The 144,179-nt window shown below is 37.2% G+C and overlaps 1 long non-coding RNA gene across 2 annotated transcripts; it reads right to left on the reverse strand.

Moving 5' to 3' along the window:
• Positions 1 to 39,547: 39,547 nt before the first annotated feature.
• LOC125148145 (uncharacterized) lies at positions 39,548 to 85,126 on the reverse strand. 2 transcript variants are annotated; one of them, XR_007145435.1, is made up of 4 exons: positions 85,048 to 85,126; positions 69,081 to 69,228; positions 49,044 to 49,169; positions 39,548 to 39,916 (listed from the first exon to the last, which is right to left on the reverse strand). It is a non-coding gene; the product is annotated as an uncharacterized LOC125148145 (long non-coding RNA). The 2 variants fall into 2 exon arrangements; XR_007145436.1 differs by lacking the exons at positions 49,044 to 49,169; positions 69,081 to 69,228; positions 85,048 to 85,126 and adding exons at positions 40,598 to 40,706; positions 40,804 to 40,956.
• Between the last annotated feature and the right edge of the window lie 59,053 nt (positions 85,127 to 144,179).

The raw sequence follows: 144,179 nt of genomic DNA on the forward strand, positions 1-144,179 counted from the left end.
CACTTTGACAGGCATTACAGATGATATCACAGTGAATGACACACACAAACACTTCTCTTGAGAAGCCTGGAGGGAAGAACACAGATGCAACTAACAATGGAGAAAACATGGGAGCTACAGGAAAGGTTCAAAACAACGCGTGGGACTTGTGGCTGCCGCTAACTGTTTTAGTTGTAAGAAGCTTAGGACTCAACACCCAAGAACCATATTACAGGTAAGCCTCATGAAAAAAGTAGCTGTGAAACCCCAGGAACGGAAGTGGAGAGGTGGGAAGCAGCACTGAGAGAGGCTGGAGAGGAAGGGAAGGCTGCCTACACAGTGTTGCACGCTGTGCTCAGCATTGTCTGTGTCGTGCTTCAAATCATAAAATGTTTCACTTGTGGAGATGGTGAATGTGATAGGAATTAGCTCATTCTGGCCTAGATTTAAGGGCACTGGTATGCTCTTCTTTCTCCTAGTCATTCAGGGGACTGACTCCAAATGGCAACAGAAGGCAACGGCATGGCATAACATCTTTTCATTTATTGTTCAGCAAGTCCATGCAGCTCATACCAAACTCAGGACAAAATGGCAGTCAAGAGAATCATGTAGAACTAATGTTTCAACAGTCAGCATTTATATGTTATGTGCTTGAGACACCCAGAAGGGAAAAGATAAACCCTACTATTAAAAGTGATTGCCCAGGGGCGTCTGGGGGCTCAGTCAGTTAAGCATTTGACTTCGGCTCAGGTCATGATCTCTCAGTTTGTGAGTTCGAGCCCCTTGTCGGGCTCTGTGCTGACAGCTCAGAGCCTGGAAACTGCTTCGGATTCTGTGTCTCCCTCTCTCTCTGTCCCTCCCCTGCTCATGCTCTCTCTCTCTCTCTCTCTTTCTCTGTCAAAAATAAATAAACATTAAAAAAATTTTTTTAAGTTAAGCATGGGTAGCCTGGGTGGCTCAGTCGGTTGGGTGTCCGACTTCGGCTCAGGTCACGATCTCACAGTTCGTAGGTTAAAGCCCCACGTCGGGCTCTGTGCTGACAGCTTAGAGCCTGGAGCCTGCTTTGGATTTTGTGTCTCCCTCTCTCTCTGCCCCACCCCTGCCCTCCCCCTCAAAAATAAATACACATTGAAGAAAGTGACTGCCCTTATTACCAGTTGATATGATCACCTGGTAGTAATCTGAAAGCCAATTTTTAATAACCAAGTCTGACATTCAGCAACGTTAGTTATTACACCTGTTACTTCTCTTTCTCATTTACTCTCTCTAATAAAAATGCTCCTTATTCATATTCCAATCTCACGTATTCTATTGATACCCTAACTTCTATTCCATTGACTCAACCTAAAAGATTAGGTTAAATTGGTTACTTATTTGTATAAAGGACAAACTTCCCTATAACCTTCTTCCTGTTTCCTTTTCTAAGGCTTGAGTCATCTCAGTCTTGACATATATTTATGCCTATTAGCTACATTTCCTTGAAGAGACCATTCATTACCCTTCTTGAGTAAAGAGTGAAATTTAGGTTTCCCTTCAAATGTCAGGAATCTAGGATTCCACCTGGATCAGTGACTTTGAAATGATTCTAAATACGTAAACTGCAATTTATTGCCACTGTAAAAAATATAATCTGACAAAAGGGGCATGAAGTTGCTTGTCACAAAATGCAATGAAATACATCTCTCTGCCCATGCATCAATTCAGCAGACTCCTATCGAATCTTCCTAACCTACTGTCTTGGAACACAAAGGTGAACAGCAATTATAGCTGATCCACTTTACACATTGCCCATGACTTATGCAGTATCATATTCACGAGGTTACTGCACTATACAGAATGTATCAGCAAACATACTTTCTTAGGAACTTACTAATTAGCCACATAGGGGACAATGAGTTTACCACTGGTTTGTTGCTTCCAACTACAAAAGCAATCTATGAAGGTGAAGAGTCAGTGTGGCCTCTGGCAGTTAGGGGAGGATTGGCAGAGAAATTGGGACTGTGTAGGAGACATGAAAGATGATTAGTAACTAGACAAATTATGGTAAAGAGAGATGCCCTTCCACCGTTGAGAAATAACTTCCCTTCCTGTGATGCTCAGGCTGTTTTCTGGTCCTGTGTATCTTCAGCTTCGTTATGACTGGTTACGCAGAGCAGGACTAGTTTAATGGCAACACTTCTGGTTTTAAGACCCTTGCCTGTGGCAACATTGATGCATTATTCACTTGGTCATCTACTTCTAACAGTAAGGTGAACAAAAGGTAGAGAACTTAAAAGAAATCCTTTCCTCTAAAGGGTGTCCTCTGGTGTGATCCACTTATCATTTTTATGTGAAGTGAGGGGATGCTCCTTGAAGGCAGGGACCAGTTTTGTTTGTTTGTTTTTGCTCCATTCTTTTTTTCTTGTTTATAGTATACACTTAGTTTATAGTAGGCATTCAATAAATATTGAAGATACTGGGTGGAGGAAGAGGGTCGAGATTATAGTTCCCCATTGCCTCTTAGGGGTTGATTCTATGTAGGTCTAATGCAGGTGAAAAGAAATGAGGAAACGAGGAACCTGCCAAAACTGATTTTGTTGCTTAACATAAGGACATAGTTCTAAGAAAGTATTTTGTTTCCTAAAATCACAGAATGTCAGAAACCTTGCTGTTTAAAAACCCTATGAATAAGAATGGAACCATTTTGCATAGAGGATCTGAATCACTTTGAGACAACCTGAATTGCTAACCCACACATTCAGAACTACAGATAAGGAGTTTTTAAATAAAACACTCTAAATTATCTTACTTTTGTAGTTTCCAAGGAAACAGAACCTTGAGTCCAATTTGCCATCCAGCCAGGATGTAAGCCTCTTTACATCAAGCTCTTACTTTGCTTTGAGCCAGTCAAAACTTTATTTCACCTAAATTTTACCTAAACTCTACCCTCCCCCTGAATCCTACAATAACCTTGCGTCTTCCTTTGTTTGATGAGAGCCATTGCACAGCTGCTTTGAAGTGCCTCCCATGTTGCAGCAAGAAAATGAATCTGTCTCCATTAAGCTATAAATTTGGTCCTACGGTCTTTATCAGACTGGTTTTATCTAACCATGATTTTTAAGGATAAAGGCGACTATTTTTTTCTATCTGGTCAATATCTGTTTCAAAGATTATTGATCTAATTATTAGTCTTGTAATATAATAGTTTTTAATGTTTATTTATTTATTTTGAGAAACACAGAGACAATGCGAGTGGTGGAGGGGCAGAGAGAGGGAGAGAGAGAGAGAGAGAGAGAGAGAGAGAGAGAGAGAGAATCCCAAGCAGGCTTCTCACTGTCAGTGCAGAGACTGATGCTGGGCTGAAAATCACAAACTGTGAGATCATGACCTGAGCTGAAGGCAAGAGTTGGACACTTAACCAGCTGAGCCACCCAGGCATCCCTAATCTAATTATTAGTCCTTGCTCTATAATCTTTGTTTCAAATAATCTTTGATTCAAAAATAAACATGCTGCCTCTAATGGAAGAAGTTATTTCATGTAAATGAGAGGAACTTGTGGTAGATTGCTCATTACATAGGCAGGTACATGAGGGTAGTATCTTGGTCAATCCAATGCTTAGGGATGTGAAGAAATTAGAAAATTTCCCACTGCTACAAGGCAAAGATTTTGTTTCTTTTGTTCACTGGTGTATCCCAAGCACGTAACAATGTCTGGCATGAATTCTGTTCTCAATGTATATTTATTGAATAGTACATGCACTCACACAGATACACATACTCACACACAAATGTTTGCTGCAAAGGGCTGGAGAGAATAAAGGAAAACACGCAATCTCATCTTGAAGAAACAAATGGAGGCAATTGTTTGTGTCACCTTCTTTGTTCTTACCTTTTGTAACCTGGTACAGGAGGCTTCACCCCAGTCACACTGTCCTCATTTATTTATTATGCCTGTTGGATTATAATGCCCTCTAATTCCTCTTAGCTACTTACAAGGTGAAATCAAAGTTTCATGTCTATCAAAAGAACTGTATGTTCAGACCAATCCACTTTTTGTGTTCATATCTTGCCATCCCTCATTAGAACAAGACAGTGTTTCACTTTTTAATTCCAACTGATGACAACCATTGTTCCCAGATATTCACGCACTTCCCTGACTCTTACCTTCCCTCCGTGCTGATGACTAGTTTTGGCGGGTGGACTGTGAACAGTGTGACATGTCACCTCCAGGTTAAGGAAATTAGAAGCTGCTTTGACTCCTCCTCTCCTCCCCTAAATGATGAGCTTGGTGTCTACATCCTCTAAATGGCATAACTCCAAGACAGGTAAGGGATGCTTACCTACACGACGATTTACATAAGGGACACAAATGACGAAGCTTTACTGTGCTAATACATTGGAATTTTTTTGTGTGTTATGGCAGTGAGCGTTATTTACTCTGCATGATACAATATTTATATTCAAGCTATTTCTCTAATCCAGTGCCCACATTTCTGCATTTCTATCAGGGGCTTTATTCCTCAAGTTCCAGAAGTAGCTCTGCCAATTTTGAGAAGCCTGCAGTCACCAGGAATACTGATCTGTTTGTCCTCTGAAGAGACCCTGCACAGTTAGTCTGCAGCACTGATTTAGAATCAACTGGTAATGGACCAGGGAAGCTGGCCTGGATTAATGTCTCTTTCGGTAGATACCTGTAGTTTGTCCCCAGCTGCATTGTGCGTCCGGCATCCTCTACTGTACTGTGATCCCCAAAGGCCCAGAACAAATGCTCGTAAGTTTTTCCTAGTGAATAACTCCATGATAGATTTTTATCTTCTGAACATTTTAACAATGAATTTTTTATTGGAAATGTCCAACATGTTGAGGCATGTACTTATTTTTCGCAGATAATTTTTGAAGAAAATTTGCTCCTTTCTAAAACCATTTTTATTCCAATTTGAGTAAGCTTAAAATTGATGCAAGGAATTATGCTAACTGGTTACAAATGGCATTAGTCATTGCTTCCCTGAAATGGTGATTTAAATGATAATCTAGTGGTTGTCACCAGGGAAAACTGCATATCTTCAGTGGAATGTGAAATATCTTCTCATGAATGGATGGAGATTCCAACAGGCATTGAAGCCTCCTGTTCACCACTTTGTGTCTGTCTCTACCCTGTCTGTCCAAGTTCACCCCTACTCATTTCTGCTTCAGATGATATTCTGTAAATATTCTCCATGCCTGGTCCAGGACATTGTAGAGGACGAGATTGTCTAGTCCTAGCGTGAGCTGGCCTTCTAAACCACAAGGGGTGTTATAACAGCAGATGAATAGTGTGAAAATTACTAACATTAAATGGGTTCTGTGCTCTAGATTCCAATGCTGAGATACGGAGCCCCCTTGAACAGGTGTCTGTTTAATGTTTAATGAAGCCAGGCTGGTTTGCCATCAGCCTCACCTGGCTCTTTTATGCTCCTTGAGCTGATATGTTTGTTGTTGTTGTTGTTGTTGTCGTTCTGAATAGATCAGAAGCTTCATAATTGACTCACCAGGAAGCCTCCTCAGAAACAACAAGTTAAAAAGGAATAGGGGTCCCCCTTCCAGAAATTTGGCCCACTCCTTATGGAAAGCACCAAAGATGAGGACATGTCTTACCCCCACCCATTATACCCATCATGTCTTATCGTTACCCTAAAATGAGACAGACATAATATTGATGCCATTCTGTGTTGGCACCTTCAAGGTCAATGCATTGGTAGCTGACCAATAATGAGCTTCTCCCTCAGTACTTCTGAAAACATAAATCTTTTTTTCAAATTGAATTGTGAAGACTAAGTTAACTGGAGGTTTATTTAATTTTATACTCTTATTCTGAAAAGTCAGGTGTAAGTCAAACTTTATCTGAAATGCCTTAGGGAAGCTGGCTGTGTAAAGAGACCCTAGGTTAATGCTTTTTTAGTTTGGATAATCACCATTGCATCTATTGGGAATTTTATAAATTGGCTTCTGAAAGCAAGGACTGCCTGCAGGGAGCTACCAAGAGTTCCATGACAATTGCATTTCTTTGTGTAGCTCTTCTGATATTCATGGGCTGACGTAAAATGTACACCCTTCTCTCCTCATATTTCCCCAATTTTTTAACAACATCACCAGTTATTATTATTATTTTATCACAAAATTTGCCAGAGTGTTTTGATAATGAGATTCACCATTAAGAGAAATTCTGCCCTTGTGAAATTAATTATAAAACACTTTTCACCGTAAGGTTACATTTTGCTCATGGACCTGGATGCCACTCTTGCTGTGGGACTCTAAGTTATTGCTATTTAAATAATTTTGCATTAAGAAGGAAATAGAGTAAATAGGGGATTGTTTTTAAAATGTGGTTGTTATTAACTTCATATTGTGTCTAAGGTTGTATTTGTGTATTAAATTTGACATTAACTTCAGCTTGTACAGAGCTATTCCAGGGAGCCTTGTCATTTCAGGGGGGATATGTATTCTGAATGTTGTGTTGTCCCATTTTAATGGATTAGTAAAGTAGCCATAACCGATCCCTAACCTGAGCATAGGAGAGGCCAGGAAAACAATGTATTCATCAGAACAGTGCCTGATTCACAGTTAACTCTTATTAATCAATATGTGCAGATTGGAAGGACAAACGAACTTGTCTGAGAGTAACATCCATCAAAAGACAAAACCACATCTGGTTGTAGGTCTCTCTGGCTTATGCACCTATTCCACCACATTCATGTTCTGTAAGCTCAAATCTCATGAGCTAAGAATTGTACATTATATAGTTTTTAGAGGCTTAATGAAAATTTTATTTTCTTCGTGGCTATTTGACCAAATTAAGTGACAGTTGACAATGATATAAAAAAAAAGGCTATATTGTACAGTGTCTGATCATGAAAGAAAGCTATGAATTCTGCTACGGACTCAAGCCTGTTTTAAACAAATCAAAAGGAAAGAGCTTCTATATAAGCAAAAGTAGAAGCAAAGATTCATTCATTTTAGGTTTCAAATAATACTGGAAAAGGAAGTACAGCTTGAATAAAAGTGATAAATAGGAGGAATTAGGACATTGTGTATTCTTGCTATTTTAAGGAGGCATTTAAAAAGAGATTCTGTTATTATCTGATTGGATTCAGATGAAATCAACAGCAGCTTATCTAACATACCCAGAAAGTCCAAGTAGTGAAAATACTTCACTTTGAGAAAGACCCATTGAGCAAAGAATATCTTTAAATTCAGGAAATTCCAAATAAGAACTTTAGCAAACCAGCTGGCCCATAAAGTTGCTCAGCACAGAGATGTTATTTAGCAAGCAATTTGTAATTGCCAGCTATTCTTTCTATAAAGGAGAGAAATGGTAAAGAGATGGTACTTCTTGATTTTCTTGTTAGCTTCTGTAGAACTTTCTTTCCAATGAATGAGTCCTGGTCTATAATTGTCTTATGACACTTAGAGCCCTTCATTCTGCCTTGTTCAACTGTATTAGCTATTGTCTTGTCTTCCCCTAGTAGACCGTGAACTAATCTGATGGAGAAATAGGACTTCTTTTTCTTCTCTCCACAGAACCTAACATGGTGCCTTGCACATGATATTTAGGGCAGGGAAAAGAAGGAAGGGAAGGATGTAGAAAGCAAGGAAGAAATGATATTTTCAAGTAGTGGCTTAAATGTATTGAGTTTTTGACATATCCCAAGTTCTTCACAACCACTGTGTAATTTAATTCTACCAATAATTGTGTGATGTAATGGGCATTATTAGCCCTATTTTGTGAGTGAGAAAGTTGAGGCTTGAAGACCATAAATGATTTGCTAAAGATCTCACAGTCGATAAATTGCAGCTTTTCAGTCCATGAGTCCATGTTTCACGCAATATTCAATGTTGCCTGTAAGGAAAGCATTTCTTCCATGTCCATTTGTTAAACAAGGACTCCTTCCTGACAATTTGATAGAATATTTATTAGCAATTAGTGTTGAGAACATTATTTCCCTTTCCATACAAAACTGTAGATTTAAACACTATGAAAGTAATCAGGACAAGTACCATGAAAAATTGGTCCTACAAAAGAAATAAAGGGGGAAAATAGAGGGCAATGCAAGGCTTTGCTTGCTGTCAGGGGGGAATCAACAGGAGCAAAGCCTTTGGGGCTCCCAAACCACTCCACATGGATAGGATCGAACTCGGGAGCCAGTCTGAGCTGGGTGGTGCCCACCTCAGGGCTTCCAGGTGGGTCTGAGAAGCCAGGGTGGAACTCTGACCAACACCATAAACTAAAGTCTCCCAAACAGAGTTCACCTCAGAATGACCCACAGCTAAGTCTAAGCTGTTACAGGAAACAAGTGCAAGAGCTGTTAAATTAACATTGTCCCCCCAAGAGTGCCACTGAGCCAAGAAAGGAAGGAAAGGTGAGGAAGCAAGGAAGGTGGAGAGAATATTGGGAGGGAAGTAATATTGGAAAAAATAAGAATCAGGGAAACAAGCATGAGGGGAGGGATCTGTTTTGGACCTGGTAGATAGTTAGGAATACAAGAAGTTATTGAAATTGCTATTTACGCTATTTGCATGTGGGCATGAAAAGTCTCAGGTAGCAGTGCAGTTACAGGGTACAAGGGACACATTGCCTTCAAGAAAGTCACTTCCGTTGAGTTCTGTGGCATTTCTCTCTGGGATGGAAGATGACTTCCATATAAACACAAGTCAAAGAGTGACAGAAAACCTTCCATCTTATCTGGGCTGGGGCTCTGGTCATGGAGAAAGGTTAACAAATTCATTACCTTTAACCAATGAAAAGGTTTGAACCAGGTTGTTGGCCTCTTGATGGCTTAACGTGAGTGTCGTTTTGTTAAGTCTCTGGTTGAGAAGCAGAACAATGTCAGTTCATTACCAGAACATGAAAATTCCCATTTCACATTGTCTCCTGTCATAGATGATTCATTGTTTTAATTTTCATTACAACATTTAAGATATTAAGAAATGCTCTTCAGGAAGACCCATGTGGGGTTTTGTTCATACTCTGCATAACCTCATTATAACGTGGGGAAATTTACTTTGTCGGGGGGATAAACAAAGCTGGCACTTTTTGGTTAGACAGTCATTTCAAGTGTCCTCATGGTCCTCTTTAGCCCACACACAATACCTTCCACACACCCACTGTTAGATGATTGGTGTTGCTTAAACTCTCCCCTCTATTAGAAATAATTCTGACTAGAAATGAGGCAGATTCAGGCTGGGAATGAAAGGTATATATGGAGATATATTTTTTTTTTCTTACATTTGATTCCCTTAATAAAACACATAAAATACACAGTTATTTATTTGGTCCTATGATGATTGCTGAAATAAAATCTCAATGAATTCCTAATTGAAGGAGAGAAAAAAAAATAAAAACGAAAAGAAGCCATAGGAAGTGAAAAAGAAAAGAGCAGATAAAGAAAATGTCGATGGAAAGGCAGTCTTCCATTGAGAAGTAGACACAATGGACGTTGAGGAGAGCTCCCGTTAGCAGGATATGCCCCTACACTTGATCTGGAGGATGATGAAGGGGAGATAGGAGGCTGACTGCACTGCCATCTGACAAACTGATTGCATTTACACAGTTTATGCACGTTTTGGCACACGGTAGACACCAGGGGTGAATGCAAAAACATACATTGTTAAACCTGAAATGCTGTGAGGTCATATTCTCCTATAAAACAAACAGAAAAGTTGGCAAGAGTTTCAGACAGATGCACACACTGAATGAGAAATAAAGTGCAATGTGATACTTAAAAAATCATGAGTAGGGTCAGGAGCATGAAGAGTGACGGAAACTGTAAGGATAAAAGAAATTGCATTATGATGTGACAGCTGTGGGCAGGCTTCCCTGCTGTTGGCCTGGAGGTGGAATTGAGTGAGTGAGGTGGAGGTGAAGGAGAGGCTGCCGGTAATGGAGAGAGCAGTTATCGTTGGCTCTTTAACACTTGTTCCCTAAGGCCAAAGAAGTTATGTTCAAAGCCATATATTTTTAAAACTAATCACATTTGACTTTAAAACATTCTAAAAATCTTTTTAATATGTGCTTTAGAAAATAAAGTTCAAATCAAATATACACCATTGACCTGTGAAGTTCTCATGTCATCTTTCCTCATGATGGTAAGAACTTAAGCATAATTTTTGGGTAGAAAGACTGCGAGCACTTATGACTTATTTTAAGAGTAGTTAAGAGGGATTCTGAATTTTTTTAAAGCAAATATTTTCCAATGGATTTTGAAAACAAAAGGACAAATTTCAGAAAAAAGCTACTGCCACACAACCTTACTACATGATATTTTATGTTTTACTACTTGCATTTAAAAGCAATCTAATTTTGAGGAAAATTCCATGCTAATTTACAATTGAATTAAGTTTTTATTTAAATAGAAATAAAAGAAATCATATATTAAATTCAGGGAGAGACTTATTATTATAAAATTACACTTTGTACTTTATTTGATTCAGGATTGGGATTTGAATTGTCAAGAAATTTTTAAAAAATGAGACTACATTTGCAAACAAGGTTACATTTTGCAAACAAGCAAAAAGGACATACTGCTGGTCACAGGCAGAGAGGATGAGCTGGTGACAGGGCCAGGGGAGTGATTGTGTGCAGCAGGCTGGACATCCGGACCTCAGGATCCTCACTCCACCATCTGCTGGGCAAGTCCCCTGGTCTCTCTGTGCCTTCTTAGCTTTTCATCTGTAAAACAGAGACAATAGTGCCTAGTTCATACAGTGGTTATGAGGATTGAATTAAATGTAGGGTTCATGTGGGGGAATGCTTGATACACAATATGTCTTAAATAAGCACTGGTCACTATCAGTGCCACTCCCATGCTGGGTAGGGACTGGGAAGTTGGAGAACAGAGTGGTGAAGTAGTGACAGCAAACATTAATTACACATCAGCTGTAGGACAGGTCACTGAGAGGTGAAGTTCACCAGCAAATGTAAACCCTGGTTCATCACACACACACACACACACACACACACACACACACACAGTTTTTCTATAAAGACACAAAGGGAAAAATTAAAAGATGTATTAATAAAAAATTTTTTTAAATCATTTTGGAAAGATTATAAAATTATTTTCCAAATAGAGAACAATTTGGACACAAGTTAAAGGCTTCTAACAGAGAACAAAATTGTGTTTTCATAAATGTAAATATTGGTGAACTTTTATTTCTCTATAGATTTTGACACAATCTCTACTTTTGGGCATCAGGTTTTTTCCAGTGATTTTAGTTTTCATTATTTATTCCATAAAAAGGATGCTTCCCAGAAAGTTATGCTTAGGCCCATCTTGCCATATAATGAACATTTTTTCTCTTCCTTTGTAAAAAAAATGGACACAAATTTTTATTACAAATTTATGAAGTAAGTGGAACAAAGTGGAGGGAAGCAGAAAGAAAGACAAAGGATGAAAGAGATAGAGTGGAATGGAAGAAATGATTGAATGTGCACATTACACAATAGAAATGGTCTCCTCAACGTCTAAAGAGATTTCAAGTGAATCCAGAATAGCAAGCTAAAAATAGCTTTGAAAGTTAACTGGCCACTGGGTAAAATAAATACTTTGGATATCAATTAAAGCAGCAACAGAATGAATTATGTGTAAACCAAGTGAAATTTGTCTTGAATGAAAGGCTCTGAAGGTAATTAAAATGCAATTAAAGCCTGCTGTTTGAACAGGAGTAGTGGCCTTTATTATTTCTGAAAAGTTAGAAGGGAGTATAAATAAACAGCTTGATTTGAGATTTAATTTCAATTTTAGCATGATCTTTGTTAGAGTCCTGTCTGAGATAGCATCCCATGAAGGGAGGGCACAGCACTGAATGATCAGAACAGGGGGACTAGGAAACCAGTATACTGATATTTGGAAAGGGAAGCAGGGGTGGAGTTAATATGAAAAATTAAGAGGTTGGGGGAAGCTGCTGTCCAAGTACTACTACAATTGACCTCTAATCAATGGGGGGTTAGGGGCACCAACCCCCTGCAGTGGAAAATTCATGCATAATTTTCATTCCCTGAAGCTTACCTACTAATGGCCTACTGTGGTATATATATATATATGTACACACACACACACACATATATATATATATATATATATATATATATATACAGTGGTATACTGTATGCTTACAATAAAGTAAATGAGAGAAAAGAAAATGTTATTGAGAAAATCATAAGGAAGAGAAAATGCAATTTACAGGATGGTGCAGTATTTATAGAAAAAATCTGCATATAAGTGAATCTGCACAGTTCAAACACATGTTGTTCAAGAGTCAACTGTCTTAACTAAAGTAGGCAAATCATGTTTCTTACTATGTCTTGACGTTTGCTTTTTTCCTCATAGGTTTAGCCACGCCCATACTTTACAGCTAATTTAATAGCTAGGGAGAGGAAAATTGTTACCAGATTCCTAGAAACAGCCTTTTTGGATTTAGAGGATCCTTAGTTCCAAATCCAATTACAGGAAGTGTATCATCTGCTTTAAGAAAGACATTGAGAAAGAAAAGCATATGTGAAAAGGCAGGGCTGTTATGTTCCCGAGACGCCCACTCACCAATATTCTTAAGGGCACTGCCAAGGTGGAAAGGCTGAAGACAGGTGAGCTGAAGTTAAGTGGATATTAAAGTTGTAAAACTCGAAGCCATAGCCCTCCACCTGGATCAATAAAATAGTTGATGTACAGTGTTGAAATGGTTATGGGTTTCCAAAAAACCTTGCTTCAAATTTCAACCTTGAGGTTTAGGACAATTTTGGAGTGAAAAACATGTTTGAGTTTGTGATATTTCACTTGTTTTTCACATGCATCTACCTGGTAAAAAGACCTGAGCACTCTCTCTTAAAAAGAACAGAAGATAATTCCATTTTTTCTACTGCTTTTTTTTTCTTAGTATAATTCTTTGTCTCCTAAAGTCTGATTTATCTGATTAACATTCAGTCTGATCCAATTTCTTTCAAAGACCTAACTTTATCTTCCCAAGTCTCCAATATGGACAGTAGGCAGTCTTTATACAATGAGTGCACAAGGCTTTGTTCTTTCGTAGTATCTTACCTATAAGTCTTTAAAGAGAACCATGTTCCATTCCTTCTGGGCTACAATTCTAAGCAATTTAATATTTTCTATGTGTTTGTCAGTACAAATAACAGTGTCTCCATATTGCTGGTTTTAAAATGCATGTGCATAGTCATGAGGAATAATGGCCTTGAGATTGCTAAAGATTTGCTTCTTAAAAAACAAATTTATTATGCATCTTGTTCATTTCATCTTGGAAGAAATGGATAAGATAATTCTAAGAGAAAAGATAGTGTAAACATTACTGGATGTGAGTGGGTGGGAGGATAATATGTAGTAGATCAAATAGAATAAACCCAAGGAGAACCCACAGTGAGAGCTCTATATTGAGGCATTTGGGGTGGTTTTGCATAGCACATCTGTATATGTAAGGTCTGAGGGGAGAAACTAATGATGGAGGTGGTTATAAATCAATTAGGTAATGAGAAATAACTAAGTTGAAAATTCTGTCCTACAGTTGGCATATCCAAAGTCAAATGATGTGTGATCCTTGAGCTCAAGAGGTTTACTACCTAATGGATATTCAGATGCTTTAAACACAGACACACAAGATGTAAGAAGTGCTGTGCATTGAGGGAGGACACAGTTCTAAGGTATGTTTACAGGTAGCTCATCCACTGTGTATACGACAGTCTTCACAGAGAAAGTATAGTTTTGGATGAATATTGAAGAGTGGACAGCAGTTTATCATGCAGAGGAAAATGAGGGGCATTCTTAATGGGACATAGGAAAACCAGAAGGCATTCAAAAATTAGTATCTGGTATGATGGAGGAGGAGTTGCAGCAAAAGGATTAAAGCTGGAAGGGTTGGACACCCACATAGGGCTGGGAGTAGTGCCTGCTCCCACCCATGGGTGCAGATCCCTCAAACTTCATAGGGTATTGATGTGAGTGCACAGAAGGGGCTTGTGCAGGAGAGGGGAATAATTATCCTGGACTGGTCAGTGCTCTGGTTGCAATGAAGAACCTTAGAAACAAAATCCAAGAGATCAAACCAATTCTAATAACTTAACTGTTTCACAGAACAAAGATCACGAATATTTATGTTATCAGACAGAGGGCCAATTCTGAACTCAGGTTGGACTGCTCACCACTTAAAAAGCAATATTTGAGAGACAAGTGATGGTGGGCAAGGAAATTTTGCTTTATTCAGGAAGCCAGCAACCTGGGAAGAAGGTAGACTAACGTCCCAAAGACCATCTTCCTGTCCAGATGAAGCAAAGGGGTTTGTTTATTATTTTTTAAAATATAATTTACTGTCAAATTGGCTAGCATACAGTGTGTACAGTGTGCTCTTGGTTTTGGAGGTATATTCCTGTGGTTCATCGCTTACATACAATACCCAGTGCTCATCCCAACAAGTGCCCTACTCAATGCCCATCACCCATTTTCCCCTCTCCCCCACCTCCCCCACCAACCCTCAGTTTTTTCTCTGTATTTAAGAGTCTCTTGTGGTTTTCCTCCCTCCTTTCTATTTGTAACTATTTCCCCCTTTCCTTCCCCCCATGGTCTTCAGGGAAGGATTGGGATATGGGGGGGGGGGCAGGTGCCCAGGATGCTACTCATATGCTGATGTAACTCTGAACAGATTTTCTGGCATCCATGACAGTTTTTTTTTCAATGTGGTCAGAATTATCTTCTGGGTCCTTCACTCCTCAAGGCAGTGGTCTGAAAATCTCAAGGAAATTAGGTTATTTCTTCTATCAAGGGACTTAGGTCAGCAACCAAGGAGTGCATGGACTTGAAGCAAGGTAACCCTCAGACAAGTTGGTTTGCTGATACATTGATAGGAATATAAAAATATCCAGTGTCCAATAACATAAAATTCAGAATGTCTGGCATCCCACCAAAAATAACCCTGCATGCAAAGAAGCAAGAAATTACTGCCCTTATGAGGAGATAAACTGATAAAGTTAAGCCAGGCTGACAAAGATTTTAGAATTAGTAGGCATTAAAAGTTATTGTAACTGTAATCCATACTTCCAAAAGTTAAATTGAGATATGGAATATATTAAAGTTTAAAATTTTAAAAATTTAAATTTTTAAAAATAAAAAATTGAACTTACAGAGACAGAAATACAATGTCTGAGATGAAAGATCCACTGGATGATAGGATTAACAACAGATTAGATTTTGCAGAAGAAAGTATTAGTGAACTTGAAGGTTTAGTCATAGAAATGATCCCAAATGAAACAAAAAGAGCAGGGGATGTATTTGCTTTATAAGGTGACTTCAATAAGTTACCAAAAGCTCACTTCTATTGCCCTTGATAAAGTCTCTGTGTTGATCTAAACAAACATTTTTTTTTTTAAATAGGCTTTATACGCAACATGGGAGTTGAACTCACGACCCTGGAATCAAGAGCTGCATGTTGACTGATAGCCAGGCAACCCATCCAAAAGTTCACTTCTAGAGGTCAGAGGTCAAAAATCAGTTTCACTGAGCCAAAATCAAGGTGTTGCTGTGCTATACTCTCCTTGGAGGATTTAGAGGGGGGAATCCCATTCCTCAGCTTTTCCAGCTTCTACAGCTGTGTCCCTTGTGCCCTTCAGTGGGTGGCCCCGTCCTCACTCTTCACGACCAGCAGCAGGGCATCTTGCTTCAGTGGCTGTGGTGCATTCTTCTTTGTTAAATCTACCTCCTCTTCTTTCTTGGGAAGACACTTGTGATTGCATTTAGGATTCACCCAGATGACTCAGGATGACCTCCCCCACCCCATTTCAAGTTCCTTGAATTAATCCTGCAAAATCTCTGTTGCCATATAAGGTGATATTCACAGGTCCAAATATTAGGGCCTGGATGTCTTTGGGGGCTGTCATTCAGCCCTCAGCTCACCACAAAGAATTTTAAGGTATGGCCAGGGAATATAATTGTGAGACAGCATCAGAGATACAGTACACTTGTATTTAGAGTTCGTGAAAGAGAATAGTGTGGAAGAAAAACTGTTAAAAAAATAATAAGCAATTTTTCCCAAATAAGAAGCAATTGATTTCCAAATAAACTCATAAATTTAAGAAATTTAGTGACCCCAAAGTGAAAGAAACATGAACAAAGCTATGCTAAAGCACATCTTAGTCAAACAGTCCAAAACAGAGAAAAATTTTTATTATTTTTATTTTTTAAGTTTATTTATTTTGAGAGAGAGAGACAGAGAGAGAGAGCTCATAGGAGGGGCAGAGAGACAGGGAGAGAGAGAAAATTCCAAGCAGATTCCACCTGTCAGCTTAGAGCCTGATGCAGGGCTCAAACTCATGAAGTGTGAGATCATGACCTGAGCTGAAATCAAGCATTGGATGCTTAACTGACTGAGCCAACCAGCCACCCCAAGAAAGGTATTTTAAAAATGTATATTAAGAAGACATTACATCAGAAAAACAAATATCAGGATGACAGCAAACATCTTGGTACAAACAATATAAGTGAGAAAATAGTAATGTGATATTTTTAAAGTATTGAAAGTGTGTGTGTGTGTGTGTGTGTGTGTGTGTGTGTGTGTATGTATGTATATATATATATACATATATATATATACATATATATATATATGTATATATATAGAGCCTACAATTCTGTATCCAGTAAAACATTCTCTTTTTTTAAATATGAAATTTATTGTCAAATTTGTTTCCATACAACACCCAGTGCTCATCCCAACAGGTGTCCTCCTCATTGCCCATCACCCACTTTCCCCTCCCTCCCATCCACCCATCAACCTTCAGTTTATTCTCCGTTTTTAAGAGTCTCTTATGGTTTGGCTCCCTGCCTCTCTACATTTTTTTTCCTTCCCCTCCCCCATGGTCTTGTGTTAAGTTTCTCAGGATCCACATGAGTGAAAACATATGGTATCTGTCTTTCTCTCTATGACTTGTCTCTAAAGAAGACATCCGGATGGCCAACAGGCACATGAAAAGATGCTCAACGTCACTCCTCATCAGGGAAATACAAATCAAAACCACACTGAGATATCACCTCACGCCAGTCAAAGTGGCTAAAATGAACAAATCAGGAGACTATAGATGCTGGAGAGGATGTGGAGAAACGGGAACCCTCTTGCACTGTTGGTGGGAATGCAAACTGGGGCAGCCACTCTGGAAAACAGTGTGGAGTTTCCTCAAAAAATTAAAAATAGGCCTACCCTATGACCCAGCAGTAGCACTGCTAGGAATTTACCCAAGGGATACAGGAGTACTGATGCATAGGGGCACTTGTACCCCAATGTTTATAGCAACACTCTCAACAATAGCCAAATTATGGAAAGAGCCTAAGTGTCCATCAACTTATGAGTGGATAAAGAAATTGTGGTTTATATACACAATGGAGTACTACTTGGAAATGAGAAAGAATGAAATATGGCCTTTTGTAGCAATGTGGATGGAACTGGAGAGTGTGATGCTAAGTGAAATAAGTCATACAGAAAAAGTTCTTTAAACAATGAAAGTACAGGGCACCTGGGGGGCTCATTCTGTTGAGCGTCCAACTCTTGATTTTGGCTCAGATCATGATCTCATAGTTTGTGAGATTGAGTCCCACATTGGGCTCTGTGCTAACAGTATGGAGCCCGCTTGGGATTCTCTCTCTCCCCCTCTCTCTGCCCCTCCTCTGCTTGCATGTTTGCGCGTTCTCATTTTCAAAATAAATAAACTTAAAAAAAGAAAAATAAAAAATGAAAGTACAATCAACTTTTTCTGAAACATACAGAAACAAAAAAGATTCACTACCAACATACCTATGCAATAGGAAATCTATTAGAGTGAAGAAAAAATTATAATGGAAATGTGGATGTACACAAAGGGAGAAAGAGCAATGGAAATGAGAGCTACATGTATAAATGTATCAGATATTTTCTTCTTTTAAAAACTTCTTCAGAGAACAGACTGCTTAAATAAAAATGATGGTGTTGTGATATGGGATTTATAACGCATGTTAAAGTAAGATGTGTTAGGGACATTGGAGGTATGTCCCTGAAAGGTTATGTGTTGCACATGAAGGGGCATAACACCACTTGTAGGCTGACCCTGATGTACACTGTAAACCCCAAAGCAACAATTAAATTAAGAAAGAAAAGAACTGAACCTAACTGACATACAAAGGAGAAAAACTATAGTAACAATATTATCCGATTAATCCAACAGAAGGCAGGAAAAGAAGAAAAAGGGAACAAAGATTAGAAGGAACAGTGAGAAACAGATAACAAGGTGATAAATTTGAATACTGAATATAGTAATATCAATAATTACAGTGAGTGATATGATCTCTATATGCCAATTACAAAATAGGTTGTTAGAGTTGATAAAAAGTAAGATACAACTTCACGCTGCTTGTAGTAAACATACATCAAATATATAGATGCAAATAGACTAAAACTAAAAGGACAGAATACTGTGCTGATACTCATCAATATAAGTTGCAGTGCTATCTTTATATCAAATTAGATTTCAAAGAAAATACTTTTATCAGAGTTAACAAAATCATTTCATAATGAGAAAAAGTCCAGTTCATCAAGAAGATATAATATTCCTAAGTGTTTATGCATCTAATAATAGAGCTTCAGAATACATGAAACAAAAAATAGGTAAAACTGCAAGGAGACATAGACAAATTCACAATCATTCACAATCAGTTGAAGATTGCAATACCATTATTTCAGTAACTAATAGGTCGACAAGACAGAAAATCAGTAAGAATATAGTGGATAGAAAATCAGCAAGAATATAACAACATGATCAATTAAGTTAAAGATGTAACAATACCATCAACCAAGTTGACCAAATTGACTTTTATAGAATATGCCACCCAATAACAGAATACAATTTAAAAAAAATTTAAATGGACTTTTCCAAAGTTGATCATATTCTGGGTTATAAAACAAATTTCAGTGGAGTTAAAAGGATTAAAATCATGCAGGCGTATTCTCTCACACCAGTGGAATTAAATTAGAAATCATTAACAGAAAGATATCTGGGCAAACTCCAAATATTTGAAACTAAATTACACAATTGTAGATAACACTTGGGACAAAGAAGAAATCAAAAGTAAATTAGAAAGTATTTCAAACTGAATGAGAATGAAAACTCAGTATATAAAAATTTGTAAGATACTACTAAAGCTATACTTAGGGAAAATTTATGGAAACAAATATCTGTAATAAAAGAAAAGAGTCAAGTTAGTTAACTCATTTTCCACATTAAGAACCTAGAAAAGAGAACAATTAAGCTCAAAATTAGTTGAAGAAAGGAAATAATAAAGATGGGAATGCAAATCAAGGAAATCTGAAAGCGTAAACACAATAGAGAAAATGCATAAACCATCAGCTGGTTCTTTGAGAAGACCAATTGAAAAATCTCTAACCTGACTGATCCTGAAAAAAAGAATACACAAACTATCCATTTCAGGATGAGAGAGGTGATACCACTAGAGATCCTGTCGAAATGAAAAGGATTTTAAGGGAATACTATGGATAACTTTATGTCAATAAATTTAACAGCTTAGAAAAAAGGAACAAATTCCTTGTGTGATGCAAAATGAGCTCTTACAGAAACAGATAACCTGGATTGCTCTCCATCTATGAAAGAAATTAAATTGTAGCTTTTTTAAAAAAAAATTAACTTTATTCATTTTTTAGAGAAAGAAAAAGAGAGAACAGCAGAGGAGAGGCAGAGAGAGAGGGAGACAGAGAATCTGAAGCAGGCTCCACATTGACAGCATAGAGCCTGATGCAGGGTTTGAACTCATGAACCATGAGGTCGTTACCTGAGCCAAAGTGGTATGCTTAACCCATCGACCCATCCAGGCATCCCTAAAATTATAGCAGACTCAGAGCATGAGCAGGGGAGGGGCAGAGAGAGAGGGACACACAGAATCCGAAGCAGGCTCCAGGCTCTGAGCTGTCAGTACAGAGCCCGACGCAGGGCTCAAACTCACAGACGGCGAGATCATGACCAGAGCCGAAGGTGGATGCTCAACCGACTGAGCCACCCAGGCGCCCCCAAAACAATTTCAGCCAAAATCCCATTTTTCATAGCCAAATAATGGCAAGAGTCCAAATGTCCATTGGCCGATGAATGGATGGAGCTAGAGTGTATTATGCTAAGTGAAGTAAGTCAGTCAGAAAAAGTCAAATACCATATGATTTCACTCATACATGGAATTTAAGAAACAAAACAGATGAACATAGTGGGACAAAGAAAGAGGGAGAGGCAAATCATAAAGCAGACTTTAAAAACAATGTTTAGTTACTTTTGAGAGAGAGAACATGAGCCCAGGGGACAGGTAAATAGAGAGGGGGACAGAGGATCCCAAGGAGGCTCTGTGCTGACAGTAGTGAGCCTGATGCGGGGCTCAAAGTCATAAACTGTGAGAACATGACATGAGCTGACGTGGATGCTTGACCAACTGAGCCACCCAGGCATCCCAAGATGACTCTTAACTATAGAGAGTAAACTGGGGGTTACTGGAGGAGAGGTGGGTGGGGGGTGGGGGAAATAGGTGATGGGGATTAAGGAGGACACTTGTAACGAGCACCAGGTGATGTACTGAAGTGTTGAACCACTGAATTCTACTCCTGACACTATTGCATTGTTTGAAAACTAACTGGAATTTAAATAAAAACTTGTGGGACGCCTGGGTGGCTCAGTCGTTCAGTGTCCAACACTTGACTTCAGCTCAGGTCATGATCTCACAGTTCATGAGATTCTCTCTCTCCCTCTCTGCTCCTTCCCATTCTCTCTCCCTCCCTGTCTCTCCCTCATAACAAATAAACATCCAAAAAAATAAATAAAAGCTTGAAGGAAAAAAATCCCATTGTTAGGTACTAGGAAACGCAAATTAAAAATATGGATTGTACCAAACGCCATCCAGGATGTGAAGCAGCTGGAACCCCCTTGCACTCTGGACAGTGCACTCAGTGAAACAGTGTCATCACTTGGAAAACTGGCAGTTTCGTAAAAAGTTGAATGCATCCTTACCATATAATCCATCCGTTCCACTCCTGAGAGCTTGTGCTTAAAGACGTGTATGTAATGTTATAACTGCTTTGTTGTTAATAGTCAAAACCAAAACAACCCAAATGTCCAGCAAGGGGTGAGTGGATGGCTGAACTGTGGTATAGCATAGTATCAAACCCTATTCAGCAGTAAACACAAGGGAGCTTCTGCTACATGCTCCAACACGGAAGGGTCTCAAAACATTTGCGTGAAGTGAGAGAAGGCAATATGTTTTAGAAAGCGTGTAGTGTATGGTTACCTTTTTGTAAACTTCTGGGATATGCAAACTAATATTTAGGGACTGACAGCAGACCAGTGGCTGCTTGGGGATAATGAGGACAAGCAGGGGTGGGTGGAGACTTACTAGGAGCAAGAGGAAATTTGCAGTGGTAATGGATGTTTAATATGTTGGTTGTGGTCATGGTTTCATGGTGTTTGCACATGTTGAAGCTCATCACATTGTATACACTAAAGTGTAATTAATTGTATGTGAATTATTTAAATCAACACAACTATTTTATTAATAAAATAATCTTCGGGGGTGGAAAGTAATTATGCTTAAAAATCTGAAGTAAGCCATTGCCTTCTACATGCCATTCTTGCACAAGGGGCCATGCTAATCTCTGAATCGATACAATTTTTAGTATATGTACAGCCGACGTGAGCACAAGCCGTTGCTTTTTAAAGACATTACAATATGTCTGTTTGTAAACCTTCCTATAATTATAGATGCATAAAAAATGAAAAAGCTATTCTATTCAGGGCCTGAATTTCTGCTAATACTGCATTGGAGGTACAAATACAGTATTTAATAATGAAGTAAAGTAGAGGTGAAAACAGAGGTTGGGGATGCAAAGCATGCTAATTCAAAATATAGTTTTGACATTTAGTTGAGATAAATATCCTTCCTTCTGCATCTGTACCGAATTGAAAATTGACGAGGACATTGGTGAGGACACCCAAAGACATTTATGGCAGTTGAAATCTAAAAGTAAAGAGGCAAAGTATCAGTGATTTATGAACATAGTCTGTTTCAGTAAAAGGAAAGTGAATTTTAAAAATCTCAAGCATATACCTTGGTAAATAATTTCTAAGTATAAAATTGACTCCATGAGCTAAAAATTGGCCAAAAAGAAGCATAAAACTCATATTTAGGAAAAGCTATAAGGACAATCAGTCCCTTTGTTGTAAGTAAAACTTTATTCCTTTTCATGCATTCACTTTTATTTGACTTGATGTGTTTTGAAAAATCCTTCTAAATGGATTTTCATCCAATGTCATTTCAATCACTTCCTTCAAGAATCTGTTTCTTTTTTTCAACGTTTATTTATTTTTGGGACAGAGAGAGACAGAGCATGAACGGGGGAGGGGCAGAGAGAGAGGGAGACACAGAATCGGAAACAGGCTCCAAGCTCTGAGCCATCAGCCCAGAGCCTGACGCGGGGCTCGAACTCACGGAGTGCGAGATCGTGACCTGGCTGAAGTCGGACGCTTAACCGACTGCGCCACCCAGGCGCCCCAAGAATCTGTTTCTTAAATTTACAGTTTTTGATGTCAATAGAATCACGATTTTAAATTTGGTTCTTAATTTTATATACTCAACCATACCTCATCCACTGACGAGATTTTAAAAATATTTTTTAATGTTTATTTATTTTTGAGAGATGGAGCGAGCAGGGAAGGGGCAGAGAGAGAGGGAGAGAGAGAATCCCAGGCAGGCTCTGCCCTATCAGCCTGACACACAGAGCCCCACACGGGGCTCAAACTCACAAACTGTGAGATCCTGACTTGAGCCAAGATCAAGAGTCGGATGCTTCACCAACTGAGCCCCCAGATGACCCTTATCCACTGATGCTTTTAGACATGCTTTGGCATTTACACTTTTCTGATGTCATCTACTCAGTGGAACCACATTGTCTATGCTCCCCAAAGCATGAACTTCTCCCTGTGGCTACCTTCCTTTGGGCTATTTCTCTGTTAACGCACAGCCTAACCTATGTGGGGTGTGTGTGTGTGTGTGTGTGTGTGCACGCGTGCGTGTGAGTGTGTTTTCTCTCCCTCTCTCATGGTGAAATTAAATGTGGTAAATGTCAAACACTATGTTGATTTCTTGTTGGTAGCTTAATAAAAATATTTAGTAGGGAAAGATAAGAAGAATAATAAAAATGATCTTGATTCCTCTGCCAGTCAGTATTTGCAGCTTACTTTTTACCACTAATGGGCTGCATTTTGAATGATCTTCATTTTTAGTGACTCTCCATGTTACCCTTGAGAAACAAACCATCACCATTTCTTCATATTAATCAACAGGTCTTCTGTCTTCTAAGACTTTCTGCAATGCATATAGAGACCAAGATCGCATTCGAAGCAAGTTGTATTTGCTTCCTAAGTGACAAGATAACTACTCCGTGGTGCTTCTGCTGTGTGTTAACAACAGATCTGGGTGGTAGCTTAGGGGCAAGGATGAGGAAGGACATGGCAACCAACAGGTGGTCAGTAAAATATGTATTTATTCATTAGTCTCCCACAAAATGTCAGCCAATACGCATCTGAAATGAAGTCAAATATTACTCAAGAGTGTGGTGTCATCATAATGGAGTGAGGGCTAGACCAGTAGGTCTTTTCTGAAGTGATCTTTGTGCAGTGTTCCCAGGAGCTGGAGGCAGACCCAGGAGCACAGGGCCAGGGACAGTTGAAAGCTGTCTGGGAGACCCCGCTTCAGGCTCACAGTCTACACTGGGACATGAAACAAGCTTGAGTTTCAGTATAATTAAGCTTGACTTTCTCAGTACATTGTGTTAGATAAAACTATGTCTTATGTCACTGTTCTTTTCCTCATGTTACAGAAGTAGATTCTGAGTGAAAGTGCTTTCAATCTAACCATGTGACCAACAGCCAATGAGCTAAACTAAATTTACTCCTAAGTTGTGACCAATGAGGAGGCTGTAGAGACCACGAATATGTGTTACATAAATGAACTGACTTGCCAGACTAGCTCATGAACTAGTCTAGGTGGAAAAATTTCTTCCATCTGACTCACTGGCATGGTCCATAAGAAAGTACTAAGGTTTTTCATAAATTGTGCTCTAATATGTTTTGAAGGGATTCCACCATACCTCATTAGTTTATTTGGATGTTCTGAACATTTCTCGGGAGGGAAGTGGTTTCTGTTTCAACCAAAGTCAAGAAATTGCTACAACAATACACTTAATCATGGTTTTAAAATCTATTGTTACTTAGTGTAACAAGCTCTTCCAGTCTGGAAGAGCTGTGGTCACTTCTAAATGAACAAAGGGCATTTGACATTTTTATCAGTTATTTCAGACATCACTAAAGGATTGACTCGATCTCTGTGACTTTGGGTCTACTTTGTCATCTGCTCTTACTTCTGTGCTATTCTGACCCAGTAAACCACAGCGGTTGCAGCTTTGCATCCTCTGCGAGGTTGGGCCGGTGAGAGCTCAGTGTTCTCATCTCTGAGACCAGATGAGAATGTGAGTTCACAGGGTAGTCAGGAAGGATAACAATGGGGAAATGTGTGTAAAGCACTGCACTTATCTTCTCATCTCTTAACTTGGATGCTGATTTGCCAAATATGATTTCTTGGATAGCTCTTCCTTAAACTTTCGACTGACCTGTATCTGTGTATTTGTGGTTCTTTGGCACTGGCTTCATTGACTTCCATACAGCCATTCTATAAACAAGGTAAAACCTACAATGTTTGGGTAACGTTTGGAATAGAAAATTTTCTACTTGTCCCGTTAGTTTTCCTAGGATTAATTTAGTCATTAAAGGATAATTTACTTTGAGTGGCATATTCCAGAGTCTTCTGGATAAAGGGCTAGAACTCGAGAACAGGGCTTTTTTTTTTTTTGCTCCACATGTATTCCAACTAATGAAGTGGTGGAGAGATCAGTGCCTTGTCACTATGTAACATCAAGGACTAATGCTAGTGAATGATCCTTCCAATGCTCAGGATTCAAATACACATGAGTACTTTTTTTTTTTTTTCCTGAGAGATATCTCTGGCTTACCTGACTTGGTTAGTTTTATAGGCTTCATGGTTTGTTATCATTAGTCCTTCCTTTTCCTTTCCTATATCAATATCCAACATAACGTCAACAAAATTTAGATGCAAACTATTTGTGCACTCATGAGATAATGTGTTGATCAATTGAAAGGGAGGGATATTAGTATCTGCATTTGGTACCAATGTACATATTAAGAGTTTGTGGAATTATATTTCAGATTGCTATCTAGTATATTTAAGAGTAAACTGTATGTGAGGCAATGATTCTTTTGAAACAAGAAAGTAAGGATTATTTGGTTATCTCATTGCTGACAGAAGATTTGCCTGATAGCCCATCATACTGTACAGTAACACAATCTGATGATTCAAAATGAGCATTTGAACCTTTTAACATTCCCTCAAATGAGTATATATATATATATATACACACACACACATACATACGTATATATATATATATATACGTATGTGTGTATATATATATATATATGTTTGTATATATATATATATTTTTTTTTCATTTGAGGGAATGTTAAAAGGTTCAAATGCTCATATACACACACACACACACACATATATATACACACACACACACACATACATACGTATATATATATATGTATGTGTGTGTATATATATATGTATGTTTGTATATATATATATTTTTTTTCATTTGAGGGAATGTTAAAAGGTTCAAATGCTCATATATATATATATATATATACACACACACACACACATATATATATACACATATATATGTGTATACACACACACACACACACACACACACACACATATATATGATAGATTAGAGAAACTGAAAGTGAGTGTCTCTGTTCAACATGATCTTGGTAGCTGTCTCATTCCCGGCTTACAGAAGGACATCTCTTAGCTGGGTTAATAACTACACGTCTCACTCATGTGCCAGTCATTCTCACAGAAGCCTGTGCACTTGTCACCCCTTCTTACCAATATGTACCTTCCTACATCACCTTCCTCACTGGGGAAACAGATTGTCTTGGAAGAAACTAGGTGATCAAGCTTAAAAAGAAAGTAAACAAAATACAAATTCTAGTTCAGGATTAAGTAACTTAATTAATGATAGACACAATAGGCATTTGTTAAATACACTGAATAACATAAAAGTGACATTAATATTTTCATATTTTTTCAGAATCAAATTAACCCCTTTGTATTACTAGATATTTCAGGGATAAAGCTTAGGTGTAAATAATGCCCTGCAAGTCCCTGAAGCTTAGGAGCACTGGTGAAAAAAGGAAAGGTCTTTCTTTCCCATAATGATAAAAATATAATGAAACATATAATACTTATATACCACCTTCTATATGCTAAGAATTTTTCTTAAGCGTTACTTTATGTAAGAACCTTGTGAGGAAGGTAGGATCATCTCTAAAGTACAGATGAGAAACTGAAGCACAAAGAAATTGAGAAACTCATACAGATGATAAGTGGAAGAACTTCTCCAAAGTTTGTATCTTAATATTAACATTTATTCCAAATAAAATTATTTGCAGTATATGTGGGAGTATCCTTTATGAAATTAATATATATATTTTCTTTTATTCATTCAAGAAATACTAAACATTCACCATGTACCAGAAATTGTGTAAAGTCTTGAAGCTGCAATGCTAAACAAGATAGATATAGTTTGTGTGTTCACATAGTTCATAATGTAGTTGAAGAAATTTAAAATTTGAGCCCCTCCTTAGATATACACCACCTCCAGATATGGTCACTGATGATCATTAATGGCGATTTTTAGGGACCAGTGTTGAAGGGCATCTCTTTTCTCCCTACCCAATCTCACTTTCTCCTCAAGACTTTGACCTAATATTTAGACTATTCCAATATTTCTTCCTTTGCATTTACTTATTGTAAATTTCAGTTATCTGATACCTCCTTGTATCATGTCAACATTGTCTAATGTTGTTATCTGAAAGCTTTATGCGTAAAGCTGTAGCTTTGTTGGAGGTAAGGATGATATTTTATGGTTCTTCACTGTTCTCTCTCCACGTATCAGAATAAATACTAGAAATTTAATTAGGTTGTGGTGATGGTGACATCTCAAGTTAGTGACGCAGTGCCTTCTCTATTTTGGACTGAAGTGAATTAAGTTATAATTATTTTTGCAATGGGAATCTTCTTAATGTGATTTTTGCAACAGTATCAATGAAAGAAAAATCTAGTTAACAAAGTTTAATTTATTATTATGATCATCACCCAACATGTATTAATATGCCTTTTTTTGAGAGATAAAGAGAGAGCATGAGCAGGGGAGGGACTGAGGGAGAGAGAATCCTTAATAGGCTACACACCCAGCACAGAGACCAACATGGGGCTCGATCCTACAACCCTGGGTCATGACCTGAGCAGAAATCGAGTCAGACGTTCAAATGACTGACCCACCCAGGCACCCCAACATGCTTTTTAAGAAAAGCAAATATACAGATTTAAAGCCACGGTTCTCATATTAATTAAATTGTGGAGATACTTTCTAGTATAATTTGGCTATTAGGATTTAGGGTATAAATTAAGCATTTGCATTCCAATAAGGCCACAAATGTCCTTTCTTGTACACAAAGGGACAGATAAGACAATAAAGTAAGACACAAGAAAATCCTTGCAATGAAACATGTACTTGAGAAACTAAAAATGTGCGTGTCATGAAAGGCACTATGATGTTGAAGGTTCCAACTAAGTACCTTCTGCCCAATTGGTCCACCTGTTATTTTGCATCTTTTAAAAGTAATTGGTGATATATATTCTATTTATTTTTATGCTGGATTATGTGACCAGAAGGCAGACGAGCTGGGAGACTTGGTCATCATGTCCGTGATTGCTTGGATCTTGAACTCCATCTCCATGCTGCCCCACCTTGTTCAATTTACTGCTGAGGGACCGACCAACTGTGAGTATCTGGTTTGACTGCAGACCTGCTCAATGCCTTGGGAGCGGACCCCATGCCAGTCTTAATAAAAAGCACACTGCTTCTGGGGCTCATGTTAGAGTAGCCATAAATTGACAAAAGGAACCTTGTGCTGCAAACAGACCATATATATTCTATATCTGAATAGATTCACATGTGAATCTATTCAGATACCTAATATTGAGGCATTACTCACTGACACCCTAATTCATAATTGAGGCCCTTCATAAAGAAGTTTCACCCACTGATGAATAGTGTGGAGAAAAGAGTGAGAGACACACAAAAAGGATCCACAACTTTTTACAATAAGAAACATCCATGTTAGACTAGAACAAAAACATATTTTACAACTCATATTTTGAGCTTTTATCAAAAGCTCATTTTATGTTATTTATAGTTTATTGTATGTATTTGTACTTAAGTCAACCTTTGCTCTTAATCCCTAGCACCTGTTTCCCCCATTCTCTCACCCACCTCCCCTCTGGTGACCACCAGTTTGTTCTCTGTATTTAAGAGTCTGTTTTTCTGTCTCCTTTTCTTTGTTTGTCCATTTGTTTTGTTTCTTAAATTCCACATAGCAGTAAAATTATGTGGCATTTGTTTTTCTCTGACAGACTTATTTCACTTAGCATTCACTTAACATTATACCCTCTAGAGCCTAGATCCATCCATATTGTTGCAGTTGGCAATATTTTATTCTTTTTTATGGCTATACACACACACACACACACACAATAAGATATATATGTATACACACACACACACGGCACAGTCAGGTTTTCTTTTTTTAGTATTTAAAATTTTTTTTTACATTTATGTATTTTTCATAGAGACAGAGCACAAGTGGGGAAGGGGCAGAGAGAGAAGGACACACAAAATCCAAAGCAGGCTCTAGGCTCTGAGCTGTCAGCACAGAGCCCATCACAGGGCTTCAACTCACAAACTGTGAGATCATGACCTGAGCCAAAGTTGGACTGACTGAGCCACAAAGGTGCCCCCTTTTTAAGTATTTTTTATATTTTCAGTTTGTTCATTTATTTTGAGAAAGAGAGAGAGAGAGAGAGAGAGAGAGAGAGAGAGAGAATGGGCAGGGGAGGGGCAGAGAGAGAGGGAGAGAGAGAATCCCAAGCAGGCTCCACACTGTCAGCACAGAGCCCAACACTGGGCTCTAACTCATGAACCCAGAGATCATGACCTGAGCTGAAACCAAGAGTTGGATGCTTAACTGACTGAGCCATCCAGGCCTCCTGGTTTCAGGTTTTCTTTCTTTCTTTATTTTTTTGTATATGTATGTTTGTGTTTTGTTATCTTCTATATCTATCGGCATTATATGGCTACAAGTGACTGAAAACATAAAATATCCAGGGCTAAACAATACAGAAATGCCTTTCAGTTTTACATATATAAAATGTTATAGTAAGAAATTTCATATTGGTGCAAAGAATGCATAATCATTAGGTATCCTCTTCTATGCTGAAAGTCACACATGATTTTTCTGCTCACCTTTTTTGGCCAGCCCTTAGGCACATTTGCTCACCTAGCTGTAAAGAACAGCCATATAACCCTACCTAATGGGGGGTGGAAGGGATATGTTTTGTTGTTGTTGTTGTTTGTTTGTTTGTTTGAGTGGCCCAATGCTAGGCTACAATATGTTTTTGTGTTTGCTTTTTGTTTTTGGGTATTTTTCTACACAAAGAGGGAGAACGGATATTTGGAGATAAATCAGTCTCTGACACATAAAGTTTGGCACTCTGGACTTTCCCAGTGACATGTGGGCCTCACTCATTATTCATGTGAAATCCCATAACATACAGTAGTCAAAGAAGAAAGAAAAGCCAGATAGAGAACTATTACTTTAAGAAAGCTTAGCCCTACTTTGCTTTGCTAGCTGTATACTTCTATGGCTGATGAAAGAAAAAAAAAATCAATGGAAATGTTAAGGTTTCTGTGTATTAGTCTTGTGTTGTTGAACTTCATATAGTTGTAATATAAGGTACTCCTATAAAAAAATTAAATAACCATTCTGTCCACACATTAAAAAAGCCCGGGGGTGCCTGGGTGGCTCAGTTAGTTAAGTGTCCAACTTCGGCTCAGGTCATGATCTCGCAGTTTGTGAGTTTGAGCCCCGCATGTGGCTTTGTGCTGACAACTCAAAGCCTAGAACTTGCTTTAGATTCTCTCTGTCTGTTCTTCTCCCACTTGAACTCTGTCTGTCTCTCTCTCTCTCTCTCTCTCTCTCTCTCTCTCTCTGTGTCAAAAGTAAACATTAAAAAAAAAATTTTTTAAATCCTGTATCAAGTGCTTGAGTGATAAACTTGAAAATTAAGCTAAAATTTGATTTTGGAAAAGAAACATGCAACCTCAAAATTTTAGGGAAAAAGTAGTTCTCTTTTTAAAGTAAGTTACACAGAAGACAATTTGTGGCACATGCATGTAAAATTGTCTACCCTACTGGACCTCCTTTAACACTGACATCCATTTTGCCAAGAAAAAGGTCCTAATGAGGTAGAGAATAATTAATCACAAATTACATTAATATGAACTAAATGTCCATACTTTCTAAAAAATTAACTGAGGAAGTGAGGAAAATATTAATGTAATATATAATGCAAATGTGACTTCCTGTCTTTGGAAATTTAAGACATTATAGTCTGTTACAAAAGGGAAATGGGTGATGGGATTTTAAAAGCTAGAGAATAAATCGACAGCCTTGTAATTTTCTGAGGGTACTAGTCAAGCAGCAGCAATTATTTTAAAAGATTATTGTGACACGTGTGGAGTCTGGGGGTACTTAGGATTTAACTGTCTGTCAATAGACAGCCCATCTGTCACATGTGAAGATGCTCTCTCCATCCAGCCTCAGCAGTGGTAATGTCTGCATTACCCAGCCCTTCTGGGCTTCCCAGCCCCACAATGGCACACAAACTGAGGGGCATTCAGGGGTTAGCCACAGGTGTCAACACCCCTTGAGAGATGAAGAGAGGGTCTCCCAAATCTTGAGCGCCTGGATGGGGCTCAGTCGGTTAAGCATCTGACTCTTGATTTCAGCTTGGGTCATGATCTCATGGTTCATGAGATTGAGCCCCGAGTTGGGTTCTGCGCTCACAGGTCTGAGCCTGCTTGGGATTCTCTCTCTGCCCCTCTTTCACTTGTGGTCTCCCCCAAACCCATTCTCTTTCTCAAAATAAATAAATAAACTTTTTTTTTTTTTTTAAAGAGAGGATCTCAAAACCTTATCTGTGAAAACACATTTTCTCAAGGCTGGACAACTTTTAGGTGGATTAGTCAACTGCCCAGAAACTGTAAAAACTCTTATTTTACAGATTTAGAAAAAAATGAAAGTGAGGATCATAGTTCTAGTGGTCTGAGGATACCACAAATCAAGGCATCACAGCAATACAGTATTTCCATACTTGAAGTCATAGCCTAAATTTCACTTTCAATTTCCCCCATGTGCTAGGTATGATAAATGCAATAATATTGAAAACCACAAATGCTTATTCTCCTTTTCAGATGGGAAATTAGGATCCAGTGATTTTCCAAACTGGGAAATTAGAAAATTCTGCTTTGAATCCAGATCTGTCTGACATATAGACTCATATAAATTTTTTAAATTAAAGATTTTAGATTAGAGGACACATTTGAAGACTCCTTAACAGTGAAAATATTTAGGGGCACCTGGGTGGCTCAGTTGGTTAAACGTCCAACTTTGGTTCAGGTCATGATCTCATGGCTAGTGAGTTTGAGCCCTGCATCAGGCTCTGTGCTGACAGCTCAGAGCCTAGAGCCTGCTTCGGTTTCTGTCTGTCTGTCTGTCTGTCTGTCTCTCTCTCTGCTCCTCCCCTGCTTGTGCTCTCTTTCTCTCTCTCAAAAATAAATAAACATTAAAAAAATTAAAAAAAAAACAGTGAAAAGATTTAGACCTGGGAACATGACTTAGGTCTCAATAACGACAAGATACCTTCTGAAGAGATGAAATTTTATCTCATTATATTTTCCCTAATTGATTTATTTCCTGTTATATTTTATCCTCAAGAAACTAGCTCATGGTCTTATTGTTTCATAGGCTGGATCATTATCCAAGTACACATGGTTTTCTTGAAGCTAAATCCATGTGGTCTATTTATATCTTAGTGAAGAGTAGAGATTCTGTATTGTGGGGGAATTTCTGAGCCCCTGGATCACAATAAATAAAAGACTACAAACTACTCTGGGATGATCCATTCAGGATCAACAAAGACATTAGCTTCTTGCACCTGAATGTAGTCATCAACCCCAGTCTTGGTTGTTACTCTTAAAAAAGACACATGGTATTTCCCTGGGACTGGGCTTCCAGACCATTTGGGGGGCTTTTAAAGTTATGAATGATACTCCTATCATAGATGAAAAAGCTGGAAGCAATCAGATTTGTATCCAAATGTAGCAGATAAAGAACTTGAGATTATAGAAGTCTATTAACTCTGCTTGGTCACCATATTTCATGCCAGGATCATAAGGGCTTCTGAATGATTCAGGTTTTGCTTCTCTGTTGGAAGAGTTTCGTGGCTTCTGCCCTGTGATGACTTTGTAACTTGAAACGAAGTAAGGTCTAAGACTTGTAGAGATGAATAAAAAATTAGCATGCTCTTAAACTCTTGGTACTTCTGAGTGCCTGGTGATGGACTCACACTTAATGATGTAGGAAAAAGCTATTCTATTTATTTTACGAATCTCCGGTATTGCCTGTGTGCAAGGGGTAGTATGGTGGGGTGGAAAAAGTATAGCATCCAGACTATGCTGATCCTGATTGGAGCCCTGGCTGTGGAATTTGGAGGCCATATGGTCTTAGGGCAGTCATGTGAGCATTCCAAGACAATTTTCTAAATCACAAATTTCCCACAATAATAACAAATACATGCATAGGGCTGTTGTGAGGGTCTAAGGAAAAATCACAAGAGGCTGCTTTATAAATTGAAAGGAATTGTTTAAAGGTGAGCCATCTCAGCACTGGGTGGCTCGGTTGGTTAAGTACTTGACTCTTGGTTTCAGGTCAGGTCATGATCTCACAATTTGTTAGTCCAAGCCTGGCATCGGGCTCTGTGCTGACAGTGCAGAGCCTGCTTGGGATTCTGTCTTTCTGCCCCCCCCCCCCGCCCCCCGCTCTCTCTCTCTTTGTCTCTCTCTCTCCGTCTTCTCTCTCAAAATAAATAAACTGAAAATAAAATTAAAAAGTAAAATAAAGGCTAGCTGTCTCAAAGCCTTTTTCTAAAAGGGAGTAACAGTATAAATCCAAAAAGAAAATATATTAGTGTCTGTAATTAGTAACCTTTCTTTTTCTTTTTTTTTTTTTTGTTGTTTTTTTGTTTTTTGTTTTTTACAAATGATACTGGTAAAATCAAGGTTAACTAAGGGGAAATCTTGTGACAGTTTGCAGTACTAAGTGACATAGAAGGTAACTGTGTTGTGTACAGATTGAGGAAAGTCTACAAATATTAATTTTTGTTTATTCTCAGCATATTTAACAATAATGAAAGTTTATAGAAATAAAAAATTCCATACATATAAATCCTCCTTCACAACTGTAAGAAGAAATTCTTGTATACTTCTTGAGGCAGTCTTGTGGGTTAATATGATGGAGTAAAAAATAATGTGATTTTGCTATCCTATAGTTAAAATTTTATTTTTGTCTATTTAGCACTATAACACACACGAACTGATGGATTTATTGTCAGAAGGTTTGGTGTGTGTGACTGGTATTTTCTGACAAAATATGGGATACACAACATACATGTTTTCTTCAGAGGATGCTGGAACAGTAGAGGCACGCAGGGCTGCTGAGAGGGGGAGGCACGCTTTGTTCCTGGCAGCTGAAATTGTTGTCTATCCAAAAGACAATGTTTCCTTCCCACTGGGAAAGAATATCCTACATATTATGGTGTCAAAATGAGGATTCTAAGAAATCTGTGTTGAAGTTCCAGAAGTTGCTATCATTGTCAAGTCCTGAAAGCTACATGCTTTTCTACTACAAAGGTCAAACTGAAGCTAATATCCAAATTCCTCAGAAAAATAGAAATGTTTATTAACAAAGAAACGTCCAGACTTGACATTTAAGAAATTTCAATGGATGAAATATGAGATGGGTCTTTGCAGTAACCCTCCTTACTTCTTATTTCTGCAACATACTCCTTTCCTCTAAAATAACGATTCCCGAGGTCTGTCATGGGCAATGATGTCACTGAGGCAGGAGTGCTGATCTGCAAAGGCTGCTGTGTGAACAAGCTCCAAGCTCAGGAGCACAGGGATGAACTGGTCTCTGTGTAGTACAGTAACAAATGTGACACATAACATCAGTTTTGTTATGAAGCAGAAAATTACATAAGCCTGTCTTAATTATTAAAATGACAAATGATTACAATTCTGTTGGAAATATTTTAATGTTGCTAATGAAATTTAAAATATTTACAAATTATTACAATGTATTTCTTGGACAATACTCAGCAGTCAAGCCAGTTAGTAGTAATACCAACAGCTGACTCATGTTGAACTCAAACTATATGCCAAACTCGGTCCTGAGTGCTTTATTGGCTTAATCTATAATTGTCATATAAAATATGTTAAGGTTTGCAGCGCATGGTTGGCTCAGTCAAGTAGGTGTCTGAGTCTTGATTTCGGCCCAGGTCGTGATCTCATTGTCCATGAGTTCAAGCCCCACATTGGGCTTTACGCTGACAGCTCAGAGCCTGGAGCATGCTTCAGATTCTCTCTCTCTCTCTCTCTCTCTCTCTCTCTCTGTCTCTGTCTCTCTCTCTCTCTCTCTGCCACATCCCTGCTCTCTCTTTCTCTGTCTCTCTCCCTCCCTCTCTCTCTTTCAAAACAAATAAAAACTTTAAAATAAAGATATGCTGAGGCTTTGAGAGTGTAGGTCATTTGCTTATGATTATTAATTCAGTAAGTATTGTTCTGGGACTCATAATGATCAAATTCCCAAAGCCACATTCTTGATGATTACACTGCATTTCCACCTTCCCACTGCTCACTTTCTGTTTGGGTTTCATAAGCAACGTGGTGTGTAGACAAATATAAAGAAAGCACTGAAGATATAGTCACAAATACTGGGTACTATTTGTAAATGTGAACAGGATCAGAAGCATTTTATGTAGGAATAAGGCTATTTAAATAATGTTTCAAAGCTATCCTGCGGTTTTTTTCTTCCTTGATTTTCCCCCAAACCAGTGTGGTCAAAAGAAGGCTAAGTTGGCAAACAGAGTATACAATTTAGTTGTTCAATTAGAAGCTGCTTATGCAGCAAGGGCGTTAAGCACGTGCAAAGCATCTTGACAACCCCTGGGAAGGATCAGGGAGTTGTCAAGGCTTACTCCCTGGTAATTTCCTTCCCACAGTGGCCACACCTGAAACCAAAGCTGGGCAATGCTTTTGGCTTAGGCCATTGCACTGTCTCCCACCCAGTTCCCCTGTTAGATTTGCACACGCTTTTCTTCCATTAGGAAAATTCATTCCCTGTGGCTCCCATTCACCCTTACCCTGAACACCAGTGAAGGTTCTGTCCAAGCCCCATACTTCCTTACCAACTCAGACTAGTGCTTTTTCTGTCTCAGTTCTTATTAATGAAGAACGTGCCATCTTGCCTCTAATTGACATTCTTGTATTGTTTTTACTTCTTAAAAAGAGAAAAAACATCCTGCAAGCTCAGGGACAAAGTCAAGGTCATTGTCTTCATCCTGTATCTTGGAACAGACTTTATACACTCCCAGACATACTATATGGTAAAATGAAGACTTGTTAATTGGTGCATTTTTACCAATTGTGCTCATTCATCTGTTTATTTTAAAAATATACTCCAATATAGCTTCTCCACTCTCCACCCCCATGTGACATAGGTGTTAACCCCCCCTGTGACCTCTCAAGATCTAATTTAACCCAAAGATTGCAGTAGCATGAAAAGCTGAGGTATTTTGTATTAAGAAATGTCTTTTAAATGGATACAGTGTGAACCTTATATTCTTTCCTATTTTCTCTCGCTAAATGTGCCATTAGTATATACTTGTGCATTGGGATGACCCCTGTTCCTTGCATTTTTACTACACAAACAGTTCATAATATTTTGTTTATAAATTGCCATTCCCCAGGAAAAAGTGGTGCATTTTAAGTGAAGAGCTGTTAGAGATCGTCTTCTTGAGGAAAATTATTTCCCCCTTTTCAAGTAGGAAATGTAAAAAGTCTTATTTTATCATAATTCTCCACATTCCATCTACGTTAAACATTTGCATTTTTCTTGTCTCAACGTATACAAGGACTGTGACTTTTCGAGACACTCAGATCTGCTTAGCTGAAAAGTCTTGTTACTCATGACTCAATACTCATGAAGAAATAAATAGCACTCAGATTTGTATTGTGGTTGACAGAGCAGCTCCATTTTCGTTTCCTGGACATCCTTTTGGAAAACCCGTTTCTTTCACTTACTGTAAACCTCTTATGAGTCCTGTACTATCATAGGATCTGGGCTGCAACGATTCGCATTCAGAGGGTCCCTGACCCTCAGGACCTACATTTTAGGGGGACATATAGACAATTAATGACAATGATAAAAATATAATAAATCCCTGCACTTTCTATGGCACAATTCTGAAATAAAAACTCCTGAAAACCTAAACTTTTGTCATAACTCCTCTGGAGTCTCCTGACCTGAATTAACAAAATACTGTGTATAATCTTTGTTCATCACAGAGTCAGTATTCATATCTTAATTTACAGAAATATCAATGGGCTTGATCTGGGGTCACTGTCCCAGGTCCTGTGGGGAGCAGAATGGAAGTAGAATATATATACACTGTATTGCTTTTCTAAACCTACAAAACATCTGAATTCTCAGAGATATTTGGCTGTGGGTTTCAGGTAAGTGACTGCCCTGTATAATGTGGGTGGTGATAAATCATGAATGAAATTAAGGAGGGAAAGTGATAGGAAAGGCTTTCCTTTCTTGAATTTTAGTCCATTGGCTCATTGTTGCATTACAGCTCTCTGGTGTCTTTAAAATATGATTTATTTTTGTTCTGTGTTTGTTCTGCAGGGAAACTTTGGCCCTACTGCACCTGCTGCCTCTTACCCCAAAGCAGAGTCCTGATACATGCGTCTTTTGAACTACAGATGCAGAAAAGTTAAATATCCTCAAATCTAACCACTGGGCTCTGGCAACCATCTCTACTTGCATAGATCTGTCTGTTTTAGAACCTATACCCAGGAGGGTCTTGGCTCCTGAGACTATTGACTTCATCTCTCCCATTAGCATCTGGCATTACCACGTCACTCTCATGAGGAAAGACAGGGATGGCAGGATGTACCTAATTTCTTTCTGACGCCTGTGGTATTATTTCTGTTAGCTTCTCAGCAGGAGTCAGATGAGTTGTGGCAGGTCTTCTGGGCAATATGGCTATAGCTGTTTTCTTCTCTCTACTCGTGACTGAATAATGTCACGTTGCATATTTTTATTTTATCATTTTACATTTGTTAAGTATTTTTCTTAAGTTTCTTCTGAAGATGGTTTTATTGTAAAATTCTCTTGTACACATTTGAGTTGAAATATATGTGGAGTATCAGCTAGTTGACCTTGATAATTTAAACTCCTTGAGTTTTTTTAAAAAATCATCTTTAATTGAGAATGATTAAATAAACTTGCCTATCAATATCACTTCATTGTTGCTGCTGTTATCCTAATTTTTTAATGATTTCTACTTACAAGATTGTTTTGAATATCAAATGTACTGACGGATATAAAAATTATATGCATATACAGCACTAATTTCTGTTCAATGTTATTTATGGTTCCTGTGACTAGAATAAATAGGTGACATCTATAAATATCCCAAAAGAGAATTAAACCAAGAGATAATGACTACAGAATAAAAATATCCATTTATCAATTTTAGGAAAGAATGGCTTATAATAGAATACATGTGAAATATATGAAGCTTAAAAATTGGAAAAATGTCAGATTTGATGTTAGGAAATGAAGGTTATGAGATCAGAAAACATCAAATTAGCATGACATAAGATACAAAAAAATGAACAAAATTTTTAGGATTTTGCACATGCTTGTACTTCTGCTTTGGTGACAAAAGGAACTTAATTGTAGCATGTAATCAGAGGACACAGAAAGGTTTTTTTCGCTCTTACCTGGTGCAATCAGCTTAATAACAAAGCTTTGAAATGGCATATATCAAAGCATTTATATTTTTTAAAAAAAAACCAATTTAAAGTAGTGTCTGGAATAAAGTATCTGTTATGATTTATTTATAGTTGAAATTTGCATTTTTGCAAATCGTATTTGTTATTTCAGACAAAATAAACTTAAACGTCAGATTTACTCTAGATTGCTTTTCTACTTAGTTTTAAAGTATACATTAGACAGGTTGGTAATAAAATATTCAAAAGTGGTTTTAACTACTTGTTTTCAGTTGTGATAATAACAAAGTGTCCTTTTCTTTGCCTCTAGCAAGTCCAGAAGCAAAAATCATTTTTAACACCCAGATGGCATATTTTTAACATTCACTGAAAGCAGGAATAATAAGCTGGCATGCCGTGTTGCCTACCTGTCAAGCCTTCATGAGTATGTTCACAGTTCACATGAAGCTGTGTCTATTTTGAAATGATAATTGCATTGTAGTAATACAAATACAGCTTTTAGAGTGACAGTGAGGCAGTCTGATGTAGAAGAAGGAAGTCTGAAGTGGAAAACAGGACACTGAGTTCTGGGTCTAACCCTGCCACTAACTCTGGGAGGAAGTTTGTGCGAATCTCCTAACCTTACCAGACTTTTGCTTCTTAGTTTTTTTTAATGTTTATTTACTTACTCGGAGGTGGGGGAGGGGGGTGGGCAGAGGAAGAGGGAGACACAGAATCCAAAGCAGGCGCCAGGCTCTGAGCTGTCAGCACAGAGCCCGACGCAGGGCTTGAACTCACAAACAGTGAGATCATGACTGAGCTGAAATCAAAAGTTGGATGTTTAACCCACTGAGCCACACGTGTGCCCCAATTTTTGCTTCCCTATTGGCTAAATTAAAAGTTTGGAGTAGACAACTTTTAAGATTTCTGCTAGTCCAAAAATGTTTTAATTTTATAAACCATGTACCCTGTTGTGCAAAAGAAGTATTTGTTTTTCTGTCAAATTTTATAAAGTGCCTCTTCTGCCTGGTATCAGACAATGGGATTTTGGTGCATGTGCACTAGATTTTGTTTAGTGACATTTAAATCCAGTTAGTGATTGTCCCTTCTTTCTCATTCATTGTATCTGGGTGGTGTCAGGTGGGGTCACTTGACCTCATGTGTCTTCCTGTGCTAGCACCTGCCCACATGGACACTCTCTGATCGGGTCCTTGCTATGCACGGTCTATCTAGGTCACTCTCCCTATGGTCCCTCTTGTTATGGTCCAAGATACTTTCAGATCTTCTCCCTCTCTCTTTCTCTTTCTCCCTCCCTCTCTTTCTTTCTCAGCTAACTGTTATGGCTTTCTTGGAGGCATGAAAAAATACCAGCTGCTGTCTTGGGAAGACAAATGGAAACATGTATATGCTACTTGGGCCAGTCTTAGCGTACACATACCTCATAGCATGTCATATGAAGAGCCCAATATAGCTCCTGAACCTGGTTTGGGAAGTGGGGTAAGGTCCTCCCCACTCTCAGATCCTCGAACCTCTCAGGGGGCATCCTGTGCCCCTGACCGGGACTCTCTGAGCATGATGGCAGGATAGGTCATTATCCAATTTCAGTAGACATTTGTTTTCTCCAGCAGACAAGTATATTATTATTTTCATCAATCAAGTAAGATGTATTTCCCACTGTTGGGATGTATCGGATGATAGATCAAACCACAGCTGGTTCTGTTCCTGAAAAGCATCATAATCCTCCTTCCTTCAGAATTAAAAACAAGAGAAGAGAATAGACCAGTTATTATTAAAGATAAACTACAAAATTCATATTTGTATCACAATTTGAACAGTTGCAAAATCCTGTGCTTCAGACAAATATCCTGAAATATTTGTGCCTACCCATTTTTTCTTCTTTGTCCCTTTCCAAATGAGTAATAAATGCATTCTCTTTACCTATGGGGATCAAATTTAGTTTAATTTCCCATTACATCTTATATTTTGGCTATTTTGAACAGTTCAGTTTTGCTCAGTTATGATTGTTTTGCAGCAATATAGAACATCTCTGAAGCTTTCCATTCAAATGAGGAGAAAATCATCCAAGTGATTATTGTCTTTGACATAATCTTGGGAAATGTTGAGTATACGTGTCTTTCTATGTATCCTGAAAGATGATGAAGATGAAGACGAAGATCTAAGCCTGAATTTACACATCAGGAGTTGGTAATGGCTCCATTATGCTGTACTCTGTTTTCTTCAGTGGTATTCTATTTGAATCTTTTTATTATTTGATAAAAACTTTAAAAAGCAGACTTCTTGAAACTAGAATTGGAGTAGCGAAAAGAGACAAGCTGCATCACAGTAAAGCAAATGGTAGAGATCTGAAGTAATTCATTGGTTCATTTTTTCTGTGGAAAGGGAACTCTTTTTATTTTTGGCAGATTACCTAATGGCTGAATATGCAGACTGTGTGTTTGAAATCCCAGTGAGTCGTCAAAAAATTCATCACAAGATGCTGGGTGAAGAAATGCCTGATCAGTGTACAGTGCCTCTGTCTTAAAAGGAAAGAAGAGAAAAAACTGCTCATGTGGAGGGAATATAGAAGTTACTTGATCTGAGAGCAAAAGCTCCCATCTGTTTACTGATACCCACCTCCCATGGACTTCAATCAGCTTCATCTTCTCAGCAGGAAGAACTTGTTGCAGGATAGAAATTTGAACTTCACTAATAGTATTAAAGGGGATCAAGGCTTTCATAATGAGTTTAATACCTCAGATGCAGAAACAGTTACTGGACACTGCAGAGTCTTAAATGATTCTCTTGGGAGGGTTGATGGGGGGTGGGAGGGAGGAGAGGGTGGGTGATGGGTATTGAGGAGGGCACCTTTTGGGATGAGCACTGGGTGTTGTATGGAAACCAATTTGTCAATAAATTTCAGAAAAAAAAAATGTTCTCACCACAAAAAATAAAAAAAAAAATAAAAAATAAAAAAAAATAAATGATTCTCTTGGCCTGGTGAATTTTATCTTTCCTACAGGTGGAAAGTTTTAAAGTGTATATATTTATGTAGATGTGTAGTTGCTGGAACTAGAAAGTAAATAGGTGACCATCACAATGTTACATAAGTGGTTTCACTCATGGGTTGAAGAATTGGGGTATTTGGATCCCCAAATAAGGAACTTGAATTATAGTGGATTTGATTATGAGAATAGGAACATTCTTCCCATAGCATCCTTGCTTCTTTTCCTCTCTTCTCTACCCCTTCTAATTTCTTAAAATATAATGAATAATAATTACAACTTTTGAGTGTTTTCTATGCGTCATGTAATGAGCCGTTTACTTACACACGCATTTTCTCATTATTTCTTACCATAATCACTTGACATAAGAAATTCAAAGCCAAAAGGTTACGCTGCTTTTCCAGGTCACACCTGGATGAGACGCAGGAAATTAAATTCAGGTGAAATTGATGACTCAGTTGAATGATACCACCCAATCCCTCCTTCCTACTCTATGTAGAGCAGTTTAAAACCAATTTCTTTGCCTGGTTCTCAGGTGTACTTTAAGGGGCTGCATCAGCACTGAAAGCTACATCTCGGGGCCGATCCTGCTGCAAGAACAGTAAGTGCCAGGAGAGCCCCAGCCTGGCCCAGCCACAGGCAGAAGGAAGAGAGCGTGGTCTCCACCAGCCCTTCACCCTCAATGCAGTCGGTCTCCAAACCTCTGCCCCCCCCAGCGCCCAGCGGCTCTCCGCCCTGCCCCTGGCTCGCCACCCCGCCCCACCCTGTGGTTCCTGCCCCGCCCCCGGCCGTCCGCCCCGCCCCGCCCCGCCCCGCGGTTCTCTGCCCCGCCCCACGGTTTCCGCCCCGCCCCCGGATCTCCGCCCCGCCCCCGGATCTCCGCCCCGCGCTCTCTATCTGAGGACCTTCCTTCCGCGTGAGGAGACTTAATCAGTCACCACAGCCGCCAGCCGGGCTCACAGGCCGCACCCGAGCTGCAGACTGGAGGAGGAGACTACAGCCCACAGGTGGCGGCCCCGGGCCTCCCCTCAGGCCGCCGCGTGCTGACGCCAGAAGATTGGCGACCACCAGTTCTCCTCAGAAGCCTCAGGGCGTCAGAACTCAGCCATGAGCTGTGTGGACCGGGCCCGGTGCCCCTTGTGTCCGTGTGGACGGCACGCCGCCTATCCCTACAGTGACGGGACACAGTCCGGACAACACGTCCCCGTCCCCACGACGACGGGACACTCCCCGGAGGCGCCTCAGCCCAGACATCCTCATTGTCCGTGTGGACGACACGTTCCGGTCCGCATGATGATGGGACACGGCCCGGATACTCCTCAGTTCGGACATTCTCAGTGTCCGTGTGGACGACACGTCCCATCCCCACAGTGACGGGACACACACAGCCCGGACAACCTCTGTGCCCTTGTGGACGACACGTCCCTGTCCCCATGGTGACGGGACACGGCCCGGACAACCTCTGTGTCCGTGTGGACGACACATCCCATCCCCACAATGACGGAACACGGCCCAGAGGCACCACAGCTCGGACGTTCTCAGTGTCCATGTGGACGACACGTCCCCGTCCCCACGGTGATGGGACACGGCCCGGACAACCTCTGTGTCCTTGTGGACGGCACGTCCCCGTCCCCACAATGACGGAACACGGCCCGGAGGCACCGCAGCTCGGACGTTCTCAGTGTCCATGTGGACGACACGTCCCCGTTCCCACGGTGATGGGACACGGCCCGGACAACCTCTGTGTCCTTGTGGACGGCACGTCCCCGTCCCCACAATGACGGAACACGGCCCGGAGGCACTTCAGCTTGGACGTTCTCAGTGTCCGTGTGGACGACACGTCCCCGTCCCCACAGTGACGGGACACAGCCCGGACAACCTCTGTGTCCTTGTGGACGGCACGTCCCTGTCCCCACAATGACGGAACACGGCCCGGAGGCACCGCAGCTCGGACGTTCTCAGTGTCCATGTGGACGACACGTCCCATCCCCACAGTGACGGGACACACACAGCCCGGACAACCTCTGTGTCCTTGTGGACGGCACGTCCCCGTCCCCACAATGACGGAACACGGCCCGGAGGCACCGCAGCTTGGACGTTCTCAGTGTCCATGTGGAGGACACGTCCCTGTCCCCATGGTGATGGTACACGGCCCGGACAACCTCTGTGTCCATGTGGACGACACATCCCATCCCCACAGTGACGGGACACACACAGCCTGGACAACCTCTGTGTCCTTGTGGACGACACGTCCCTGTCCCCATGGTGACGGGACACGGCCTGGACAACCTCTGTGTCCCTGTGGACGACAGGTCCCCGTCCCCACGGTGACGGGACACGGCCCGGAGGCACCTCAGCTCGGACATTCTCAGTGTCCGTGGGGACACGTCCTGTCCCCACGGCCCAGACAGCCGCAGCGTCCCCGCGGAGGACCCTCAGCGTCCAGGACCAGGCTCGGCTCGTGCAGCCCTCACCGCTGGAAGAAAGGGTAAGAATACACCACACTTGGCCACAACACGTGTCCACTGCTTTTTGGCAACATTTACTGGTCTGTGTACACACTGGGCAAAAGCTACTTTTGACGTGTAGACGAGGAGTTGGAAAATCACGGGTTTTGCGCAGAAGTGTCCTCTGGAGAGGACTTGTGTGTGTGGCATTGCTGCACCATGTCCTGCAGCGGCCCTGCTGGTGACGCAGGGCCGTGTGGTGTCCGCGGGTCAGAGGAGACGGGGCACGGGGCCCCGAGGGGGAGGCTTGCCCAGGCTGTACTGGTCACACTGAGGAGACGCGTGCCTCTTATTCCTGTCACCCTGCGTGTGCACTCTGTCCCCACCCTCCGCGTTCACTCGGCAACGTTAGGTACCTTTGGGAAGTGTCCTGTCCCTCTAGATAAAGTGCCCTGTGTGCCTCAAGCAGAGGTTGTAAGCAACACATCGCTCGGATACCCTGTTATTAACATTCCTACGAATGCTGCCTTGCGGAGATGCAAAGGCTCCACCGGCTGTTCCTGCAGTTGTGTCGGTCACTGTCCCAGGAGGGAGACGACGGGGATGCCACCCAGGGTGTGCAGAGGCAGTATCCATCGTGGGCCCCTCTGCTCGGCACTTTTCATTGTGCACATAGTGTGTGGAATGGACACGGGGGTCCTCCTCTTACAGCTAGTCTTCTTACATGTTAGTAGGTTACCAGACAACAGAACGGTTAGTAAACGTGCGTTTTGTAAATTTTGCGTTAAAATTTATAAGGCGGTGATCTTCCGAAAATGACTGGTGGAAGGGAAATGGTTAAACTTATGTCTTAACAAAATCAGTCCTTGAGACCTGTGGATTCTGTTGTCGTTTCTCCTGGTTTGTTAAAGAAACATGGGCTCTGGAATTAAACTGCTTGGTTAGAGTCTGCGGTCAAAAACTTGCTTAAAGTTCTCCACGTCTCCCGTTTTCCCATCCATAAGATAACACAGCAATGTCATTGCTTCAGTGAGTTGTTCTGAGATTAAAGCAGATGATAAATAGGATGACTTGGAAGGGCCACTCAGTGGCTCGTAGTCACCTCTTCTAGTTGTGTGTGGCCAGGGGTTAGCATGCTTATAGGAGAGCAGGAGAAATTAGGTCGGAAACACCGGCAGAACCGGGGTTGAGAAGAGCCTCCTTACCCGGTGAAGAAGATCAAATTCTCTATGTAAAGGAGCCATTTAAAGATCTGCTTAGGATGAATGTTTGGTAAATCTTGTGGCAGATCTTTACCAACAGAAACCAGAAGGCCAGCATGTGGTACTAAATGCCACAGTAGGAAACGGAAGTGGTAGGGTGGCATGAATCTGAAGAGACGTGACTCGTGATAGACACACTGAATTATTCGACTTGTGTTGAGGAAGCGAGAGAGATCCAGGAGGAATTCCATTTCTCGTGTTTAGATGACTCAGCAGATATAAGCGGTAAGACAGTGAAGACAAAATAAGAAGTCTTTTAGTGCATAGATTACAGCTAACATAAACTTGGAATATGTTAAATATATGATACCTAAGAAACTTTCAGGTAGACATAGACACTAACCTGGAACTTGGAAGTTTGGGCTGAAGTTATTGATTACAATTCACGAGAAAAAATCACGATGGTTAAAGAATGAATGATTCCACCAAACTAATAAGAAAAAAATACAGGTCCAGGGTGGAATTTCCAGAAACAATATTTAAGAGGTGAGGCTAGGAAGATATTCAAGAATAATCTGAGCCATCGGATAATCAGAAGAGAATGGGGTTGAGAGGAAGTCAAAGAATGAGCAAATTTTTAAAAAAAGGAGTGAATACCCAACAGTGTGAAATTCTGCAGAAAGGAAGTAAGGTAATAACTGAAAATACCAACTGGGTTAGGTAGGGAAGATGTCCCTCATCTCGGCAAGTGTGGGACGAGTAGAGAGAAATGGACAGAAAGCACATGGCAGCTTAGGGGGGAACAAAAGGGGAAGAATTGCAAATATGAATGTAGACCAGTGTCTTTCTTAAAGTTTAACAAATGGCAGGGACAGAGGAGCCATTAGCTAGAAGAGATCTCGCAACTGAGGGAAGTGGTTTATTTTGTTTCTTCTAGCTTTTAAGATGAGGAAAACATGTTTTTAGGTGAAAGAAGGGACACTCTGGGGAATATGAATTTACAGAAGAAGGGGCTTGTTTTATCATGTCTCTAACACTTAGAGACCCGTTTTCGTTTCGCCCAGTCATATACTCATTTCCCTCATCTAAATATTTCTCCTTTTTCCTTAACCCTTTATTGTGTCCTATCTCTTCCTCCTCCTGCATTTATGCTTACTCTGGCACTTATATTCTGTACCCGTCTGCTGACAGGCCCATGTACTTTTCCTATTCCCTCCTCTGCTATCTTAGGGATTTTGCAAGATTACTGTGCCTATTTTGATGGGAGTCTGTTGGCTGAGGTCACATCCTTGATAAGAATGATTGATTGGTAGTTGTGGAAAATACTGGTATTTTACTCAGTTAACATTTGTATAGTTTATCAGGTATAGTCAGTATTTGAATTCAACCCTGTGACCTAAGGGGAAACCCAGGTCCAACATACAAAGAGTAAGAGTAGATATGTTTTCAGAGTATTTTGATACTATTTAAAGAATAATTTTTAGGAGAAAAGACACAAGTTCATTTTCTATCTCGGTTGGTCAGAGAAGGACCAAACCTTCGCTGATGATCTGAAACAGAAACCTCAAGGTGTGAAATTATGTAACAACCTAATGTTTCCTATGTAACTGTCTTTACAATTTCAGGTTGTGTTTTTGGGAGGAATGTGACCATCTCCCAGCTATGAAACACTTAAATCAGGCGAGATTGAAAATCTCTAAGTAGAAGTCAGTTTTATGAGTGCCTCAGAAAGTGATCAGAAAATAATGTTTTTTTTTTAACACGCTCTTGTCTCTGAGATTGCTGGATGTAGATGGAATTCAAATAGTGCTTTTTCCTCTCTGGGCCAGTGCCCCACATTGAGTACGTTAAGCACCTTTCACTGGTCCGCAGCAATAAAGCACATTTTCTTAGTGTCAGAACAGACAACCCATAACCATCAGAGCCACCGGCGTTGGGTGATTACATACTGTCTTTAAGAAAATGTGATGCTAAGATGCAATTCAATTTCAGGAATAGGATGTGTCTCCTGGCAGCAGGCTCACATTATTAGACTATCGTGGTGGGACATTGTGCATTAGCTGCAGGGGCATGACTGTAATACAAGCAAATAGAAAGCATATCTCTGACCAAAAAAAAGGTTCTTGAAAAATTGTATCTCAAATATGTTTACTTTTAGTGTTCTGGAAGATGACAAAAGATCTCAAATTTATAGCCCTGAGAGATGGTAAAACCAAGTGTAGACCACATGCTTTGGATTCACATATACCTAGTTTAAAATGTTGACTTTGGGTCCTAATTGCCATGTGACCCAGGGCACATTACCCATTCCTCCTATGCTGTTGTTTCCTTACCAACAAGTAAGAATATAGTACCTACCTCATAGGGCTGTGCTGAGGATTATTATCTAATATGCATTAAGCTGCTATTACTATTTCTGGCTGTTATATTTCCTGTCATTTAGGAAATAAGGGTAGGGGACAAGGAGGTGTGGTTGGGTCAGAAAGCAGAAGATTCAACCCAAATGAAATACTAAAGAAGATGGCAAGCCATATACAAACCAAACAGATCTTTTTTTTTTTTTTTTGATTACTTATTGCCTCTATTTTTTAGCCTAATTCTATATGAAAATTCACATGTGCTAATACCATTATTTTGGCATTCTGATATTATAAGGTTTATTTGTTTTTGGTTGGGCTAAAGAAACCCTGGCTTTTACCTGTCTAGGAAGTATTATCATATCTTCATTCTTTGGACTGAATACCAAAAAGGTGTATTTGTCCTAGGAGTAGGAGGATTATGTCCATCCTCCCCAAACCAGATGCTGGAACCAGTCGAATTAAGCCCTTCTAGCACCAGGATTTTACACTAGAGTTTTGATTGGTCTTAGAAGTTAATTGCTTATTTCAGTAACTGCATATGGACAGTAACCTTCAAAGTGCCAAAAATGAATGGATGAATAAAGCATAAGAATTCTCTGTGGAGAAGCCCTGGTGTGTGCTTGGGGCAACAGAGGGCCTCTGGTTAGTGAGATCAGTAGTTGCAGTAGGCATGTAGTCCACATGACTGGATAATCTGAAGGTGAAGGAACTAAGTTGTACAGTTGGCCGGGAGGGTTTCTGCCTCCCAATGGAGGGGCTTCCAGCTGAGTCTGTTTGAACTGGAAGGACCTTGTCCCAAGAACTGAGCCAGTTGTGCGATTCATGCACTAGGAAAGCTATGTGGGCAGTGGATATTACATTAATATTCTAGTCAACTCAGTTTTCCTACAGCAAGGAAAGGTTGTGTGTGTTCCCCAAGGTACAGAGGCAAATGCCCTATTTTCACCTTGTTTCTCCCTCCCTTCTCCACCCAGGGTGAAATGAGAGGCTCTGCTTTTGACACCAGGAGTAGTATATAAATGCATCCTGGGTAAAAATCCCTATGACCTTGTCTTCACTTTGGCTTCTGATATATTCCTGTAATGTTGTTGATAGCATAGTGATAACCTCAAAATCCTTAACTTCCCCAGCCCCAAACCTTGAAACTTCAAATATAAATATATTTGCCTAAATTCAGTGCACCAAAATCAAGTTTATCATTTGGATAATGACCTATTAGAGAAGTTAGCATGTTTCTTTAAACATTTATAAAATTTAGAGTAATTCATATTGATTTTTGAAACTTTTTAAGATCTCTGTACAGTTTGGTTACCTGGCTTTCATTTTATTTTGCTAAGAGCTTTTTAAGGTTTACTGCATTTCTTTCTCTACCATACCCCCACATCCAACTTGTTAAGAGCTGGGGCTGAGTAAGGGGGATTCTTTACTTGGGGAAGGTATCAAAAGGAATGTTCCAGAGATTGGGCATTTAGTACATATTGGGTGAATTGACTTTTGACAAATTAGCTGTCAGTAAACTGGCTTTCTTTCTGCAACTTCAGGAACTAAATCTAAAAGGTTGCCTACTGCTTTTCATAGGTGTATTATTTTTTTTTTTTCAAATAAGAATCAATTTCCTAGCAAGTAGAATAAAAGTATGCTAGAAGGAGTTCAGAAGAACAGGTGGACTTGTGCACTGCACATTGTTATCTACAATTAGAGAAAGGCGTGTTAACATGAAAAATAAGGCTCCTGTTAGATTAAAACATGCAAAACCACATTAAGGAGCTAGTGTTATGGAGATCTTGCAATGATTTAAAGTGATATATGCTTGGGACTACAAAAGGGTTCTAAGAGAGTAACAAGGATAATTTCAAAACTCACTGAAAAGCAGAATCTTCCACTGAAAGAGGCTGATTTTCTTCTGGTTATAAAAGAAAACCCTGTTCGAGAAATGATAGTGCTAAGTTATCCAGCGGTACTGAGACTGTCAGAAAGCAGTAGATGTTCCTAGGAGTAAGAAAGCATAAGGACAAAACTGATTAGAGTTTGGACTTTGATGACAGCTGTGAATGGAAGTCCTATTTCTGGAGGGTGCATTTGCTTTTATGGAGTGAAAACAGTCAAAGATGAGGGAGACATACAGCAGACTTCTTTCTTCTTTTTCAAGTAAGTTACCAGCACACAATTCAACACTCATTGGTTTGCAAATGCAGACTGGTTTCCCTCTTGCTGTGTTATATATATTTTTCCATGACAATTGGTAGGTGGGCATAAAAAAAGATTTAAACTCCAAAGAAATTAATTTGTAAGTTATTAATATTGCTGATATAATTGAAAGACAACTATGCTTTTAGAGTATTGTTGAATAATTTACTGATTGTGACTTAAGCAAAGAAAGAACAATAAGTTTATTTTATAACAAATATACATTTAAACTCTTCAGATTTGTCTGTTGTGTCCACCAGAAAGGGTAAAAAATGGAAACATAATTAGATACAAACAGTACAAAACTAACTTTTTCAAAGAGAAAAAGAAATTCGGTAAGGCCGAGGAGTTTTAAAAATTCTAGTTAGAAATTCTTCATGCTGTTTTAGTATACCCTAAGTTGATGGCAAATCTTGTATGAGTATAGGAAAATTTAGAGCAGTTACGTAAAACATGTTCAAAGCGAAATTTCAGAAAGCAAGGGGAGTCTGTTCATATGGAAACCTTCATTAGGGTCCTTACAAATTTAGGCAACTCATTTCATCAGAATGAAAGGACCTTAAAAAAAAATTTTTTTTTGATTTATTTATTTTGAGAGACAGACTAAAATGGAGTGCAAGTGGAGGAGGGGCAGAGAGAGAGAGAGAGAGAGAGGAGGGACACAGAATCTGAAGCAGGCTCCAGGCTCTGAGCTGTCAGTATAGAGTCCCACGCGGGCCTCGAACTCATGGACTGTGAGATCATGACCTGAGCTGAAGTTGGATGCTTAACCGACTGAGCCACCTAGGTGCCCTGGACATTTTTTTTTTTTTTAACTGCCTTTATTTCAATGATGTCTATGACTAAAACCACAGGTTTGCTTTTCACTTGGAAATACTGCTATTTTTGGTTATCAGGGTAAGAGTGGCATTTTCCCTAAGTCTACAACCTTGTCTGTCTTTGCAGAGACTCCTAACGTTTAGTTTCATTGTCTCTCTATTTGTTTTTGAGGTGGCTTATACCCTCAGCTATGCTGACTGCACATGCTTCTGTCAGCCCTGGACTATCATTCTCTATTGGTCTTGAGTTTGAGGATATAAGAAGGCTTTTGCTGGTTTCATTTAATTTAAACTTGGCATCTTGAAAGATAATTTCTTCCTAAACATGTATATCCTCTTGCTGAATTGTTTTAATTTAATTAATTGACTCCAAGGACTTTCCTCATCTTTTTCATTTCTATTAACTCTTCTCCACTACTTGTACAATCCCTTAGATGTTTTATATTCACTCTGTATATAGTATTTTGAATTTTAATGGTATATTTACGCTCTGCTTATTTCTCCTATCTCCTGAAGAGCGTCTCCGGAAGAGTTATGGATATGACCATAAAATCCAATAAAGATGCATTTGTCAAACTGATTTATTTCCCAAACTCTGTCCCTGTTAAATTCATAAAAGAATCCAGATTTCTGCAGATATTTGACTACCGTAGTGGAAATGATAAGAAGTGCAAGAGTGATCCAGGCACAGATATTAAAAAGAGCCACATGAGAGAAAGCACTGTCGCATAATGCTAAATTGTTTCTTCTCAAAAGATGAGGCAATCACCTAAGTAGAAAAATTAATCATAAAGCATGTTAAATCATCAGGCATGATAAAAGTTGGCTTTTATGATTCATGATAATTAGTTCGGAAAACTAGAAGGTATAACTAAATAGACTTGTGAGAGCAACTCACAACTGAGTAAGTTCATTTTACTTTCAGATTCAGCAGACAAGCCAAATGCTTCACACACACAAAAAAAAGGTCTCCAAATTTATTATAAAACCTACATTTTTAAGTCATGGAGCCTCAGTACCATAGTGTGATTTTTTATGTACCACCTGGTAAGTAAATAAATGACTTTGGCAAAACCTTAAAATAAGAGAAAGGTTTGTCGTCACTTTTTTGTCCCCTTTCCTTATCATCATATTTCCACAAAATTCAATGCCAAAAAAAAAAAAATTCTTGTTCCATGGATGTTCCATACAATATGGACACAATAATAATAGCAAAATTGTCTCATCCTGGTTTAGCTGTCACAAGCTGGAAATAACTCAGACTTGAGTTTTTCCTTACTTGTTCAAGGGAGTCATTTAAATGTCCTTTATGTGCTTGCAATCAACTGTGACTATCAGTTTTTTCGCACCTCATATTTTTTCTTTTCCTCTGACACTGAAGACTTAATGCACTCATTTTCTGGTCACTGTGTTCACTTCCACTGGAGAATTTGTTTCTGTTGGGTCACTTTCATCATCATGTTGTCTCCTAAATTAGGACAGTTGTAAGGATTTGTGGTTGATGAAATTGATTTAGATTTTTTTTTTTTTTTTTTACTCCAGTGGGCACTATGCTCCATTTCTTTTCTTAACCTGTGTTTCCGTGTGCTTTTCTCCTCTCATTTTCAAGATACCTGAACACATAGCTCATTGATATATTGCTTCCTGTCATCCCTTTTCCCCAGGACTCTACAAGTCACTTTGGGCTGGGCTAAAAGGGAATCTGATTGATACAATGGAATATAAACAGATGGCTTGAGGATTAGCCCTAATGTATTTAGTTATTAGTAAACAAGATTTGTTTTCTGTCTTGCCTTTAGCCTCCTTGTAAGGCAAGTCTATAATCAAGGAACAGGCTTGGAAACATCTGATTTTGCCATGGGTTATAAAGGTTAATTCTGTACAACTTTCATTCTGTAGACAATGTCAAGGTACAAACCAGAAGTATTTGCTTACTGCTGAAACAGTTGCAGTTTTGCATGCAATTGGTGGCCCCCCAAACAGGGCTGCTTTTCATAAACATCCATATTTTCCTCTAATACAAATCAGTGTGTCCTTTGGGATTCATGCTTATCTTTTCATATGACAAACTAGACCTAATTTCAGTTAAGATGGAATTGAAAATCAAAAAACCACAGTATTACATTCAGCCTTCATCTTTAAAAGTATTTGACCATCGTCTTTATCAAAGTAACCTCAAATTAAGACAGTGTTGTTAATCTTCATTTTGCTGATGAGGAAATGAAGGACAGGGAGGGTGAGTCACCTGGGATTACACAAAAAGTCAACAGCAAAACTTGGACAGAAAATAATATTACCAACTCCCTAGATACCTTTGTTATTTGGTTGGTTTACTTATTATTTATTGAACACCGATATCTCCTGATGCAAAGAAAAAAATTTAGTCTCCTGTTATCACTTATATTCTAAAAAATACAGAGTAAAAGAAAAACATACACTTTGTAAAAATACTATGATATGAAGATAATTTAGACATTATTTGTATAGTTTATCAAAGACTTTGTAAAATGGTGCCTCTTTGAGTCTACATAGAGAAACACTTTTGGGAGCTAATGTTATATGTCAAGATCATAGTCATTCAGATTCTTTCAGCATCAGCAGAACAGAGTTAGGAAAATATCTCAGTCAGTTGTTTGAATGAGCATATGTATAAAGTATAATGATCCTCTAAATTCATTTTTTTAGCTTTTTTTAAAGTTTACTTATTTATTTAAGTAATCTCTATACCCAATATGGGTTTGAACTCATGACCCGGAGATCAAGAGTCGCATGTTCTTCCAATTGAACCAGCCATGCACCTCTCTAAATTCATTCTTTAATCACTTTACTTTCTTTAGTTTACATTCTTTACTTTAAACACTTACTGTGTGTACAGTTTATTCTAGGTTTTTGACACTGGTAAAATGTGTACATAAAGTTGCAGTACTGGGTGGGGTTCCTGGGTGGCTCAGTCGTTAATCATTTGACTCAGGTCAACTGCTCAGGTTATGATATCATGATTTTTGAGTTCAAGCCCCAAGTGGAGCTCTGTGCTGATGGCACGAAACCTGCTTGGGGTTCTGTTCCTCTTTTTCTGCCCTTCATCTGCTTGCTTTTTACTTCTATCTCTCAAAAAATAAATAAACATTTAAAAAATGCAGTACTGGGAAAATGTGTACTTAATACTTTCAAAATAAAGAGGAAGTAGTAGAGTTTGGGGTGTATCTTGAAATCTCATAAATTCTATTAATATCGTTTTGTGTTCCTTTTGATTTTGCTATTCTTGTTTTTAAACTCATTACCAAATAATTGATTAAAATACTGCCTGCTTCTGTTCTGAATGTTGCCCTTTGTACCATGTCAGAAAATATATGAACTTACTTCCCTTTTGCAGTGTTTTATATCTCCGTTGTCAATTCCCAACTATTTAATTCTTCTTGCTCTGATTTGATTTCTTCTTTTTTTTGAAGTTTATTTATTTATTTTGAGAGAGAGAGAGATCATGTGCATGTGCCCAGAGAGGGAGAGAGAGAGAATCCCAAACAGGCTCTGCACTGACAGCACAGAGGTTGATCTCACAAACCCATGAAATCATGACTTGAGCTAAAATCAAGAGTCCGATGCTTAACTAACTGAGCCACCCAGATGCCCTTCTGATTTATGATTTCAATTTTTCTCCTTTTGTTATCTTTGTTTCAGATTATTTATTCTACTTTATCTGTTTTGTTCTTTTTTTTTTGATAATATTTCTTTGAAACATTGCTGAGATCAAGGCAATAACACTTGACTTTGATAGCAGAGATCAGTTAGAAGTCTATTTCTTTTTGAAAAATAGCCATTTCTAGAAAGTGTTGTTGGTAAAACCAACTTTTGTTCCTTAGTGGAAATTTTTTCAGCTTTTTCTTTAAGTGTATTTTATCTGCTCATGGTGCTTCATAATACATTATAGACAATTATTTATTTATTTTATCTTCCTGAGGGGAAATGCCTGTTAAATGGTTTCTGGAACCCAGAAAGAAACTTGACTATCTCATGCTCAGGTGGGAGAACATGTGTTTGATTCCCTTTAATCTCTTGAGAAAAAGAATTTAAGATTTCTCAAACATTAATCAGAGTGTATTGATATCTGATAGCTCATGACATATTATATGCAATAATGAATCTCTCCAATGGAGTAAAATAGCCAAATTGACAAAAGATGATCTTTTGTCATTCTCATGTGAAGTAACCCAATAGTATCTACTAAATGAGTATTTCTTGTCAATATTGTGAGTTTTAAAGGAACAGGCATAACTATATTTGATATTATTTTGGGACACATTTTAAAAGGGTACTGGGGTTCCTGGGTGGCTCAGTCGGTTAAGCATCCAACTTTGGCTCAGGTCATGACCTTGCAGTTGGGTTCGAGCCCTGTGTCGGGCTCTGTGCTGACAGCTCAGAGCCTGGAGCCTGTGTCAGATTCTGTGTCTCCCTCTCTCTCTGCTCCTCCCCTACTCATGCTCTGTTTCTATTTGTCTCAAAAATAAATAAACATAAAAAAAAATTTTAAAGGGCACTAAAGAAGGAAAAATTAATGGCAAGATACACTACTTCTCTCATAAATCTCCCAAAAGTAATAATTATTGCTAAGATGTTTTCTTCAAAAATGTATTAAAATTAATTTGATGACTTGTTTAGAACAAATGGCTACTTTTTTATATCCATTGTAAACCAACACATTTATTTCACATGTATCACTGTAAACCAACATTTTTATTTCACGTGTATCTATCAACTAAAGTTCTTATAATTGTGAATTTTGTAAGTGCAAAAATAAAATACATTAAATACTTTTTAATGTCATATAAAAATAGCATATAACATTTAACCTATATTTCTTATATTTAAAGAGTATTTCTCCTTAAAAATATGCATCATTAAGTACATATATTTAAGACACGACCATTGTCAAAAGGCTGAACACTATCAGCATATAGGTATTATTTACCTTTTATTTGAGTTTTTGTAAGATGAATAAGGTCAGTGTTCCACATTTATGTTCATATGTATTTTCATTGTCATTGTTCTTTCAATGACTACTAAAAATGAACTGTTCAAAGCCTGTTCATGAAAATTGTTCCTTAACTATATTTGGGAGGAAGACTTGAAATCAAACATTCTTTTTTTTTTTTTTAAATTTCTCCTTTCCACACACCCCATCATGAATTATAACCTTCATTTTGATGAATGTTACTTCCTTCAAATATCGTTTCTTCGGTTTTTTGGTGTCTTTCTAACTAATCCTTACAACTCTTGGGTTACTTCACTTGAAAATGACAAAAGATCATCTTTTATCAGATGGACTATTTTTACTCCATAAGAGAGATTCATTATTGGAGCACCTCAGTGGCTCAGTCAGTTGAGCGTCTGACTTCAGGTCAGGTCATGATCTCATGGTTTGTGAGTTTGAGCCCTGCATCGGGCTCTCTGCTGTTGGTGCAGAGCCTACTTCAGATCCTCTCCCTCTCTCTCTGCTCCTCTCCTGCTTGTGTTCTCTCTCCCTCTCTCAAAAATAAAATAAACATTAAAAAAAGAGAGATTCATTATTGTGTATGCCATGGGTTATCAAAATTTATCAATATTTTGAATTTCCCCCTCAAATCTGCATAGGTTTAATATACATTTTTTACATTGTGTATATATAGTTTAGCCTCAGAATAATTTCTATTTCTTTATAATTACATGATGGTGGGTGGCCATTCTCTATAGTATGTTATAGAATTGGTTGGCATAACATGGTATAGACAGCAAGTCCAATAGATAGAAACCAGAGAATGGAAAGGTCATGTTTGTCTGGAGTCTCAGTAAGTGTTTCCTAGAAGAGTTGATATGTGAATTAGATTCTTTTCTTGGATAAGTGTAGTATTTTAAAAATTTGATTTCACAGTATAAGCAAATGTGTCATATGTGGGACAAGACATATACCAGAAGTTTGGTTCAAATATTTTGTATTGGAGAAAATTAATAGATAAGAACTAATAGATAAAGACCCAAAGTTTGTGTATAAATAACCCTTAAAAGATTCTTACTATTTGTAAATGTAATTAGTTTTTAACTGTTATCACTATGGCTTTGGCCTTTATTCATTTCTAAACTTATTAAAAATGAAAATAAGAAAAATAAGTCATAAATTTTTGTGCTTTGGAGTTGTCTCTCTCTTTTCAAGTCTGGTTGCCACATCTGGGTAGTTGCCCTGGGAAATTTTTCTTGTTTTTCTCTGTAGCTTTTCCTCCTGCTGTTCCTGGGAGTTTATGTCTGATTTTGAAGTTGATTTCCTGCTTGTGGGGAAGTACTCAGGACTTGAGGGAGTTGGTCCGGAGAGACCAAGGACTTGTGCTTCTTCAGCTTATGTCTCCTTCCATAGCTGTTCCATTCTTCCGGGTGAGGTTCATAGTGATGACTTTGAAGTTCACTTATTCTTCTAAATAGGGCATTGGTGGCCTATGGCTTGTTAATCCTGCTCTTCTGCATCTCCTCCAGATATCAGCAGATCTTGAGGACTCAGGGTTTGCTGCTTGGAGGGCTGCTTTGGTCAGTGTGTTCATGATGACCTTGTCCATGCCTGGCAGTTCCAGCCAATGCCCAAGTATTTCCCCATCTCTATTAAAATATGACTGCATATACACTCCTCTTTTTGAGGTCACTTCTGATTTTAATCTTACTTACCATGAAATAGTCTTCATTCCAAATACTGAACATTTATAAACTAGACCAATGCACACTATTTATTTTACCTTGGGACCAGTTGCTTGGTAAATAATCTTTACTTTCACATGAAAGTTACTGCATTGGTGTGTCAGATGTTAGATAAAATTTGTAAAATGTATCTTTCCTTCTCCACTAAAAAAAATTATACACACACACACACACACACACACACACACACACACACTCTTGTTCTGTGGATTTGGTTTATAGACAGGAAAGAAAATAGTTACCATATTTAATGTGTGAAGTGAATCATATTCTTTCAGTGGATAGATGCCTTTTTATTGAAGATCTTGGTGTAGGTAAGAAATACCTTGGGTACTACTTGGAATAGGGACAATGAAGAAGGGATAAAGGAGAAAAATGAAACATAACACTGTGAAAGACAGGGATGAATATGATGAAATAGGTACAAGCCTAATACCAATATTGGAACATGTGACATAACTTTTATATGCCTCTCTGTGTTTTGTCACTTAACATCATTAGGTAATAAGTAAAGTGATAACCTTCCTACCACCAGTTATTTTGAACACAATTTACCGATTGAGCAGAGATTATTGGTAATTGAAAAATTAATATTGATTGTATGAGAATAGAAGGATTTGAAGATAATAAAATGCTATAATTATTTCAATCTTTTTAAATCTCTTTTTCTTATCTAATTTCATTCCCTCAAAACAATCTTTGGAGGTAATGAGACCAAGTATTATTATTCCCATTTTATAGCTAAAACAGACTTAGAAGTGAAACTGTCTTCTCTAAGCCTAGTGAATGTTAGAGTCTGCTGATCTGAAGTGTCTAATGTTTGTGACTTGGAAACAAAAAATTTCTTTGTCTTGTGTATCAATATGGGCTTTTGCCTTGAAGGAAACCACCTTAGAAGCTAATTCTGGTACAGTGAGAGAGAAGAACTTTCTATTCTGGGCTATGGAGTTAGGCTGAGCATTTTCATCAGTGACTTAGACCTGATGGGAGGAAGCAGAATGAGTAATGGCTCCAAGCCTCTGTGTTTTTGCTACTTGGATCAAAGGAAATGAATGGTATTGATGCAATTTTCAGCCTCAAGGGAGGGATTCTGATTTCTGGCCCTCTAGCAAATAATGAGATGAGTAAGAACTAACCAACAACCAGAGTCCTCCCCCTGCAGTGACGTTAGGGCTTGTTCTGAGCTCCACTTTTACCTGATGCTGGAACCCTCCCTTACCTGGCTAGTGTCCAAATGTAGGGAAAGGGCTGTCTGTATAAGATAAACAAGCTGCCCAGACTCATTGATACCTACAAGACCTATATTGGAAGAAAGCATTCACTACTGGAAAGGAGGTACTTCCTTCCTCTTCCTCTGGCCACCCCATAGAGACTATGAACTCTTACGTTAGCAATTTCAGAATTCCAAAATAAAGGGAAAGAGCCTCGACTATCAAAGTGATAGCGCAGTAAGTAGGCTTTACCTTCTAACTCCTAGATCTCCAGCTTCTGGGGCATGTTTTCCCAGAAAACATTTTTTTTTTAAATGTTTGTTTGTTTGTTTGTTTGTTTGTTGAGAGGGAGAGAGAGAGTGAGTGCATAAGCATGGAAGGGGCAGAGAGAGAGAGGGAGAGAGGATCCCAGGTAGGCTCCACACCCCCATCATAGATCCTGATGTGGGGCTCAGACCCACAAGGCATGTGATCATGACCTGAGCGGAAACCAAGAGCCAGACAGTTAACTGACTGAGCCACCCAGGTGCCCCCCTATGCTGTGTGTTTGCACCAGACTTCTGGAATCCTCGATCTAGCAGGGATACCAAGAAATGTCAGCACCATTAGAGGGGAAAAAGGGCTTTCAGTGGATTAACCCAATTTTCTGGTCTCTTCTGTGAAAAGCAGTAGTAACTAGGCTTAATCCTACTTGGGCTGTGTAAGCACACTTACAGTTCTTTTAATTATCATAACTGAAGACGTAATGGGCTTCACCAGTGGGATATCAATTTAGAATTATTTACTATGCATATTGTATCAACTCTGATCCTAATTTGTACTTCAGCAAATATAGAGAATATATTATATAATAAATACAAGTTTACTTATCTAATGGGAACAGCTCTTTTACAAGTTTCATGTGAATTGGTTATATCTGTATTTAAGAACATTTAAATTTTTAGAGAAAATATATAATTGCTCTTGTCAGTTTTAACAGTGTTTGACAGAATAGCCATAACTCTTGTTTTTAATGGGTATAATTTTATCTCCTCCTTCTAAAATGGAAAGGTTCTGAGTTCATATTTCTTTATGATGCATTTATATGATATTACTTTTGACAAATGTTATAAATCTGTTTTTGTAAGAGTCTTTTGCATTTCTGGTGTTTATTTTGATGACTTTAAATTGTGTTTATTTAAACTATCTCTTGAATGGATTGAACAGAAAATAAGTACTTATTAATACCTACCAATTTTTGAAAGACAGAAAAGGACTTTTTTTCCTCAAATGAAATAAGGGTATAAAATTGAATCATGCTATAAGTAGAAAGGAATAACTTCAGGAATTACTGCTGCTCATATAAGTTATTTTGATCTCTAATTAATTTGGGATTGCTCCCTCAATTACATGAAATATCAATTATGCCATATGTGATCTATGGTTTATGACATGTGTTTTAAATTTTATGTGCATAAACTGGAGTAAATAGTGTAATTTTAGATGTTTTTTTCCTATAAAAAATGTCATCTTGAATTGGCAAAACATTCCTTGAATTATTAAGCCACATTCTAAAAGCATTACTAAATATTAAAGGGATATTATTTACTGGTTTATAAACCTTCAAATGATTCCAAGAGTAAAGACTGAAGCAAAGAAACATGTAAGTGGTAATTTATGAACATAAGGTCAAAGGACTCAGATGAGTATGGTATTGTTGACTGCTTTTTAGTATTCTTATTTGACTGGAGATGGTTTTCTGAAATCTGAAAATAAAAAAGAGGCTTAGATCATGAAGAGCTCAAATGTAGGACTACAGTTTTTTGTTTTTTTTTTTCCTTTAGGTGTGTAGTTCCATTCCATGCAAACTTTCACTGTTGAAGTCAAAGAAAACACTAGTTTATCTTGTGTCCTGTGTTTTTCCTGCAATGGCAATATGGCTCTGTTACACATAGATTCACTTTATGGAACTAACAGACTTCAGGTTGTTGAAGGTGAACAAACTTGCTTGATCTCAGCAGTTATAAAAACAGAACTAGAAAAGGACTTTGTGTTTTCCACTCGGCAACTTTTCTATTTAGAGTTGGGATCCTATAGCCACTTATTGAATTCCACAAAATGACTTAGAGACAGAGTTCTCAGGGGATTCTTTCTGTTTCTAAAATGGTTAAGAGGGGCGCCTGGGTGGCTCAGGTGGTTAAGCATCTGACTTCAGCACAGGTCCTGCGATGGGCTCAGTGCTGACAGCTCAGAGCCTGGAGCCTGCTTCGGATTCTGTGTCTCCCTCTCTCTCTGCTCTTCCCCCACTTGCTCTGTCTCTCTCTGTCTCTCTCTCTCTAAAAAAAATAAACATTAAAAAAATTTTAGTTTAAAGTGGTTAAGAGCTCTTAGCAGCCATGTGACCTTGGATAATCTCCCAAGACCTCAGTCTGTCCACCTGTAAAATGAGGAATAATTACAAGGAAAATAGAAAGGTTAGATTGATTCTTGTGTAGTTGGCTTAGAATTGCAGTTATCCATATGAAATCAAGGTTTTATATACATGTAAAATAGAGAAATGCATAAAGATATACAAACATATGTATCTGGGTTTTTGCATAGTTCTGGAAAGGCCTACCAGTAAGGAAATGACCATTCTAGTAACTACCCCGAGAGTCTCTAACTTGTTTCCTAAATCTATTGCTTTCCTCCTATCAGGACCCAGGGGTGCCTAGAGAAATGAATGATTTCAGGACTGGGATACAGAAAGTGTAAGATAAACCTGGAATATTTTGCACTAAAAAACAAAAAGAAACACAAAAACAGAACTTCCTTTAAATCTTAAATGTTTCAAAAGGTAGTTGAAATATCTCTTAAGGAAGGCATAATGTGATCTTTTAAGCCATTTTGTTTACAGGGTAAGTGCAGTAATAATACTTTTTGTTATAGTGAAAATTATTTCGTCTGTATACTTGCATTTTAGTGTTCACTGAATCCACTCATCTGACTGGCTATTGACTGTTGGAAGGACAAGGACGATATATATCTTTTGTACTTTGTTCTGAATTACCTGATCTATGAAAGCAAAGTGACACAGATGGGAAAGATGGGCTATGGTCCTTGTTTTCTCTCCCTTTTCAGAAATCTTCTTTCTGGGAGCATCTCCTTCACATGTGCAGATACCTCACTTGTCTCCTTAAGGGTTTCCTGCTACTGTCCTTCAGAAATAGATTGTATTGTGTCAGAACTTAACCTTGGGATGAATTTGCCTCACAAAAGTACCCTTATATCGTTGCTTGTCAGCTTGGCTTCATTGTTGTAAATATCTTGTGATATTAGTCTCCCTGAGAACCATATGACCATGAAGGTAGCCTCATCTTATCTCTTTGGGAGGCCTATGTATTTTAATTGGTATTCCTAAGAAGTTAAAAGAATGAAACACTAATGGCGTAATTTCAGGAAAATTTCCAGGCTGAGATGAGAGAAGTAATTCTCATTATACTTTCCAAACTATACCACATCAGTGTTGGTTTATTCTTCTTGCTTATAATATTGCTCCTGCCAAGGTCGCCTTCTATTTGTGATGATGAGTAAATAAAATCATATCACTATAGTCTTATTGGGTCTATTGAAAAAAGAAAGGAAGAGGAGGTTATGAATGACTTTTCCATACTCTATTTAAACATTTTTAGTCTCTTATGTTTGAAAATAATGTATTCTAGTAGAGATGACACACTTCTCCTTACCTTTTTTGGCACCCTTAAAATAGTGAATTTTAATAGTCTCCTGTATATCTTTAGACAGTTGGATCTAAGAGCTTGCTTATGTGAGTCTTTCTGTGTGCATAGTTGTGAACCTACTAATAGATACACGAGGGCAGGCCAAAGTATGGAGTAGAGAGAAACTAAAAGCACTGGCAGCTTTATCAAAACAAATTGCTGCTATCTTTCATTGATTTTGAAATATTATTAAGTATGTATTTGATGAATATGTTCTAGGAATGTCGAAAGGAAGACAGTGGCTGCTCGTTCTCTTACTCATTTACCTCCTTATTTTCTCATTCTGCCAGGTGCAAGAGGCCCTTGGTACTGTCAGCAGTGTGCTCCCATGACGAGAGCTTTCGTGAAAAATAAGGGAAAAAAAATGTATATATGGAAAACAACACAGCAGAAATTGTAGCTAATGTATAGCTAAATTAAACTGAATAATATATGACACTTATCCCACCTTAAGTGACAATTGGGCCTTGTTATTATTTGGTTCAGAAACATTGATTCTTTTTTCTGATAAAAAGGAAAGAAAAATAAGCTTAATAGAATTTTACAAAGGAGAATCTTGTAGAACTTCAGTTTACATTTTTAAATAAATAAAGTTTGGTTTCCTTAAGAGTTTTGAGATTATGAGAGCAAATACAAATTAAAAATAAGAAGCTTACTTCTCCTAACTGAAAATTAAAGAAGAGACTTCCCACTGCCTCCCTTTTCCTAGAGCATTTACTTTAGAAAACTTGTAATATTGAGGTCTTTCTTTGTCGCTTTGAAATGTATGTTAATTTTTTTAAGCAGCTAAATTAATGTCTTACCAGCCGTACAACCCAGGAATATCTTTCTCAAGGACCTGGGAGCCAACCCCTTGAAATGTAACCATCAGGGAAGATAGAGCACCAGTTATTGTGGGAGATAGGAGCCTGACTCTGGCAGTGTCTACCTGCGCAAGGTAATGCTACTTCTTGTCATAAAGATATGAGTTTATTTTTCCTTTGGACAAAGACAATTAGCAAACACAGAGTACCACCCCAATTACCAGGTGAATTTAGGATGAACTTGTGTGACAGGTGGTCCTATCTAGTCCTCTTACTTGAGGACTGGTTATGGGTTTTTGTTTTTATTTTTGAGAATATGTATATAATGGGTGTTTCTATTGGCTATATAAGAGGGTGAAACTTCTTTCTGCCTTTTACAATCTCTTAGCAGATTTCCTGTGATGTGTATCACATTATGCTTTAATGCTAATGCTTATTTGATAGTAAAATTGTCTTTGTTCTCTTCTACCTTTGCAGAAAGATTTTCTGGTTTGGGAGTAGACTTGTTTTTTATTTAAATTTTTTTTTAATGTTTATTCATTTTTGAGAGACAGAGACAGAGTGCAAATGGGGGAGGGGCAGAGAGAGGGAGACACAGAATCCCAAGCAGGCTCCAGGCTCTGAGCTGTCGGCACAGATCCTGATGTGGAGCTTGAACTCACGAACTGCAAGATCATGACCTGAGCTGCAGTCAGACACTTAACCAACTGAGCTATCCAGGTGCCCTGAGGTTTGTTTTTTAAATTCTATTTCTCCAACAGTGTTTTGGATAAAAGCCTTTAAGCCTTTAAAGTGTTAGCATTTAGCACTGTTTGGTTTTAGATGCTTCATGGGCAGTATTTGCAAGGTCACCTAACTAGTAAATTATGAAACCAGGATTTGAAGCCAGGCATAATGAATAGCCTGCATATGCATTTCACAAGAAGCTGTACTGCCTCCCTATGCAAAACATGGGTAGGTTCTAGTACATCATTTTAGTCAGAATTCTCGTCAGGATGGTAACTACTTTGTTAGGTTATTTAGACATAATGTAATGGTTGGGATTTCCATTTGCCTTACTAATTTTGAAAGAAAAACTCCATAAGTGTGAATTACTTTGATTTGTTGGCCAGCAATTTGGGATTTCAGGTAACTTTTAATTATGTAGTGCTTTATATCAGTACTAGTCTTTAAGTTGGTGAAGAAATGATGAGAACATTGAAAAAATACCCATTACCTTCATTTGAATGTAAATTCTACTAATCTAATTCTCTGTTGGGCTCCTGAAATCTTTTAGATTTTTTCTTTTTATTATGCATGAAATAGCCTATTTTCATTTCCTTGTAGTCAGCATTTTCTAGAAAAATATTTTGAAACTTGTCTTGTTAGACAGATGTTAGGAAAAATCAGGCCCCGGGATTTGCTGAATCACATAGTGGGCTTGCTAATAAGACTCCAAACCCACTGGTAGAATTCTGATTTAGGGTGAATAAGAGGCCCACGCCACCCCTGACGGGGTAAGGTTTGAATGTAGGATGTTGGAAAATATCACTTGCTTACTCTAGGTTTTATTTTCCATCTGTATGGGTTGCATGTTGTGGAAGGAGTTGAGGTGAATGCCGTGATTTCTAAAATCTTGGTTAGTGGTGGTAGGGATGGGGAGTGGAAGTGGTTGGTTGTACTCATGTGGAAAGAGAACCTTTAAAAATCAGTGAGTTAGCTGCCATTTTGTGTTCCCATGTGAGCTCACCTAATCTCAGCTGGTCTACCTGAGATCTCCTGAGCGCCAGCCCTAGTCCCCCTCATGGTCCTATTTCTGTTCCAAGATGAAATAAACTATCATGAGCAATAAACTATCATAAGTTTGGGGAAACTCGGCAAACTGCAAGCACAAGTGCACGTTGGTGGGAAAAGAACTGTTAGCTGACAGAAGGTGGTTCATAGAAAGGCTATAGTAGATGATAACAAATTTCAGTTCTCTTTAAAGAAGTTAGGGGTAAACAGTATCTCTAGCACTGAAGAAATGAATATGTTCACAAACCAGGGAACAGTGATCCACTTCAACAACCCTAAGTCCAGGCATCCCTGGCAGCAAACACTTTGACTGTTACAAAGGCCACCCTGAGACCAAACAGCTGACAGAAGTGCTACCCAAGATCTTAAACCAACGTGGTACAGCAAGTCTGATTAGTTTAGGAAGAATCTGTGGATGGAAAAGCACCAGTCACTACCAGAGGGGATGATGATAAAGTTCCAGATCTTGTGGAAAATTTTGATGAAGCTTCCAAGAAGGAAACAAACTGAGTTGAGTCAACTTCTGAAGAAAATAAAACTTGAAGAAGTTACTGGGAGCTGCTATTTTATATTATGAGTGCTTTTTAAAAATTTTTTCATGGATATGCTAAAATCTAGATCTTTAATATTTTAAGCCCAAGCTCCTTGGACACTGCCACTCTTTTCAGTTTTTGCTTATACACAATTCATTCTTTGCAGCTAATTAAGCTGAAGAAGCCTGGGAATAAACTTTGAAACAAGGTTAATAAAGTTTTTGCCTAGTTAAAAAAAAAAAAAGAGTTAACACATCAAAATCCCAGGCAACAAAAGCTAAAATAAAAACATGAGACTATACTAAAGAGCTTCTGCACAGCAAAGGAAATAATATATTGAAAAGGCAACCTACAGAATAGGAGGAACAATTTTTTTTTAATTTCAATTATAAAATTTTAAAGGTTATTTATTAATTTTGAGAGAGAGAGAGAGGTACAAATAGGGGAGAGGTAGAGTGAGAGAGAGGATCCCAAGCAGGCTCTGCACTGTGTCAGCACAGATGTAGGGCTCGATCCCACAAACCATGAGATCATGAACTGAGCTGAAACCAAGAGTCAGAGGCTTAATCAACTGAGCCACCCAGGTTCCCTTGGGAGGAACTAATTTATACTAACCTGTGATGAGGGGTTAATGTCCAAAATATGTATAAAGAACTCATAACTTTATAGCAAAAACAAACAAAAAATAACAAAACTCCAAAAAACCCCAGATAATACAATTAAAAAACAGGCAAAGGACCCAAATAGATATTTTTCCAGAGATGATCTACAAATGACCAATATATATAAAAGGTGCTCAACATCATTACTCATCACGGAAATCAAATCAAAGCCATAATGAGATATTCTCTTACACGTGTACTGTTAGGATGGTTGTAATCAAAACAAAACAAAACAAAACAAAACAAAAAAACAAGAGATAACAGATACTGGAGAGGATGTAGAGAAAAGGAAATTCCCTTTTCTTTCTCTTTCTTTCTTTCTCTCTTTCTTTCTTTCTTTCTTTCTCTCTTCTTCCTTCCTTTCTTTCTTTCTTTCTTTCTGTCTTTCTTTCTTTCTTTCTCTCTCTCTTTCTTTCTTTCTTTCTTTCTCTTCCTTCCTTCCTTCCTTTCTTTCTTTCTTTCTCTCTTTCTTTCTTTCTCTTCCTTCCTTCCTTCCTTCCTTCCTTCCTTTCTTCCTTCCTTTCTTTCTTTCTTTCTTTCTTCCTTTCTTTCTTCCTTCCTTCCTTTCTTTCTTTCTTTCTTCCTTTCTTCCTTCCTTTCTTCCTTCCTTTCTTCCTTCCTTTCTTTCTTCCTTTCTTTTCTTTTCTTTTCTTTTCTTTTCTTTTTTTTCTTTCTTTCTTTCTTTCTTGAGCAGGGTAAGGACAGAGGGAGAGAATCTCAAGCAGTCTTCATGCCCAGGATGGAGCCTAATGCAGGACTCAATCTCATGACTGTGAGATCATGACTGGAGCCGAAATCAAGAGTCAGACACTCCACCAACTGAGCCACTGAGATGCCCCTAGAAAAGGAAATTCTTAATACACTTTTGGAAGGAACATAAAATCATACAGTCATGGAAAACAGTATGAAGATTCCTCAAAAAATTGAAAATAAACTTCTATGTAATCTAGTAATCCCACGCCTGACTATATTTCTGAAGAAATGAAATAAGTATCTCAAAGAGATATCTGCATACCCATATTCATTGCATCATTATTCACAATAGCCAAGATATGGAAACAGCTAAGTGTTCATCAGTGGATGAATGGATAAAGAAAATGTGACATGTATACACAATGGAATATGAATCAGCTACAAAAAGGAGGAAGTCCTGCCACTTGTAGAACATGGATCAATCTGGAGAGCATTATGCTAAGTGAAATAAGCCAGAGAGAGAAAGATGTGGAATTAAAAAAAAAAAATCTCATTACACAGAAACAGATAATAGAAAGGTGGTTCTCAGAGGCCGGGGAGGAGAAAATGGGTTGATGTAGATCAAAGGGTACAAATTTTCAGTTATTAGAAAAATAAAAGTTCTGAGGATCTGTATGGCATGGTGACTAGAGTTAATAATATGGTGTCATGTGCTTGAAATTGCTGAGAGATCTTAAGTGTTCATACCACATATACACAAAAAAGAGCTAATTATGTGAAGTGATAGATATGTTAATTATCTTGATCTTGGTAATTGTTCTAAAGTATATATGTACATCTAATCATCATGTACACTTCAAATATTGTTTGTTAGTTATTCCTCAATAAGTTAAACAGACCAATTGTGAAGAATAGAAATGAAATGGTCATCAGGTTGGTGGGTGCTCCCCCTAGCTCTTTCTGTATTTAGCATCTTGTTACAACAGAATATTATTCAGAAATCAGTCTTTTGTCTATTTCCAAAATAATGACTGATGTTTTTCCTTATCCTTTATATTTCAGCTTCTTACTTGGGAAATGTTTTAGAGAAGTTTGGTTTCCTTACCTCCACTCCAAAATATGTTTCTTCCCCTACGATTATTTTCTAAAATATCACCACATTATTTTTCACTTCTAGCAATAATAAATATAGCACAATATAGACTATTTACAGTCAGTTGCCATTATTTGAGGTACTTATGTCTGTAAAGTCTTCACAAACACTAAAATAGCAAATACTGACCCGTGGTTCCTAGGTTCCTGTGATCTGCCTTTGGTCACACATTTTTATCAACTGAGTAACACACACCCTGTTTTATGTATGTTTTTGTTGACAAACATCTTATTTGGTATATAGTGTTAATGCAATTAACATTGAACTCATGGCCAGTAACACTCTCATACCTGAATAAAGCTTATGTCACTCTCGTATTTTTCCCTAAGGCACATCACAGACTTTTTGTGTTTAGGAACACTGGACAGCATTCCAGCATGACCCACTCTAAACAGTGAAATTAGCAATGAAAAGCACAAAATGAGAAAAAACATGGCATTGAGGAGAACGGGAAACGGACACCTGTTTACAGGATGGAGCTATCTTTGCACTATATCTGACTCTTCTTTGGTCTCCTACATGAATGGTGCTCATTGAGGTGAAAGTTAGAGTTAGTCTGAGAATGAGTGTAGACACAGCAGGGCAAGTGGTGAGAAGGGGGAGGTGAACTTTGTCCTTCTGTCCCAGCAAGTATTCCTGTGAATTGAAGCTGATTGGAGGATAACGATATGAAATCACATAAGACACTTGTACAAAAGTTGTGTCTCCTGGAATTTTCTTGTATTGCTACATCCTGTGGAGATCCTGTTACCAATATCTGTGCAAAAACATATGCTGGTCGGGAAGAACAGTAGAGGCTCACACACTTCTATGGCTTTTTCTTGCAGGTGGCACAACCAGTCCTGGCAAAGGCACATGCAGGCTCCACTTCTGGGGTCACCTTGGTACCCTGTACCCTTTAGACATGCCCAAGTTTTAGTGGTCATTATTTCCCTTCTGCTGACAGTGACTTGCATCTCTTATTGAAACCACCTTTCTTCCACTCTTGGTCCACGTGGCTCTACTATGGTTAATGTCAACTCACTTGCCCCTAACTTTAACATGTTCATGTGGCCCAGACTTTGCTAACTGGAGCACCAACGTCTTACTGACAAATGTATAAACCCAGACATTCCCAGAATTTTTTTTTCAAAAACTAAACCTTTAAGCTAAATTTGCTAGGTTCATGGAATATATAATTGAAATTCTTTTGTACTTTTTGTCCTATTGTGGGGAGATTCTGTCTTATAAAAAAGTTAATTGCAGAGAAAATCAGAAAAGATAGGGAGATAGATGCTTAATGACCTCTGAGCACCTGGACTGTGCTTTAACTGAATCTGAATGTGAGGTTATAATTTTTTTGGTTAGTTTCTGTCACTTTCAACCCCAAAAATCCTAAATAATAATTGTGACAGTGCTACAACTATAAGAATAAAAGTCAGCAATCAAGACGATTTTGGTTATGCCAATTCATCATAAAGCAGAAATAACTTAATGGTAGTTGACAAAAAGAACTTTGTGAGTAATCTTTATGAAGTATTTTAAAATGTGCAATAAAACTTAGCTTACAAGGGAGAGGGAGACCTAGGAGATTTGATAATAATAGAGACAAGCACAAGTGTTTCTATAATTTTTACCTCCAGAGAAAGACGTGTGTTACACCTGTGTTGTTTATAATAGTATCCATAGCTCTTATCAAAATGCTAGGGAACAGGATAAACCTTCAATAAATGTTTGATGAAGGAGCAACTTGAATGAATGAGGCCTGGGAATATTGCCAAATACCTAGGAAATTGAAAGGGAAAGAATGGATTATTGTAAAGAAACAGAATTCAAGAATTAATGTCATATATTTCAGAGAGAGAGAGAGAGAGAGAGAGAGAGAGAGAGAGAGAGAGAGTTCCTCTACGTTATATAGTATGATGGAAAATCTCAGAGAGGTCACATAAAACAAAATTAAACCACACATTTATTGTGTTACTATGTCCTGTGTAATGTTAAATATTCTAGGGTAATTTTTATGGGATGGTGGGAAAGGATAGTTTAATATGGATTTATTAGAGGGGAAAGCAGAGTTAATTTGGTAAATTAATTATTTTATTCTATAATAAAATCTAATAAAAGCTATGCCTTAGAAAGAAATATTGTAAGAGTCTATATCAGTATCAAATAAAAGCATATCCAGACAGATAAGGAGAGATTTTATTCAAAAAGGATGTCGCACTATGGAGAACACTCTGATTTCAGAGATCTGCAAGCATATCAGAATCAAACAGAAAAGTCTTTTCTTTTATAGAGAGAAGTAAGCAGGACTAGTGGAAACTTTGAAGGGGACATTGGCAAGTGAGGGAGAATGAGCAGATAGCATCTTGGGTTTGGTCTGGCAGTAAATGTGTCTCCCTGTGATGAGCAGATTCTTTGTACTGGATGTCAGGGGGCATGTTTTGCCTTTAAACCCTTGCTTCGCCCCAGGAGCTTGGGGAGAGCCATATTCAGGGACCTGTTGGGAGGACAGAAGACTGACTAAACTTAGGTCAGATAAAGCAGGGGATAAGGAAGGCAGTTGTGAACACGTGGTCATTAGTTGGAGTAATAGAAAGTGTGAGAAATGTCTTGAATTATTGCAGTGCAAAATGATATTTCCAAGGAATATATAGAAATTCTGCAGAGTAGGTGAACATGAACTGATGAGCCAGAACAGTGGGAATTTATAAACTTGTCCAAGTTAGAATCTAAAGGGAAGGGCTGATATTATTCATATGAAGAACTATGATTGGAAAAGTAAAAGGTTTCATATTTATGCCCAGATTAGTTATTTTCTCAAACTTCTCACTTAATAATGACATGAAAGGTGGGATTTGAGATACCCTAAAAGTAGCTGGTATTTTAGGCAGGTGAATTAGAAATTAGTATGGTGTGAGGTATTGTGAGTACTTTCAAAACCATAGACATGATGGTCATTATTCAGTAAGTCACCAAAACATGTCAAAATAGGAAGTTCTGGCATGCAAGAATAAACAAACAGAACCAGCAAATTAATAATAAACTGATGCTCAAGTGAATATCCTGTGTATATTTTTGCATATATCCTGTCAGAGTAAAGAGTAGTAAGTTTGTGTGACCTGCACACACATTATAATTTTATATAATTATAATATAATAATAATAATAATAGCAATGATATGGGATAATAATTAAGACTTATACATATGCACACAGCATAATATGTGAGGCACATTCTAAGCCCTTTATATATGTAATGTTCAATTTTTACAATCATCCAATGAGGTAGGACTTTTTTAAAATTTCGCTTTTATAAGAACAGGAACCCTAGAAACAGGCTGAATATATAGTCAAGGTCATACTTTGCTCTTACCTATTATTAGATATCAATGGAGCAGGGGGAAGATACCAATGGATGTTCTACCTTTTGTAGGTGTGTGTGAAAACACTTAAGTTCTACTCTTTTAGCAAATTTTAATCATATATCATTATCAATTATAGTTGTCATGTTATACATGAGATGCTCAGACTGTATATTGCAAGTTCGTACCCTTTACCAACATCTCCTGTTTTCCCCATCCCTCAGCCTCTGGCAACTACCATTCTACCCTCTATCTATGGGTTTGACTTTTTCCTTTTTATATTTGACATATAAGTGATGGCATGTAGTATTTGTTTTTCTCTGTCTGGCTGATTTCTCTTAGGATAATGGTCTCTAGATTAATCCATGTTGTTGCAAATGCCATGACTTCCTTCTTTTTTAAGGCAAAATAACATTCCAATACACATGTATATGTGCGCGCGCGCACACACACACACACACACACACACACACACACACCATATCTTTATCCAATCCAATTATCCACTGACAGACACTTAGGTTGTTTCCATAACTTGGTTATTTGTGAATTATTCTGCAGGGAACATAGAAGTACAAGCAGGATTCTACACATTCTATGTTTTCATTTTCATTCAGTTCAGAATCCTTTCTAACTCTTTGAGTTAATGATTTCATTTCCATGAGATATAACCAGAAGTGGGATCAATGTATAAAAACAATCTATTTTTAATTTCTTAAAAAAGCTCCACACTGTTTTTCCTAGTGGCTATATCACTTTATATTCCCATCAAGACTATATAATGGTTCTTTTGCTCCACATCCTTACTGGCATTTATTGTCTCTGGTCTGTTTGGTAACAGCCTCCTTGTCAGTGTTTTGGAGAAGTTTGAGTTGGATTGGCATTAATTCTTTAAATGGTTGATAGAGGGGCGCCTGGGTGGCGCAGTCGGTTAAGCGTCCGACTTCAGCCAGGTCGCGATCTCGCGGTCCGGGAGTTCGAGCCCCGCATCAGGCTCTGGGCTGATGGCTCAGAGCCTGGATGGAGCCTGTTTCCCATTCTGTGTCTCCCTCTCTCTCTGCCCCTCCCCCGTTCATGCTCTGTCTCTCTCTGTCCCCAAAATAAATAAACGTTGAAAAAAAAAATTTTAAATGGTTGATAGAATTCACCAATGAAGCCATCTGGTCTTGGACTTTTCTTTGTTGGGAAATTTTTGATTACTGAATCAATCTACTTACTGGTAATTGTTCTGTTCAGGTTTTTTATTTCTTCATCATTTGGTCCTGGGAAGTATAATGTTTCTAGGAATTTATCCATTTCTTTTAGGTTATCTAATTTGTGTATAATTGCTCATAGTAATTTATTATGATCTGTAGTATTTCTGTAATGTTTCCTCTTTGATTTCTGACTTTATGTATGTGAAGCCTCTCTTTTTTGCCAATTAATCTAGCTAAAAGTTTGCCAATTCTGTTTATCTTTCCAAAAAACCAGCTCTTAGTTTCATTGATCTTTTCTATTTTTCTTTTTGTAGTCTCTGTTTTGTTTATTTCTGCTTTGACCTTTTGTTATTTCTATCCTTCTACTGACTTTAGGACTTAGTCTGTCCCTTTTCTATTCTAGTTCTTTGAAGCATAATGTTACGTTGTTTATTTGAGAACTTTGTTTTTGCTTAATGTAAGCATTTATCTCTCTAGTATTCCTTCCTTTAATTTTGCTACATCCATAAGTTTTGGTGTGTTGTGCTTCCATTTTCTTTTGTCTCAAGATACAGTTTTAAAAATTTCTTCTTGACCTTTTGGTTGTTTAGGAGCATGTTGTCTAATCTCCACATATTTGTGAATATTCTAGTTTTCTCCTTGTAATTTATTTCTGTTGTCATATTCATTGGTCATAAAAGATGCTTGATATGATTTCAATCTTATTACACGTATGGAGACTTACCTTGTGGCCTAATGTGTGTTCTATCCTGGAAAATGTTCTATGTGTGCTTGAGAATAATGTGTGTTCCATTGCTGTTGGATGGAATGTTCTGTATGTGTCTGTTAGGTATACCTGGTCTAATGTGTAGTTTAAGTTCAGTTTTTTCTTAATGATTTTCTGTCTGGTTGAGCTCTCCATTGCTGAAAGTGGGGTATTGAAGTTTCTTACTATTATTGTATTACTGTCTACTTCTCTCTACAGATCTGTTAATATTTGCTTTATATATTTAGGTGCTGCTATGTTTGGTGCATAAATATTACAGTTGTTATGACCTTTGAATTCATCCCTTTATCATTATATAACTTTATTTGCTTCTTATTACACTTAATGGCTTAAAGTCTGTTTTGTCTCATATAAGGATAGCTATCCTTGGTTTCTTTTGGTTTCCATTTGCATGGAATATCTTCTTCCATCCTTTCGCTTTAAATCTTTGTGTGTCCTTAAAGTGAAAGTGAATCTCTTGTAAATTGCATATATTTGGGTCTTATGTTTTCATCTATTCAGCCATTCTGTGTCTTTAGATTGGAGAATTTCATCCAGTTATATTTACATTGTTTGTGTAAGGGTACATAACTACTCTGGCCTTTTTGTTCATTGTTCTCTGGCTTTTTTATAGTTTCTTTGTTCCTTTATACTTCTCTTGCTCTCTTTCTTTGTGTTTTAATTTTTTTTTTCAACGTTTATTTATTTTTGGGACAGAGAGAGACAGAGCATGAACGGGGGAGGGGCAGAGAGAGAGGGAGACACAGAGTCGGAAACAGGCTCCAGGCTCTGAGCCATCAGCCCAGAGCCCGACGCGGGGCTCGAACTCACGGGCCGCGAGATCGTGACCTGGCTGAAGTCGGCCGCTTAACCGACTGCGCCACCCAGGCGCCCCTCTTTCTTTGTGTTTTGATGATATTATGTCACAGTATGCTGTGATTGTTTTCTCTTGATCTTTTGTGTATCTACTCTAGGTTTTTGTTTTGTGTTTACTATAAGGTTTTCACAAAACATCTTATAGTTTTATAAGAGTGTATTTCAAGCTACTATCATTTCCAATACATACAAAAGTTTTGCAGTTTGACATTCCCCTATCCTACATGTTATGTTTTTGATGTCACAATTTACATCTTTTTGTATTGTGTATCACTTAAGAAGTTATTGTAGTTATAGTTATTTTTAATACTTTTGTCTTTAACATTTTTATAAGGGTAAAATCACCAAGTGATTTACCTACCATCCCACAGTATTATAGCATTCTGAATTTAATTATATTTACCTTTTTCTAGTGAGTTTTAAAGTTTCATATGCTTTCCTGCTACTAATTAATGTCCTTTTGTTTAGCTTGAAGAAGTCCCTTTAACATTTCTCGTAAGGCTGGTCTAGAGATGATGAACTCCTTCAACTTTTGTTTGTCTGGGAAGCTTTTTATCTCTTCTTGAAATTTTAAAGAGAACATTGCTGAGTAAAGTTTCTTGGTCAGCAGATATTTTCTTGCAGCACTTTGAATATATCATCTTACTCCCTCGTGGTCTGTAAGATTTCTTCTGAAAAATCCACTGATGATGTTATAGGAATTCCCTTGTATATAAGTAGTTGCTTTTCTCTTGGTGCTTCTAAGATTTTTGATTTTTCTTTAAATTCTAACAGTTTAATTAAAAAGCACTTAATGTGGGTATCTTTGTTTTTATCCTATTTGATACTCTGGGCTTCCTAGATCTGGATGTCTGTTTATTCCTTTAGGTTAGGGAAATTTTCAGCCATTTTTTCTTTGAAAAAACATCCTGCCCCTTTCTCTGTCTTTTCTCATTTTGGGATCCCTATAATGAATATATTGACAGTATCCCATAAACCTTTAAGTCATCTTCACTCTTTTTCACTCTTTTTTATTAGTTTGTTTTTGCTTCTCTGATTGAATGAATTCCACTATCTTGTCTTCAAGTTTGCTATTTCTTCTGATTAATCAAATCTGTCGTTGAACCTCTCTGTTGAATTATTCAATTCAGTTAATAATATGTTCCTCAGCTCTGTGATTTTCTGGTAGTACCTTTTAAATATTTTCTCATTGTTGAAATTCTCACTTTGTTCATACATTGTTTTCCTGAATTTCTTTATATCCATATTTTGAACTCTCTAATGGGTAAATCCCTTATCTCTATTTCATTAAGATTGATTTATGGAAATGTATCTTATTTTTTGTTTGTAACATATTCTCCTACCTTATTTTCCTTGATTGTCTATTTTGGTTTCTGCATGTTAGCCACATCTCCCAGTCTTTAAAGATTGGTTTTGTGTAGGCAAGTGCCTTGTCAATCAGTGTGACCAGAGTTCCTGGTTGCCTCTCAAACTCTTGTTATTTCAGTGCTGCCATATTTGTTCCTAGTGGCTCTAGTAGTTGAGTGTGTGTCGAGACATGCCAGTGTCCCTAAGGGGAGACTTGAAGTCAGCACCTAGATGCAGGCTGAGTAGAAGTTGGGTTGTCAGACAGAAGTGGGGAGAGTGTGAAACTGGGAGATTGACATTTTTGCCTGTTCTCTTGGCCTGAGGCCTGGTGTATAGTTGTGAGCCACAGCAGCTTTTAAGCTGTTTCTTTGTTTGTCATAGTCTTGGGGGACTCATGAATAGAAGCCCCATTTATTATCAGATATAGGCGATTTGGGGGCGTATCCCTTGGGTGGGAGCCATAAAATTTGAGATGTTACATGTCCCAAAGTCTTTGCTCCTCAGGGAGAAGCTGAGAGTTGGGTTTCTCACCTGACTTTACAGCTATGTGCTGGGATATAATTTGTGGTGAGAGTTTGTTTCAGCCTTTCCTATCCATTTTGATACTGGTATTTTCTCAGTCACCTGTGTAAATGAGTCACTCAACTAGATTCTGGATTTCTCTCAGAGCGAATTACTCTGTATACAGATGTATATTTGAGTCGTCCACGAGAGAAGGGAAAATCAGGAGCCTCCTGTGTCACCATCATTTTTGAGATGTAGTCTTTGGAGATAGCTTTTGAACTTTTTTGGAGCAAGATTTGAAGCCAATCAGTAATTGCCATAGGATGTTGTTTGTACTGAAATTGCTATCATAATCAATATTAACCTACTGTATATCTAAATTTGTAATCATATTTTAGCATTTCTTCTTCCATTAATTATCCATTGTCTTAAATTTTTCTGTGTACCAGGACACTATTTAGCTATTTCCCTCATTAGTACATTTTATAAATTTTGGCTAACTTTTTATTTGTGTGAGAGTCAGGTTTCAACTATTTTGAAACTGTCAGCAAATATTGACCAGGTTTATTTCTTTTGACCTCTTTTTATGAATCCATCACCCTCTTCAGTGTATACATTTTTCTTTAGATAAAGTAAAAACTAGAATCCAGATATAGCTGAGTTTATAGGCCTAGGAGATATTCTTCTACCTGACTCTAAATATTAATTTAATTAGTTCAATTCACATGTGTTGTTGTCAACTGCGAGTTGTGGGGATGTCCAGGCTGGGTTAAAGGAGTCCAGTCGGGCCCGGGATACGTGACCTGAGAGAAGAATGGGTCACAAGCATGGAGGGGTGAGTCGTAAGTACAACAGCTGACATGTGTTCTGTGAAGCGTAATTTCCAGGTATGATTATCAGGTAAGGATGACAGCCTATGACCGTAAAACTAAGAAAATAACCATACCTACTCCCTCAAAAAGTCATGAAATAAGCCAAGACCAAGGCACCAACTGCCTATGTAATTTTCTCACTTATGAGGTAATCTTCAAATACTAGCACAATGCAGTATTATAACACTAGTCAGGTACTTAGTTAAATATGTACATCCACCTGATGATGAACTGTGACAGGCTGCAGATGGATTCACAGTAATAGCAATAGCAGCATATTGCTTTCCCAGTTTTAATTTAGCAGCAGGATGGGGAAAAGCTGCTTTTGACACTGTACAGGCCTGTGGGCCACGTGGGATAACGTAATGATACTCTATGTCCACAAAGAACATTCACATCACTAGTACACATGAATTCTCAGTGCCGGCATCACTTCAACCCTGTAGTTGTCTTCATGACCCAGGTTCATTTTCTTGCTCCTGAAATTATTCTCCTCATTAGAACTGCTTTTTGATCCCTCAGCACCTGCATTTCAGTGAATATGTTATAAATATAGAAGAGTACACATGTATAAATACGTATGTATGTATGCATGCAAAGACAAAAAATGTACGTGTGCATGCATATATGTATAGAATGGCTTTAATGAGATGCAATACACACACCACAAAATTCTCCCACTTAAAGTGTACAATTCAGTGATTTTTAGTATATTCACAGAGTTGTGCAGCTATCAGAATATGGTTATTTTTAAAATTTCCTTCGACTTTTGTCACGTTCTGGAGTATGGAAACTGGATATAAATCTGGGAAAAATGAAAATTAACAGCAGCAGTACTAGCAATCATAGTTTGAGTCTGACTGGTACCTTCAAATATATCACCTTATTTAAGCATCCAACAACTATACAAGATAGGTATTAATTCAATTTAAAATGAAAATCACTGGTGCTAAAAGGTAAAATACTGTATCTGAGGTTAAAATAATTGACCTATACTAAATGAAATAAGTAAGACCGAGAAATACAAATATCATATTATTTAACTCATATGTGGAATCCAAAATAAAAACAAAAAGAAATAAGCAGGAAGCATATTCAGAACTTTAGAGATAACAAACTGATGGTTGCCAGAGGGAGGGAAGTGGGGGGAAGGCAAAATGGGTGAAGGGGTGTGGAAGTTATGGCAGGAATAAATCATGGGGATAAAAGGCACAGGGAATACATTCAATGATACTGTGATGGATGGCAGCTACATTTGTGGTGAGCAAAGCACATAGAGTTGTTGCATCACTATGTTGTACACCTGAATGTCACATTGTGTGTGAACTAGAAAACAAACTTGGCAAAGCCAATATTTGATCTGATGTCACTGTAGTGGTATAATTCCTTATCCTGCTAACTCCATGAATGTATTCACTTTATGTGGTATAATTCACTCTCTGGAATTTATTAGCCTAGTATTTCCATCAGTGTAATGCCTTCTGACTTTCCTTATTACTTTGTGCATAACTTGTTCAGTTGATCATTTAGTTTTGTTTTGAATGATAGCTATTCTGCTTTTACTTCCACACATAATCTAAAATGTCTCACTTTATTTTGACTGTTTTCTAAAAACAAACATGTGTCTCAGAGGACAGAGCTTTACCTAGGGAAGGTGGGAGGAGGCAAGGTGAGCGGATGGGAAGGGGTCATCTGAGGTAAAGCCCTGAAGTGCTGGCAGTTGTGTGTGAGTTAGAAGATGGCAGGCTTCACACACCTAGTGTGCTGGAGGAATTGTGAAAATCAAGAAGAGCATATGCTTGTGGCTTTTGCCGTTATCACAGTGTTAACCATGCCCACATTCCCTCTCACTAAGCCTGGAAAAAAATCTGCCTGAAAGTTCTTTAGCATCCATTCCTCTCTACCTGTTTGATATTACACTCAATAATTTTGTTTAGCTTCTCTGTCTCTACCTTGCTTCATCTACTGAAACTTCCTCTCCTGCAGTTGTCCACTCCCACCCTATGAATAACTCTCATTTTCTGATTATTATGCATAAATAGAATGTGCAACTACTTAGAAAGGGCCATGCTCTGCTAAGGAGACTCAGGTCATTATGATGGACGGCCTATTAGTTTGAAAACAAAATTATACCTTTTTATATTTGTATTTGTTTTAGTTTTATTTACATTTATTTATAATACTTGATTAATTTTAAATTGGATATAATATGAAAAATCTGTAAGAGCTCTCATGTAATACAACAAGAAGTCAAAGTTTAAAATTCTGAGAAACACTGGCCTTTTTTTGGTTTTTAAATGTTTTAATGTTTACTTATTTCTGAGAGAGATTGAGAGAGAGCCAGCGAGCATGAGCAGGGGCAGAGAAGAGAGAGAGGGAGACACAAAATGTGAAGCAGACTCCAGGCATCTGACTGTCAGCACAGTGCCTGACGCGGGGCTTAAACTCACGGAGTGTGAGATCATGACCTGAGTTGAAGTTGGATGCTTAACCAACTGAGCCACCCAGGTGCCCAACATTGACCTTTTTGACAGGCTTATCTTGAGAACGAGAGAGGGTTTTTATTGGGTAGAATTTTGGGCGAGAGAAGATGAATAATGTTTCAGGGCCTTCCGTTCCTTTCGTTAGTACTAGTCTGCTTCTCTTTCTTCCTTTGAGATCTTTTCATTATTAGGCCATGGAAATAGCCTTATGTACTTTGTGCCGATGATGATTGCACCTTCTTTGTGTAGTCAGGTATATTGGTATTTGATGATACTAAGACCCCAAACAGTAGGAGCATATAGTCTTGAAACTCATATCCTGGAAATTCGATGTGTTTAAGCACCTATGGAGGAGACCATGAGGTATAAGTCCATGAAGGATACTCTTGTGAAGATCTTTATCTTCAGGGAAAATAAGGTAGACTGGCTTGATGTAAGAAGGATGAGCCCATGCAACAGAGAACCAGTAACTTTAAATAGAACAGTGTATACTAAATAGTTTATACTTCAGATCCAATGCCTCAATTCCCTAATGGGGCAAAAACTTTTTCCAGAGCCATGAAGAAAGAAAAATATACATATAGCAAAATTTATTTCACCAGAATATTGTTTTCTCTTTGGAGCATCTGATAGTATTCTTTGATCAAAGTGGAGTGTGTAGGAGATATTCCTTACTTCAGGGAGGGGACTGTTGGAGGTCATTGAAAGAGAGAAGGGCATTGGAGGGAGATCCTGGTGTTAAGAGCAAGGGACAAGGCCATCAATAGATCAGTGGCCTAGGAACCTAGGGACCCAAAAGGTCGACCTTAGGAGCAGAACTGTATCACAGACACACTGTACTCTGAGCATGGAAAGAGAATAGGGCAGAACCTTTCACACATTAGCAGTGGCAGATGATGGTCTCTCCACCCCTTGAGTTAAAGAGGCCATGCAGGAGTGTCAGCAGGGGCAGGAAAGGTGGGGGAAGACAAGAGGGATAGGCCCACCATCATCCTCAACCAGTAAAAGAACACACAAAGAATTTGTTATGCAGAGAAATGAAGGGAGTAGCAATAAAGAAAGTAGATTGGTTGATTGATTGATTGATTGATTGATTGAATAGCCATTCATTTAGATGAGAAAAAAAATATGGTATGTTGTTACACTGATAAGAATAATCTGGTCAAGAAGAAAAACCTGTTTATATAGTAGAGCAAAGTCAGAGTGGATGGAGTATAGCACATAAGTAGAAGTTCGTAAGTAGGCACATCAACAAGTCTTCCATTATAACAGGAAGGGAGGCAGAGCAACATGGACACCTGTGTGAGAGGTCCCTGGGAACTTTGGAAACCTATTGGGAGTAGAGGTCCCACAATGCTGTAAGTGGGAGTTCAAACTTAGAAAATATAATCTGGTTACTGTTGTAGTACATCATCCATCTATCCATCCATCCATCCATCCATCCAAGAAACTAAAAAGGGAATTATAGAAGAACCATAGGAAAAGCAAGTGTCTTTATTACAGAAGGACATTGTTATTTTAATTTTATATCTATATTTTTTCACTATGAATGTTTTAAGTATCTCCCTTTAAACGATAAATATAATAAATACCCTTTGAAAGGGTATTTATTGTGCAATACAAATTTAGGTGTTGTGTCAGCATCTTTTAGCTGAACAAAATTGGGGGTGGTGATAAAAAGTCCAGTAGAAGAAAATAGCAGATTTGTGGGTATCTCTATATTATCTATTATCTATCTATCTATCTATCTATCTATCCATCGTCTATTGTCTATCATCTATCATCTATCATGTATTTATCTATATATCTATTTATCATCTATCTATTGATTGATCAATTGATTGATCCTCTTCCTCACCAAGCTTGAACTTTCTTCAGTCTCCTGTGTTCTTGATTTTATTGTTTGTTGGCTATATAAATTTCATCTCAGATATCGAATTAAAACCATCGAGCCAAAAAAGGCAAAAATCCATCTACATTTAAACTTGTAGTTACTTTCCTCCCCTATTTATTAAGAATACTTTTAAAAAGCAATGTATAGCAGTTATTTGTCACACTGTTTCTCTTCTTTCTAACCACCCTTTCCCTTACACCTGCAGATAAAGCCAACAGGTCAGACAACAGATCTATTTCCTATCTCAGGTTGACATGAGACCGTATGTGTGCATGTGTGAGTGGGGATGGAGAGCCTGATTCCAGCTGGGCTTTCTCCATGGTCTTGGTTCTCTCCATGTTTCCCACCACTTGTTGGAACTCAAAGGATTAAGAGATAACCTTAATAAAATTCCGCCCCCTTGCTAAATGAAGAAGGCACAGTGGTTTGTGTGTATGTGTGTGTGTGTGTGTGTGTGTATGTGTGTGTGTGTGTGTGTGTGTGTGTGTGTGTGTGTGTGTTTTGAAGGTCACTGAACATATGACACATTTTCCTCTGAGCCAGCCCAAATCTGAGCTGAAGTCTAAAATCCCCGACTGTGTGGGAACATTTTAGTCCTCTCTAAAAATCATCTTGACTTCTATCTTGGTATTGGGAGTACTTGTACAAATAACTTCTTGATTTTACATGGATTTTGGTCTTAATGGCATTTTATAAGATTTGCAACTCTGGTTCAGTGCTCTGGGTGCTTTTAGCCTCAAGCTAAAAGCAACAGTGTTGCTTAAGATTGTGAGTGAATCTGAACCAAAGGAGTTAAGGTTCTCATTGATAAATATGGCAGGTGTATCCAGGTAATTCTGGCTCCAACTCTGCTGTTAAAATTTATTATATAATTATTAAGCATCTAATATTAAGTGTTATTATAAATGTGACGTAAGTATTGTTTTGCTTTTCCTTATTGATGTCACATGAAATGGAAAAAAAATGTGCTAATTATTTTGAAGTACAGTGTGATCAGAAAAAGAGATAAGAAAACTAATACATTATTTTAAAAGCTGAATATCTCATTTAAACATTATAAAAAATGTTCAGGATTGTCACTCATGCTCACATTTTATTGACCAAGAATCTGAGCTTATAGAGTTTAAGTGAATGGCTCAAGTCTCATTCTGAGTAGTCAGTAAAATTGGGATTTGAACTTGGTCTCTCTGATTCCATGTATGTATCCTTTTTCAACTTATTATACTGTACTTGCATATTTTTAATTATTTTTTTTTTCAACGTTTATTTATTTTTGGGACAGAGAGAGACAGAGCATGAACGGGGGAGGGGCAGAGAGAGAGGGAGACACAGAATCGGAAACAGGCTCCAGGCTCTGAGTCATCAGCCCAGAGCCTGACGCGGGGCTCGAACTCACGGACCGCAAGATCGTGACCTGGCTGAAGTCAGATGCTTAACCGACTGCGCCACCCAGGCGCCCCTTGCATATTTTTAAAAATTATTTTAATTTTTTTATTTTTCAATGAGTTGTGTGTCAAGAAAATTTCCCAGTATCTTTATTATGGGGCAGAATTAGAGTTCACAGATATGATTATCAGCTTGTGGTAAAAACAAAATCCTATTTATATTAGTAATATTATCAGTGACTCCACACTTATAACCTCATCTTGGGAGAATATTCTCTTTTATCATGGCTAGCCTGTCTGGGGTCATAATCTTCTAGTTTCCTAAACTCAATATTTTACTCTTAAATATTCCTTCCTATCAATTGGAGTAGGTGCTAAGACCTGCCATCTTATGAATATTTGCTTCTAAAAACATTCCTGGCAAAGTCTTTGGCCAATGTCTTGCTGACAAGTAGAAAATAAGCAGCTACCCCTTCCATGTACCCCAACCCCACTGTCAGGGCTTTTTAGAATTTGCCCACGAGAGATAACATTGATGCAACGTAAGTGTCTTTCACAGAAGAAAACTTGAGGAAAGAGAAATAGGGACTGTGTTGCTCTGGGTAGAATTGCTATTGGAAAGAATCAGCATTGTACAGATGGAGACAGTGTCCAACACCTGCTGAGATGGGCTCTCTGCTGACATCAGTGGTTTGAATAGTGCAGGAAGGGGAAGGAAGGAAAAAGACCCCCTCTCACCCATCCTGTTAATTTTAATTACTCTGAGAGGAATGGGTTTGAGGGTTTGAGGAACACTGTTGACGTCCTAAAAGTCAATAGTGAACATACAAAAATTGTGTATCTCTGTATTGTGTGAGATTGAATGGAAACATGTTTTTAGTAAAGCAAAATTGAGTTTTAAAACAAGTAAACAAGGTTCAGACTCAGCTAAGGTTGACCCACAGCACTGTAGTCATGACATCCTAGAAGTCACAGCTCTGTATTTAATAGTCCAGTGCCTGGGAGAGCCTGAACTTACCAATAGTGTCAGTGTGTTGGACAGGAGAGCTTTGCAACCTCAGAAATACACTGAGCTTGTAAAAGGCCCCTGGTGCTGGTCTACTCTTCCTTGGGAGCAGAGGGGAGGAGGCATCACAGTCCTTTCCTGGGCAATGATTCCATTTTGGACTATCTTAAGCTGTCAAAGAAGTTTAACAACAGTGAACTCTGAAAAAAAAAAAGTGGTTTGGATGTTACAATTACTTATTTTATAAGAAGTTCTTTGGTTTTTAGGCAAAGGTACCCACTGTTTCTCAAGTATCAACCAGAAACAAATAACAAGCAATATAGGGAAGAGGAAATGTATGCCAGTTAAAAACAATATGTTACACTTGTATATAATGCATTAATGGCTATAATACAATCTTTTTACAAATACTTGCATTTTGAAAATTGTAAAAATTTAAACTTCATTCATCCTTAAATATGGAATTTGATTTTAAGGAAGTTATTTATTTAGAAAAAAAATAATGAAAAAACCCCACATTTATTGAGTTTTGGATTAAGTTTTCCCTTAATCTTGGTAACTGGCAACATACCAATAGTTTAGTCTATTCCTGGCTATTTATTCGCTCATATACACACTCCAGTTTTCAACGTATTGAATATTTGAATACTGATTCAATAATAGCTAAGCCTTAAAATATGTTGATATTTAATTTTAAATAAACTATAATTTTTTCCTGTGTAATAATTGTTGACTTAGAAATACTGGGAAAGTAGAAAATGCAAAATTTTCAATTGAGAAAAATAAATAATATATATTTGATCCAACCTCTGGAAATATCAAAAATTTGTTTCTAATTAAATATATCACTTTATTGAACTTGAGCACCTTTGACAATACAATATTCATAACAGGTTATACAGATAACTGGCAATAAATTTTTTAAGATGCGTTGTATCTTAACATATTAGTCCTTGATAATTGACAATTAATGCTCTTAAAAGCATACTTTAATTTTGTTGGTGCAATAAGTATGGATCCTAAAGTCAGTTGTCTCACAAAGTAAGACCCTTTGGCAACCCAATGCTTGCTACTTAGTAACGGTATATAAGCTTTTCTATTAATAAAAGAAAGAAAACCTTTATTTCTTGTCCTTTGAGATATAAGGTGATTTTTCTTCTTCTGATGTGTGTTCAGATCTATGTTCAGATCTGAGGCTGCTGTGTTATCACAGTCAGACGGCTGGGAAATCAGGTAAACTATCAGTGTGTCAGCCATATCAGTTGTGTTGAGGGAAGAAGTAGCAGCCAGAACAATTCAGTCATGGCCACGTAAAATATTGTGCAGGTGGCAATGAGGGATGAAAGTGATTCTTGCTAATTCATTGAATGTTGCAATTAATGGGGCTTTAATAAAATACAGAGGCAGAGAGAATTTGAGCTACTGAAGAGTGGATAAGCATAGATTGAGAGACAAGTCTTGTAGCTTAGTAAAGCGGTAAGAGAAGTGATACAGGAAAGAAAGAATTTTAGTAACTAAAAGGTAGACTGCAGTTTGTTTATCCATTCAACTATTGAAGGACATTTGGATGGTCCAGGCATTGACTCCCATTTTAAAGCTCTTCACACTATCTCCAGGCTTCTGAGGGTTCATGGGCCTCCCAACACCTCTTAATTTCTTTACTGAATAGTTTGTTACTTGTAGGTCTTTTGCTCTATATGGGCACTGAAAATTTAGGAACATTCCTTTCATTTCACCTGTTGTACCATGGTTGGTGCGCCATTGCCTCAGGTCATGTGTGAAATAGCCACTGTTGGTTTTTTTTTTTGTTTGTTTGTTTGTTTTTCAAAAGCTTACAGGCTCCCCTACCAAATCCAGTCAAGTCTGCCATTAGACCTAAAGTTTTATACTGTCCCATACCTATCTGTATGTTATAGAATAAATCTCCCTACCTTTTGGCATACCTGGAAGCTCAGCCCCAGGGTGAGAGGGAAATCTGACCTTGCTGTTCCTTTCTTTCCTCTTCTCTCTACAATAAAGACCAGGCATAAGAGGAGAGCTTTGGGGTTTCCATCTCTACATTTCATCTTTTCCTTTTTTCGATTCTGGGGCTATAATAGAACTCTATAGTCTAGTCCTGTAGTCTGTCTCTTTAAAGAGGGAATATAATGGAATTAAACATCTTTCAAAACTAATACCTTGCTGGGGATTCAACAGTTTTATATTGGATATCAGAAAATGAATAGTAATTCTCCCTGTTTGAATTCTTGTTTGAACAGCTATGTTAGAGGGCATAGCAAAGGAAACAATCAGCAAAACTAAAAGGCAACCAATGGAATGGGAGAAGATATTTGCAAATGACATATCAAATAAAGGGTTAGTATCTAAAATCTGTAAAGAACTTATCAAAAAACATCCAAAAAAACAAATAAGCCCATGAAGAAATTGGCAAGACATGAACAGACACTTTTCCAAAGAAGACATCCAGATTGTTAACAGACATATGAAAAGACGCTCAGCATTGCTCATCATCAGGGAACTACACATCAAAACCACAATAAGATACCACCTCACACCAGTCAGAATGTCTAAAAAGAACAACTTAAGGAACATGATAAAGAAGTTGAGATGGCCAGAGAGACATAGTCTGTCTAGAATAGGGTCCGTGGAGCCAGACTGCATGAGTTTGAAGCTTGTCTCTATTGCTTATACTGTTTGCATGAGAAAAAGAATTTACTGAATTTTTCCATATTGGTTTCTTCATCTGTAAAATAGAGATAGTAATTATATTCCCTGCCTCATAAATATGAGAGCCACTCCACAATCTGAAAAGCTCTGTAGTACATTTTTATTCTTTTAAGTTTGGTACTAAAACTCAGTGGGCATCAGAACTGGAGTGGAGTGTACACAGTTATACTTCTTCCATTTGCTGTTCACAGATATTTTATTACCTTTATTATTTTTTGGTGACTGTGAGTTCAGTTGCACTGGGAAAATATAAACAAGTAACTAGGTGTTACAGCTCCCACTACCCCGTCCTCCCAAGGTGTTATAGTAAAAGGGTAAAGGAAACATTTGTACTCATCAGTAGTACATAAAATAGGGTTGTTGCCCACATCTGTTTATCTGATCATTGCAAGTCTTTTAGAAGATTTTTATAAATGGAGTATCTAACTGAAATATCTAAAGAATGTGGTATGGGAAATATGACTTCATATCTCTTAAGGAAACAGAAAAACAAGTTGTTAAAGTTTCTCAGTGACCATGATAACCAAAACCAAATTTAAAAAAAGAGAAAAAACTGATCCAATGGAAACATCAAAAGAAAACAAAAAACAAAATTAAGATTCGGATTATGTGTTGAATGAGTGGACTCAATAACCAGGAAGTGAGCCTGAGCTACTGACTGTACATGGAGCACAAAATCAAGTAGAATATACCTTAATGAAATGAATATTGAATGTGAATGTTAATATTCAGAGTACCGACTGCATAAATTTCAGAAGCTTCTGGTGTAAATTATGTGAAAATGTGTTATTTAAAAATTGCTGCTGACCCTATCTTACCACACTTGCTAAGATAATTTCTAATGAAAGGCTGAAGAAATTTACAATGCCAGTGTAACTTTTTATTACTGTCAGATTCTTGGAAAAACAACAGCAGGGACAGACAAGAGAGAATCAGGAGGTTTTAGAACAACTGACCATAGGTTGATTGTTTACAGATATGCTGATGCTATAAACCTGTAAGGATAAACTCAGTAGTGACTGGGAAAAAAAACAACACCCAAAATGTTTGAAGGTGCGTGCATTTTGTAACATGGATAATTAGAGACATATTTTTGGTATATTGTTACTACTAATTATCAATATAAGGTCAGGCAAACTTAATTAGAAAGAAGATGTAAAATTTTGTATATCCTAAGGAATAATCAGCACATACCTCTTCTGAAATTTTATGGTAATAATGTTTTCAGAATGTACTTTTCTCTCACCTGACATGTGGAATGAGCTTTGTGAGCAAGGAATTTTACGCTCCTTGAAGAGTAAGTTTAAATACTTTTTGGGAAAAATAAAAACAAAAACCAAAATACAAAATGAGTTGTTTCTTTCAGTTACTAGAGAACTAGGAACTAAGGGTCCCAGAAAGATTTCAGGCTTTTTAATGGTAGTCATTAAGTTGATAATGATTACAAATCTACATTTGTGATAATGTTGATGAATTTATATTAACAAATGATTAACATATCTTTGAGTTAAAATAAATTTGGGAAATAATCTTGTACCTCAAGACTTTAAATGATTTTTTGTAAATGATATGAAAAAAATGTATCAAACATTTTGCCCAAAGGAACAGTTGGTGGGCAGAAAGACTAGATCAGTCAGAGACAAAAACTGATTTATCACCATAGTGATGGGTCAAGTCTAGGGAGTGGTTGATGCCTGTGTCGGAAAACACAGCTACTAGAGTTCTGTATTTATTTATTTGTGTGTTTATTTATTTATTTATTTATTTATTTATTTATTTAGGTGGTTCTTAAGTCATCAGAGTTCCTCTAAGATTAGATACATTAAGAATTTGCACTCATAAAATATTCTGTTTCTTGAGAGACTTTGTGTTTGCTTCCTCCCTTAGATCCCCAGCATCCTTACAAGTCTCTATTTAATAGAAGTTAAGTGTTTGTGTATGTCTTCCTTGAAAACTAAGATATCTTCATTTTACATGAATAAATATCAGTGTACCATTCATTTGGGAAAAAGCAAACTTTTATATTTAATTTATTTTGGGATTATGTATTATACTTGATTTGCTATATTGACTTATATTATTCCTTGTTTCTACGTGTAGTTTCCCATCATGATCACATTTACATAATAGATGTATGGCATATAAAACTTATCTGAGTCTATGTTTTTGATTCCACTGGAAAGGTATTATTTTCAACTGGTATATTTATATAAGGCATTAGAATCAGACAAATTAAATACACATCAAGGCCCTTAATTGTTTTCAAATGTTGTGTCTAAAGATAAAATTTGAAGTAAGATAGATAAATTTGCATAAGTCATAGCCAGAGATCTATTGTTTTCTATAGACTGCATAATTCAGTATCTTCTTTGTCTTCTGTGAAATATAACCTTTTCTGATAAACTGTATGATTTTTATTTTTTTCTTAATTTTGGCACTCAGTTCTTCTCAAAGACTAATCTGGTTTAGTTTGCTAAATCACAAATTAGAGGTAGTCACTCTCGATTAGCTTGGGTAGCATTATGAAGAAATACATGGCATTTAATATAAATGCTCCATTTTATATATTTGACATAATCCTATAACTCTACATTTAAAGCTAGACTAAACCATGCTTTTAAAGGATTACCTTTTTTTCTGCAGAAAGAATTGTAGTTAAATGTAAATTTGGTTTTATGAAACTTAGAAAATATAACTTTTAGACACATGGAAATTTGAAAAAGATCATGAAATGAACTGTTACAAAGAACATGAACAATCTTTCAAGTCTTAATTAAAGTAAGGATATGCTAGTTGTTCCAAAAATGTCATAGTTATGACAAATTCAGAAATAAGTTAATTATAATAAAGAAAAAGTGGCATGTCATTGTCAAATGCATGTGAAAGGAAAAAAAAAAAAGCTGATTCAAAGTGAGAGAAACCTGATGGTGGAAGTTTAGAAAGGTCTCTTTAGTAACATTATTCATTATTTCATGAATTTCTTTCTGAAGTCTGGAAATCCTATAAGGTAAAATAAGATAATGACTTAATTTTATTTGTTAGGTTAAAAATTACTTTTTCTTAATGATATGAATGATATAAATATGTCATGTATAACATATTAATTTTCTAAGGGAAGAGTTAAATATGCCTGTTTATTACTTATGTGAGAAATACTACAGGTAATCCTCAAAGAAAGTCCATAGTGCAAATAATTGGAGCTAGCAAGAGTGTGAGATATGAGGAAATATTTTTGTGTTTCTGTAGACTTGGGACTTTTTGAATAAATTTTGCTGCAATCTTGGGAGGCTGGGTTAAGAGCAAGATGTGGAAAGTTCATTCACAACTGTATACGTAGTGAGAGAACTCCAGACAGATTTTCCTAACTCCAGAGGTATATACTTATATCTCAAGGGAAGACAAGGCTCAGGATGTTGGAGAAATTTATAAGTCAGAAAATCCAGAGACAGTGGGTTTATCTCGACCTTGGAGACATGTATTTACATCCCAAAAGTTTAGAGTGAGATCTCAAGATCCTTTCCATCCAGTCTCCAAAAAGCAAGGGTTTCTCCCTCCTTTTTGGGGTGAAGAGAGTAACTGCCTCTTTTTCCTATAGATAAGCAGATAAAACTCAATTTTCTCCATTCCTTACCAGTAGTGTAGACTTAAAATTTATGTGTGTAGGATATCTGACCTGGCTTTCATTGCATCACCTTCGGGGTAAGAATTGGGATATGAGGAATCGTGTGGTCATTATTTTTAGGTGTACAGTGATCTGTCTTTGATCCAGAACGCCTTGTATGTGCATTCAGTATAAAATTAATAAAGGTGAATATTAAAACCCCAACAAAGACAGGTAAAGAGCAGAGCAAAACAAAGGATTTTATCATTAATATCTATACCAAGGATAGAGTCAGCAAGTTGATAGTATTAAATTTTTGAAAAGCCTTACTTTTGAACTTGTTCTATATCCTGCAACTTTGTTAGAACATCCAACTATTTATGGATGGTACAAATTGCTAATATTTGGTTTATTTACCTGTTATTTAAATTGAATCATGTTTATAATCTGTTGTAATCATCAAAGGCAATAAAGTAGAATCCTGCTGAAGAGATTGCTTATTTCCTATAGTTGTAATTGATATTTTTATTATAATTCTTCCTTTATAAAGATTAATTATAGTATCATTAAACTGGTGTTGTTTTCAGTTTGTAAAAACTTTGCACTATAGCAACTGCATTTAGTTTCTTAAAACAGTGGGAAACAGTGGGAAATTTGTGTTTAGCCACTTTTTGTTTATCTTTTATTATTTATTTTAATAGATAGGAGATCCAGTATAGATCCTACTAGAAAACAATACTCAAAAAAGCAGCATTTATTTCATCTTTGTTACTTGGCTTCTTGCTGACTTAATACTTATTGGCAGCTGGAAACAAGTATACTTTGAAAGTCTGACCCCTGTGGACTGAAGATTGGAAAAGTGTGTTTTGCTGTTTTCATGAAATCTGATAAGTCAATTTAAAGTGAAATTTAGTAAGTTCAAACAGATGTTGGTTTAAGTGCTGAGGGAAAAAATAGACTCGAGATTTTTTTTTTTTCTTCCCACTGAAATAGCTGCTATTTGATAGAATTGGACAGGAATTTAAAGATCATTTAAGTAGAATTCAGTTTTACTTTTCAGTCCTGTGGTAAGAAATCCTATTAACAAAATATTTAAAGTTCTTCTAAAATGTATGATTTAAAAACATTCATAGTGACCACAACATAAAGTTACTTAAGAAATACATCACATGTACTTAATTAACAGGAAGTATCTGTTTGCACTGAATAAAAAACATCCAAATTCCATGCATATATATATTCACTGTCAGTGCTGTCCTACATCTTGTACCATTTTATATTGCAGGGATATTAATGTATACTATTGCATTTATGAGAAATACAATTAAAGCCAACAGCTGGTGTCTCATAATTTCAATCAAGACATTAGTATTGTATGATACCAGGTTTAATCACTATTTGGTACCTGAAGCTTTTCCCCTCTGAACTGATTCTTTTGATATGAAGAGATCTATGAACTCTGCATTTACTAGGGCTTCTGGGAAACATTACAGGTTAACAGATCAAATAAATAGAGTTTTGGGGGAAGGGTGCATCTTTGAAATGATGATATTTCCTGCTGCCCCACTTGGCACTCTGGGAAATGCATAACTACAACCACACCATTTCTCTGAGTTTAAGACACTGAACACTTTTGCCAATATGGTGGGATATTTTTCTAAGATAAGTTGGGTTGAGAGATGGCTGGGTGGCTCAGTCGGTTAAGCGTCCGACTTCAGCTCAGATCATGATCTCTTGGTTTATGGGCTTGAGCCAGCATCAGGCTCTGTGCTGACAGCTCAGAGCCTGGAGCCTGCTTCATATTCTGTGTCTCTCCCTCTCTCTGCCTCTCCCCTGTCACGCTCTGTGTTTCTCTGTCTCAATAATAAATAAATGTTAAAAAAAATTATGTTTGGTTGAGACTTTTGGTTTAAAATAGTGTTTTGAACCAACACATTTATACCATTTCCCTCATGAAACCCCACTAACATGAGAGAAAAAAAAATAAGATGCTTATTTTGACAATGACAGAGTACAAGAAGAGAGAATAGCAATACCACTTTGGAAATCCAGAAAGAAGCTGATGACTATGATTGATTTAGCATGTCCCAAAAAGTTGGATTCTAATGTGGCAATGGGTAAAGTCAAATTGTGTACCCCATAGAATCCCCCCAAAGGCCCAGGAATTGCTAGAATTCAGGACCTTGATAATGAGCTAATAACATGGGCATTATTTTAAGTTCTGTTTACAAGACCCACATCCTATCCCTCTTTGAAACCTAAATAACTACCATGATGTATCCTGAAATATTATAAATATTTATTATTGAGATTTATCTGAAGAGCATAGACAGGTCTCTAGACTGAGAGCAAAAGGAAAAATGAAAGGTACACATTACATACAAGAAATGAGGATAAAGTGAAAGTTTACATGGTAAATATGGAGACCCTATATCCTTTGTTATTTGATTTCTATAAGACTGTAAACAAAGGTTATATAACTGAAATAGGATGATAAAATACTTTGGAATGGAGTATCTCATCATTTTAAGAAGAAAAGGCTTAACAATGCTGAGATGGGGGTCCCCACAATGAATCAGAGTATTTCATCAAAGCTCATAATCGGGGAAGTCTGGGAATATGGCAGAGAAGGAGGACCTTCAGCTCACTTGCCCCATGGATAAAATATAACACTCACATAAGCTAACTAATTCAGAAAACAACCCAAAGACTGGCAGAACAAACTCCACAACTGAAGGTAGAGAAATTGCCACATTGAAGTAGTTCTGGTGGCAGAAAAAGTTTTGGTGGTCTCATTTTGCAAGCAGACCAGTGCATACCTTATTAAAATGTGCCCCACTCAGCCAGGGACCAAACACTGACCACAACAGGCAAAGAGAGCCTCTACATATGACTAGACTGAAGGAAAAAGTGGCCAGGTCTCCACAGCAGGGCACACACAGCACACAGAGGAGATACTCCCTGGACTGCTAGGTCCTGAGGAATAGGGAACACTGCACTACAGGGTACTATAGGACCTCTTCTTCATAAAGCCATTACTTTCAAGAACAGGATATGTAACTGACTTTCCTACAGGAACAGACACAGATAGTTAGACCAAATGAGAAGAGAGAGGAATTTGTCTCAAGTGAAAGAACAGGACATAATCACAGCAAGAGACCAAAGCAAAATGGATACAAGTAATATGTCAGATAGAGAATTAAAAGGAATGCTCATAAAGATATTCACTGGACTTGAGAAAAGAGTGGAGGGCATCAGTGAGATCCTTAACAAAGAGATTAAAGAAAAAAAATGAGGGAATAAGTAGCAGGCTAGAGGAAGCAGAAGAATGAATTAATGATCTGGAAGACAGAGTAATGGATACTAATCAAACTGAGTAGGTGAGAGAAAAAAAATATGTAAAATGAAAATAGACTTAGGGGACTCAGTGATTCCATCAAGTGTAACAACATGTGCATTATAGGGATCCCAGAAGAAGAACAGAGAAAAGGGGGCAGAAAAGTCATTAAAAAAAATAAAACATGAAAACTTCCTTAATCTGGGGTTGGAAACAGACATCCAGATCCAAGAGGCACAGATCCCCCCAAAAAACTCAACCCAAGCAGGTCCACACCAAGACACATAGTAATTAAAATGACAAAAATTAGTGATAAAGCAAACATTTTACATGCAGAAAGAGAAAAGAAGACAGTTACACACAAGGGAAATCCATGAGGCTATCAGCTGATTTTTCAGCAGAAACTTTGCAGGCCAGAAGGGAGAGAGAGGCATGATATATTCAAAGTGCTGAAAAGAATAAATCTGCAGCCAAGAATACTTTATCCAGCAAGGCTATCATTCAGAATAAAAGGAAAGATAAAGAATTTCTCAGACAAACAAAACTAAAGGAGTCTATGACCACTTAACTAGGCTGCAAGAAATATTAAAAGGAACTCTTTGAGTAGAGTTCTTAAAGGTCTTAAAGGTAAGACCATAAATAAGAGTATAAAAAATTGGAAACAAAATACACTAAAAATAAGCCTATCTGTAAAAGTTAATTAAGGGTTTCAAAATATAAAAAGGGCATAAATAATGACACTATATACCTAAAACTTGGAGGAGGTGTAGGATGAGGAAGAGGAAGAAAGAAGCTTAATTTTAAGCTTAAGTGACCATCAACTTCATATAGAATGCTATATGCAGAAGATGTTATATACAAACCAGATGGTAACCACAAATAAAAAAAAGTAATAGATATGCAAAGAATAAAGAGAATGGAATCTAAGTGTACCACTAAAAAAAGCCAGCAAACATAAAAGAGAACAAGAGAAGAAAGGAACAGAGAAAAACTAAAAAAAAAAAAACAAAAACAAAAACAAAAACAAAAAACACACACACACAAAAAATAATAAAATGGCAATAAATACATATCTATCAGTAATTACTTTGAAGTAAATGGACTAAACAATGAAACGACATAGGGTGACAAAGTGGCTAGAAAAAAAAAAAAGAACCACTTACCTGTTTCTTACAAGAGACTCTTTTCAGACCTATAGACACCTACAGATTGTAAGTGAGAGGATGGGGAACATTAATCATGCAAATTGATGTCAAAAGAAAGCTGGAGTAGCAATGTTTATATCAAACAAAATAGACTTTAAAACAAGAGTCAAAGAAGGGCACTATATAATAATAGAAGAGACAATCCAACAAAAAGATACAACTAATTCTAAGTATTTATGCATCCAACATGGAGATACTCACGTATATAAAGCAGTAATAACAAACATGAAAGAACTAATCATTAGCAATACAATAATGCCAGGGCTTTATCACTCTACTTACATAAATGGACAGATCATCCAAACAGAGAATCAGCAAGGAAACAGTGGCTTTGAATGACCAGATGGATTTAATAGATTTATTCAGAACGTTCAATACTAAAACATCAGCATACACATCCTTTTCAAGTGCACGTGGAACATTGTCCAGAATAGACCCCATATTAGGCCACAAGACAATCCTTAACAAATTCAGAAAGACTGAAGATATACCAGCCTCTTTTCTGACCAGACCACTGTGAAACTAGAAATCAACCACAAGAAAAAATCTGGACCACAAAATACATGGAGCTGAAATAACATGCCACTGAACAATGAGTGAATGGATCAATCAAGATGTCAAAGAAGAAATTAAAAATGGAAACATGGAAACAAATTAAAATGAAAAACACTTGATCCAAAATCTTTGTGATGCAGCAAAAGTTACACTAAGGGGAACATTTATAGAAATACAGGTCTACCTCAAGAAGCAATAAAAATCTCAAATAAACAATCTAACTTTACACATAAAGGAGCTAGGAAAAGAAGAAAAACAAAACACCCAAACAGCAGAAGGAATGAAATAATGAAGACTAGACAGAAATAAATGAAATAGAAACTAAAAATCAATAGACCAGATCAATGAAACCAGGAGCTGGTTCTTTGAAAAGATCAACAAAATTGATAAACTTTTACCCAGACTCACTTAGGGGGGATAAAAAAGAAAGGGGGTGGAGGTAGAGACAAAGGAGGAGGAGGAGGAGGAGGAGGAGGAGGGGGAGGAGAAGAAGAAAAAGGACTCAAACAAAATCACAAATGAGAAGAAATAACAACGAACACCACAGGAATACAAACGATTTTAAGAGAATATTATGAAATATTGTATGCCATCAAATTGGACAGTCTCTGAGAAACACATAACAAACTCTGAGAAACACATAAATTACCAAAACTGGTGCAGGGAAAAATGGAAAATTCGAACAGACCAATTACCAGCAAAGAACATGGAATCAGTAATAAAAAAAATTCCCAACAAACAATAGTCCAGGACCAGATGGCTTCACAGACAAATTCTATTTTTTTTAAGTTTTTATTTAAATTCCAGCTAGTTAACATCCAATGTTATATTAATTTCTGTTGTATAATCTAGTGATTTCAACACAATACCACACCCGAGGCTCATCACAAGTGCCCTCCTTAATTGACATCACCTATTTAACCTATCTTCTCACCCACCTCCCCTCTGGTAACCATCAGTTTGTTCTTTGTAGTTAAGAGTCTGTTTCTTAGTTTGCCTCCCTAGTTTGTTTTGTTTCTTAAGTTTCACATATGAGTGAAATCATATGGTATTTGTCTTTGTCTGACTGACTTCTTTCACTTAGCATAATACACGTACCTCCATCCACATCATTGCAAGTGGCAAGATTTCATTTTTTATGACTAATATTCCATTTTGTATTCGCACCACATCTTCTTTATCCCTTCATCAGTCAATGGACATTTGGGATCTTTCCATAATTTGGCTATTGTTGATAATGCTGCTATAAATATCAAGGTGCACTGTAGTCCTCTGAATTAGTATTTTTATATCCTTTGGGTAAATACCTGGTAGTGCAATTGCTGGATCATAGGGTAGTTCTATTTTAACTTTTTGAGGAATCTCCATAAGGTTTTGCAGTGTGGGTACACCAGTTTTCATTCCCAGCAACATTATAAGAGGGTTTCCCTTTCTGCACACTCTGTCCACACATTTTGTTTCTGTGTTGTTAATTTTAGCCATTCTGATACGTGTGAGGTAATATCTCACTGTGGTTTTGATTTGTATTTCCCCGATGAAGAGTGATGTGGAACAATTTTTCATATGTCTGTTAGCCATCTGGATGCCTTCTTTGGAAAAAATGTACAGTTATTCTGCCAAGTTTTTAACTGGAATATTTGATTTTTTAATGTTGAGTTTGATGTTTTTCATATATCTTTGGATACTAACCCTTTATCAGATATGTCATTTAAAAATATCTTCTCCCATTGGGTAGGTTACCATTTAGTTTTGTTGATTGTTTCCTTTGCTGTGCAGTGGCTTTTTATTTTGATGAAGTCCCTATAGTTTATTTTTACTTTCATTTCCCTTGCCTCAGAGACATATCTAGTAAGAAGTTGCTACAGCCAAGGTCAGAGTGTTCTCCTCTAAGATTTTGATGGTTTCCTGTCTCACATTTAGGTCTTCAATACATCTTGAGTTTATTTTCGTGTATAGTATAAGAAAGTGTTTCAGTTTCATTCTTTTGCATGTTTTGTCCAGTTTCCCCCACACCATTTGTTGAGGAGACTATCTTTTTTTCCATTGGATAGTATTTCCTGCTTTCAAGAAGATTAAGTGGCCATCGAGTTCTATGTTCATTTCTGGATTTTTTTATTCTGTTCTATTGATCTATATGTATATTTTTGTGCAAGTATCATACTGTCTTGATCATTACAGCTTTGCAATATAACTTGAAGTCTGGAATTGTGATGCCTCCAGTTTTGTTTTTCTTTTTCAAGGTTGCTTGGGTCTTTTGTAGTTCCATACAAATTTTAGGATTGTTTGTTCTAGCTCTGTGAAAAAATACTTTTGACACTTTAATAGAGGTTGCATTAGATGTGTAGATCGCTTTGGGTACTATAGACATTTTAACAGTATTTTTTCTTCCAATCCATGAGCATGGAATGTTTTTCCATTTATTTGTGTCATTTTCAATTTCTTTTATCAGTGTTTTATAGTTTTCAGCGTACAAATTCTTTGCTACCTCTTTAAGTTAGGTTTATTCCTAGGCATCTTATGGTTTTTGGTGCAATTATAAATGGGTTTGATTCCTTGATTTCTCTTTCTTCTCTTCATTATTGGTGCATAGAAATGCAGCAGATTTCTGTATGTTGATTTTGTATCCTGTGACTGAATTAATGCATCATTTCTAGAAATATTTTGATGGAGTCTTTTCGGTTCTCTGTGTAGAGTATTACGTTATCCGGAGTTAGTGAGAGTTTGACTTCCTCCTTGGCAATGTGGATGCCTTTTATTACTTTTTGTTGTTTGATTGCTGTGGCTAGGACTTCCAGTATTATGTTCAGTAACAGTGGTGAGAGTGGACATCCCTATCTTGTTCCTATTTATAGAGGAAAAGCTCTCAGTTTTTCTCCATTGAGGATGATATTAGATGTGGGTTTTTGATAGATGGCCTTTATTATGTCAATGTACGTTCTGTCTAATCCTAGTTTGTTGAGGATTGTTTTCACCAGGAATTGATGGTGTACTTTGTCAAATGCTTTTTATAAAGCATCTATTGAAATGATCATATGGATCTTATCCTTTATTTTATTAATGTGGTATATTACATTGATTACTTTGCAGTGGGGGCACCTGGGTGGCTCAGTCTGTTCAGGGTTTGACTTTGGCTCAGGTCATGATCTCATTGTTAGTGGGTTAGAGCCCTGTGTTGGGCTGTCTGCTAACAGGTCAGAGCCTTGAGCCTGCTTCTGATTCTGTCTCTCTCTCTCTCTCTCTCTCTCTCTCTCTCTCTCTCTCTTTCTCTCTCTCTCTGCCCCTCCCCTGCTTGTGTTCTCATTCTCTCTGTCTCTCAAAAATAAATAAACATTAAAAAAAAATGTTTAATTTGCACATATTGAACCACCCTTGCATACCAGGAATAAATCCCACATTATCACAGTGAATGATTCTTTTAATGTACTGTTGGATTCAGTTTGCTTAGTATTTTATTGAGAATTTTTGCATCCATGTTCTTTAGGAATATTGACCTATAGTTCTCTTCTTTAGTAGTGCCTTTATTTGGATTTGGTATTAGGGTAATCTTGGCCACAAACAATGAATTTGGAAGTTTTCTTTTCTTTTCTTTTCTTTTTTTGGAATAGTTTGAGAAGAATAGGTATTAACTCTTCTCTAAATGTTTGGTAGAATTCACCTGTGAAGCCATCTGGTCCTGCTTTGGTTTGTTGGGAGATTTTTGATTATTGTTTCAGTTTCTTTGCTGGTTATAAGTATATTCAGGTTTTCTATTTCTTCATGTTTTAGTTTTCGTGGTTTATAAGTTTCTAGGAATTTATCCATTTCTTCCGGGTTCTCCAAGTTGTTGGCATATAGTTTTTCATAATATTCTCTTCTAATTGCTTGTATGTCTGTAGTGTTGGTTGTTATTTTTCCTCTCTCATTTGTGTTTATTTATTTAGGTCCTTTCTCTTTTCTTTTTGACATGTCTAGCTAGAGGTTTATCAATTTTATTAATTCTTTCAAAGAACCAGCTCATGGTTTCATTGATCTGTTCTCTTGTTTTTTTGTTTGTTTGTTTGTTTGTTTTTTACTTTGTATATCATTTATGTCTGCTGTAATCTTTACTTTTTTCTTTACTCTGCTGGCTTTAGGCTTCATTTATTGTTCTTTTTGTAGCTACCTTAGATGTAAGGTTAAGTTGTTTATTTGGGATTTTTCTTCTTATAAAGTATTTTTTTAAATTTATTTATTTATTTTGAGAGAGAGAGAGAGAGACAGTGTGAGTGGGGGGGGGGTGGGGAGAGAGAGAGAAGTTTGAGAGAATCCTAAGCAGGCTCCACACAGTCAGCACAGAGCCTGATACGGGACTTGAATCCATGAACCATGAGATCATGACCTGAGCTGAAACCAAGAATTGGATGCTTAACAGACTGAGCCACCCAGGCACCCCAGGGTTTTTCCTACTTCTTAAGGTAGGCCTGTATTGCTGTGTCCTTCTCTCTTAGAAGTGCTTTTGCTGTATCTCAAAGATTTTGGACCTTTGTTTTCATTTTCATTTGTTTCCATGTACTTTTTAATTTCTTCTTTGAATTCCTGGGTGACCCATTCATTGTTTAGTAGCATGTGTTGTAACCTCCATGTGTTTGTGGTCTTCCTATTTTCTCCTTGTGGTTGACTTCAAATTTCATGGCATTGTGGTCAGAAAATATGCATGGTGTGATCTCAGTATTTTTGTATTTGTTGAGGCCTGATTTGTGACCTAATATATGATCTATACTGGAGAATGTCCCGTGTGCACTTGGAAAGAATGTGTATGCTGCTGTTTTAGGATGGAATGTCCTAAATGTATCTGTTATTCCAGCTGGAGCCATCGTTTTTTTGTTGATCTTCTGCATAGATGATATGTCCATTGATGTAAGTGAGGTACTTCGTACAAAGGAGGGGAAATGGCAAGAGCACACACATACTAAACATGCTGGAATAGCATGTATCAGGGAAATTTATAGAGACAGCAGTAACAGAAGTGTGTGAGTCTCCTGTTGGCCATTAAATTCTAGGCCAGTGCCAAGAATTGAAGCTGCAGTGGAAGTCAGACTTAGCAAGAGACAGTCTAACTATTCGGCAATGTAATGTTAAGTTATGATTAGGGAAGTACCAGCCCCTCTGGTGTGATTAGTGACTAAGAAACAATGGTAATATGTCTTAGCAGAACCTTGTCTTCACCCTTATTATTACAGAAGTCTGGCTGTACCCTGTGCCATGGAGTAGATGGGGACTAAAGGTACTACTATAATCAGAAACACGTTTGATGACCCCCTGGACGGAATATACTCATTGTACTGTTTTATATGATTTGTTTCTAGGTCCATACTTATGTCACGTAAGCATGATACTGGCTTGTCTCACTCTAGTAAGCGTACAAATTAGTGTATTTCAACTACATCAGGAACGTAGGAGTGGGTTAGCAGATCTGGGCTGAGATTAACTGGTCTTGGCACTGTTTTCTCACATATTTTGGTGTCTGCTGGCTATTGTCCTGTCTAGAATGACCTCAGCTTTTTTTCCAAGTGCCTCTTACATGCTTCTGGAAGGCTTTCTTGTTCTTATGGTGATGACAGAGGTCAAAGAGAAAGTAAGCAGAATAATAAGGAAACTACTGGCCCCCATGTAAATGACTGCTCCTGGCATGCAAATAAGGCTATGGATATATTCTAAGGAAGAAAAAGATCCTTGCCTAGTAAGATGGGATCACTGAAGATGAGAAGCTAGAAATGGGTACACACTGTCCTGCCCTTGGATTTCTCCAGAATTGCAAAAAGACCATCCCAGATTCTTGCAATTTTTATAGTGATAACCTTTTTGTTCATCTGTCTGATATTTCAACAAGGAGAGAGAACACTTCACCTTCTAACACAGTTACTCTGCTTCTGAAACTTTCTAACACACTTGATCTATGTATCATATAATAATATTAACAAATGAAAGTGATTGCCAAAAGTGGATCTTAGATCCCAAGGTTTAAGAGAAAGGAAGTCATTTGGGATGGTTACTTCCTCCAGAATGATAGAGACCATTGGAGGATGTTTGAGAAAAATCTTAGAGGTCCTCAGAAGACTGTTCTCAACCTTCATGCTATATTTGTGGATGGTAGTCCTGTAAACACTTTCCATATGAGAAAGTATATGCCCTTTGGACTGTCCATACAAATGGTTTTACCCCATCCTTCTCAGGGGAAATAACCTGCATTCTGAGGATGGTCTTCAGTTCTCACAGCTCTTAGAGAATTGATAGTGGAATGGGTTATTTTGCTTAGGGGACACATTTTGTGATCAGAGTAGTGGATTGAGAGATTAGGGTTAATATGCCCAACAATAATTTCCTTAAACACTGTCTTCCAGACAAGGAATTCATCGACAAAGTTTACTAGAAACTGACTCTAGTCTACTAATTAATCCTGGTCTTGGATTCTTAGTCCCAGATCATGCAAATGAAGATATATCAGTTGGCTATGGCTACTTAACAAACTACCCCAAAGTTTAGTCGTTTAAAACAACCACCTTTTATTATTCCTCACAAATCTATATATTAGGTTGGCATTATGTACTGTGCTGATCTGGGCTGAGATGAACTGATCTTGGCTGTGTTCTCTCACATGTTTTGGGGTCTGCTGGCTGTAGCCTTGTCTAGAATGACCTCAGCTTTTTTCCAAGTACTTCTCATACACCTCTGGCAGGTTCACTTGTTCCTATGATGATGGCAGAGGTCAAAAGAGAGAGCAAGCATCATTGTGTAAAATAGAAAATGGAAACGCACATGGGCTTTTTAATTTTCTGATTACAGTACATTTGATAACATTTAATTGCCTGAAGCAAGTCACAGCCTGATCTCAGAGTCAGAAAGGGAAGGGACTATGAGTTTATAGGGCAAAGCATATGGATATAGAGACAACATTAATTGATGGCATTAAGCAATCAATCTGCCATAGTCTATCTCTTGTTCAAAATTATTTATTGCCTTCCAAATGCAGAATACAGTCAATCCCTTCAAGTCCTCAAAGAATCTCACCCAATTATAGCATCAGGCTAAGAGTACAGTATTTTATGGTATATTTTAAATCAGGATGTGTCCTTCTTAATCCAGAGACCTATGAATAAGTTTGTTAATACTACAAACATCCAACATATGGGTTAAACTAGAGCAGTATAATTACAAGAGAAATATCCGTTCAAAAAAGGGAAGAAAGAAAATCACATAGGAGAGACCTTTGTCCATTGTAATTCTGAAATCCAGCTGGACAAATGCTGCTAGGTGTCCCTTCTCTGAGGTTAGAGACTATTCCTTGATTAGGCCCACTTCCGCTGTGTGGGAGTGACTCACCAGCTCATTTTCCTTCATCTTTTTCCATAGCTCTTTTTCCTTCATCTGCTGGGATGTACTTTGTTTTCCCTGCTCCTTTGACCACTTTTGACAACGACATCACTGCTCTCTTAGCAGATTTCTCATCTGAGCAAAGTTGTATCTGCTTAAATGTTTAACAAGTATGGGTCAGTCTTCTTATGACAGATAACTAAAAATTATTCTAAAGATCTGGAAAAAATCTCTTTAGGGGTGCCCACTGCTTCATAAAATGTTCACATCTGTGATGTCTGTATTCATTTATCATCCTAATCAACAACACACATGATTTGCTAGACTGAACTGTTTAGTGGAGAACCATCATAGGATCCGTTGTGGAATGGCAGAGTTGCTCTTGTTTATGTCATCTAGAGAAGTTACAAATGGACTCTGAACACCCCTGCTTTTTCTCTTTGAATCAAGTATATTTGTCATTAATGAGTTTAGATGCATAATTTTGCAAAATGCTGAACATTCTTTGGATATTTTTATAGGGTGGATGTATTTAGTGTCAAGACTGAAACAGACTGTAAGAATTATTTAATAAAATAGTTCTGAAACTTTAGGGAGTTACATGCTTCTCTAGACCCTGTTCCTTCACCAAAATGCATGGACATAAAGCCCCTCCTTGTACCTTGAGTTAAAATGTGAAGAAAACTTCCTTAACTGATGTATGTGGTGTCGGGTCAAATAAAATTAAACAACTTGTTTAGAATATACTTTTAATTAATTTTACCTTAGTAGTGTAACTCTTATAACTTGATCTCAAAATCAATACCCTTTGTAATACCAGGTGTTTTCCAAAATGTCAAATGCCAATTGTCTACTTATGTGATCATAGGGCTCATAAGACACTGTTTGCATTGCTATGCTTTCAAAGACTTTGCATCAAGCTTTTATCAGCATTTTTTCATTCTTTAAGGTCTCTCTTGAGATGGTAGTTCCACCAATTTCTTGATCAGGTTGGGATTTTTCCTCTGACCACCATAATTTCATCTTTCTTAGGACATGTGAGGTTTGGGGTGGATGTACAATAATGTGTAATCACGTGGATGTACGTGAGGATGACTTTCACAAACTGTATGATACATTTAAACACTGTATATTTAGATATTAAGCATACCTGAAGAAAAAGAAATAATTAACTCGGAAAAAAATGCATCCTAGCATGAATTAGTTTTCAAAGTTTCAGATCTTGTCGTTTTTTATATGGGTTTCTGAAATTGGGTTTTACTGGATAGTAATGCATTTTGGGAGGACTTTTCTGTCTTAAAAGAGAAACCATTTCTTGATCTTTCTCTTTTTTAGTTTATTTTAAAAGATTAGCATTTGTCTCTACACTTTTAAACACTACAGAAATTCTTTCATTTTTTGAGTAAATTGTGTTCACTGGGTTTGCTCTATATAGTAAAAGTAACAGAAGAGACAAAAATAATCGTGAGCTTTCTTAGTCATTTTCTCTTTCCCACTTTTTAAAAGAAATCCTATATGCTCATGAGGAATCAAGCCTGCCCAGCTCTATGAGACTGAATACAATACTTGCTCAATCAGTGTTGAGTTGATGGAGTAGTGTGTGAGCTAGGACAAAAAGGACAGAATTTCTAAATAGCTTGAATTTGGTCCTCATATTTTTTGATTCAGTATTTTAATCTATTTTAAGCTATTTAATTTGTATTGGACTTGAAATACTTTTCAGTAGTGAGCACTGAGATAAAATAGCACAAATAGACAATTTTACATTCGAAAAGATATTTTTAAGACACTCCTAATGAAAATGTTTCATCATAAATTTAAAAGTTTTTATCTTCCAGCAACTGAAAGCAACAGCTACATAAAAAGTTGGAACTCTTCTATTAGAACTATTAAACAACAACTGTTGTTGTTTAAAATACTGTACATGCTAAGCCTAAAGAAATATGCCCACTTGGATATTCTGAACTAAAAATACACATGGCACTGATCTCATTTCCATTGTAAATTCCAACCTGCATGGAATTAAGAGGCAGAGATTATTTGGAAGCAGATGGGCTTCTCCTGGATGTTTCATTTGAGTTTAGTTGTTTAATTAGGTTTTCTCCAATGCTAAAGAGTTATCCTGGGGGGTGCAGATCATGGGTCTGTACATCAGCAGTTGACAAACTAGCACATCTTCAAGTCAGCCAAGAAGAAATAAAAAGAGAACTCTGTGTTTAGGAAGGTGGGCTTGTTAAATCAATGACCACATAAATTTTAAAAGCTAGTTAAATTCCACTGTATTGGCTTAGATGAAGTTATTTTAACTGTAGCAGGTTTTGGCTGGGAGGCACCTAGGAAAGAAAATATTCAGCTATCAAGCATGGATTCCATTAGCCAGGTGGTGTGGTGAGTGCATTAGACACAGGATCTCATTCAGTCCTCATAACACTTTATGAAAATAGGTACTACTATTATTTTCATCTTACAGCTGAGGAGACAGAGATTTTAGGGGCTAATAATTTTCTCAGGGTAATTGGTGGAGCCAGATGTTGAATTAAAGTTGGTATATTCTGGGGGCGCCTGGGTGGCGCAGTCGGTTAAGCGTCCGACTTCAGCCAGGTCACGATCTCGCAGTCCGGGAGTTGGAGCCCCGCGTCGGGCTCTGGGCTGATGGCTCAGAGCCTGGAGCCAGTTTCCGATTCTGTGTCTCCCTCTCTCTCTGCCCCTCCCCCGTTCATGCTCTGTGTCTCTCTGTCCCAAAAATAAAAATTAACGTTGAAAAAAAAAATAAATAAATAAAACAAAAAATAAAGTTGGTATATTCTGGTATATTCTTCCAGCAGTTCTAATGTGCCCTTATTTTAGGAAACCATATTTTACAGCTCACTGACTGGACAGCTGGGGCTTGCATCTCAGTTAAGTGGATGGAAATACAGTCAGAGGTTTGCTGAGAGGTGCTTTCTTAAGATGATCACATCATATTTAAGTGGATCAGAATAGTGCCAGAGTTCAGTCCAGTTTGTGTGGCTGAACACACTGCCAGTGTTTCAAGGATCAATTCCTTTGATGGGATTGCTACAACATACCCCATTATGGGGACTCCGCCACTGTGCCAGAGCAGCTTAAAATACCTATGATGCCTCCAGGTAGCGCTCTCTGCCCTCAAGAGAGGTTACCACTGACCACAGGCAAGAAAGGTAAACTATGAACAAGTGTTTAGAGCTGCCCTTGACCACTTTTCCTGTTTGGTCTTTCACTGTCTCACTTCATCTCTGCAATACCCTTTTTCCTTCTCTTCTAATGAAATCATATTCTAATAAATAAGGAGAAAACTAAGTAGCATAAGGCTTTATGGTTGGCAAACACGTATTCTTTACAGCTTTTGATACTCACACCAACCATCTGAGGTGGTTTTATCTCAACATCATTAAAATGAGAGAATAAAGGTCCCAAGAGCTACAGTGCCCACAACCCTGAAGTAATAGAGGCAGTGTTTGCACTCAAGCCTCTGATGCAAAAACCAATTTGCATGCCACATTCCTCTTGGGTAGGAGGAACAAATAGCCTATTTTGCCTGGGACTGTCACTGTCTATGCCCACTGTCTTACCATAATTATTCTTAGTGTCCCTTTTCATTTTCAAAGTGTCCAAGTTTGCATGATAAAGTCGCATTGGTGACACTAATGGAATCAGCCATAAATTTCTCCCCTCTCAGGATATGAAACTATGAGCCTTTAAATCTCTAGTGAAAGTTCCTTTCTTTTTTTTTTTCATAAATTTTTTTTTCAACGTTTATTTGTTTTTGGGACAGAGAGAGACAGAGCATGAACGGGGGAGGGGCAGAGAGAGAGGGAGACACAGGATCAGAAACAGGCTCCAGGCTCTGAGCCATCAGCCCTGAGCCTGACATGGGGCTCAAACTCACGGACCGCGAGATCGTGACCTGGCTGAAGTCGGACGCTTAACCGACTGCGCCACCCAGGTGCCCCGAAATTTCCTTTCTATAAAGAAATCTCAGGCATCAAAGAATAGGTGAGGGATGCTTTTTTATTTTGTGAAGCTGTGTGAATATTTCCAAATGAAGCCAAAGACGGAGAAGCTGGCATCTTTTGCGCTTCCTGAGATGCAGCTGGGTGCTACACAGGCTTCGTGCTGCTGTGATCAGGGTGCAAATGTAATACTTGCGTTAGTCAAGATTCTAGCTATTCACATTATGTAACCTACACTCAGAGCTTCTTTCAACCGAGAAGGGAATGGAATTTTGAGGTTCATAACTGGAAGTTCAAAGATGTGGTCTTGTTTTGGATCTGGCTGGCACCAGAGCTTCAGTGTCTCTCTCTCTCTCTCTCTCTCTCTCTCTCTCTGTCCCCTGTTCTCCATCTCTTTCCCATGCTTTTCCTCTCTGCATGACCTCCATGCATTTCTCAGAAGGGAACCTTCATTGCAGGGATAAAGTTCCTAGCATCTGCAGCACTGCATTCTTCCTTTGGCACAAGCTCAAGGTCTGAGGCTATTCTCCCTGAGCTGACTTGGGTCAAATGCTTATCCCTGAGCCAATCATTGTAGTCAAAGGTACAGAATGTTCTAATTATGTTGATGTGCATCATGAACCCATCCCTGGAGCTTTGTAGCAGGATTTACCACAGCTTGAGAAAATAGAAATCAAAGAGGAGTGTTTACCTTAAAGAAGATACGAATGATGAATGGACAATGAATGGTGGACAAAACAACACCGCAAACTAAACCAAACACAAGCCATGCACTGTTCTGCTGCTTTGCTTAAGAGGGGAAAAAAATGGAATGAATAGGGTAGGGGTGGTGTAATTAGAAGGGTGTTATTTTCCTACATGTGATATTAATGAGTGCCTTTCATGCCCTGTTAGAACAGGAAGGGTACCCTCTGGAAGGGTACTCTCTGGGTACTCTCTGGAAGGGTAGCAGAGATCCTAGAGCTTCCTCAAATTATGGCATACTACTTCAGGCCTTTTGTTTTAAAGATTGAGTTTGTGCATGTGGATTAATTTGCTATTGCTGCTGAAACAGATTATCACCAACTAAGAGCTTCAAACAACACAAACATTATCTTACAGTTGTGGAAGTCAGTAACCCAAAACAAATTTTCTGGGACTAAAAACACACGTCACCAGGGCTGTGCTCGTTCTGCAGGCTCCAGGAGAGAAACCTGCATTCTCTCTTCTAGAGGTTGCCTGCATTCCTTGGTTCATTGTCCCTCCTTCATCTTCAAAATGCATCAGACCAGCTTCCACTTTGATCCTCACATCTTTTCTGACTCTCACCCACCTGCTTCCCTCTTGTAAGGACCCTTGTGAGTATATCAGGCCTCTCTGGGTTACCTGGATAATTCAGGATAATCTCCTCCACTCAAGGTCTTTAACTTAATCACATCTTCAGAGTCCTTTATGCCATAGAAGCTAACATATTCACAGGTCCAAGGGTTAGGACATGGGTATCTTTGGGACAGCCGTTATTCTGTCTACTACAGTGCACTTGTATGAATTGGAGCAACTCCTGTGTTCTCACTTAGAAATGGTTCAGCCATCACTCCCTGGATCTAAGCACTTGGGTTTTGGGAAATTAACACTTTGCCTTCTATCCAGGCCAGGCTAGATCTACTAAGTTTGGACACATGTAGTGGAAGGCAAATGCATAATGGAAAGCTCCTTAGAAATCATGACTTTGTCCTACAGCCTTAAGCCTTCTGCCTCACCCTGTGTCCTGCCCCACTAGGTCCTTTTACCTTGCATCAGCCATGGTGAGTAAGTAGCGAATATAAGTTGAACTGAAAGGTGTCTTAGAGTTTTGAATGTTCTGTTGATGCAAACGAGTTTGGGAGGAGAATCCTTATTCTAGAGCCAATGTTAGATTTGAAGGGAGCACCTGACAGCACCAAGAATTCTATTGTTTGCTTGTGTGTTAGGGAAATTTCATAACACAGCTTGTGGCAGATAAACAACACATAATCCTACAATGGCATATAACATATTCATGTATTGGGTACCTATACAACATGCTAACCACTAGATTATATACTGCTTTTTAAAGTGCCCCTGGTTCCACAGTGGGGTTTTTCTTTATCTTTGCTGAGACACTTACATAGATAAAATCAGTTAATAAATGGCAGGTGTTCTTGAGATGGACAAATCACTCTGGGAGTTTGACCAACATACATACTACACAGTCTGGAGTGGGACCTAAAGAATACATACTCTAAAAAGTCTTTTCAGGTGATGACACATACAAACCTGATTAAAAGTGGACTTTTTTTCATTGGAATGGTTCTAAGTTTCTTTGGTCCCTTTCCAATCCCACATTTCATTACTGTGATGTGACCATAACAGTAAAAATAATGAGCTACCTGACTGATGATGCAACCAGAAGTTAGGATGCTTTCAGTTAGGTTCATGGACCATCTTGACTTTGTTGTATAGAAATACTGAGGAATGTACAATGGATAAGAGTAGCTAATACTTTAATTTCTTATAATGAGAGTAAATCTATGGAGTTTATTTCTGTTTCAGTTTTTCACTTGGATGCAACACGTTTCTTAACTGCTTTTATAGTTATGGCCATTTATATGTTAGGCAGACAACCATACAATAAGTCTGTGAAAATTTATTAAAATATTATTGGCCAGGAGTGTCACAGGAACCTTTTATTAGAATTGAAATATCCTCGGGGCGCCTGGGTGGCGCAGTCGGTTAAGCGTCCGACTTCGGCCAGGTCACGATCTCGCGGTCCGTGAGTTCGAGCCCCGCATCAGGCTCTGGGCTGATGGCTCGGAGCCTGGAGCCTGTTTCCGATTCTGTGTCTCCCTCTCTCTCTGCCCCTCCCCCGTTCATGCTCTGTCTCTCTCTGTCCCAAAAATAAAAATAAAAAACGTTGAAAAAAAAAAAATTAAAAAAAAAGAATTGAAATATCCTCTACCTCCACTCCTTCCTTTTCCTTTCTTTTTGTTAAAAATAAAAGAAACCCAAATGAGACTTGTTTAAGGAATTTATTGATATGTAACTTGGAAAGATAGAAGTGGTACAGTATTTAAGCACGATGAGATACAGGACTCAAATAATGCTCTCTTTCTTTGCCTCTTTCTCTCTCTCTGTCCTCACCATATGTGGGCCTCTAGCTAATAAAGAATTTAGCCTTGCCCAAAGAGAAGGTCTAGCCTTTGCCCTTGGTTTCTGGGAAGTAATATCTGGGCTCTTGGAATGTGTGCCTAATGGGAATATATTTGTTTGCCTGGGGGCCTTGGGTCATTTGGGTAGTCTTAAAAATGTGATTTAGGGTGGAGGTGGACCAAACCTGTATACTTTTAGGGTGGGGTGGCCATGCCAGGATGACCAATAATGTGAGTTGGTATGTGTGTGGGAGGGGTCTTCAGGTGATAAGGTGTTAGTCTACTTGGAGACTGAGATCAGCCACATGGACACCCAATCATGCCTACATAATGGACCTCCAAGAAAAACTGAATGCTGAGACTAGGTGAGCTTCCATTTTTGGAAGTACTCTGCATATTGTCTAACATCAGTGCTAGGGGAATGATGGATTTTGACTCCATGGACTTAGGAAAACAGAAACCCTTCATTTGTAAGCTTTCTGGACTCTGTCCTATGCACTTCTTCTCTTAGCTGATATTACCTTGCCTTATTTTAACTTTAACTGTGAGAATAACTGTGAGTTTTGTGTGTCCTGAAACATGTGGGTGGTTTTGGGAACCTCTGGAATTTGCAGATGGCATCAGTAGTGAAGTACTCTTGTGGAGGGGTGTGTGCCCTCTAATGGGCATTTTACTAACTCTTTTGCCCTGTTTGCAGTGTTTAACCTCTCTACTATGGACAGATTATTCCTCTACAGAGCACGTGGAAAGGGGAAAAGGGATGCAGATAGCTCCAGGCTTGCGTTATTACAGTTAGGTAGTCTTAGAGCATAGAGGGAACATGTCTTTCTCAGAATCAGTATTAAAAATGTGACGTAATGGGTCTAAATGATCTTGCTTGAGACAGCTCAAACTCTGGAATAATCACTATGGCTAATGAATATGATAAAATGATTAGAAGCCAAGCCAGAAGGACATGGGTATGGATGGTGTGGGAGAAGCAGATCCTCAAAAGAAATGAGTGTGTGTGTGTGTATGTGTGTGTGTGTGTGTGTTGAGGAAAGAGGGGGTGGAGTTTGGGAATGATTTTGATGTTGTCTGGATAGGAAAAGGAGATTGGGTAGAACAAGATAACCTGTTGTGATTAACACCTTTCCTGCACACTAAAGCTCAAGTAAAGTATGGCTTCTCTCAGCAGCCTCCGCAGCCAAAATTGGTTTCAGCAAAGTCTGTTCAAGTTGGGTTTTACTGATCTGTGAGATCATGTTTCTGAGGATCTGAAGAATTCATAGGAAAATATTGGCTTAATTATGAACACACACACACACACACACACACACACACACACACACAGGCACACCCAGTGATAACAGAATACAGTAGCCTAATGCTTGATTTAGTCATGTAAAGAGTATATCTGTTTCAAGGGCTCATTTTTGTTACAGTGTTGAATCAATCACCAAAATAGTTCCCAGATATTGTTACTGTTGTTACTCTTTCTTTATGCTGCTGAAAATTATGGTGTAATTTGATTGTTGTGCAACAGAAATGGAAAGCTTCCTGGATTTGAAGTGTTTTCTTCTTCTTCTCACCCTCTTCTTTTTCTTCCTCCTTTTCATTTTCTCTGACATTTTATCCTGCCCTTTTTAATAAGTACTAAGAAATTAGAAATTTCATGATTAATCAAAATAGCAGTTTAATTAAAATAACCCATCATATTTCTATGTAAGTATATGTGTGTTTCTGTATATATATATTATTACACAATCATAAATACATAGGAAAAGTGAAAATTGTGCACTACACATGTCATTTAAATATCTGGTGAGGAACCATCTAATTTGATTGGTATGCAGTAGATAACAGTCTTTAATCTCTGTTACACTCAGAAAGAAATAAACTTTGTCAAGTTATAATTTCACGAAGAAGTGTGCTTATCTCATTTTGCCATATATGGGCACAAAACTTCATGGTGTATACAGAATGTTGACATCTCTTATGGTGTTTGGAAAGTGTCCTAGAATTTTAGGAATATGTGGTAGAACTTGTGAAAATAATTTACCATCTTCTTTAATGATGATTATATATTATTTAAAACTCAGATAAATAGGTAATGATACATCAAGGATATGTAATAGATTTTGTCATGAGTCTTTTATTCCTCTCTTAAAATTGGATGATACCCCTTAACCAGTGCTATTAGGGAAATGATTCCAAACTGAACTCGATTTTTTTGTGTCTCTTGTGAATTGCACATTGTCATGTTCAATACTTCTCATTTCAGATGTCCATGTTTACCTACTAGTACTTTATTAGAGGTGAAAACTTTGTTTACATAACCATATAAAGACATTTACTACAGCAAATTTTTCTTTTAGCATAACTTTTGAGATGAATTAATAAGAAAGGTTTTTGCTATGTTCCAATATAATTTTCTTTTTTATTTTCAATATATGAAATTTATTGTCAAATTGGTTTCCATACAACACCCAGTGCTCATCCCAAAAGGTGCCCTCCTCAATACCCATCACCTACCCTCCCCTCCCTCCCACCCCCCATCAACCCTCAGTTTGTTCTCAGTTTTTAAGAGTCTCTCATGCTTTGGCTCTCTCCACTCTAACCTCTCTCTCTTTTTTTTTTTCCTTCCCTTCCCCCATGGGTTTCTGTTAAGTTTCTTAGGATCCACATAAGAGTGAAACCATATGGTATCTTAGCATCACACTCTCCAGTTCCATCCACGTTGCTACAAAGGGCCATATTTCATTCTTTCTCATTGCCATGTAGTACTCCATTGTGTATATAAACCACAATTTCTTTGTCCATTCATCAGTTGATGGACATTTAGGCTCTTTCCATAATTTGGCTATCCAATATAATTTTCAAAATTCTGGACACCTTCTCTTTGGTCGATGTCAAGAATGTCTACGTGAAGCTTTAGATCTCTGTTTCTCTTGGTGCTCTTGGCCAGCTGGGTTTTCTCTGCCTTATTCATCATTCTCTGCCCACAGGTTGATGATAGTCCTCTTTAATTTTTTTTTTTGTGGGAAAATCCACTTCCTGTTTGAAATCAACACTAAAAAATGCCCCACCACAATGCTTTGTCTGTAGTAGTATTAGTCATTTCAGCAGCTAATACTTATTATAATCTTAACTATTTCAGGCTCAATATCATATCAGTTACAAGATCTGATGCATAGAAAATGAGGGAAGTATAGTTATCCTTTAATGTAAAAAATAAAACTATCAAGTTTTTGTTGTCTAATTCTATGTCTAATCCAATGAGCTTTGGTTATACGCATAAAGAATTTTCATAATTACATTCACAGTGGGTAACAAAGATCAATTGTGAAGTGTATTAGTTTGCTAGGGCTGCCATCACAAACTGGGTAGCATTTAAATAACAGAAATGTACTCATTTTCCCACAATTTTGAAAGGCTCGCAGTCCAAGATCAAGGTGTTGGTAGGGCTCGTTCTTCTCCATCTTTGTTTCTTCACATGATCTTTTCTCCGCACTAGTCTGTGTCTGAATTTTCTCTTTTTTCTTTTCATAAGTCATTTTGGATTAGGGTCCACCCTAACGACCTCATTTTCACTTAATTACCTTTAAAAATCCTGTCCCCAAATACAATCACATTTTGAGAAGCTGAAGATTAGGACTCCACATAGGAATTTGGGGTGGACACAATTCAGCCTATAACATTAAAATACTCAGAAAATTGACCAGGTAGGGAAATAATTTGAAGAAGAGTCTGGCAACAAGTATGATGACTTCAGATACTGAAGTTTTCACTGTCATTAATGTTTGTCCATTGTTCACATCTTTACCTTCTACCAGTGGGCAACAATAACATGAGAAGAAAGGCAAAGACAGAACTGACCAAGAAGAAAACTAAAATGAAGAATGGATATGCATTTTTACCTGAGTAGTTTTTAGGGGGAAGTTTACATAATTTGGGAAATAGCAACAGGAATAGATTGAGCCTGTCCCGGGCAACTCTCGTTTCAAGGGACTAGTGAACCCCCTGGAATATTCTAAGCACTGTGTTTTTATGTTCGTATTCGCATTTAGGGATTCATGGGGAACACCCAGAGCTTTACAACACTTTTAAAATGGGTCTATTTCTGGGGCGCCTGGGTGGCGCAGTCGGTTAAGTGTCCGACTTCAGCTCAGGTCACGATCCCGCAGTCCGTGAGTTCGAGCCCCGCGTCAGGCTCTGGGCTGATGGCTCAGAGCCTGGAGCCTGTTTCTGATTCTGTGTTTCCCCCTCTCTCTGCCCCTCCCCTGTTCATGCTCTGTCTCTCTCTGTGTCCCAAAAATAAATAAACGTTAAAAAAAAAATTAAAGAAAAAAATAAAATGGGTCTATTTCTAAAAGAAGTTTAAGAACTTCTGGTTTGAACTATTCTGTAAGAAATGGAGGTAGTGGAACACCAGAGTAAGTCACTCAAGAAATGTGACTTGACCAGAGAATATATGCAAATAGTTGGTTTATGAATATCTTTTAAAAATTATTTATTTATTTATTTATTTATTTATTTATTTATTTAACATAATTTATTGTCAAATTGTCTTCCATACAACACCCAGTGCTCATCCCAACAGGTGCCCGCCTCGAAAGAGAGAGACAGAGACAGAGAGAGCACAAGTGGGGGACGGTCAGGGAGAGAGGGAGACACAAAATCCGAAGCAGGTTCCAGGCTCTGAGATGTCAGCACAGAACCTGACATGGGGCTCAAACTCACGAACTGTGAGATTATGACCTGAGCTGAAGTTGGATGTTTAACCAGTTGAGTCATCCAGGCACCCCAATCATGGATCTTTAAGATCGTTGACTAGTAACTGTTCCATTACGTAGTTTGGGTGAGTCTCTGGATATCCAAATAATTTATCAAGTTTTAGAACACAAAATTTTAGAATTTTCAATCCAATGGAGAATTCTGACACTAACAGCAGATGATGTTGTATACTACCATTTGATTTTATTCCTCTGGCATTTTTCTTCTTTTTCCCAAAGGTAAAAAATTCTGTTAATAATGCCTCCAAAATGCTTGCTATTTCATTTGTATTAGTCACAGTACTCTGTCCAGGTTATGATTTTAAATTATTTGAAAAATAATATGTTGCCCCCCCAGGAATTTATTAACATTATAGTAGCCTTAAATGACTTGTAGATAATTTTGAGTCTGTTGAAATATTTATATATGCTAAGTGAGAGAGGGAATCTTAAATGAATTAATCTCTCCCCTGTTTATAAAAGAAGTGTAAGTTCATTGTATAAAATTTAAATAAATAAGACAGTTGACAAAAATAGAAATATCCCTAATCCCATGGTTAGAGAGCCAGTTTTCCTATAACCAGATCTCCTCCTTTCCCGTGTAATTAAATGTAGAATGCAGGAAGTTAAAAGATTTAAGTTGCTTTAAATTGTCCTCTGTGGCATTGGATGAAGTCAAGAAAGGGTCAGGTTTAACCTGATTAGAAAGCAAGGATTTCATGAAGTTTTATATGATTCCAAACTTTGCACTTCATCTCCATCTGTACCACCCCCCTCTTGAAATACTAGATCATACTTTCTCTACCCTACCCATGTGATTATTGACAAAGTGCTGACATCAGCCACTTTGGTCTCAGAGGTCTCTTATCCTTGTTGATACTGATGAGTTATTGTGCTTTGTGACCCTTGCCACCACATATAAGTCCTCAAGAATTTGAATGAGACCTCTTTTTTTTTTAATTAAAAAAATTTTTTTTAAACATTTATTCACCTGTGAGAAACAGAGAGACAGAGCATAAGCAGGGGAGGGGCAGGGAGAGAGGGAGACACAGAATCTGAAGCAGGCTCCAGGCTCTGAGGTGTCAGGACAGAGCTTGACATGGGGCTTGAACCCATGAACCAGGAGATCATGACCTGAGCTGAAGTCAGCTGCCTGACTGAGCTGCCCGTGCACCAAATGAGACCTCTTAAGGGACTTTACGACAAATCCTAAAAAGCATTCATTTGTATATCACATATGGAAAAATGCAGAGCTTTCCCCATTTCCCATCATCTGTGGCCTGTTTACAGAGATGCTATAACTGACTCGAAGGTCTTATGTGTGCCTTTTAAGAAAGGAGTTCTAGTTAAATAGCTGTGGCAAAAAACAAGAAACACATTCCTTATTTTGTCTGATATTGTAACAAGTGTTGAACAAGGGAGGAAAATTTGAAGACTTTATAGCAGCCCCTTCCAGCACACCCCTTGTACTTTATTATTATACTTCTGCATGAATATTGATAATATGATTACATTTATGCTTTCATGATAAGCACTATTAGTGAATTTTCTGAAATCAATGATCACATTTGTAAGGATTGTGGAAGTATACTTATACTTAAAATATTGTACCACATGCCACAAAAACAATATTAGACAATAGTGTGAGATGGATACAGGTTTAAAACATATCAAAATACCTTAATGTTAGTAGTAATTATCAGGAAAGCTTTTGCAAATTAATTTATGTCAGAGATATTGTCATAACAGTTACTAGCTCACAAACTTTCTATGACTCTCCAGTGTCTATATGACCAAGGTCAGTTGTTTTTTTTTTAATTCTAAAGCAAAGCTCAAATGTTTTAGCTACAATCAGTCTTATCTATTACCATGTGTATAACATCTCTGATACTCCATCAGAACTATACAAATGACTTCTAGGAGTCATTCAAAAATATATTTGATGCATAAAAGCTTAGGAAATTAGTGAATTGCAAAAAAGGAAATTAGTTTATACCCATACCTTTTGCTTTCTTGCTACCAGGCTTATGAACTATATAGCATCTTTCAAAGTTTAATATCTCACTAGTTTGATGGATCATGTTATAAAAAAAATTAAAATAATACTTAACAAATAGTTATGACATTTATAGATGAGACATATAATTTAAGATAGATTTTTTGTTTCATATCAATTTTTAAGGAGTCCTCTTTGACACCTTCAAATTAGGTTACATCTCCTGCACCTTTTTTTTTTTTTTTTTTTTTTTTTTTTTTTTTTTTTTGTTTGTTTTTGTTTTTGTTTTTTTCTGAAATTTATTGACTAATTGGTTTCCATACAACACCCAGTGCTCATCCCAAAAGGTGTCCTGCACCTTTTTATACTTTACCTTTTGTAGCATTCATCAGTACACTGTGATTAGTCATCCTACTTACATCATCCTTCCTAGATGGTAGGAATCATGAGGGCAAATAAAAAGCCTGCCTTATTTTATTATTCTGCATCTCATAATCTTGTTATTCTGCATCCACAGCGTCTAGCACAGAGTGTAGCCGCTTCTTGGAAGATCATTGCTGAATAGAGATTAATATCCGATTGATTTTCTATCATATTCACTAAAATGTTAAAAAAGACACTTAAAGCTTAACCCAAGATGGAAACCTTGAGCTCCCAGAATTCCCTGATACCCTACTGTCTCCCGTGGAATCTTCCAATATTTTTCATCTCTATGGATAGTGGCCCCATACATCCAGAAATCCGAGTATCATTCTTACTACTGCGTCCTTTCTGCTAAGGCTTATTATTTTACTTCCGAAATACGTTGGGACTCCTTCCATGTCTGTGTATATGATTGCTACCACCTTGTTTGGGCCCATCCACCCTTTATCCAGCCAAGGGAGCGGTCTTCTGACTGGATTTCTTGACTTCCTTTCTTCTCTCTCTTCCCTTCCTTATCCCAGTGGTTTTTTTTTTTAATGAAATGCATGTACAATAATTTCACCAAATGGCTTAAAAATATATTTATTTAATGGCTTCCTGTCTGCTGGAATTTAAGCTAAAATTCTTAAACATGCCTCGCAAATTACTTCTTTGTTTAGCCCCTACTTCTCTTCATAACCTAATTCCTTGCCAGGCCCCTTCTGCTGTATATAGCATCTCATCAGACAGAGACAATATGCCATGATCTTAACAGACATTTTTTCATAATTACAATTTTTAATTTTTAAAATTCTAGTGTAATTAACACATAGTGTTATATTAGGTTCAGGTGTACAATATAGTGATTCAACAATTCTATACATTACTCAGTGCTCATCACAATAAATGTATTCTTAATGCCCTTCACCTATTTCCCCCATACCCCAACCCACCTCTCCTCCAGTAACAACCAGTTTCTTCTCTATATTTAACAGTCAGTTTCTTTGTTTTTCTGTTGTTTTCTTTGTTCGTTTGTATTACTTCTTAAATTCCACTTATGAGTGAAATAATAAAGTATTTGTCTTTCTCTGACTTATTTCACTTAGTATAACACATTATAGCTCCATCCATGTTGTCACAAATGGCAAGATTTCATTCATTTTTGTGGCTGAGAATCAGTCCATTGTGCATTTATGTACCATATCTTTATCCATTCTTCTATGGATGGACACTTAGGCTGCTTCCAATAATTTGACTATTGTAAATAATTCTGCTATAAACATAGGCATGCAGAAATCTTTTCACATTGATCTTTTCATTTTCTTTGGGTAAAGAACCAATAGTGGAATTATTGAATCATATGGTAATTCTATTTTTAATTCTTTGCAGAACCTCCATATGTTTTCTAAAATGATGGCACCAGTTTTCATTCCAACCAATAGTGCATGAGTGTTCCTATTTCTCCACATACTCACCAGAACTTGTTGTTTCTTGTATTTTTTATTTTAGCCATTCTGGCAGATGTGAGGTGGTATCTCATTGTGGTTTTTATTTTCATTTCCCTGATGATGAGTGATATTGAGCATCTTTTCATGTGTCTTATGGCCATCTGTATGTCTTCTTTGGAGAAATGTCTATTCATGTCTTCTCCCATTTTTAATTATTTATGGATTTAATTATTTATGGATTATTTGTGGGGTTTTTTTGGTGTTGAGTTGTGTAAGTTCTTTATCTATTTTTGATACTATCCCCTTATCAGATATATTATTTGCAAATATCTTCTCCCATCCAGTAGGTTGTATTTTTTTTGTTTGTTTGTTTGTTGATTGTTTCTTTGCTGGGTAGAGCCTTTTTATTTTGATGTAGTCCCAATAGTTTATTTTTGCTCTTGTTTCCATTGCCTGAGGTGACATATTTAGAAAAATGTAACTATAGCCAATACCAAAGAAATTACTGCCTATGCTTTTTTCTAGGATTTTTATGAATTCAGTTCTCACATTTAGGCCTTTAATCCATTTTGAATGTATTTTTTATATATCATGTAAAAAATTATCCAGTTTCATTCTTTTTGCATGTAGCTGTCCAGTTTCCCAACACCATTTGTTGAAGAGACTGTGTTTTGTTTTGTTTTGTTTTGTTTTGTTTTGTTTTCCCATTGCACATTCTTGCCTTCTTTGTCATGGATTAATTGACCATATAATCATGGGTTTTACTTGTGGGTTCTCTATTCTGTTCAGTTTATCTGTGTTTGTTTTATTTATCAGAACCATAGTGTTTTGATTACTATGGTTTGTAATAACTTGAAATTTGGAATTGTGATACCTCCAATTTTGTTCTTTTTTAAGATTTCTTTGGCTACTTATGGTCTTTTGTGGTTCTAGAAAAATTTTACCATCATTTTTTCCAGTTTTGTGCAAAATGCTGTTGGTATTTTGATAGGGATTGCAGTGAATCTGTAGATTACTTTGGGTGGTATGGACATTTGACAATATCTGTTCTCCCAACCCATGAGGATGGAATAGCTTTCCATTTGTTTGTGTCATTTTCAATTTCTCTCATCAAGGTTTTATATTTTTTCAGAGTACAGGTCTTTTACCTCCTTGGTTGGGTTTATTTCTATGTATTTTATTATTTTCGGTGCAACTGTAAATGGGATTGTTTTCTTAATTTCTCTGTTTGCTACTTATTTTGTATAGAAATGCAACAGATTTCTGTGCATTGATTTTGTATTCTGGGACTTTACTGAATGCACATGTAAGTTATAGCAGTATTTTGGTGGAGACATTAAGGTTTTTGTTTTTTTTTTTTATATATGTGCACAGTATCATGCTGGCTACAAATCATGGAAGTTTTACTTCTTCCTTACCAATTTGGATGCCTTTTATTTCTTTTTCTTGACTGATAACTGTGGCTATGACTTCCAGTAGTATGTTGAATATAAATGGTGAATGTGGGCATCCCTGTCTTGTTCCTGATGTCGGGAGAAAGGATCTTAGTTTTTCACCATTGAGTATAATTTTAGCTGTGGGTTTTTCATATCTAACCTTCCTTATGTTGAGGTATGTTCCCTCTAAACCAACTTTGTTGAGGGTTTTTATCATGAATGGATGTTATACTCTGTCAAATGCTTTTTCTGAATCTACTGAAATAATCATATGGTTCTTACCATTTCTTTTATTGATGTGATGTATCACATTGATTTATTTGGAATATTGAACCATCCTTGCATCCCAGGAATGAATCCCATTTGATCATGGCAAATGAGTTTTTAATGTATTGTTCAATTTGGTTTGTTAATATTTTGTTGAGGATTTTTGCATCTATGTTAATCAGAAATATTGGCCTGTAGTTCTCTTTTTTTGTGGTGTCTTTGTCTGGTTTTGGAATCAGGGTAATGCTGGCCTCATAGAATAGATTGGAAACTTTACTTCCTTTTCTAGTTTTTGGAATTGTTTGAGAAGAATAGATATTAACTCTTATTTAAATGTTTGGTAGAATTCACCTGTGAAGCCATTTGGTCCTGGACTTTTGTTTTTTGGATTTTTTTTTAAATTTATGATTGAATTTCATTGCTGGTTACTGGTCTGTTCAAATTTTCTACTTCTTCCTGATTCCGTTTTGAAAGGTTATGTTTCTAGGAATTTATCCATTTCTTCTAAGTTGTCCAATTTGTTGGCATATAATTTTTCACAGTATTTTTTTACAATTGTATTTCTGTGGTGTTGGTTGTTGTTTCTCCTGTTTTATTTGTGATTTTTTTTTTATTTGAGTCCTCTCTATCTCTTTTATGAGTCTGGCTAGCAGTTTATCAATTTTGTTGATGTTTTCAAAGAACAAGCTGCTGGTTTTATTGATTTATTCTATTTTTTTATTTTTTTAAAAGGTTTACTTATTTATTTTGAGAGAGAGAGAGTGAGCGAACGAGTGGGGAAGAGGCACAGAGAGGGGGAGAGAGAATACCAAGCAGGCTCTGCACTGTCAGCACAGAGCCTAACGCGGGGCTCTAACTCACAGTGAGATCGTGACCTGAGCCGAAACCAAGAGTTGGATATTTAACTGACTGAGCCACCCAGGTGCCTCTGTTCTATTGTTTCTTTAGTGTCTATTTCATTCATTTATTTGTTTGTTATTTTGTTTATTTTTGAGAGGGAGAGAAAGAGAGTGAGTAGGGGAGGGGAAGACAGAGAGGGAGAGAGAGAATCCAAAGCTGGCTCTGTGTGCTAGTGCAGAGCCTGATGTAGGGCTCAATCTCATGGATCAAGAGTTGGATGCTTAACTGACTGAACCAAACAGTGGATTTTATTTCTGCTATAATCTTATTATATCCATCCTCCTACTGTTTTGGGGTTTTGTTTGTTCTTCTTTTCCTAGCTGCTTTACATGTAAGGTTAGGTTGTTTAATTAAGAGTTTTCTTGCTTCTCGAAGTTGGCTTGTATTGCTTTAAACTTCCCTTCTTAACATAGATTTTGCTGCATTCCAAAGATTTTGGACTACGTATTTTCATTTTCATTTGTCTTCATGTGTGTTTTGATTTCCTCTTTGATTTCATGGTTGACCCATTCACTGTTCAGTAGTATGTTATTTAACCTCAATGTATGTGTATTCTTTCCAGATTTTTTTCTTGTGATTGATTTCTAGTTTTGTAGCATTATAGTTATTAGAAAAGATTCATGGTATGATTTCAGTGTTTTTAAATTTGTTGATACTTGTTTTGTAGCCTAATATATGATCTATTCTGAAGAATATTCAATGTGCACCTGAAAGAAATTTTTATTCTGCTGTTGTAAGATGGAATGTTCTGAATATTTTTGTTTGATCCATATGGCCCAGTGTGTCATTCAAGGCCACTGTTTCCTTGTTGATTTTCTGTTTGGATAATTTATCCATTGATGTAAGTGGGATGATAAGTCTTCTATTATTATTGTATTACTATTGATTATTTACTTTATGTTTCTTAATAGGTGCTTTATGTATTTGGGTTCCCCTATGTTGGGTGCAAAAATATCTACAATCATTATGACTTCCTGTTGGTTGTCTTCTTTATTATCACGTAGTGTCCTTCTTTGACTCTTGTTACAGCCTTAATTTAGAGTCTATTCTGTTTAATATAAATATTGCTATCCTGGCTTTAACTTCACTTCCATTTGCATGATAAATATTAGAAGGGTGCCTGTATAGCTCAGTTGGTTTAGCATCCGACTCTTGATTTCAGCTCAGGTCATGATCTTACAGTTTGTGAGCTCGAGCCCCATGTTGGGCTCTATGTTGACAATGTGGAGCCTCCTTGGGATTCTCTCTCTGCCTCTTTCTCTTTACCCCTCCCCTGCTCACTCTCTCTCAAAATAAATAAATAAAACTTAAAAATATAAAAAAATTAAAAACCATTAGAGACTGTGTCTATGTTATTCATCATCTAATAGACAATGGATAGTACATACTAGGCAATCAAGTATTCAATTAATTAACAGATAAAAGATTGTTAATGGAAATCACTTGAAGATAGTAAGCAAGAGAATAACAGAATCAGATTTAAAATAACTGTAAGAACATTGACTTTGGATCCAGCCATGCCTGCATTTGAATTCCATCTCTACTTCTTACTATTATACAATCTTGGGAAAATTACTTAATCTTCAAAACTGCAGGTTTTTTTCATTTTTAAGAATATTAATAATGACATTAATAAGGATACTCATTTTTTGAGTTTTAGAGCATTATGAAGACACACGTTCACTGTGTTGAAACCAGTTGAGAGATAAATGTGGTAGTCAGATATGTGGAAATCAAAATGTTATATGTCTCACTTTTATTTATTTATTTATTTTTATTTTTTTTTTCAACGTTTATTTATTTTTGGGACAGAGAGAGATAGAGCATGAACGAGGGAGGGGCAGAGAGAGAGGGAGACACAGAATCGGAAACAGGCTCCAGGCTCTGAGCCATCAGCCCAGAGCCTGACGCGGGGCTCGAACTCACGGACCACGAGATCGTGACCTGGCTGAAGTCGGACGCTTAACCGACTGCGCCACCCAGGTGCCCCTATGTCTCACTTTTAAAGATGAGGTTGAAAATACAATTCGGTATGCTAGCTAAGTGTTCTTATTAATATTACATTACTGAATTAAGTTTCTTCACCAATCATGAGGAACACTGGCAGACCTATACACATGTGGCATAGAACATCAGAAAGAATACTCTCGGCAAGCAGGCAGGCAGTCCGATCCCAAAAGAAGGTCAGAAGGTAAGGCTGACAGGCACGGTTCCTTCTGCCAAGCTTTCCAATCAGAGAAAGTGAGTGAAGTAATGCAGAGAGGCCAGGAATGCCACTGTCAATTTACTTCTGGTTAAAATAGAAAATAGCATTTAAAAATTTTAATTTTGATATAGACTTCATTTTTTCCATAAATACGCTTTATAGAGCATACATAATACATTAACTATATCAAGTTCATTTTTAGTTATTTCACATTCTACTTTTAACCATGTATTGAATGTCTATGAAAGGGAGAGCCTTTTTACTTCCAGAGAACTGTTTTTTTTTTTCTATTCCATCCTTCAAAGAACACTTACTGCTACAAAAAATGTGCAAACATCTTTGCTCTTTTAGGAAAGGAGCCAAATTATAAATGGTTTTAAAAAAGAGTTATGGACTAAATGACCTAACTTCAGGATGCATGATATTGTAAGTAGTGAGTATTTGAAATTAAGAGGCCTGGAGTGATTATTTAGCTGTGTGGCTTAATTTTCATTTCTGATAAAATCTGGCTTCTGTAAGAGATGGCATCTAATATCCCTGCCAGCACTGGTGTTCCATGAGACATTTGCATCTGTTATTTAGATCACAGTTCTAAAAATCAGCTGGCTAATCAAAACCCATGGGAGCTTAGTTAAACACTGGTTCCCAGTTTCCATCCCTAAAGAGGGTGACTCATTACATAGGGAATGGAGCCCTGGAATCTGTATTTAAAAATATCTCCAGAAATGTACCAGGTCATATGATGTAGATCTAACTCAAACCACAATGACCTGAGTAAAGACTGGAGCAGTGGATTAATTTTATGATTAAAAGAGCCTTAAAATTATTTTATTTTTTATACTAAAGGTAGAAAATCTAAGTTATAAAAAACTTAGAGTATGCAAAACAAAAAAATCTTAAAATCATCCATAACACCACTATCTAGAGCAAAAACTATAGTGACATTTTTGTTTATTTTTAACAATTTTAATGAATTGTGTGTGTGTGTTTGTACACATATTCTAAATATACAAATTATCCATCTAATAAGGTTTATGTTCAATTCCATTTTGATGTTTATGTAAGTATTTTTAATTTAAATTTAAATGTGAGTATCTCCCACATAATTAAAATTGTTTGAAAATACAATTTTATCATTTGATTTCATTTTGTGTATGAAATTCATAATTAACTATTTTTATTATTTAATTTCTAATTTCTCACAATGGCAAACAAAGGCTGAAATAAATATCCCTTTATATAAATGTTAGTTCACAACTTTTTTTAAATCCTCAGTGTAGAGCCCTAAATAAGGAATTACTAGATCAGAAAGGTTCAACAAATTGAAATGATCATGTGAAATGTTGTCAAAGATTGAACAAAGATTAGCATTGCCTTGAGGATTGGAAAGAAATTATTTAATTGGCCCAAGGGTATGAAAGCAATGATTTCAGTTTCACTAATTGAGCCTTGGATTTTTTCTATCACAAGCAAGGTTACATTGAAAGATAAAGACGTTATAACTAGAGAAGAGAGAAACTGTATACATATTAACATCCAGGTGCTTCTTGCCTTTGTGTGTGTGTGTGTGTGTGTGTGTGTGTGTGTGTGTGTGTAGTGAATAATTGAATAATTGACATATTTCTTAGGACAAATGTTGAAAACATATCAACCTTATCGTGTAAAAATGAACTCATTGAGTCTTAATGAAAACCTTTAAAAACATTTTCTAAATTGTGTTTTTTTTTAATTTATTTATTTTGAGAGAGAGGGTAAATGCAAGTAGGGGAGGGGATGAGAGTGGAGGAGAGAGAGAGAATCCCAAGCAGGCTCTGCACTGTGAGTGCAGAGCTGGGTGCAGGACTCATTTACAAGAACCATGATATCATGACCTGAGCCGAAATCAAGAGTCAGATCCTTAACCAACTGAGCCACCCAGGCACCCCTCTAAATTGTATATTTAAAAAAAAAATTTTAATGTTTATTTTTGAGAGAGAGAGGGAGAGAGTGTGTCAGAGCATGAGTGGGGGAGGGGCAGAGAGAGAAGGAGACACAGAATCTGAAACAGGCTCCAAGCTCTGAGCTGTCAGCACAGAGCCCAATGCAGGGCTTAAACCCACAAATCTTGAGTTCATGACCTGAGCAGAAGTCAGACACTTAACCGACTGAACCACCCAGGTGCCCCTAAATTGTGTTTTTTAAATGAAGCATTTGTCAACACTGGCAAAATAAGATTTAAAGTATCCCCAAATACTTTTATGTATCATATTTGTGGGCCTCACAGTTAACTAGTTATCTGGAATTACTCTCTGCTTCAGAGAACTGAATGGGAATTTGGTGGACCTAACAAATGAACTAAGAGAACAATTAATAGGAAAATGACTGAAAGAGAGGCTCCACCTCTTGAGCCAAAAGAATAAATTTCAGTCCCAAACTTCACTCATGAAATATTGCTACCTTTGATCACTACAGTTTTAGGTCTTCTGATACTGGAAGAGCTGCATAAAATGTAAGGAAAATAGTGACCTTGATGCCTCAAAGAACTTTGCTTAAAGTTAACACTTAAATAAGTCAGGTACCAAAATGTTATATTTATTAATTTAATTAATATAATAGATAATACATTATTTTAACAACAAGAATAATCGAACAGTTGAAGTTTTGGGATGTAGATGCTTACAATTTTTACTAAGAGCTAATGCATGCATGTTCTAATGTCTGTTATTAGAGTTCTGTTTAGAAAATTAGGAACATGGGGCAGCATTATAACAGGCATTTTAAAATCACCTAATATTTCATTTGGTTCCTTATTCACTAAAATATATTTTCCTGAATGTTTGTTATGTGATGGTGCTGAATTTTGGGTCTGGATTACAACAGTGTTTCAGACAAGCATGTTTCCTTACTCTTGAGGAGCTGTCATTCTGGTGAGCATAGACGTAGGTTGTGAGACAATGAGAAGGTCACCACAGAAGCCAGATTTCAAATGGTGATGCGTACTGCGAAGTCTATAAACAAGGTGATGTGAACAGAAGTCTAGAAAACAAGGTGATGTGAACAGAAGTCTAGAAAACAAGATGATGTGAACAGGAATGAGAAATGTAGGGGCTTATTGTTGGGCTGTCAGGAAAGGGACATCTGACAAGGTGGCATGTTTACTGACAAGTCATAAGAAGAAGCAGGCTTGGGAATGTCGTCTAGAGGCAGAACTAAAGGCCAGAGTAAAGGCCTTAAAATAGAAAGGATTTTGCATGTATGAGAGACCAGATTAAAGGTAATATGTCTATAAATAGTGACAGAGGATAACAGAAAGATCTGCAGAAGCTCGGGTTTGGTATGAATTTGGATTTTCCTCTAAGCAATGGGAAGCTAGTGGAGGTCGTTGGTGTGTTGAGTTGTTGCTGAGTTGGTGGTGGTTATTTTACACACTAATTTATTAATCTTCATTCCTCTCCAACTTCCATCCTTATTTTTCTCACCTTGGATCTCTCCTTTGATTTTCTAATTAAGATTTTTTTCAAATACCCTGGGAGGGTATGGATTCTATAAATTTCTAGTATAAATTGTTTTTATTAAAGAAATACTATTATTCAGACATGTACAGAATCCATAAAAATAGCCCAAATATTGCAGAAGTTAAACACATCTGTGTCAGGAATTGAAAAGACAGGCCACAGAGTGAGAGAAAATATTTGCAAATTACGTTTCTGACAAAGTATTTGTATATAGAATATGTGAAGAATTTTCAAGACTAAACAAAAAACAATCCAACTTGGAAAATGGGTAAAAGATTTGGATAGATACCTACAAAAGATGTGAGATGAAAAACAAGCATATGAAAAGATGTTCAATACCATGTATAGGTAAGTACAAATTAAAACCACATTGAGATGCTATTACATACTTAAAGGGATATTCAAAATGAAAAATAAAGCTGATTGTGCCAAATACTGGTAAACTTTGGAATACTCAAACATTGCAGATGGGAATGTCAAATGGAATATTCACTTTGGAAATGGTTTGACAGTTCTTGATAAAGTTAAACATGCATACACCTACTATATCCCACTCCTAGAAATATTCCTAAGAGAAATGAAAACCTATGTCCATACAACAACTTCTATGCAAGTGTTTATAGCAGCTCTGTTCATAATCACAAAAATTTAGAAACAAATCCAGATGACTTCAACCAGTGATGAGATGGTCAGTGCCTTCTCCCAAAGACACCAGGAACATACTTGCAGTTCAGTAAGTTGGCTTTATTATTCATTGACATAAAGAGAATTCTCACCCCAGGGAACTGTGAGGTATCTTAGTATAAGGGTGTTGGAAACAACTTCCATGATCTGGTTGTCTAAGGAAAAGGAGGTTCATTCTAGACTAGGTACAGTTAGAAAGAGGGGTGATTCTCTGGTTGAGCGTCTTAATAACTCTTGTCTATAGGGAGTGGAGGAAAGAGTAAGGTTAAGCCTAAATTGATAAAGCAGTAGTAGTTACTCTTTACCTAGTAGTGAGAGAGTGGAATGTTTTCTATTCTGTGGTTACCACGGTGACTTTGCCTGAGGTGGATATTTGTAAGATTGTTTCTGTCAACAGGAAGACAGTGTGGCTTAGCTGTAAATTCCAGATCAGTTTGTAATAACCTTGAGGCCTAGCTGTGACCATCAGATCAGTTCCTGAACTTCAGGAGCTGATTTTTTTCTTTCTCAGGACAAACAAAATGTGGTAGATACATATAATGTAATACTACCCAGAAAGAAAAATGAATGAACTCTTGATTCACACATCAACATCAATGAGTCCTAAATGCATTTTGTCACGGGAAGAAGTCACACTGAAAGATTACGTATTTCCTGATTCCATTTATATGGCACACTGGAAAAGGCAAAAGCTTTAAGAAGGAAAACATGGGTGGCTACCAAGAATTGGGAATGGGGAGAGTTGTTATAATGGTGTTACATGGCAGAAATTTGGGGTAATGGTGCTGTTCTCTATGGAATTGTGGTGGTGGACACATGGGCTATAGAACTATCCACCACAAAAGTAGCGTTTACCAAACTAACACAAAAACAAAACCAGTATTTGGTAGAGGAGGGGGGACACAGACTGTGACAAGTGAATCTAACTGTATTACAAATTAATCATACAACCACATGTAACCAAATGAATCATCTCAGGGCCCTTCACTGCAGAAATCTTAAGAATAGCTCCAACAACTGCTATAAATAACATTGGAAAACAGTGTTTTGACTGGATAGTATAAAGCAAAAGACTAAAGAAAGTATATCCAAACAATAGGCCCTACTTTGCAAATTATTTTTAGGAATCCAGGTTAGGAATTCTGAAATTATTTTATTTTTATATTAGGATCAAACAAATAAATAAACATAGATAATGAGAGGGAAGTTTTCTCACTGCTGGAGAAAGAAATTACAAATAGGGAAAGGGAAAGGCTAGAATGAGCCTTGTCATGCTAGACTGGAGTTGAAGATACCAATATGGATTCATTTTTAAAAAGTTATATGTGTATATAATGCATAAATAGATACAGATAAGCAGATACAGAAATAAATATAGATCTATGTCTGTGCACAAGTTAGGATGCATATATGTGTTTCCTAGCCCTGTCTATTGGGAAGGGTTTACAACAATGATGCCCCACTGGCCACAAGCATACCTAGAACCCAGATCATAGCTTCTAAATACTATTTTCCAATAAAATAAATAAAAGCCAAGGCTCTTTGGAAAACTGGTTGATTTGGGGACTAGAGCATGGACAGTATAAGATAGTTTTGGAGAATCTTGTGAAAACAGAATATAAGGAAGTACTTAAAAAATGGAGGCACATTAAAAGTTTGACTTCCTCCTTGCCAATTTGGATGCCTTTTATTCCTTTGTGTTGTCTGATTGCTGAGCTTAGGACTTCCAATTCTGTGCTGAATAACAGTGGCTGGAGTGGACATCCCTGTCGTGTTCCTGGCCTTTGGGGGAAAGTTCTCAGTTTTCCTCCATTGAGGATGGTATTTGCAGTGAGTCCTTCATATATGGCTTTTAAAATCTTGAGGAATGATTCTTCTATCCCTACTTACTTGAGGGTTTTTATCAAAAAAGGATGCTGTATTTTGCCAATGCTTCCTCTGCATCTCTTGAGGGGATCATGTGGTTCTTGTCCTTTCTTTTATTGGTGTGATGTATCACATTGATTGTTTTGTGGATATTGAACCAGCCCTGAATCCCAGGTTAAAACCCCACTTGTTTGTGATGAATAATTCTTTTAATGCATTGTTGGATCTGGTTGGCTAGTAAGTTGTTGAGGATTTTTGCATCCGTGTTCATCAGGGAAATTGGTCTGTCATTCTCCTTTTAAGTGAAGTCATTGTCTAGTTTTGGAATCAAGGTAATGCTGGCTTCATAGAATGGGTTTGGAAGTTTTCCTTCCATTTCTATTTTCTTGAAACAGCTTCAAAGGAATAGGTTTTAACTCTTCTTTAAATGTTTTTTAGAATTTCCCTGGAAAGCCATCTGGCCCTGGACTCTTGTTTTTTTGGGAGATTTTTGATTACTAATTCGATTTCTCTACCAGTTATGGGTATGTTCAAATTTTCTCTTTCTTCTTGTTTCAGTCTTGGTAGTTTATATGTTTCTAGGAATTTGTCCATTTCTTTGAGATTGCCCAATTTATTGCCATATAATTGCTCATAATATTCTCTAATTATTGTTTGTATTTCTGCAGTGTTGGTTGTGATCTCTCCTTTCGTTCTTGATTTTATTTAATTAGAATTTTTCTCAGTACCCAAATAAATAAAATCCTGAGACAAAATTCTAATTAATTAAAGTTGACGTCCAAACAGGATACGTGCATAGTCTTAGATTTTCTGCTCTGAAGTATTTAGTAATTATAAAGAGAAGAATACTAAACTTACAGGGATGAATCCTGCAAGTCACCACCTTAAATTAATGATCAAGGTTAATATCACCAATAATACATATCAACATCATGTACCTCTTGGTATGTATCTCAGAAACATCACCTCTGTGCTATTCTTCCAAATAATCAAAATTTCAAGAGAAATCATGAGGAAACATTAGACAAATCCAAACTGAGGACCAATCTATACAGCAATGGCCTTATGTTCTTCAAAGGGGTAAGGACATGGAGGTCTGAGGGGCTGTTACAAACTGGAAGAGATTAAGGAGACATGCCAAGTAAATGCAGTGTGGGATCTTGGAACAGAAAAGGACTGTTCATGGAAAAATCTGAATAAATTTTGCACTTTGGTTAAAAGTATTATAACAAGGACTAATTTCTTAGTTTTGATGACCATACTATAGATTTGTACCTCTGCTGCATATCTAAAACACAGAAAGAAAGTCAGGTTGTTAAGAAGTGAGCATAAGTATGTTCAGAGGCAAAGAGGAGAGGTCTTCAATAGGTAGTTTTAATAGCCAATGGCAGCTAACATTTTTGAATGCTTCCCTATATATGAAGTGCTTTTACCGTTTTGCTTCATTTAGCCCTCATAACAATCTTGTGAGGTATATACCATTATTTTCTTGCTCTCAAAGTGGGAAACTAAGGATGAGTAAGTTTAAATTACTTTTCTAAGATCACATAACTGTAGTCAAACTTACTTCATATGTTTCTTGATTCAGTATACTCAACTGCCAACACTGATCACCTCAATTAACAGCAGCTAGGGAGAAATCCACAGACTTCCTCTTTCAGTCTTCATAATGACATATTGATTTGTGCATTCTCTCAAAGTTCACACTTTAGCAGATTATTTATCCTCTCCAATATTTGGTTCTTGGTAGCTATTATACCAATTCATAGCCTATTGACATGTGTATAACATGCGGCATCAATAGATATTGAAATTCTTCATGAGATTCTGTTTTATTGTATTTGTTCAGTACAGTATAGTATTATTGACCTATAATATTGATTGTGATAATGAGATACAGTCCATACAATCCTAGAATCAATATGCCAAGTCCTAGAGGACTTCTAAAATGCAGGACCTTATGAAGCAAAATATTGTAATGTTACTGAAATTAATCTCTGAAAAATATACACATTCTGCAGCCTTCTTCATATACAATGAAATATGAAAAATATAAAATTTCTGAAACCTATCCTTATTTTTGTTTTCACTAGATACAAATAATTGATTTCAGTGCTTGTCTACTTGAGATCCTTTTCTGGGTCTACTAGACAGGTTAATGTATGCTAATAATGTCTGTTTTTGTTTTTGGCCCTTATTATCAAATCTTAGTCTTTGCATGAATATTCTCTCAGAATATAGATTTTTAATATTGATTATTTTACAATTTATTTTTCTTGAAGCTTTTGTTTCCCTCCATTAAATATGTCCCTTGGCGGTTTCTACTCAGGATATTTGTTTTAATCATCAAGTATCCCCGCATGAGTGGGATACTCATGCTTTCCAAAATATTTGCTGCAATTTTGAGTAATAGCCTTTTCTTTTTACTGAATTCAGTGCTTAAACATTAGGAAATATCTTTAGACTCCATTGTCTTCATTAGTATTGTGTATCTAAATATTTCAGAACAAATTTGCTATTTAACTTGTCATTTCTGATTTGAACTCAGATTACTGTAGTATGTTCTGGAGCAGCAGTGGTAAGTGAAGTTCATCTATAGAATGAGCATTAGCTGTTAGGGAGTGTCAGTTGCATCCTGGTTCTAGAGGCAAAGACTGGCAAGATCTAATGTATGTCATGGTTGTAAGGCCAAAATGGCAACTTGCATGTATTAGCCACCTATGAAAGGTCCATAAATTTTATATTTTCTTATTTAAAATCTAACTTATATACTATTCAATAGAACTTGAATGTTATGGTCTAAATATGTCAATTTTATATTATACAGTTTGAAATTTTAGTTGTTCAAACACAGTCTTTGAACAGTGTTTGTTGCTGTTAATAGAGGGAGGCAAGGCCAGTTATCACCTGAATGAAGGGAATGTCAGTCTCTTAGCCTGACACCTTAGCATGGTGTATTGAAAAAGGCCAAGTTAAGAAAAAGAGAGGAAAAAATGTTAAGGTGGGTCAGCACCTAGAGATTCTTTGCCCACCTCCAAGAAAGAGGAGTGTCTTTTTTCTTTTCTTAATGATCTTTCTCCATCTAATCCCAACTGATTTTGCTCTTTTTCCAAATGGAGGATGCTTCTTTTATATCCCCACCCCCCAAAAAATCAGAAACGGAGTAATAATAGTACCTGTCCTGAAAGACCCTTTTGACAATTACATGAAATAATGTATGCAAATTAGTTAGCATGGTCTTGGACATATGGTAACAAGTCAATCAATGCCAGCTGTTAATACCATTATTGCACCTATCAAAACCTTATGGCATAATATATTATGATTCAGCCATTTCCTTAATAAATCTGTTTCATTGCATGCAAAAGCCTTCTTTTATAAAAATGCCAGTATTGTTCTAAATTGGGTCTTTAAAACTATGCACATAAACATGAGATAAACTGACCTATTGCATGTGGTGTTTTCATTTTCTTTTTCATTTACATGAACACTCTTTAAAATATTTTGAAGGTGAGTTATATTTTTAGTCAAAAATAAGATCATTCAAATGTTGGTGACATATACCTTCATCACCAGCTTCATTAATGTTCATTTGCATTTGGAACTTCAATTGCTAAAAGCTAGGAGCAAATGGATTCTGTCAGAATTGTGGCACAGAAAAACCTTAAGGGTAACTTTAATTGTAACTCTCGTGCTATTACTGTGCCAATCTTTCACAATTTATGTCCTGAGACGGTGGCATGTTTGGGGTCAGTAAAACTGCTTGGGTGAGCATAACGGTGGTTTTTCAAATACCACAAGGATGATTTGATCTTTTTCAGTTTTGATCCAGGCTTTTGCAACATGACCTATCTATCAACCAATATATAAAGTTATTGTGACTTATGATTCCTTATGAATGATTTTCAGGGTGAGGCAAGAAATCTGGAAGAATCTACTCTTAGTTATAAATTAGTAGCAGCTGAAACTCTTCTTTCCTGAATTCATTTTTATCTTTATTTTGTTATATTGCTAGAAATTCCTGTAATACTGTCTCAGAACTTAGAAAGGAAAAATCTTTCTTAAGCAAATACTAGTTTCTGGAAGGGATAATATCTAAAATAATTTTGTGAAATAAAGAAAATAACTAAAATGGCCTTGACTAATAGACACAGGGTTGAAATGGGAAGCAGAGTTGGTGTCTAAAGCTTGTATTGCCCCAATTTGGGCAGGAGGTAGCTGTGAGCACAAGGGAAAAAGACATGTAGAATGATGTGTCCTCTATATGGAGTAATCTAAATATAATAGTCTTGGGAAGCAAATACTTTATCTAGCTTTTAAAAACAAACCTTAGATAAAACAAAAACATCATATATATAGGATATATTGTATATACAGAATTACTTTTAGAAGAAATAATGTTTTTTGAACAGATTGTATAGCATAGATTTGGGAACTGTACACAAATAAATTTCATACTTTTAATTACATAAAGTTCCAAGTCTAGTTTATGGTATTAGGGGTCAGGAAATTACCCAAGGCAATGTAGTAACTAAAAAAGGGCCGGGGGAAGTTCCTGATGCTCGTAGTGGTTTTATTTCTAATCTGAGTACCATATCCATTTTTGAAACTACATGGGCTATGCGTATATGATTTGAGGACTTTTCCTGCAACAGTGTTATACCCCAAAAATTTTATGTAAGAAAACAAAAGTTAAATAAATTCTTAGAAATACATTTTGTCTAGGGACACCTGAGTGGTTCAATCAGTTAAGGGTCCAACTCTTGATTTTGGCTCAGGTCATGATCTCATGGTTTGTGAGATCGAGCCTTGCATCAGGCTCTGAGCTGAGAGCACAAAGCCTGCTTGGGATTCTCTCTCTCCCTCTCTCTGCCTCTCCCCAACTCATGTTTCTTTCTCTCTCTCTCTTTCTCTCTCTCTCTCAAAATAAATAACAACAACCAAAAAAGTTATTTTGTCTTTCCACCAAAATTCCTTGTTTTTTACCAAAAATATTTCAAGCTTTAATGAATAAGATAATAACATGTTAGATGATTTAGTTTTGTTGGTCTTGATTTTTTTTAATATAATTTAATTATTTAGTTTTTAATTTAAATCCAAATTAGTTAACCATAATGATGGTTTCAGGAGTAGAATTTAGTGATTCATCACTTACATATAACACTCAGTGCTCATCCCAACAAGTACCTTATTTAATGCCCATTACCCATCCAGCCCATCCCCCAACACTCTTCCCCTCAGCAACCTTCAGGTTCTTTGTATTTAAGAGTCTCTTATTTGCTTCCTTCTCTCTTTTTATCTTATTTTTTCTTTCCTTTCCCTATGTTCATCTGTTGTGTTTCTTAAATTCCACATATGAGTGAAATCATATATCTATCTATCTCTGACTGATTTCGCTTAGCATAATACACTCTAATTGTTAGAGTTGTTGTTGTAAATGGCAAGATTTAATTCTTTTTGATTATGAAGTAATATTCCATTGTATGTGTGTGTGTGTGTGTGTGTGTGTGTGTGTGTGTACATATATATATATGTATATGCCACCTCTTTATCCATTCATCAGTTGATGGGCATTTGGGCTTTTTCCATAATTTGGAATTGTTGATGGTGCGACAACAACCAATTGTTGATGGTGCTATAATAAACATTGGGGTGCATGGTTTTTGGTATCTTTTAGATAAGTCAACATTTTTGTGTCCTTTGGACAAATACTTAGTGGTACAATTGTTAGGTTGTAGGGTAGTTCTATTTTTAATTTTTTGAGGAACCTCCATGCTGTTCTTCAGAATGGCTGCACCAGTTTTCATTCCCACCAACAATGCAAAAGTGTCCCCCTTTCTCTGCCTCCTCACCAATATCTGTTCTTTCCTAAGTTGTTTATTTTAGGCATTCTGACAGGTGTGAGGTTATATGTCATTGTGGATATGATTTGTATTTCCCTGATGATGAATGATGTTGAGCATCTTTTCATGTGTCTGTTAACAATCTGGATGTCTTCTTTGCAAAAGTGTCTAGTCGTGCCCTCTGCCCATTTCTTCACTGGATTATTTGGATTTGTGTTTTGAGTTTTATAAGTTCTTTAGAAATTTTGGATATTAACCCTTTATCTGATATGTCACTTGAAAATATCTTCTCCCATTCCATTGGTTGCCTTTTAGTTTTGCTGATTGTTTTCTTTGCTGTGCAGAAGTTTTTATCTTGATGAGGTCCCAATAATTCATTTTTTCTTTTATTTCTCCTGCCTCTTGAGTCATGTCTAGTAAGAAGTTGATACAGCCGAGGTCAATGAGGTCATTGCCTGTTTTCTCCTTTAGGATACTGATGGTTTCCTATCTTATAATTAAGTCTTTCATCCATTTTGAGTTTATCTTTGTGTATGGTGCAAGAAAGTGGTCCAGGTTCATTCTTCTTCATGTTGCTGTCCAGTTTTCCCAACATCATTTGCTGAAGACACTGTCTTTTTTTCATTGGATATTCTTTCCTGCTTTGTTAAAGATCAGTTGGCTGTACATTTGTGGGTTCATTTCTGGGTTTCTATTCTATTCCATTGATCTATGTGTCTGTTTTTGTGCCAGTATCCTACTGTCTTGATAATTACAGTTTTGTAATACAACTCGAAGTCCAGAATTGTGATGCCTCCAGCTTTGGTTTTGTTTTTAAACATTACTTTGGCTACTCAGGGTCTTTTCTGGTTACATGTAAATTTTAGAATTGATTTTTTAGGTCTGTGAAAAATGCTGGTGTTATTTTAATGGGGATTTCAGTGAATGTGTACATTGCTTTAGATGGTATTGACATTTTAACAGTATTTGCTCCTCCAATCCATGTGTATAGAATATTTTTCCAATTCTTTGTGTCTTCTTCAATTTCTTTCATAAGCTTTCTATAATTTTCAGAGTACAAATCTTTTACCTCTTTGGGTAGGTTTATTCCTAGGCATTTTATGGTTCTTGGTGCGATTGTAAATGGGATAAATTCCTTGATTTCTCTTCATGCTGCTTCAAAATTTTTGTGTAGAATTACAACCAACTTTTGTACATTCATTTTGTATCTTGCAATTTTACTGAATTCATATAACAGTTCTAGCGTGTTTTGGTGCAGTCCTTCAGGTTTCCATGTAGAATATCATATCATCTGCAAAGAGTGAAAGTTTGACTTCTTCCTTGCTGATTTATATATATTTTTTATTTCTGTTTCTTGTCTGATTACTGAGGCTAGAACTTCCAGTATTGTTGAACAACAGTGGTGAGAGTGGACATCCCTGTTGTGTTCCGGACCTTAGGGGGAAACTCTGAGTTTTTCCCAATTAAGGATGGTATTTGCTGTGGGTCTTTTGTATATGGCCTTTATGATGTTGAGGTATGTTCCTTCTATCCCGAATTTCTTGTGGGTTTTTATCAAGAAAGGTGCTGTATTTTGTCAAATGCTTTTTCTGCATTTATTGAGAGGATTATGTGTTTCTTATCCTTTTCTTTATTAAGATGGTGTATCATGTTGAATGATTTTCAGATATTGAACCAGGCCTACAGCCCATGAATAAATCCCACTTGATTGTGGTGAATAATTCTTTCAATGTATTGTTGGATTCGATTTGCTAGTATCCTGTTGAGAATTTTGCAGCCATGTCCATCAGGGAAATGAATTGGTCCATAATTCTCCTTTTAGTGGGGTCTTTGTCTCCTTTTGGGTCAAGGTAATGCTTGCCCTGTAGAATGAGTTTAGAAGTTTACCTTCTGTTTCTATTTTTTGGAACAGCTTCAAAAGAATAGGTGTGATCTTCTTTAAGTGATTGGTAGGGAGGCCATCTGGCCCTGGACTCTTGTTTGTTGGGAGATTTTTGTTTACTGATTCAATTTCTTTACTGGATATGAATCTGTTCAAATTTTCTTTAATTTTTTTTTAATGTTTATTTATCTACCTAGAGACAGACAGACAGACAGACAGACAGCCTGGGAGGGGAAGAGAAAGAATCCCAAGCAGGCTTTGTGCTTTCACCGCAGAGCCCAATGCAAGGCTGGATCTCATGAACCACGAGATTATCACCTGTGCTGAAACCAAGAGTCGACACTTAACTGACTGAACCACCCAGGCACCCCAGGGTCTGTTCAAATGTTCTGTTTCTTCCTGTTTCAGTTTTGGTAGTTTATATGTTTCTGGGAATTCATTCATTTCTTCCAGATTGTCCAATTTGTTGGCATATAATTGCTCATAATATTCTCTTATTATTATTTGTTTTTCTGAGATGTTGGTTGTGATCTCTCCTCTTTCATTCATGATTTCATTTATTTGGGTCCTTTCCTTTTTCTGTTTGCTAAATATGGCTAGGGTATTATCAATTTTGTTAATTCTTTTTTTTTTTTTAATTTTTTTTCAACGTTTTTTATTTATTTTTGGGACAGAGAGAGACAGAGCATGAACGGGGGAGGGGCAGAAAGAGAGGGAGACACAGAATTGGAAACAGGCTCCAGGCTCTGAGCCATCAGCCCAGAGCCCGACGCGGGGCTCGAACTCACGGACCGCGAGATCGTGACCTGGCTGAAGTCGGACGCTTAACCGACTGCGCCACCCAGGCCCCCCTGTTAATTCTTTCAAAGAGCCAGATCCTAGTTTCATTGATCTGTTCTACTGATTTTTGATGTCAATGTCATTGAAATCTGCTGTAATCTTTATTATTTTCCTAATTCTGCTGATTTTGGGTTTTGTTTTCTGTTCTTTTTCCACTCCTTTAGGTGTAAGGTTAGGTTAAGTATTTGGTACATTTCTTCTTTCTTTACAAAGGCCTAGATTGCTATATATTTCCCTGTTATGATCACCTTTGCTGCATCCCAAAAGTTTTGGACTGTCATGTTTTCATTTTCATTGACTTACATGTTATTTTTTATCTCCTCTAATTTCTCATATAACACGTTCATTATTCAGTCTCCAAATATTTGTGATCTTTCCACATTTTTTTCTTGTGGTTAATTTCAAGTTTCATAGTGTTGTGGTCTCAAAATATGCACAGTATGATATTGATCTTTTTGCACTTTTTGTGGGCTAATATGTGACCTAGTATATGATCTTTTCTGGAAAATGTTCCATGTGCACTCAAGAAGAATGTGTATCCTTCTGCTTTAGGATGAAATGTTCTGAATATATCTGTTAAGTCCATCCTGCCCAGTGTGTCATTCAAAGCCACTGTTTTTTTGTGGATTTTCTGCTTTGATGATCTGTCCATCGTTGTAAGTGGGGCGTTAAAGTTCCCCTACTATTATTGTATTATTATCGATGAATTCCTTTATTTTTGTGATTAATGATTTATATATTTGGGTGTTCATATTGGGGACATAAATATTTACAATGGTTAGATATTGGGAGATAAACCATTTAATTATGATATAATGCCCTTCAGCGTTTCTTATTAAAGTTTTTGTTTTAAAACCTGTATTTAAAAACCTTAGTTTTTCTGATATAAGTATGGCTACTCTGGCTTTCTTTTGATGTCCATTAGCATAATAGATGGTTATGTATCCCCTCATTTAAATCTTCAGGTGTTTTTAGGTCTAAAGTGAGCCTCTTTTAGGCAGCATGTAGATGGACCTTGTTTTTTATCTATTCTAATACCCTATGTCTTTTGATTGTAGCACTTAGTCAATTTCCATTCAGAGTGATTATTAATAGATATGAATTTAGTGTTATTGTGTTGCCTGTAGAGTGTGTGTTTCTGATATTGTCTGTTCCTTTCTAGTTTTGTTGCTTTCGTCTTTTTGTTTTGTTTTGTATTTTCTCCATTCAATGTTCCCCTTAATATTTCTTGCAGGGCTGATTTAGTGGTCATGAACTCCTTTAGTTTTTGTTTGTGTAGGAATCTATCTCTCCTTCTATTCTGAATGACAGCCTTGCTGGATAAATAATTCTTGGCTGCATATTCTTCTAATTCAGCATGTTGAATATATCATGACACTCCCTTCTGGCCTGCCAAGTTTCTGTGGACAGATCTGCTAGGAAACTGATCTGTCTTCCCTTGTAGGTTAAGGACATTTTCCCTTGATGCTTTCATGATTCTTTCCTTGTCTGTGTATTTTGTGAATTTGACTATGATATGGCTGGGTGATGGTCAATTTTTGTTGACTCGAATGGGAGTTCTCTGTGCTTCTTGGATTTTGATGTTTATGTCCTTCCCTAGATTAGTAAAGTTATCAGCTATAGTTTGCTCACAAAAGTTATCAGCTATAGTTTGTTCTGCCCCTTTTTTAACTCTCTTCTTCTTCTGGGACTCATGATATGAATGTCATTCCTCTTTAATAAGTCACCGAGAGAGGAGTATTAAAATGGTGGAGCAGTATGGGGACCCTGAGCTTATCTCATCCCTGAAATGCAGCTAGATCAGCATCAAAACATTTTGGACACCTAGGAAGTTGATCTAAGGATTAATGCAACAGTCTCCATAATTTGAGCCAGAGAACTTGGCAGATAGTGCAGATAGGCAAACTGGGAGAGAGAAAAGCTGAGGAGCGACAGAGCATAGGAAGCCATTTGTATGGAGAGGACAGGGAGAGAAAGAGAGAGGGAGAGAGTGTGGTGCATCAGGATCATGCAAGAAACATACTCTCTCTCAAAGTAGCTAGAGAGAAAGAGAGAGAAAGAATGAAAACACTCCCAAGTTACTGGACGAAAATATCTGTTCCTCAAAATCTTTGATGGGGAGAAAAGAGACGGTTTCAATACCACCAGGATTCTATGAACAGTGGAGTGCAGAGTCTGAAGTTAAGAGCTCCTAGGGAGGAGCAGGCAGTGGGGTCTCAGGGGTCCGTGTGCCACATGGGGGGGAAGGGGTTCCCTTGCTTGGAGTGCATTTGGTAGAGGCCATAGACCTCCCCATAGACAAAGGCCCAGTGGACCCTGGAGAGCAGCCATGTTTGCTGGTATTGGGACAAAGACACCAGAATGCAGCAAAAGCAGGTGCTGGCTGTGTGTTGTGATTTACCATAAACTCTGAGCCTCTGCTGCTACAGGATCACAGGAACGTTTCTGGCATGCTGGCATCTGATCATTGCTGGGCAAGACCCTCCCCCAGAGAACCAGTGTGGCGCCAAGTCTTGGGGATCTCTGAAGTGTGGGATCAAGGTTTGCTTGAACATGTGTCTGTGAGGGCATGAAATTTGGGTACCACAGACTAGAGAGCTGGGTGAAACCATTTCCACCCCTCCTGCACATGCATGTGCACACACCAATGGACCCTAGTGAGCTAAACAGCGCCATCAAGTGGTGAACGGAGCCATTACATCAAGCCCTGCCCACCTGCACCCTCCAGGCACACCCCAGAAAACCAGTACAAATCCCTTCCACCTGCTTCCTCTACAGACTATAGTGTGCTGTAAGTTTCAGTTCTAGGGGAACCTGGACCTGACAACATTTGGGTTTCATTCCATTTGCTTGTTTATTTGTTTGATCATTTTATTTACTGGTTTTTTCTTATGTTGTTTTCTTTTTTCTTTCTCTTTCTTGGATACAGAAGGAGCATTTTTTCTTATTCTATTCTATTTTCTTTATTTTATTTCACTTTATTTTTTTTTTTTTTAATTTTTAGTTTTTTAAAACTTTTTTCCCTTTCTTTTTTTTTCTGTTTTCTATCAAGTTTCTCTCAAAAAGCAGACGAAAACACACCTATAATCTAGCTTCCCTTATTTGATTTGTTCTGTTTTTAATTTTTAATTTTTATTTCATTATTTTTTCCTCCAAAATCACAAGATGGAGAAATTCACCCCAAAAGAAAGGCTAGAAAGAAATGACAGCCAGAGATTTAATCAACTCAGGTATAAGTAAGACGTCTACACTAGAATTGAAAAACACAATTATAAGAATACTAGCTTTGGTTGAGAAAAATCATAGAAGACACCACACAATCCCTTTCTGCAGATATAAATGAGCTAAAATCTAATCAGGTCAAAATGAAAACTGCCGTAACCAAGATGCAATCTTGAACAGATGCCATGATGGCAAGGATTGACGAAGCAGAGTGGTGAATCAATGATATGGAAGATAAAATTATGGAAAATTATGAAGGAGCAAAAAAGGGGGAAACAAAGACAAAAGATCACGATACAAGATTTAGAGAACTCAGCAACGTATGAAAGTGGTTTTTGAACCAAGAGTACACTGTATACACTGTATGTTAGCCAACTTGACAATAAATTATATTTTTTTAAAAAAGTAAAGTGTTTTTGAATTTTAATGAGTAGTCTAATTTTTTTAACAATTTTTAAAAATAATTATTATCTAGATTAAAACTTTTTTAGAAATTTTATGGGAATGGCTCTGAACTCTAGTCCTATTTTTACCTTTAAATCACTCTGAGCATCCATTTCCTTGTTTATCAGATGAGTATGATAAGTCTTATTCTGCAACACAGAGATTCTTTTTAGGAGGCCCAAATGAAATCCTATAACTGAATATACTTCATAATCTATAAAGAAAACAAATGCAGACTGCATTTGTTCCTTAGTCATATGTCAAGACTGAAACCAACAGTACTTATTATTTTAAAAATGTATATTAAGTGAATAATTTAAAACCTATTGCTAACATCTTCTGTTATGAAAATATTCAATGCACTAAATTATTGTGGGTTTAATAATGCATAAAATCTGGATCTTGCTAGTTTTGCATCCTTCATGCTCTCCTATTCTATAATTCTCTGGTTTGGGAAGATTAAGCTGACCAGTAAAACACAAGGAAATCTGTCTTTTCCCTGCATTGTTGCTCTCTCTATGGTTCCTACCTCCTGCATATGTATTAAGTAAAACTAGAAATAATTATGAGGCATTTAAATAAATTGATGACTGATTCAACTTTTCCTAGAGTCTGAAATTTATTTTCTCTTACCCATAATATTACAATGGTGTCTAATGTTACTTTATTAACCTGTTCAAACTTTATTATTAAACCAATGAAGGGTCATTAATTCCTCTCCTCTTTTTGCCATTTGGTAGAGACATGTTTGCTCAAAAATGACATATTACTTATGTAAGAGTTTTATTCTAAATGAAGATAAGAACTTGTAAGGAGGAGGTGATAAGTGACCATGAAATCAGGGAATTTGGAAAAGCGTTTTGGGAAGACTAAACTAAGCAATTTCATGCAGTGGAAATGCATTTAATTTCAGCTACAAATGACTTTCTTTCTCTATCTCTCAAACTCTCTCCCTAAAGCATGGTTGTCTCTCTCTCTCTCTCTCTCTCTCTCTCTCTCTCTCTCAGTCCTTCTCTCTCCTCTTTCTCTGAGTATCTAATATTGTACACTAAACCAAATCCTTCTCTTCATTCCCTTGCTTTAAAAATTGGTGATTTTATAATAACTAAGAAAATGTCTGACAACATAGGTAAAGCGTGCCAAGTTGCAAAATGAGACATTGTGCTATGCCAAGTCAACAAAAATTTATGAAGATATTACAGTGTTGGTGATACTGGGATAAGAATAATGAACAAAAATAGGTAGGCTTTAAGAATTTCATAATCTAGTTCAATTGGAGGAGGGGGTATCTGGAGGTGATTTAATGGATAATCTAGATTTCTAGAAGATATTTCAATTGACATATAGAAGAAAGCAAATATTTTTCAACGTTTGTCATGTTTTATTTGTTTAATAAAGAGTTTCTTTTGTTGGGCAGAGGAAATAGAGCGACAACAAACTGGTGTGAAGAAACACCAATCACCTGGAAGGCAACTAATTCCACACTAGTAAGCAGTCTGATCTAAAGGTAGTGATGATGATGCATATCAGTAGTTGAATTATCTTAAGAACATCACCCTGGTTTTTCCAAGGTATATTGATAAGGTTTTTGAAAGGTACCCCAGAATGTTACCTTGTTGTTAATTATAAACTATGCTTGGAAAACAGTAGATGTTGCTTTTGTTTTCCCTGGTGCATTGAGTGCTATTTGTTTTAGAATAATTCTGGCTATCAGTTTAGATTGATTTGAGTACTCCATGATTATGAGGGAAAACTCAAAGTCTTGTGGAATAATATATACTATATGCCACAAGGCCAGGAAGAGAGTACTCTTCAATGTATATCTGTTGAATGAATGAGTGAAATAATGTGTCATTTGAAATCTAGGGTCTATAATGTATCACTACAGTCCTACAATGATTTTTTTAAATACAAAGAATCAGGCTTATACTTATATGTAGGACTATTAAAAGTATATGGATATAGATTATTTGGTACTATCTCCGTAGTGCCAATTCAGTGGGTCTGAGTTGGGCTCCAGATTGATTTCAATGACCAAACATCTTTGGGACCCTCTAATTTAAAAGACATTGGTTCAATTAATTATTGGCCTGCTTCTCTCCCAGTTCTGTTGTAAGAGCTACTGTCAGAAACGCACATTTGCCTATCTGACCCGTGTTTCAACCTGTCCTTTATTATCTGGTTATTCTACTTCCACTGTTGCTACTCCTTTGGTGAATTAGGAGTTGATCAAATATATGTCAATTAGTCTGTGAATAGTACACTGAAATCTCTGTAAAGGCTTCCTTTTAAATGTGAGGCAGAGTATGGTTTTTCCACCAGTATGGCAGGACCTAATAAAGGGAATAAAAGCAGTTTTGTACATTTATTGCATTTTAATATGAACGGAACGTGGAATATCTGTATTAAAATGGGTTGAAAACTTATTATTATGAGAACCTGAGAAAGAACAAACTAAGAGAAACATTGGACTGGTTAAATTAAATTTAGTAAATAAAATTAGTGATAATAATAATAGCAATAATAAAAATAATAACAAAAATAATAATAGTAAAATTAGTAATGATAATAACATAATCATTACTACTTCAAAGATGAGGAAGCTGAAATCTAGGGCAGTCAAGTGTTTTGTTATTATTCGCCTAATTCATACAGTACATGCTAGTGCTGGAATCAGATAGTGCTTAATCCGTTTTCATTGCAACCTCCTGTCTTCCTTGCATTATGATAATATTTTTACTTAATATAATGCTTTTTATTTTCAAAACACAATGCCAGCAGTAACTTAAAACTTAAAAACAAGAGAGGTGCCTGGGTGGCACAGTTGGTTAAGCATCCAACTTCGGCTCAGGTCGTGACCTTGGAGTCTGTGAGTTCGATCCCTGCATCAGACCCTGTGCTGACAGCTGAGAGCCTGGAGCCTGCATCAGATTCTGTGTGTCCCTCTCTCTCTGCCTCTCCTCTGCTCACACTCTGTCTCTATCAAAGATTTTTTTTTAATTAAAAAATTTTAAATTTAAAAACAAGATTTATAAAGGTATAATGAAAATTTAGAAAAATATTTAAAGGTACTACCAAGGTACACTTTCAAAATGTTAACATCACAATGCATATGACTGTAAGAGAACCTCACGTCAAAATTTTATTTAATTAATTAGTAAGGGAATCGATAAAATGGTAAAGTGGATTCCAAGAGCATTTGAGGAACTATTGAATAAATAGGAATTTTAGAATAAGACTGACAGCTTAGATCCAAAACTGGTTTGCGTCCTACAAAGGAATGCCAACATTTTTAGGGTTATCATTTTTACTGAACCAAAATCTATATCTAAACTGCAATCTATTCAAATAGGAAATATCAAAGTGACAAATGCTTCATAAAGTCAGTTAATATCCTTGCATATCATTCATTGAAAGACTATGATCCCCAGCCCAAGTGACTTATTTACAAACACTGGATGATTTCTCTTAACCTCATAAAGAAGAAAAAATCAACTTAATCCATCAC

Source organism: Prionailurus viverrinus, chromosome D2 (assembly GCF_022837055.1).
Source record: "Prionailurus viverrinus isolate Anna chromosome D2, UM_Priviv_1.0, whole genome shotgun sequence".
In the NCBI taxonomy this organism is placed as follows: domain Eukaryota; kingdom Metazoa; phylum Chordata; class Mammalia; order Carnivora; family Felidae; genus Prionailurus; species Prionailurus viverrinus.